Source organism: Fistularia commersonii, chromosome 14, assembly GCF_037954325.1.
Source record: "Fistularia commersonii isolate RoL2024-O1a breed Wild chromosome 14, RoL_Fcom_v1.0, whole genome shotgun sequence".
NCBI lineage: Eukaryota > Metazoa > Chordata > Actinopteri > Syngnathiformes > Fistulariidae > Fistularia > Fistularia commersonii.
Genome location: NC_141297.1, coordinates 10,885,213 through 11,004,991, shown reverse-complemented (window position 1 = coordinate 11,004,991; position 119,779 = coordinate 10,885,213). Strand labels below are relative to the sequence as shown.

General features: G+C 38.5%; 1 protein-coding gene across 1 annotated transcript; it reads left to right on the top strand.

Annotated features, from left to right (window-relative positions):
- Positions 1-34,408: 34,408 nt before the first annotated feature.
- On the top strand, positions 34,409-108,757 carry sema3g (semaphorin 3G). Its single transcript, XM_086159317.1, has 16 exons — positions 34,409-34,706; positions 59,191-59,351; positions 68,813-68,875; positions 79,819-79,938; positions 90,133-90,223; positions 92,004-92,120; positions 92,637-92,779; positions 93,794-93,908; positions 94,048-94,117; positions 94,274-94,418; positions 98,346-98,577; positions 98,711-98,802; positions 98,896-98,937; positions 99,027-99,252; positions 100,958-101,088; positions 102,483-108,757. Exons 1-16 carry the CDS (start codon positions 34,601-34,603, stop codon positions 102,996-102,998), a joined length of 2,370 nt encoding a protein of 789 aa, XP_086015443.1. The 5' UTR covers positions 34,409-34,600; the 3' UTR covers positions 102,999-108,757.
- The last annotated feature ends 11,022 nt before the right edge of the window (positions 108,758-119,779 follow it).

Below are 119,779 nucleotides of genomic sequence, written 5' to 3'. Positions count from 1 at the left end.
TGGATTAGAATTAATCACAAATTTACTGCAAATTCTTTTTCACAAATTTGTCCAGAGGACACATAACAAGAGACATTGAACAGTAACAATAAATATAAATCAGGACATTAAAAAGGACATAGACAACAACAGTAGAAGGATTAAAATAGATGAACTGCTACGCAAGAACAGGAGTAAAGTGACAAGACAAGAATGGCGAGACAGCAATGAGACAGCAGTAAATTGGAAAATGGATGTGGACAAATACGCTGTTGTTTTCTCTTTTTTTCTCTGTTAAATAAATTAGTAAAGCGAAATCAGTGAAAAATATTTGTTGGAAATTACAGAGGTTAGGGAAATATAGTTTAATTTTGGAAATTAGTTTGTAAAGTATGAGTGGAGGAAGGCCTTTCATGGAGTTAGACAGAGAAAGGAGACAATACATACATATATATCACCATGGATAAGTGGACGCCATTAATTTGACATCTATTTTATAATGAGATGAATCAAATAGCTATGTGTTTTGACTTTTAAATTTAATCCCACCAAAGTGGTAAAAACTACTACTTGTCATACAACGGGTAATGTGGACGTTTGACAAAACTAGTTAATGAAGGAAAATGTGACAAATTACTAGTCCTTTGACAAATAAATTGCATGAATTGAGCTAGTAATTAACTTTATTCCGCTTTTAGCTTAAGGCAAGAACAATCATGAACAGGAATCCGACATTGTAGATTTTGAGATGAGTCACACTTGCATAGCCTTAGTCAGATTGAGGCCAAAACCAAGTTTGGAGACCAAGTCACGACAGAGACAGACAAATTTGAACAGTTTTTTGTGGCGGTTTTGAATCTGATGTCGTCCCGAAAGTTTTCAACGGAATACAGACATCTCGTTATGATTTTGACACTATTCTTCGAGTTTATTTGTTTTAACATTTGTTTGAAATAAGTCGAAAAGACATAAAACTCTTGAGAAATATTTGGGAAACAAATAGAAATACATAGTATCACATTGGGGTCATGAGATGATGGACTGATATCAAAGTTGCGCAATGTGTTGGTGTAGTAATCTTCTCCTCTTCCTATGACTACTCATAATATCATCCTATTTACAAAGTAGGCGATAGCATGAGGTGTCACGACCAAGACTTTTTCTTGTCAAAATCTTCTTGTCGTCGCAACTGGACTTGAATTTCTTCACTTAAAGACGTTTCACCCCTCATCCGAGAGGCTTCTTCAGTTCTAATGACCTGTCAAGAGTTAACTGCCTGGGTTTTTAGTGGGCCTAGGTTATAGTCGCTTGTTATGTAAATGGAAGAGTTGATCAGCAGGAACTAGGTCTAAGGGTGTTGTTATGCTAGTGAGGTGTCATTTGTTGAGGACACAGAAGCAACTTTTGGGGATTACCTGCATTGGAAAAGGTAAAGCTAGACAAAGGACTGAAACCTTTTGGATCACATGAACTGAGGCTGAGTTACTGTGGGGTGATTCTGGTGGTGAATCTTTCCTGGTTGTTGGGAGGGTTCAGATGAGCCTGTTCTGTGTGTGCAAATCCATCTTGGTATTGATCCCAGTACAGCATTATACATTTTTGAAAGGTTATGTCTGAGGCCCCCTCCTCTGCTCAAAGATGGTTTTTCTGTTTTGACAAAGATGGCTTCTTTGTCTCTTCTCTCAATCCATCTGTCTTCTCTGGCCAGATTATTGATATTGCTGTCTTCAAATGAATGGTCCTTGTCCTTCTGGTGAAGGTGGACCACAGAGTCCTGTCCTGAAGTGGTTGCTCTCCTGTGTAGGGCCATCTGTTTGTGCAGAGGTTGTTTAGTCTGTCCAATTTAGATATCATCACAACCCTTAGTGCAAATGACAGCATATACCACATTCTCCATTTTATGCCTTGATGTTTTGTCCGAGGGGTTGTTGGATCCTGTCCTCACCACTATGTGTTGGTGGATCCTGCGTGTTCATTGATGAAGCAGTAGAAGAAGATATTTAGGCTTAAATCAGCATTTAATTCAGCAGTCAAAATTAAGTATATAGAGCTTTGTGTCTAATCTTCCATTCCCTGTCAAGCAATAGAGTGTGTCAGGTCAATCGCTATACCTTGACCCAATGTTTTAATAATACAAAGAATGATATGTGCAGTTGTCGGTATCTTCTTCTAATTGGTCATTGAGAGTTGTGATGGTCCTCTCCCCAAGATGTAGCTTCTGCTGATTGGTACATCGTTTTCTGACTCGTCGTTGCGTCTTTTCGATTCCTCTGGGGGTGTGTGTGTGTGGGGGGGGGGGGGGGTTGTTTATTATGTTCACAGCACTCACCTCCTCTATCTAAAGAACTCTCAGTACCCACTTGTTTGTCTTTGTTTATCATCTACGGAGTTGTTATCCATTTCTCTACAATCATGTTCTTTTACTTGAGGCCCTCTATTGCGGTCAAGTACGACAGTTTCTGATATTCGATGTGCGCTCTTTATCTGTACTTCTCCATCCTGAGCTGCCCGTGCATGTAATATTGTTTTGGTAAAAGACACATTGTTTTGCTTACACACTCCTGCTCTCATGACATCTTAATGAATTTAATAAGGCTTTAGCATTTTGGCTTAATCAATATTATTGTAATAATTTTTCAATGACCAATAGTGTGTTGATAATGATTGAGCATGAATGTACAGTTGTACATGGTGTCTCAGTGTGGGCGTCAGTCATGTTGAGGTGAATCTTGTGAATCTCCATGAATCTGTAAATGCAGGGCATAGTTTTAATATTCAGGTGAATCTTGTGAATTTCCAAGAGTCTGTAAATGCCGGGCATGGTTTCTCCCGGGTAAAGTCGATAATAAAGTGGTTTGTCTATCCTTTCTAGATGCTGTAGACAGCTGGCCACTTACTTCTTGTATGTGTTGGTCAGGTCCCGTCTCAAGGTTTCATACGTTTCTGGTGTCCCCGAGAAGATTGTCCATCTTTGATTGGTAATCCTTTTTATCCAGAACTACTGTGCATCTACCTTTGGTGGCTGGGGGGCTGGTGATGCTCTTGTCCCTCTGGAGTGAGAAGGGCGCCGTCTTCTCTTCAAGTGTCAGATTGAAAGCGGGTGGTTTGGCACTGGAGAGTGCTGCTGAGACTGGATTTTTCTCAGCATCTGTATTGGAGATGTGGTTATTGCATATTGCTGTTTCCGTTGCTGTGATAAGGTCTATTGTTGGAATCTGATCTGGGGTGACTGCAAAATTTAGACCCTAAGACAGGATGCCAGCCTCATCGGGGTTTAGATGGTACCTGTAAGTGGTATTGTTTTTTCTGTTCCACGAGTTGTGTTGGAATGAGTTCTGTTTGGACTTTGTGTGCGACAATTCTACTCTTGTTGTTTGCTCCTCAGCTTCATAGGTTTAGGTGTTTGCTTCTCTCTCTCACACTCACATACGGTCTCACACAAAATTTGGTGTTGATTATTGTGTCCAAACACAGCATGCTTGATGATGATCGTTGCTTGCAGCATGCTGGTAAAGAGTAATTGATTCCAGATTGTGTGTATGTTTGTGTGAGTCTGTATTAGATTTGAATAGATTCAACTTCATGTGCATGCGTGTGTCTTTGTGCACGGATATGCATACATGGTCAAAAGCGCAACAACATTTAGTAAACACAATTGTGATGAATACTCTGACGTGAACTGAAGACTTTAATTTCTCTATCTCTCTATGGTTTGATCGGCCATTATACACTGCAGCCACAATATGAACACTTTCCTATTTCAAAAGTTTTCATGTACTGCTCCACAATGGTGTAGGTTTAGATTTCAAAGTTGTCCCTGGGAGAATCAAATTTGACTTGACCCAGACTTTAAACTGACCTTTGTTCCTTCTGTTAAAATGTGATTTTGGGCCTGGTGATACACACTCATCAAAACAACAGTCATCACCTCTGAAGCAGCTGTTATCCCCCAAGTGCTTTTCGTTCCTTTCATCCCCACCTCCTTTACATTCATTTATTTTTCTCTTTCTCTTGGATTTTTCCCAACAACTTCTCTCCCCTATGATTTCCTTGATTCATCCATCCATCGTCTGCTGCTTGTCCTGCATTCAGGGTTGCTGGTGATGCTGGAACCATACAAGTTGTCATCAGGCGAGAGGCGGGGTACAACCTGGACTGGTCGCCAGTCAATTGCAGGGCCACATATAACGTAAACAACACACAGAAAGGTCCCCTTTTCGGAATCAAACCAGGGTTGAGGCTGAAAAGGGGACCTTTGCACTACCGTGCTGCCCCCGATCTTTTATGTTAAAAAGGTTTCATATTAGTGAAAAACTGGACAGTACATTAAAATCTTTGCTGAGCTGAAATCTTCGTCAAAAGTGATCACACAATGTTGATCGACACAAGATATAGCTCTTAAATTTCTGTATTTCACAATTTGAAGAGTGTCTATATCAGCACATGGGTCGGATGTTCTTACACCAGTACTGTATATACCTTTTTACATGAACCCAACATGGCAGGTTTGCTTGACTTTGGCAAAGAAGGAGGAACCAGCATTCTAATATGGTCGGAGGTTTCTTCAGAGAAGTTTGCAGCAATCTTGAGTTTGTGTGTGTTTGTCTTTTTTGTAATGGAACTATTTGAATGAAAAGAAACAAGTCGAAAATCAAAATTTTATACAGAATAAAATGTGCTACAGTTATAGAAGAAAATTCACATAGTACCCTCATATACTATTGTCCTTTTCTGTCCAAGAAAATCCAAGTACTCCCCGGTCAATAGGTAAAAACAAAAGAAATAGTTCAGGGATTCAGGCATTAACATGGTATTTTTATTCAGATTCTCACATCTTTGTCATTAAATTTGTCATTTTTTATAAATTACCTTTAACATACTTTTTTATAAAAAAAAAGATTTGTTCAACACATTTGGTGATTTTTTTAACTTTGCACACTACTACCGCCAACTCTGCCTTCTCAGCGTAACTCAGACTCAAGAGAATCCTTGACTTTCAGTGTCTTGCTCCACAACATTTTGACACACTAGGAGGAGCCGAAAAACGAACCAGGAATGTTCTGATCCAAAGACGATCGCGCTACCTCCTGCACCACGCCGCCCCTCAATCTCATAATGTGTAAAGGAAAGGCAGAGTTGCAACTTTGGAAAACACTCCTATAGGCCATGGAAGCAGGTTGGGATGAAGGAAGGGCACACTGCAAAGAAAAGAATGATATTTCTCTCCCTCTCTCTCGTATGCTCTTTTTTTTAACTTGTACAAGTTTAGTTTCCCATCCTCCTGTCAATTTCTCATTTGTTAGCTGTTTCACATCCTGCCTTCTCTTCTCTGGAAAATTGGAGAATGTAGGGATAAATCAGAAGTGAAGTAGAGCAAAATAATGGTGTTGAGGTTTAGGTCCTTGGGAATCATCCCACTGGACCTCTGGGATCTCTTTACAAGAGATATTATGCTCCCTCTGTCTGGTTTTCTCTATCTGTTTTAGTCTGCCTGAATGCTCTTTGATATGATTTGTATATTGTTGAAATGTGTCTATGTGAATGTCTAGGACATGGTTTATGTTCTGTCAGCTAAGAATTGCCAAGTGAAGATTTCCTTTTGGTATGGTTTAATCTTACAATAATATCAAAGTAAAGTACAGAAGACAACCAACATAGACTAGTTATGCCAGCCATATACACTTTAAGAAGAGGCATTAAAAAATTCCTGTTGGGGCATGCGCTGGCTGATACTATACTTTAGTATTTAAACCAGAATCAGTATGTCAAAAAAATAATTCAAAGGCATCTGAGAACTGAATTTAGTTGTACAGAAAAAAAGACAAGGATAATAAATATGTCCTTTATGTTAAAAAAAAACATTCTGCAGCAACATAGTATCAGAAAATGTGTAAAATGAAATTACATTTAATGCGCAAATGAAACAAAGGCCCATTATACTGGGGTAAAACAGTGAACATACAAAAGGTGCTCATTTTTCTGAGAAAAAAAAGTTGGCCAAAGAGACCTTACTTTCTTCCCAAACAAGACTTTTTAAATCTTTCGTTATTTAAAAGGTGTTTGAATTATGAAGGGAATAAGGACTGAAACTACTGATAAGAAAAAGCCAAAATGAATACTGTAAATCTCCAAGCCACTAAATTCCCTCTGCAATTCTTGAACTGTAAAGTTTCAAATAAAATCTGCAATGTGAAAAGACACAAAGAGATCTATATCAAACATGGCCATCACAAAATCCCTTAAAACAAAAGAAACACGGAGCAGCAGCAGGTTCATGAGTCTAAACATGACTTGTCTGTCTCTTGGGGTATAAATCAGCTATATTAATCACTGATTTGGTATGTAGGACTAAATCCTTCTATACATTTTTCAAACCCTTTACAAGTTGCCCCTAAGGGCAGACTCACTCACAAGGAAGGATTATCATATTTCTGAGAGTGTGATTAATGTTGTAAGTGTTCAAAAACACGCTGCAAATCACTCCCCCTAACTGTCAAACGTATACTGACTTCAGGGTAAATATTACCGTGTTTGCAGATGGTTTGGTTATGAATGTCCAGCAATGCAAAGTATAGTTTTGGGAGGAATTTTAATTTTCATTTGTGTCTAAAGGGAAGGAAAACATAATGATTCTGATTGTTACATGATGTATTTGGGGGAATAACTTTTCTGTCCAAGGGAATACAGGGGTAGAATGGGCAGGCCTGTATGTAAAACTATTCTGCTCCTCTCACACACAAATAAACACATAAGGAAGTTTCTGTCCTTCTGTTAATCTGAATATATAAAATCTGGAAAACACTTAAGGGCAAAGATCACTGGAATCTACAAATACCAGCTCTGAAATGTGTTTTTCCTGGATCTCTTGAAGGGAATTCTCAGTCTCTGTGAACGAGGGAGTTTCTCTCCCAAAGCCACAAGCTAGAAGCGAGGGGAGGGGGGTCTAGTTTTATGTTGCAAAAACTTTTTAGAGAATGGTCTCTTTACAGCACTTTGAAAAATGATATCTGGAATGTAACATAATGTGTCATACTGCACCTGCATCACATTCAATTTCAACTCTCATTGGGTAAATTAACATTTTCCCTACATTGTGTAGGGAAGTCTTGCCTCTGAGGCCTGTGTTACCAAAACAGATTAATATTTTTCTAGTAAATATCTAGCCAGTGATCTCCTGAACTATTGCAAGTGTACTCCTGAGGAATGGAAAAATTATTAATGAAGTTTTAATTTGCAATAATCTAAAATTTAAATGTTTAAATGTGTTTTCTCCCAGATGGATACTTACCATTGCTGGCTTTTACAAGTTGCTTGTCTGTGTGCAGATGGTCCAAGTACATGAGGGCACTTGTTCTTCTGACTTGTGATCAATCATGTGATTTCCTTTTCAAAGAAACAACAGAAAACATCAAAACTACAAATCTCACCAAGTCTTATTAAACTAAATTATGGTGTGTAACATCTATTTGAGTCAATTTCTGATGTCAACCCTGTCTTGAGATGTAGATTTGGACATCCTTTCCTCTACTTACATTTGAAATGTGGTCATGGTTATCTCCAGCTGTCTAAGAAAGAGCAACAGTTATCTTTAATATAAGTGAAAAGATAAAATAAAGAAAAATGTAAGCTGACGTTGCCAAAAAACTCTCACAAATCTCTCCAAAAAGCAACATATGAGAGGGATCCTCTCATGGGGCCTATCCCAGTTGTCATTGGGTGAGAGGCAGGGTTCACCCTGGACTGGTCGCCTGTCGATCACGATACTTTAGAGCTTCCAACGGCTCTCATGCCTTTTCTTGTTCTGTTAGCTATTTGACGTAGATTGATCTTTTTCAGATATTCTGTATACATGCAATATTTTCAACCCCTCATGCCAAAAATAAGGGCAAACCAAATTGGCAACAGTATTGTGAAAGTCATTTTCCTTATTTATCTTCAGCTATGGTGAAAATATCTGAATATCTTGGATTAATTTATAGAAAATGACCATGCTGTTTCTATCTCGTGTCATAAAATGGTCCAAGATAATTTTTCTTTCTCATTAGTCACAATTTAATTTAGCAGAGATTTGTTTGTTAAATGGAAAACAAAGAGTGCTGTTACTCAAACTTCACCATTACCTGTCTATTTCAATATAAACTAAATTTCCCATTTGGCTCGAATGTTGTAAGCTGTCTCTCTGTTGGTACCAGGCAGTGATTGAGGCTTACCGTTAGTTTCACCATTAAAAGATGTGAAAGTAGCTGGATTTCCCCTGTAAAGTCTAGCCATGGGAACCATCACTGTCACAACAGACTCCCCGCTGTGCGAACCAAATCAGCAGGCTCTGCTCCAACTATAGTATGTGTGTGCGATAGTGCGGGAGTATCACTAACACAACAATGTGTTGTTCACATTCGTTACTCCGGTCTGGATCATTTTAATCACGCATTCCTGCTGCAATCTGTGTATCAGTTGAGGGCCCGTCTGAAAAATTTGTGATGTATGTGCACACACACTTGGTCTGTGTGAAAGTGAGCTTGACGGATTGCCTCTTTGACAGAGAGATTTGTCACTCAGCAGGGGACAGGATAGTTAAAACACACATTTGTTTCAGTTGTGTTGGTGATGAGACAAATGGGTATGGCCGGTGTGTGTTTGATATGATCCCAAAGATATGTGCATGACTTCCCAACACAACGAATGTTTGCATGCCTGCGAATGTTTATTCTGAAGGCCTGAATGCTTGCATTGTGTTCTCTTCTCTGTCACTTTCTTCAAATATATATATATATATATATATATATATATATATATATACATGTTTTCATTTGTTTTTGTATGCCTGTGGACATGTAGATTGTAATCTGTAGTGACAGTAACATATGTTTGACTGATTGGGGTTTAATCCCTCATGCCACACTGATGTACTGGCTTTACTTTGGTTTCTTGAAATGTATTTGAAGCCCGACATGCTGCAGTCTAAACTCCTCTGGAACCGAGTCAGCTACTGACATCCTGACCTTGTAACACTTCCTTCATGCAGTAGTCAGTGTCTGAATATGAGATCAGGCAACTGTTGATGCTGTTGGAGTACAATCACATGACACTTTTTCGTAAAACCCTCGTCACCCTCGTCAATTTGTAAAGGTATTTTTCAAAAATTCATTAAATTAAAAAGCATGATGAATATGGCTTTTGTTTGATTCAATGCCTATTTTATTTTGTGTATGAGTGCATAATGTGGCGTGGGTAGGGGACTGGCAAGCGGAACCCCAGAATCCTGTGCGAATAATGATGATGTTGATTGTTGGGAGCCTCCCTTCGTTCTATGTTAAAGAACCCCATGGTTGAATGACTGTACAATGATGTGTTGGATGTGTGACACTAACCTGCACCATTAGTATCATAACGGGGGAGTGCAACCTCAGACTAACTGTTAGCACTGAGAGAGACACTCCCTGGGTTTCCACTGTTTGTGGTCTGTTGAATTAAAGCCATCTTCTAAACAGTAATTTATCCTTGACTTTGATTGTTGCTTTGCTGAGCCCCAGCTTGCCACAGTATGTTAGTGTACTTTTAAAGGATAATATGTGGTGAAAGCAACGCACGTGTTAGTGACGGAGGTTTAGTGCCTTTTGCCTACTGCTTTTCTGGCTTTTGTCTTCAACAGATTCTTAGTTATGTAAAAGGCTTGATGTTAGCTGAGTTTTTCCATTTCATATGAACAATGCAGGCTCTACCTGAAGGGTCTTTCATTTTTCATTAATTTTTATCTATTGCTTAGTTTATTTTTATTTTTCTTATACATGATTGTCTCATCTTACATTTCCTGCAATAGGGTACTGTCATACAATGACATATTCGCGTGTTGTACATTTGGTGAAAAAAGAGATTCTGATTCTGATTCAGATACTACTTGAAGGGTCTTTCATATTATATTATGTTCAATTACAATACTGTGCAAATGTGAGCAGTGCAAATTTGGCCATCGGAATCAGAATTAGTTCCCATTAATAGAATGTCCAGACTCGAGGAAAAACAAAAGACACAAAGAGGCATGCATTGTTGCACTGTTTTATTGTGTAAACTGTTACGCAAATAACACATTTTCTTTGGTATGTGGATCATTTTCACTGTAAATGTCATATTTAATGGAAATTATGATGTTTCATTTAATGGTATGTGTCTAAGATTTCCTGTGTAAAGCCAGTCTGAGATGCATATGTAATTATCTTAATCAGCATCACCAAAAAAATATTTAAAAATAGCATTATTAAATTAGAACTATAATGTAAGATAATGTACAATCATTTGACAATGAATGGTGCACCAAGAATACCACCATTGTCTTAGTGTAAGCACACTTTAAACAAAAGTTTTGCTGTCATGACATAATACACAACATAGAGACCTACATGCTGTTCCCCAATTGGATGCAAATCCCTAAAGTGTGACCATTCATTTCCCATATGCATACATGCATACACAAAAGCACACACCCATGCACACAAGCTGGGCACAATACATGCAAAAAGGAAACAGAAATCAAGGGGTTTTCCCAAGGATTAATTTAAATTCATCATGTGGCAAGACTCTGAAGTCATCCTGTAGAGGAAAGCATGTAAAGTCATCAGGATCACATCAGCACATGTGGATATGTACATATATAAAGAAACACATTCCCCCAAAGATATGAACATAGGCAAAGGACATAATGAAAGAAGCCATCCTTGATCTTATCATCACCTCAGGAGGCAAAATAAATCTGATAAATCAGGGATCTGGGGGAGAAGGGAGTGTAAGAGGGAGGAGTCTGAGGAGAAGAGGCTGGTTGAAGGCTGAGTATTCTAAGAGAGGCTGAGAGAAAGTGAAGGCTCTTTTGATATGGTGTGTAGGTTGGGGGTTATTGGATAAAGTTTTGGCTGTATTAAACATTGAAGCTGAAGTATGGGAATAAAAATCTAAAATGGTCTTGATTCTCTTTTCATGTTCAAATTCACTCCAATCCATAGGGTCCAGTAAAAAGTAATGAGGGTGAACTTCTTAGAGGAAATGAATGTAAAAGTCCCACGTGAAAGTCCGTCTTAACTTTGGTGCACATCTGACTGGGTGAAAGAGAACAACGGAACGCCTCATATCACTCACCATGCCCTTCCGACAAATCTGCTGAGATTTCCTCATAATGTTTTGCAGATGCCCTTCAGCCCATTGTTTTATCATCTGGACTGAGAAAGCCCCCAATTCACTGCCTCATATAAGAGCTCACTGTACTTTACCTGCCCAGCTGGAAAGGGCAGGGCGCCAAAGTAAATGAGATGCTGGTGACAAAGGTCCAACATCTACAGAATAAAAGGGAGAAGTGTTTCTTTCAACAGCTGCTTGATCAAATCAGAGCAGTAAAGCTATAAATTTCCATGGTCTGTAAAAATTTGACTTATGTTCAACATTGTCTGGAAACAAATGCCAATGTAGATATTGCTCCTTTTTCCGAATATTGTGCCACAAATCTATATTTTAAACATAAAATCTCCAGTAAGCCTTTCATTGTTCTGACCTTCATGTCTCCCAGTGGTCAAAGTATTTAATTGCTGTTTTTTTACTGCATTGCTACATTTACTGCATTTTAGGTATTAAAGGGGATGACGATATTAACATGAAAATGTTGCTGCCCCGTTAGCTCAATGTTAGAAAGCACTTACATTTTTGGGGAACATCTCTATCATGGACAGTCAATGAATGAACATCTCTGAAAAGAGAAGATACAGATGTTGTGCATTTGAAAAATCCCCATATAGATTATTCTACAGACATAATAAAATATTTTTATTCATGAAATTCCAGAAAGGCGGGATTCAAAAGACAGGCTTCCTGTTAATCCATCTTAAATCATTAATGACCTTCTTGGAAGTACTACGGGAAATAACAAAAAGGGAAAAAAAAGACTTTCAATTCTCATGTAAATAAAGCAGATTAATTCATACATTCCTGTGTTGCTGGTTGAGAGAAAGGCAGGAAGGATTTAGGAAGAGAGAAGAGAGTCAGAAAAGGGCACAGCTTAGAGGAAGAGGGGAAGAAAGAAAGGAGGAAGAGGAAGGGAGGAGGAAGACAGAGAAAAGTGGGACACTTTCCTAGAGGCCCCATATCATGAGATTCTCATTATTTGACTCCATGAATACCAAGTGCTCTCTCAGTATCTTGCCAGTATGACCATCTCTCTTTCGGTGTTCAAACTATACTTCCATCAAAGAGGGAGGTGTATTTCATATAAGGCCTCTTTTTTAATGATTATATTTAGGCTTTATCTCAGTTTTAAGGAAAAAATAGAAGAATCTTCTTGAAAAATAATGCACCACTCTGAAAACACTTTGGAAGTGGTTAAGATGATTTGCATGGTATCTCGATGCACAGTAATGGCAGTGTTATTGACCATTATCATTTCTTTCTTTTTCTTTTTTGAATAAAAACACTAACTATGCATAGCTATCCTGGACACCATAAAGAGCAGTAAGATCCAAAGCCATTGTTTTTTCACCTCATTGTGGTAAAAGTTGCGTGACAGTTTCTTATTTATTTAAAATTCAAAACATTTACAAAATACATATTCCCTCAGAAAGGGAGATTTCAGTGTGCCCAACAGACCACCAACAGGCGGCTAAAGATGCTCATTGCAATGATAATCCTCAAGTAAAAATTACAAATTCTTCTCTGTAAACCTTAACCCACAAGGCATTTCACTTTTGGCCATTGTCCATCCTTCAGAGTGGTCCTTTAAGAAGAAAAGGGTACCCCCTTCCTTCTTAAGGGTCTCAAACTGATTATCCTTTAAAAGTTGACCAGCTTTTATGCTGTCTGTGTATTTTCCAGTTTGAAGAGGGACTCATAATCTGCTTGTGGTGGATATCTTCACCCCTATGCATCCGGGAATTTGAGAAAAAGTGTAGCTGATGGATTGAGTATGTAAGAAGCATAGCTAACAGGCTTTTGTAGAGCAAACAAAAAGACCAAATGACAAAGGAGACAAGACTGAAAAAACAATGCAACCAGAACAATGAGGCAGAGGCTATGGAAGATTTTAATGAAATATCTCACAAAAAACAATGTTGGACACACAAGGAGTAATTATGAATGATTGAAAGGACAACAAAGTAAACAAGAAGTAAATCTCTTGAATAAAAGCTAGTCTGTGAGGAAAAGAAGCCAATAACAAGGCAAACATCTCTGAACCAATGTGTGGTGCTGTACAAGATATTGACTTGGCAGTCAGTAGGAGCACACACACACACACACACACACAAACACACACACACGCACGCATGGGCACGCACACACACACACACACACACCTTGAGAAACCAAATCTCCCACCAGGAGACAGTGTGGTTTTAACCTATGACTATGTGACCTCGTCTTTGTTACAGCGATGTCTGCTTCACTGCTTGGAAACCATTGAATTGTTGTTGTAGGTGTGTGTACTGTGTGCATGTTGTTTAAACTGTATCTGGTGCTGTTTCAAAATATATATGTTTAATTTTTAGAAAACACACATCTTTCCTTTTTTCCATCTTTCATCAAAAATGTTTCTAATAATGAAAGTCCATTTAAAGCCTGGAGTCATGATAAGTGCTGACCAAAAACCTTTGTAGTTGATAGTCTTTCATTTGTGTGAGTTCCTTCAGAAATGAAATGTGGTTACTTATTGCTTCAATTCATCAAACACCTACAAAATTCCAACACCCTGATCACATTGGTAAAAGATGAAGAACAGTGGTTTCAGTAAACCCTCTTGAGACATTTACCCTCCAACTTGATCTCTCACTTTTATCATTCTTCATTTTCTTTTGTGCATGTGTATTTATGTATGTGTTTGTGTGTATAAACATTCAGGCCTGATGTGTGAGAGCTGATGTCTTGAGTGTCCACCAATAAGTGTATGTGTTGGGGGAAGTCCTTCTGAATTAAGCAGATCACTGTTCACTGACTCATCTGAATGTGGCTGCATGTTGGAAATAGGGTTAGGTATAGGCAGGCCTGGACCTACTGTGTTTGTTATGTGTGTGTGTGTGTGTGTGTGTGTGTGTGTGTGTGTGTGTGTGTGTTTGCGTGTGTGTGGGTGTGGGTGTGGGTGTGTTTGCATGTGTGTGTGCGTTTGAGTGTGAAGGGATTAGTGGCATTGGCCAAAGATAATCTGGGTCCCTACGGAGTCTGTGGAGCCCATGGAGTTCGTCGAATTAGTTGTATGAACAGTGTTGTTGTGTGTGTGTGTGTGTGTGTGTGTGTGTGTGCGTGTGTGTGTGTGTGTGTGTGTGTGTGTGTGTGTGTGTGTGTGTGTGTGTGTGTGTGTCTGTATGACCTGCTCATCTGCATATCAAGCTGTCTTTCTTATAGCTCCATTGCGGTGTGATTATGTGTTTGCATGATTTTTCAGTTTGGGTGTTGCTAATGTCTTTGAATATTTTACTCAGGTGAATATTTTAAAAATTGATTTGATAAAACAGTCATATACTCACATAAACATACATAATTCTTTTATTTTATGTACCATTTGTCTACCCACCATTGTCAGTAAGTGACAATGGCATGACATTTTTTTTCTATTTCAGCTTTTTTCTATTTCAGCACATTAGAATGTTACACTTTGTCTCATAATTTTACACGAAAAACAATCAGTTTTCAAGCAATAGCCATTAACTAATTTATTTTCCCACTTGAATGGATGAATACAGATGAATGGATGAAATGATAAATTTCAAAATATTTTGGCCAACTTGTAATCGCAGGGAGCCATTGCTCATGAAACTATCATCACTGGAATTCAAAATAGAAAATGTTTTAAGTTGCTGGGAAGTCCAATTAAACAATATATCTCAAAAAGCTGAGGTTGAACTAGCCGTAGGGGCTTCCCGAGGCTTCTGGTCAAAAGAAAGTAGCCTCCATACGTGTTTGTGATTTTTTTTCTGTGTTTGTGTGTATATGGTTTCCATGATCCAAACTAGCCTGAGGCCTGGAGAAGACATTGCCTGCATGTTCATGGCATGTCTGTGTGTGTGTGTGTCAGTGTGTGTGGACTTCTTGGCTCTGCATTCAAGTGGAAGTGTGCATAATTAAAGGCCAAGACTTGTGTTCCCTCTTGAAAACTGCTACTCTGTCGTCATCACCTGTTCATGGTCGGCTCCAAACATCTCTAGTGATGATCTATTATTTACAAAATCACTCAAATATTGCATTAAAAAGTGTCTATTTAATGGGAGACCTACTAAAAAATTGCACATCGTGTTTGTCTGTGGAGGTTCTCAGTCATAGTTAATTGTTGTCAAAATCTTCTTGTGGCAACTTGATTTGCTTCCTTTTAAGACATTTCATCTCTCATCTGAGAGGGTTCTTCAGTTCATATTATGTTTGTGTAAATAAGTTAGCTGCAATAACAAGTTTAAATATAGAATTTTTAACTATTTATCTATCCATCTATAAAGGGAGAGAGAGGGAGACATAATAAAAAGAATGCATTTGAAAAATGTTTTGGTCATGCTGTCATGTTTAAGGAAGGTGCGTCTGAGTCAAAAACAAGGATACTCAGGAGGGTGGCAGTCTTAAGGGGTTTATTTGACAAGGAAGGTGAATGAAGAGCTGTGCTTGGGCCGGGTTGTTTCTGGGGTCGTGTCACGGGAGTTCCGGGAACTGGTAAGGCAAGACATAGAATGCAGGGACGAAGAAAAAGTGAGGAACAACCACCAATCTGGCACCGAAGGGGTGGCAGCGGGCTCCTGTTTTCCTCCTCTTAATGAAGCCTGATGAGCCGCATGTGTGTCAGCACCCCCAGCTGGAAGCATTCACCTGCCCAATCAGGCTCACTGGTGGAGGGTGCTGCACCCAGAGCCTTGGCCCTGGATCCCAACACATGCATACTGTGTAGTGTATGGCTTTAAACATCCTATTAGCATCAATTACGTTCACAGCTTCATTACTTCCGTCTACAGCTTTTCCGCCTACAGCTTTTCAACATCCCAGCCCCTCATATCAGTGTCGGTACTTGCTCTACAGGGAGAATAGAGGTGAGGAGATGAAAGAGTGATGAGTTGAAAAAAGTTTGAATTTATCAAATGAATCTACTATGATATCACTTCACTCAAAAAATGCTTTGAAAACTTTATCCAGAACTTAGGGAGCTGCTCCAATTCAAGGTGAAACTTTTTCCACACTAAGTTCATTTGGTCTTGACTCCCCTTCCACCTTTGTCTGCACTGCCAAAGCTGAAGGTTTGTACCAGATTTTGTATCAGATTCTATTGCATTGCCTGTGGGGTTCTCTGCTGTGAATGTGAACAGGGAGGAGCTGAGAGCCAGTTAATGAGACCTGCACAAAATTTGCCTCTTCATACAAACCCCTGAGGGATTAACTGGGCTTTCTTCACAGAATGAATGCCTTCAGCATTTTGTGAATTATATTTTCTGTGATATAAGAGCTTGTTATACCAATGAGGTGCGAGCTTTGAGGAATTAAAAGGTTGGTCCGGGCTTTTCCGTGAGAGCTTTGATCAGGGGTGAGATATCCACATAGGGAGTGTCACAGCTATTGAAATCAAAAATAAACTAATTTGTGTCCATAGGAGTTAAGTTGCTCTTTAAACTATACATTTTTGCTTAGGATCTAAAACCAACGTCAGTAATAAAGTTCACATATGTGACAGAGGTTCTGTTGTCATTTAAAACATTCAGTTGGGGTTATGGGTGCTTGAAACCACAAAATAATTCTAAAAAAAACACTGAGCCATCCTTAAAAATAAGACAGCTCCAGTATATTTTATTTGAAAAATATTTTTCGATAGTTTTGGTTACTTCAAGAGATGGACAGGTGAGAGGAAACATCGTTTTTCACCAGAAATTAATGAAAACATCCAGTAACAAGAATCCCAACCTACTTTATTAAAATTAGTAAAAAGTTAGTATTATGAATCAATGATGGCAAAATTTGACAGACAGGCTGGGTCAGCACAAGATATGGTACATATTAAAAAAACGCATTTGTTAACAGTACATATAAAACATAAACAGAAAAAAAACATTCATAAGTGTAAATATGCCCACAGTAAATGCTAAATCACAAAGCCAGAGTCATTTAGCTCAGCAAAATTGTCAATGTTCTCAAGTAGTTTCAAAAATGAAATCATCCCCTATTTGTCTGTGGAGGTTCTCAGTCATCCAGGTCATGGTGAATTCTTGTAAAAATCTTGTCTTGGCAACTGAACTTGAATTTCTTCACTTGAAGACATTTCACCCTTCATCCGTGAGGCTTCTTCAGTTCTAATGACCTATGCGGAATTTCTGATTATAACTGCCAAACTTTTGAGTGGGTCTAGGTTAAGGTTGCTTGTTGTGTAAATGGAGTTGCTCTGTAGAAACTAGGTGTAAGGGGGGTTGTTTTGCCAATGGGGGTATCGTTCGTTGGAACAAAAAAACAACTGAGTGAATGTGAAAAGGTAAGGCTGAACAAAGGAGTGATACCTTTTGGATCACATGAACTGAGGCTGAGTTACCGGGGGCTGATTCTGGTGGTGAGTCTTTCCTGGTTGTTTGGAGTGCGCAGATGGGCCTGGTCCATGTGTGCTAATCCATCTTGGTATTGATCCCAGTACGGCGTGCTGTGTTTGCTAAGGGCTGTGTCTGAGGCCCCCTCCTCTGCTCAGAGATGGTATTTCTGTTTTGACAAAGATAGCTTCTTTGACTCCTCTCTCGAACCATCTGTCTTCTCTGGCCAGAGTATGGAAAATGCTGTCTTCAAACAAATAACCCTTATCCTTCAGGTGAAGGTGGACCATGGAGTTCTGTCCTGAAGTGGTGACTCTCCTTGTTCGGGCTCTCCAATGTAAACGTCATCACAATCCTGCAAGTGACAGTATACACCATATTCTCTATTTTATGCTTGGGTGTTTTGTCCTTGGGGTGCACCCGTTTTTGTCCCAGGGTGTTGTATAGTATAAAATGTATCTGTATATGGTGTTTGCTGAACACCCATTGGAGTTTCTGTGAAACACCAGCAACATATGGTATGGCGTTATTCTTTCCTTTGTTGTTGTCTTCCTCCTGTTCTATGTTCCTGGGTCTGTTGGTGTCTGATTCGGCAAAGGTCCAATTAGGGTAGCCACAGGATCTCAAGGCTTTCCTAACGCGTTGTACCTTGGTCTTGCTTCCTTCAGCGGTTGATGGGATGTTCTTGGCTCGGTGGTGTCGAGTTTTGATTACCCCCAGTTTGTGCTCAAGGAGGTGGTTTGAGTCGAAAGGTAGATACTGGTTGCTGCGCGTTGGTTGACCTCTAAATCTTCATGTCCAGGCTTCTTTCCTGTTGGATGTTAATGCAACAGTCCAAGAAGGGGAATTGGTCAGCAGTGATGTCCTCCTTTGTGAATTTGATGTGGGCGTTAATCATGTTGAGGTGAGTGGTGAACGCTTCTGCCTCGTTGTTGTTGGGCTTGCGCTCAACTGCCTCCATGTAGTGGTCTGGCACTATGGTGGATACAGGCGGTATTTTTGTTTGTCCATGTTTTTGCCGATAGAAACCACTGTTGAAATAGGTGGTCTGTAGACACAAGTCCAGTAGGGTGCAGATGTGATCCATGGAGAGATTTTCTCTGTCTGCGCTCCACCACCCATTGACATACCTTCCCCAAACGTAACCAGCGGACATTAGAATGGTAAAGCAAGTGACGGTGAAGTTCCCTCGCTCGAATAAAGTTAACGAGTTTCACAACTGGCTTCACTGCATGATCAGCCTGCAACATGGATTCACACAGTGCTTCCTGGTGAATTATGCAGTGTACGAAAATTACCTCCTACTCAGGGTTGTCCTTTTTCACCCTGTCCTGGATTCTTTTAAACAGCCCGATGTTTTTGACCGATTTGGTGATCCATCTGTGGTAACGTTGGCGAGTGTACTCCAAGGTAGCTTGTGCCTCTTACACACTGTTACATAAATCCTCACCCCCTGTTTTTCCTTTTCGGGATTCCATTTCCAAAAACTCCTGTTATCTCAAAATATTCATTAATCCTTCTGATTATAATTAAAAGCTGAGTGATGTCCTTTATGTTATTGCGTTTGTCTAGTGCCAAAGAATATAATGTAAATTACCCTGCAATTTGTTCTGCTTGTTAATTAAGTGATCGTCAATTACTTCAACATGGCGTGTCATTGTCCTCTGTGATAAGCGTTTTTTTTTTTTTTTTTTCCAAATTTGTTCTTGGTCTCAGGACATACAATACTTGCTGTCTCTACGATGCACTCTTTGAGAAACATGCCTTTGGTGAAAGGCTTGCTGGATTTTGCTCATTTAAATGCCAGTAAATAACTTGTCTTCGTGCTTGATTCTTGGATGGAAGTTTTTCGTATAAAGGTATTTTGCTGAGCCTGACGGCTGATGTTGTATTCCTTTAAAACCACAATGGTTTCTTGGCAAATAAGACATATGGTCTTTGACAAATTCTCAGTAAAAAAAGTATTTAGGTGTCGACTTACTGTTGACTTTTCTTTGACATTGCTGCAAATGTGTTCTGAGCAGTAGAAGAGGGATTGGGGGACGGTGTGGCGCAGGAGGTAGAGCGGTTCTCTTTGGAACCAAACCTGGTTCGATTCCCCTCTCGTTTTAGTGTATCGAAGGGTTGTTGAGCAAGACCCTTGCAGATAATGAATTTCCCCATAAAGAATTAATAAAGTATTATTATTTATAACAGGAAGTGGGTTTGGCTCAGCAAAATCAAGCCACTGCACCCCTAATGTGCCACCTGGTGGTGGAATGCCTGTCATTGCAAGTCGAAGTCAAATGAATGCAATCATACGCATCAAGTATGAATTCTGTACCAATCTTTGTCGGGGTGGATGTTGCCCGCGGAGTATAGTTTGCTTACCCCTGATTTAGGAGCACCCTAACACTGTGGTGAACTTACTTTTCAAAATTGTCCGGTCTCAGCATGGTGAGAACCCAAACACATGACACCAAACAGAGACGAAGAATCCGAAAAAAGACAACAACTGATTGGACCTCACCATTGTACTGAAACTTTGTATCCTACTAGGAACAAGATGAACAAATGTTGGACTGACCATATATAAGCGAAGCACTGAGCATATAAAAACATGAACACAGAAATGGGTGGACTAGTGGAGACAAACAAGAATGTTCATACTGGGGAGGGAAACAAGTGTGGACATTTGTTTGGTTGTGTGGTTTCCTGATAAAATAAGATTTGACTTGAAGGACCACAAATCCAGGTTTATTTAATAGAAAAGATAACAAATGACTGGATAAGTCGTCAAGATATTTTTTTTCAGTTGATGTATCGCATTAAATCTGTTCTTCAAACAACTGCAACACCATTCTGAATTTATATGTGTTATTGACCTCTTTTACAGTTGGTAAACGCTCAAACTTCAGAGATCAAAACGATTCAGCGTTTTGATCTTGCCAGGTGTTGGCAGCAGCAGAACTCAAGGCTGTAGAAACAGAGCAAACAGAGACTGAGACAGCAACAAAAAAAGATGACAATTCACAAGGATGAAAGTTGGACTTATTCCAGACAGTTTTAGCATTCAGTTTTGTTTCCATTTTTACAGAGATATTGCACCTTCCTTTCAGTTTGGATTTGAAATTATGAAGTGAAGCATAATCGGGGGTTATTTCAAGCAAGAATGTGATTTTAAACAGCTCTTTGAGCAATGCTGCTTACGGTGACTGAGTGACTTTGGGGGGACAAAAAAGAACAGTTCCCATCCCAAACACAGCGCACCTATATCCATCTATGTTTTCTGTGATTTCAAGCTTTGTCTTTTATTCCTTTACTTTTACCTTTAACCTTTTCTTTACTCAGTTTACCTCCCCTTTTTAAACTCAGGCTATAAACCTTGTGGCCTTTAATTCTCAAGTGTAGTTTGAAGTACAACAAAATTTGTAGTTCTGTAATGTATGCATGTATGTGTGTGTAGAATTGTGTGTGGGTATGTGTGTTTGTACTGTTATGTGTGCGCATGTGTCCAATAGACTATGACAGCAGGAGAGTGAAGAGAGGGTTTGGAGAAGGTAACTGGACCAGACACTGGTTATAAATCTTGCATGGTTTCGCTTTTCATAAAGGGAATACATTTCATTTTAACTATCAGAGACTCAGGGTCTGCATGTGTGAAATAACAGAAACAGACCCGAACACTTGTGCCATATATCAAACTCTCAATAGATCGGCTCCATGTTTAGGCTTTATTCAGAATAATCCCAATATTTGACAAAGAAGGTGGGCCATGTTGATTTTTTTTTTTTTGTCATCGATTGATTTTTTTTTTTTCTTTTTTTGTCCAGAAATATTGAGGCAAAAAAAAAAATCATGTTTCAGGGAGAACATGAGAAACAGAATTGGCACATTCCACTAAGGTCCACTTATATTCTCTGAAATTAATTTCAAGTCCATTCTCCACACGTCCACCAAATTTTGGTGAAAATAAGGCCTGGGGTTTTTGTGATTCTGCAGACAGAGGGGAAAAAAACGAAAAAGTTAACACCATAGCCAGAGTGTCAAACTGCTTTGCAGTGAAATGTTTGTCATGATACCTCCTACAGATGCTGAGATGTGGACATGTGCAGGGTATTGTGTAACCTGACGACACGCTCATGAAATTAGGAGTCAATTTAAAGATTATCTGCTTGAAGGTGTTTGTTTTTGTTTGTTGACAGCGTTGTCAAGTTGTTGCGCTTCACTGCCCTCCAACATTGCTGTCTTGTACCGACACTGGAGCTAATAATTGTTTTGGCTCACAGTTTCAGTGAGTGTGTTGAACATGTGTGGGTTACAGCGTTGGATAATAGCAGTCGGTCCCTACAGTCTATAAGATCAAGTGATACAATACACAGTATGTGTTGATGAGGGTTTAGCAGATGTTGGTGAAAGGTTACATTTCTGCAAGTGTGGTTAAAAACAGTCACTGTGAAAAGTGAGGCAGGTTTGTTTCCTGTAATCAGACATGCCAGATAAACCCTCAAATGATTGGAAAAATACATCACAAAGTCCTTCATATATCTGTGCAATCAAGTCTATCAGACAAACTATTGACTACCATTAAAGGGACTGCTTTTCATCAGTATAGGTCATATAAACATGTTTCTGATTATGCTGCAGCTTGGACTGATTGTTATCTCTAAATAATGCAGTGTGCTGATTATCATTCTAGGTTTATGAAATGTGTCACTTTGTGTAAATAGTCTTAATGAATATTTGAATTTTGCCAGAAACATAGAGGCAATTCTGGGCTGTACTATGCTTAGTAATGCTTTGGAATTTTTTTCCTTTCAAACAAATCTGTGATCTGCCAGACAGAGGTTTAATTTGGCTCCTCTGGGTATGCTTGGTAGCATCCACTGACTCTGTCTGTCAACAGGGGATGGCGGTGGTAACTTTTTTGGAAGAAAGGAAAGATGGGGGTGCAAAGTTGAAATGAAGTTGCCATTGAAGCATAGAGCTTTTTTAAAAGGCTTTGTTAGAGGGGGAACTGGAATGTGAAATACAAAGACATGCAATTGAATTTCTAAATCAGGAGCATCGTAATTGCCAGTTATCTGTCAGGGGTCCAAAACTAACCAAGTATGTTTCAAATTCTAGAAAAAAAAAAAAAAAAATTCTTATCAGTGCGAGAACAATTATATGTAATTTTAATAGTCAATATTTCCCCCTATTCAAGCATTGGCTAGCTGTTTCATATCAGTGTCCCTTGAATCTAAAATTTGGTAGTACTATGGCTGGATGGAAGAATTAGACAATTGAGGGATTCAAAATATAGCATATATTTCATCATAGTCCGGAGTCAGACAAGGTCATTGTTTCATTATTTCCAAGTAAGTCTCATATCCTTATACTTAAACCCTGAGTTATGTCCAATGTCCTGACAGGCAATAAATCAAATGTCTGAAACTAGAGTTTTAAGTATTTTACAATTCTTTTGTGTTATAACTCTACACAGTGATACATTCACACTAATAATATTTTTTTCCTTTTTTCCATGTGTGCCTGGGCGCTTATGTTCATGCAAATACACACACACGCAAGCATACCTGAACAAACCCCAAAACATAAAAACAAATAAGGAATCTACAGAGATGTTATAACTGTGACGATGGACTAAGGTAATACTTTTGACCTTCCTTTATTAATCTGTCAGAGTACAGAAAAACCAAAGTCAAGTAAAATTTACACATCCTGAACAAGTTAGAACAGCACACAAAGGAGACGGCGTCACTGCACACGCGCAGGCGCACGTGTCCTTCATGCCACTGGACCCTTGTTAAGCTGTTTTACAGGCTTGTGATTATTTTGATTGGCTGTAATGATGATGGATTAACTGTGATTCAATGGAAAGAAATTGAATGTCTCATAAGGTGGCACCTTGTTTTTCCCTGTTCCAGAGATTTGAAAACCATCGCACCGTGAGGGACAGGAGATATTAAACAGCCCACATTTAAAGCATGGGGTGGGACCAAAGCAGTAGCAGAGCTGCTGTTTATTACCTACATGGCTAGGTATATTTCAGTACAACTGTGAGACATTGCCTGCGATTGACTGGCGGCCAGTCCAGGGTGTGCCCCACCAGTCGTCCGATGACAGCTAGGATAGGTTCCAGCATCCCTCGTGACCCTGAGTGCAGGATAAGTGGCAAATGATGATGGATGGATGGACGTAACACACTGATTTTTGAATTCCTTTAATCAAAAGTGAGGAGTTTTTTTTCTGGGTTGAATTTTTTCATTTGTCAATTACCCGAGGAAGATTCCTTTTCTGAAGAGCAGCGCGCGCGCGTGCGTGCGTGCATGCGTGTGTGTGTGTTCAATTTTTCATGTTTTCTTTAAATATATGGAAGCTAAGAAATTATTACTTCATTCAATACATTTTATATGTTTGCTTTGGAAGTGTGATTTCCAGACCGTCGTAAATATACCAGCACCTGACATTACTGCTCATTAATAACCGTGTTGGTGGCAGATCACTTAAAATATTCAGACACTTAAACAGAAAAAACCTGCACTGACTCCTATTGGATATGATTCATGAGCTTGGAAAACACATATTCCGACAAAGAGACCATTTTTAGCCACCGATTGTAATAAGGGTGTAAATGGAAAAATAAAAAATCTGTGTGACATTTTAAGTTGATGTTTTGTTTGAGGGGTGTATTATGTCTAATGTACCCCCAAGATTAACATTTTCTTACTTTCCCTCATTAAACAGCAACGATATATCTTTAGTACTGCAGTTTCTGAGGCAGTCTTACTTACAATATGAAAAACTTTAAAGAAGCCCTTATTGTGTTGATATGTGATTTGTTGTTGCTGTTTAAGTCATTAAGTCAAAAAGTAAGGCGCTGGAAAGAACAATACAATGAAAAGGTCTGGCATTTCAAAAAAACTCTGCATGGGCAATTACCTGAACCCCATCCAATTGGCCGTCTACTTCACACATGGGTTTGATATTAACCTATTACAACATAACACTGATAGATCTGATTCAATAGATATAAGTAGTCCCTTGGTCTACATTCAAAAGTCCTTGCCTCATTTACATACCTCACCCCTTGGCCAATCACATCTCTGAGGCTGCCCAGGACACAAACAGGACCGTATCAGAAAATTAGAATATTGTGATAAAGTTCTTTATCTTCTGTAATGCAATTAAAAAACACAAATAACTCATGATATTCTAACATTTTGAGATGGGATTTTTGAGTTTTCTTAAGATGTAAGCCATAATCGGAAATATTAGAATAAGAAAAGGCTTGCAATATTTCAGTTGATATGTAATGTATCCAGAATGTATGACGTTTTTGTAATTGCATTACAGAAGATAAAGAACTTTATCACAAAATTCTAATTTTCTGATACAGTTCTGTATATACACATATAGTTGCTAAGACGAACTTTGATTGTAGATTTGCCTGTCACTTATTGTTAAGGCAAATATTTCTTGTAACAAAACTTTGGACAATTGGTGACCAGAAAAATTGTTATATTCTACAGGCATTTACTTCAACATTCAGGCCCAGGTTTTCAATGTGCAAGATCAAAGTATTCTCCTGATGTCAAAGATGATGATGCTACCTCTCAGACAGGTGCAGGGATGCTTCTGTAGATGATGGTCTGAAATGGCATCTTGACACCATTCAAGCTAAACTGCTGTCTTTTAGAGGCCTCTCCTAGAAAAGGAAACGCAATTCCCTGAATTGTGTGTGTCTTCAGGGAATGGTCCCAGACACCATGACATCTGGGTGTTTGGGCCCCTTCGAAACAGGTAAGAGGCAACTCCCACTCATTGTGGCTAAACTTAATCGTAGCTGATGAGTTGTCTGTCCTCACATGAATATACTTCCATGCACAAATGACCTAAGTCAAAACCAAATATTTCTGCAATCCAACGGGGGTGACAAAGGTGAGGTGTTTATTTTATTTCCAGTCTACGTAAAGACATTATTCATTAGCATTATTAGTTTTAAGTACAAGCTGAGGAGCACACGAAAGTGTGCAAGCACAACCTCTCTCTCACACACACACACACACCAGGACCACCCATGTTATATTATAGAAATTATTCAAGCTAAATATTGACACACACCAAATCACTCAGCACCCATGATGCTACAATCACACTCACACACACAAAGGCACACACTGCAAAAGCACTCTGACAGTGATGATGGATGTCTTTAAGGATAAAGGAAATCAACAAATAAGCATCTGGGACCATGGTCTGCAGGTCAAGGGGTGATAGATCTTGGCCAATGTCTGAGTGTGAGTGCTTGCGAGTGTGTGTGAAAGTATAAATTATTTACAACATCATACTATGATCAGTCACATTGAAGGGTTGTGACCCGTGGCACTCCATCAAGACGTTGATCTGCTATAGTATCCCCAGAACGGTCAACAGCTATGACATCGGAGTGCATGTGCACGAGTGGGCTGTTTATTTATCTTAATGATCCTCGTCTTCCTCTTTGCCTTTCGGCTGCTCCCTTCAGGGATAGTCACAGCAAATCATCGGCGTCCATCTAACCCTGTTCGCTGTATCTTCTTCTCTCATGATATGACTTTTTGGTGGTCCCCTCTGCTTTAGGAAATGGTTGATTGTGATGACTTATCAGATAGACTGGAAATTATGCAGCAACAACAGATGGCAATTTTTAATGTGAAATAATCTACTGTGTCCAAAAAAACATTGTCTGAAATGTTCTATAAATGATACATAGATCAAAATACAGGAGCAGCTAATTGTTTCCAAGTAAAATGTTGTTATGGAGCAGTAAATGAAGTAATGCTAATATTTTCTTACTTTTGAGTGCTAGCCTTGCTGTACACCATTATGGCCATGGTGAAAAAAACAGCAGACTCCATCTAACTTCAACTACGTAAACCATAATACGCACCATGTTTATGTAGTTAGCAGTAGCATGACAGCGTGCAAGTTATTATTTATGTTATGTAGATTTCAGTCTCTGTGCAGGTTGAAAAAAAAAACTGTTTGGTCATTTGCTCTGTAATTTTCTGTCTAAGAGCATGCAGCTGCAAACACTACTCTAATCTGGAAAATAGGTACTGTGTCTACTCCAGTGTTACTTTTAGTGACAGTAAATGCCACATACAAAAATACATATATCTTTATTTTTCTATGAAACTATGCACTATGATTTTCTATGTAACCATCCTGGTTATCTATTTTTGTTCTAGTGTCCTATAAGCCAACATGACTTTGAGACATGGGACACTAAAGAAATTAATAACATATTTCCTATCGATTTAAAATATTTACTACTAAACTAAAGAGAAACTTTATACAGCCTGAGCAAAACAGAGACCTTTACATCATTTCTTCTTGTGGTTGCTTAACTCGCCTCTGGAGTTTGATCCTGGTCTGGCACTGTTTAGTGTCCAGTGGTCAGTTGCAGGGTCACAGCTTAATTATGCCAGACAGAAGCTCTGTGTTTGGGTTCACAACTAGGGTCATGCAATAAGTGCATGAAGGTGCATGAAGTCTCTTGTGAGTATGTGTCTGCTTGCATGTTGTTTGTTCACAAACAACCTTGCTACGTGCTTAAAACTGAATTCAGTTTCAGTTGTCATTTTCTTCTTTAAGAATAAATAATAATAGATACATGTGCGACAGGTAGTCAGAAGCAAATGAACAAAGATACACATGCAGTTCATTTCAACTGCTTTTGGAAGTCTGTGATGTGTTTCCTGCACAGCCATGAAAATTTCTTTTTCTTTGGCTACTGCACACTCACCTAAACTTCTTCACATGGTGACAAAGGGGAACTGAGAAATTGCAAGATAGTTTCATAGATACTGTCTGGTCATCCACTTGTTTATAAAGTTAACTGTTGGGTGATTTCTTCATTGCAAATCCAAACCTTACAGCTCCATTTGGACATATATTTGAATATTTTTGGTTTAGCGGGATGAAGGATGGCTTTTGTAGTCTATTTTGAAAATAGAAAAGATTAACTGCCCAACATTACTATCCTCTTTCTCACACTTTTTTCTTGATTAGTATTTTTTTGAACTTCTCTTAGTTCCCTTGTGCTTATTTGTGGTGCCTCGGATTCTGTTGAACATCTACACATGTGAATATTCGCAGCCAACAGCATTTCCAGGGAACAGAAGACAAAGAGGGGAATGGGATTTTGCATTGGGAATTTCCATTTGAATTGCAGGTGTTTTGGTCATCAGGTTAAAAAAAGTTCAAAACTTTATTCTGTAATCAAATTGGTAGACAGAAGACAGAATTGTTTTTGCAGTGTTTGAGTTGGGATTTGTTAAATTTTATGGCCATTCCCATGAGACATATAAAGTTTTCAAAGAGCCAAATACTCAAATGAGTAGCGTGATGGAAGTTGCTGTTCTTGCTGGTGTGTAGCACTAGCTACACATGGGCACCTTTTTTAACATAACCTGAACCCTATTTGCCTTCTATTCTTAATTGTTTGAACGGATACAGAGGTGGCCTGTCCTCTAAATATGCACCCAAAATTCTAAATTGAAAAACAACAACAAATAAACAAAAAAAACAAGAACAACCAGAAAACAAGGATAAAATAAGTTCGAAGTTAATGAAGTGTGCCTGCAAGTATGTGGCTGAATTTTCAGTGTAGAAAGTGGGTCAGTACATCCCAAATCTCAGCTGCTACAGAAGTATTTTCTTGAATCTGACCTTTTTCCAATGAATAAAAGTGTCTGTATTCAGTGTTATCCTGCCAAAAGCAGGCTCACAAACCATCCCATTGTGTGTCATAGTGCATCTGCTTTGTCATATTTAGCTTGCGATGTTAATCACAGTTTACATAGCTCTTTATTTTATCTTAAATCATTATCAACAATTTTTATGGTAATGCAAAGACTTTCATTGTAGCCAAACTAAAGTTGTTAGATTTTTAATTGTTCGACTTTTTGATATTGCATAGAAAAGTATTTGTTACATTTTGTAATTCACCCTCATTCTTTAACTGCATTTTAGCATGCGAAAGAGACATATTTGGTGACTTCATCAGTCCAGCAAATGAGTATGAAAGAATATATATAGATTTTTTTTTCCCCCTCTATTGTATGTTTTCCTTGAATTAATGTGGAACTAAAGATAATATAAGAAATGCTATGATTGTTTTTAGAATCTTGGTAGATATAAAAATTTAACATGGAGTGAGGCTTGTGAATCATTACATGGCCTGTTTTCTGTGCCGACTGCTTGGCACTGCTGAGCCTGCGTAAACAGTATCACGAGATGCTTTAGAGGTACAATGAAAGTCTTTGGATTATGCTAAAAATAAAATAACACTGAACATAGATGAGGGGAAAAATGTTACAGTTGTAGGTACATGCCCCATGACCCTGATGGCTGCTGATTTAAAAAGAAGGAAAGGGGAAACTGTGGCAATTTGGGCCAGACTAGAAGAGTATGCAGTTATGCTTGTCAGAGACCTTCAGTTCAAAGTATCTATAAAGCTTAAGTAATGTACACTGAACTACTTTTAGGGCAATTTTCAAATGAGAATGACCATATGTTCAATGTCATATCAGCAACTCTTAATAGTCATCTAATTTTTAGAAAGCGTTATTGAATATCTAATTACTCATTTATAATACATTATTTATTACGTCTCTTACAGGAATAAACATTGGTATGTTATTTGTGATAACAATCATAAAAACATTTTAGGAAACATTATTTCTGACTGAAAATCTCTTTGTTTTTACACACGTGAATGCATCACAAGATGATTACCAATGTTTTAGCAACTATTTAGTTACTAATTATGAATGCGGTCGAGCATGTTATTATTTACGCGCAAGCTAATGACTCATGATTAAATAGATATTTATAAATAAGTGAACAGATGTGAAGAGATAAGCAAGACGTATTTTGTGTACCGAATTGAAAGTAAGAAATATTTCTTCCATATCTAATGTTAATGCTGCCCAGGCACCAAAGAGAATACAGATCCTTTAGATTTTATTTTATTTGATTGAAAATTTCTCTGTTCCGTGATCTGCTCCCGATTGCCTGGTTTGTGTCTCACATAATAGCTCTGCCGAAATTGGTTTTGTATGAATGAGTGAATGCATTCTATCAGTGCATGCTGTAAGATATGAACATTTACAATTTACACAATGAGTCATGATTCTACTCAGTGTTTAATCTAGCTGGTCCCAAACTCTTATTGTATGGGATGTTCACTTTGAAGCAATCATCTTACTGGCATTACCTTTTTTCTGCATTGAATTAAGAGCACACACTCAGTCACACCTTACTCCATGTGCAGTGTCCCAAGTGACAGACAGTCAGAACTCTCTGTTCAGTCTTTTCTTTATAGTGACTTTTCTCAATGTCAGCTCTGTTATCTGGGTTTCTACTTGTATTGCCAATAAAGATGAAACACATATCAACCCCTCAGGCTTGTACATAATCTCACAAGCTGTCTCATTGCCTTAAACTATTTCTGCATCCATGATTTCCCCTTTGCCTCCCACATTGTGAATGCATTACCTTCTGCTCTGCTCTGCCATTCTCAATCACCCCTCAAGAAGCACCAGCCTAACTTGTCAGAGTGATGCAATGTCAAGACACTGGTAAGTGGTCTTACATTTCATCTCCACTGACGGCTCGAAGAGTGTAATTCAGCCCCTTGAGCATTTTGTGTGGCGCAGATAAAGTCCTTCACTCAGACAGTACAACTCAATCAGACAATTGGCCGCAAAATTTAAACAAAGGGAATACAGATGTGTGGTGTTCATATCTGAGTGAATTACATTCTGAGAATTTGAATAGGCATACCAGGATACAACAATATCCAGGGGAATTTGTAGAGGAAGTGTTGTATTTGAAACCATATGAGTGATGCTAGTGATTAAAAGTAACATTTAAATAGAATGGGCCTTAAAGACAATTTAGAGCAGAGAGAATTTCAGTGTTCAATTAACTTTCAATTGGGTGATTTCTTTGTCAAAAACAAGGATCAGTCAGTTGGGGAATATAAGATGGGTGCTCCTTTTACAAATGATTTAAATCAGCTCGTAAACTGGAGTTGCCTTTGGCCTCATTGGCTGCAGTCCCATGTTAGTTCGTCCCTCAAAAGCAGACTGCACTTAGACAAGTGTTGTCCGCTGAGGTCTGAGAACACTTCAGCCACACAAAGACCTCGGTTCACGCTTCAACCACTGTGTGGCTGTCAATCACAAATAAGTGTTTTTTGTTATTTCTTATATAAGACTGATTATATGTGGTCTTTTTAGCATATTGCTATTTAACATTCAGCCATGTCAGGACAGCATAAATTTTCCACTCTGATTTGTACAGATTCTGAGATCTTATAATTTATCCTTTATTAATCCCCGTGGGGAAATTCGTTCTCTGCAATTAAGCCATCATGGATGAACCATGAGCAGTAGGCTGCCGACCACCAGCGCCAGGGGAGCAGATTGGGGTTCAGTGTCTTGCTCATTAGGAGGAGCCGGGAATCGGACCAGGAATGTCTTGGTCCAAAGACGATTGCCCTACCTCCAGCAGCACGCCGCCCCTTATCACACGTGCTATTGTAAATGAAGAGGGAAGCCACTTTATTGTGACAGTTATAGGAAAAACAAAAAATAAATGGGAGCTTAGATTAGATATCCGAGAAATGCTGATTCAAGCCTATCCTATCCGCTCTATTAACACAACCAAACCTCATTTAATTCCAATACTTTCTTTCCAAGTTGGTTGTTTTAATAGTGTTTTTAGATACAATTTTAAGTAATTTGAATACCAGAAGTATCTCGAATTCATGACTCTCTCTCCTTCTACCTATTTCCTTCATCTAAGCTTCTTCTTTTCCTTTTGGTTGTTCCCTCCAAGAGTCAGCAGGGCTAAACAACCTCTTCCGTCTAACCCTGTTCTCTGTATGCTATTCTCTCACAGCAGTTAAATTCATGTCCTTTCCTTCACCTTGTACAACCCCATTTTAGCATTTTAAATTCATCCTTTTCATAGGCTTTCAAACATACATAGACTTCACATAAATACTGAAACTTTATAGTTTTCCCCCAGGCAGCGATGGTATCATGTGGAATCTCATCTTTAACACTGGAAGAAGAGCGTGATAATTATCCCATTACAAGCAGGTCTGTTAGATAAATGCCAACGCAGCTGGAGTTTATAGAGCATTTCATAGTGGCTGATTATGTGCCAGACTGACTACTGCAGCCAAGCAATTTTGCGCAGGAATCCACGTAAATGTGTTTTAATAATATTCCATTTGTAGTTAAACCTGACTTATTCAGAAAGTTACATCTACAAAGTCATATTTACTATATTGGAATGGGATTACATAACTTTCATATTACAACCATCCAGTTAATGCATCATCCTGCATTAACTACCCATATAAAGTAGAGCATCAACAAAATTGCACTTAAACAGACACTGGTTTTGCACTTAGCAAACGAATATGTACTGTCACATTTACAGCTCCAGCAGATCCATCATGCCGCAGGTAGACTGATGCTGAGAAATTTGCAAACAGGATTAAGTTTTAAGAATGCTGTTGTACTATATTACTTTACTCACAGAAGTGTTCTGGCTGCTGGACCAGCAATGCAGTATTATCACAATAGACTGCTTTTTTTGCAAGTAACAGGAACACCCCAGAGTGTTTTCAAATGCTCCCCGAGTATATATTATAAAGATGAAATAAAGTCTTGATCCCAACAAACTAACTAACTAGTAAGCCAAATAAACAGTCTGTAAAAACAATAAATGAAAACCAGCTACCCTGAGAGATTTACATTTTAAAAGGGTATCACGAGTCACTTGATTTAAAATGGATTAGGGTAAGTTTAAAGGCGTATGATACTCATTAAATGCCTTCTGATTTCATACACACCAACTTTGAATGTTTTTGAATATTTTGTGTGGCATTAAATTGGACAGATTACAAGCCATCACCCATCCCAACAACTTCACTGGCAGCATCTTGGGATTTCATTTCTGGATTTTACATTACAAGGCTGTGTCTAAATCTGTGTATATGCTATGTTACTTTTTGGCAGACACAACACATACAGATACAGTTTCGCAATTTCTGGCTGGACCACATAATGAAACTATAGAGCAACAGATGGGAAAATACTCTTAAACAAGTTTGTCAACCAACAGACAGAAAAAGATAAATCTGTCTGAAGACAAAAACAAGTAGCAAAATCTTTTTTTCATTAGAAAACATTCGTGTTTACTTGAAACACAATGCAAATTTCTCAGCGCACAATTATAATAGAATGAGATTGAGGCTTCCCACTGTCAGTACAGGGATAATAAATGCCTGAAATAATTACGCAAACTAAATATACTTTATGAATTACATATATTTATTCTGCATTTTTGTCACATTTTGACTTATTATTTGACTTACAACATTAGAAACAATAAAGACATGCACAATTTCACAAATGTGTCTAGGTTTATGGAATTCTTCTGAGAAATTATGTATTCCCTATTATTTGAGGCTAGGTTGGCATGTAAGAAGGGGGTAAAAATATGCACCTCTTTATCATGGTTATGCCATAGTGGTTGAGAGATTTGGAACTGTTTTTTTTAAAAGAAAGCCACAAGATTTGGTCTCTTCTTGAGCAACGGCAGCATTCATGCTCGAATCTACCGCAGAGCTTACGATTTACTTCTCGTGTCACTTCACTGGGTCAGGACGTTACAAGTTCCCCAACAAAGAGTTGAATCATCTTCCCTCTCGTCCGCTCCCTTCTCCCTTCTCCTATCCTCTCTTCTTCTCCATAAATGGAACTTGTATTGGGGCTCCTTTCCTGGGACATATAAGTGCTCCAAAAGACTCCAGGTCATGGTCACATTGACACCTTCAATAGTTCTTCTCCTCCCTGCTATGACCCTTATGTTCACTCACTTGTGAATAGATGCTCACAGAAGAGAGGGTGGCGATGGTGCGGAGGTGGGGGTTTAGATTGGAGCTACAGCTTAATTAAACAACTACACACACACACACACACACACACACGGGGGGAATGTAGAGAGCTGTATGAGAAATCTCTTTTTGTTTACTTTATGTTTATGTTTACATCGTAGTCCAGACATGTGTGGTACCTGTCTGACTTAATTATCCTGAAAGATGTAGATGGTGGTAACACTCCCCTTGTGCACCCCCAAAGTCTTGCAACCTCTGAGGAAGAGCAGTAGGCTCCACATACAGGGAAATTATGTGATTTTTGAGACCTTAAGTCATGCAGAACTCCAAAGTCCTTTATTTACAAGACAGGACCACCATCGCCCAAGCTTTACATCATGTAAATCTACCCGGATGATCACCGTATTCGTATTGTGTCTTCAAAGATGTCCTCCTGTGAGATTTTAGCCCTTTAATCCCCTGATTATGATAAATGGCAAATTTTTCATCCCTTTCATCCCAGTGCATTTTTCATTGTACAGTTTTAACAGCTGGACACAAGATGTCTCCTAGTTCACATTAAGGACGACTCTCATTGTCTGTAACCTGCTGGCTTCAAGTTTGAAGATCATAAAAAAATATGGATAAGAGTTTGTTTCATTCATACATTTTACCATTAAGACCAGCCTGCCTGTTCTTCAACTTTGTGAGGTGAACCAGAAACATCTCACCTGTAGCCTCAAACGGAGGAAGTTTTCCGACCACAGTGGGGGCTTGAACTTCAAAAACCTAACTTTGTTTTTCAGTTACGCTTTTTTTATATCCGTAAACGACTTTTTGGGTGTCTGAATCGCTACTGCTGCGGCTGTTGCTACAACCAATGATCTCTCGTTGAGAGAAAGAGAGAGCGGGAGAGGAAGAGGGAGAGAAAGAGGCGTGGTATCCCTCTCCCCTCGGCTGGAGCGAACCCCGGGCTCCAGCTGCTGTCAGCGGAGGAGTGGAGGAGCAGGGGGGAGCCAGTGTCTCAGCCATCACCCCGGGCTGGAGGAGTCCTGGACCTACAGCACATGCTGGCATCTTTGAGAAAAACCCCAATAGAGTTTTTTTTTCTTTATGTCATTTGAAAAATTAGGATACATCTGGTAAATCGATTCCAAAAATCCAGAAAAAAAGCGGTTCAAAGTAAAGAAGAATGACAGGATTTACTGCTCCATTCAACATGATCCTTGTCGCGCTGCTTGTCGCCTCCGTCTCAGCCAGCAGGCTGAGCGTGCCGCGCTTGAGGCTCTCCTACAAAGGTAATTATCTATCTATCTATCTATCTATCTATCTATCTATCTATCTATCTATCTATCTATCTATCTATCTATCTATCTATCTATCTATCTATCTATCTATCTATCTATCTATCTATCTATCTATCTATCTATCTATCTATCTATCTATCAGCAGGTGTCATAAGTTTTCTTTCGTTTTGCTTTTTTTCTTATTTTTCTTAGTGTTAAATACCAGTTTTTGTGTCTTCCCGGTGGTCCTGGTAATAAGGCTTATAATTCGACTCTGGCTTCTGTTCCGGGAGCTTTGCGCACTGGTGAAGGTGTTCCTTCCTCGCCTGGCTGCGTCCAGCCGGAGGACATTTGGCGGAGGTTCCGGCCCCTGCGGTGGGATCCACCGGGGGACCACCGTCTCATTACAAACTTTATTAGCGACGGCAACTGCGGCGAAATACCCAGGGTGGATGTTACGGCTAATAGTTACTTTCAGACTCGGGAGGTTTTTACATGTATTTCCCAAAACACAAAGATGTTATTGGCAGAACTTTTCCTGATGAGTCACTTTTTTCTTGTGTGTAGTTCTGAGCTGTGGTGAACTTTTAACTTTAAATTTAGAAAAAAGGTAGTTCCCACTACTCCACATTTAATGTTATTTGCCCTTTGGCATGATTATTTTTTGTAGTAGTATTTTTAGAGTCTAATTGAGCCTCATATCCTACTAAAATATGCCTTATATAGTACTTTTGTTTTGTTCACATGCCCCCCCCCCCAATCTCAATCCTGTTGTTGGTTGTGACTCACTTACTTTTAATGATAAGGCAGTAAGAAGATCGAGTGTGTGTGTGTGTCTAGGTGCCTGTGTGTGTGTGCACTGCTCCCCTTGCCAAACTGTGCTTATTGTTTCTTTGCTCTCCTGATGGAGCTGGTCTGCAATCATCATTAGTGATTGATATCACACAGGATTTCCTCTGTTCAGCATGTTTTTGGGAGAAAAGGCACCATCTGAGCTTACTGGACTTCCTGTAGGAGGCATTTGAAATGCTGAGAGGGAGATACTGACTAACAAAAGGGGCACAAACAAATGGAAGTGTACTCTTGCATGATGGCGGGAGGGCAGAAGTGCAGACACATGGAGACACTTGTTCCTTCTTGTCTCAGACGTAGGTTGGTTCTTGCTGTGGCTGTCAACTGCACAACACTCTAACAATGCTTTGCCCTGTTGGCAGCTGGACAAAAATGACATTTTTACAGGTTTTATCAGTCTTTCCCTCCCCTGTTTGTCAAGAGAATCTTCGTTGTAAAAAAAATGCAGTGTGTAATGTTTAAAAGGCCACAGTTCCACTTGCGCTCCAGAATCATTAAACTGGAATGGGGCTGCCAAGAGAAAACACATCCATACCAATTCATTTATGGGTCTGAAATTTGCTGAGCACTTGAAAGCTCCATTGGGAATTAACCTTTTGATTTCAATTAACCCTCTGGTATTTCCTTTTGCACTGCTCTGTATTCCCACTTCTGCAAGAACTAATTTGGCAAATTTGTCAGTACGTCAGTTGCACTTTATGGATGGTGTGATGTGAGCACACCAGGTTTCCTATGTCGATGGATTCTTGGAGCTTTCGCAAATATCCAATAGTAAACAGTAACATGTCAATATTTGGACTTTTTATTGTATTTTTATTACAGTCAAGTTCAGTCAGCAGCTTTAGTAAACAGTATTAATACAAAAGAAAAATAATAATAATAATCCAATTGAACTTCCTTTCAAAGTTCACCAAGGATTCTAGCAGCATTTAAAAGTTGTGAGAATTCCGACAAGAAGTTTGTTTAAACCGCCTGTCATTTAACTCAAAGAGATGCATCAGATGTGCACCAGAAACGCTGCAATAGAATGTTAGAATGTTACTTAAATGACAAGGAGATATCGGATAATGGGTGGATGTTATAATCCTTAAATCAGGAAAGTATTGATGTCAAAAGATTTTAAAATGTTCAGTATGCGCTTCAGCGATCAGTTGAAATCGACTATATGATTATTACATCACAGCCCGATGTCAGTCAGGTATTTAAGACTGAACAACAGCCATGTCTAGAGGGACGACTGCTGGTAAGAAATATATAACAAACAGTTCAGACATGTCACATGTAAAACTTTGACATGCAAAGTTTTAATTTTGGCTATCTTATACAGCACAATGCCAAATGTACCTGTGACAGTTTCATATCTTCAATGAAAATATTCAGACGGATGTATCGGTAATGCTCTACATAACAGAGCTTACAGACCAGGTGTATTTAAACTGCATCTTATGAATCTTGCCACTCACTTCTCATTTTTCAAGCATTATTAGCAGTGTGGGAAACTGCTCAAGGATTCTCATTAGAGCCCAGCAGCCTGCCCCTCTTCCTGTTCAGACGACCTCAACTGTGACCTCAAAGTGTCCTTCTTTTAAATCATATCCAGCTTGATTCAATGAAACTTCAAACACATTTTTTTATGCAAATCTCTCTTTTTATTGCAATATCTCAACCTGCCACTATCAATGTAATTTGTAACCTCTATTTCTCTACTTAGCTTTTCTTTTTACTCTCTGTTCAGGCCCGCCAATATCACCCCTGTGTCTCATTACACCCCAGAGAAGCCCAGCGGGTATTTATACTCCCAAGAGGGTGTAGAAGTAATTTAACAACAGGAAAACCAGCAATATCTCATTTCAATCAATTAGTTTTGCAATTCAAACAGGAAGTGGGCAATTTTTTGGGATAAAAATACATGAATGTAACTGAGGTGGCAGGGCAGATAGTCACAATGAATAAATGTCTGTTAAAAAGGAAAGTGCTCACTTAGGATATATGGCCTACCCCTGTGTAGATGTTGTAATACATATATATATATTTTTTTTTTCCACTTCCAATCCAATCCAGCTACTTAAGGTTAATATTCTTGTTTTTAATGTATGTTTTAGGCTGGTATTACCATGTACACTGTAACAGTTTAAAACAAAGAAAAAAAAGTCATAACAAAACCTTTAGTGATAAATGAAGATGTGGATCAGATTTGAATCTTAAAGCAAAAAAAAAACATTCTCAAGAGAAGAATGTGACCTGGTGGAGGAATTGTGAGCAAATTACCTTCAACTAACCTTCTGCATTGGTATTGCTCATCGCAGTGTCCCTGTATTTGACAAGACCTTAACTACTTTTGACAGATCTAAAAAAAGTATTACTTTTTATCCTTTAACAATGCTTTCTGTTGCTTCTGTCTCATGCTTTAAGTGTTGGCAGAAATTTTCTCTTCAATTGATGTTTAAATAAAGGAAGTGGGGTGTTCATCAGCAAAATTAATGCTTGCCTTTTGGTAAATGTATTTTGTCTTAGTAATGTAATTTTCTAATATAAACTGTTCAAGCCTATACCAAGTGGTGAGGGATTAGATGTTTGCTAAAAGGTGACGATGCAGCGCAGAGATGGTTTGATGAATGTGTGGTTGGCTGTGCTCCCAGCCCTCTGCCAAACTTCCTTAACAGCCTTTCATTATGCATCTCACCCATCTGTCTCTCTCTCCTTTATTTGTCCTCCTTCCTCTTTAATCTGCCCCTCTATTTTCGATTCATTTGAATCTCCTGTGTCTGTGTTTGTGCGTTCACACACAAACATGCACTGACTTTAGACCCCTGCACTTGGTAATACAATTATCACTTTGTTCCATCAGAGGCAGGGGGGCACTCGAACATAAAAACGCCAACACCAGTGTCGTCTTTTCATCAGATTGCATTAGGTTCTCGGGTTGAAGAGTTCTGTTAGTTTTCACTTGCAGCCTGTGAATGAATGAGTTTGTTTTCTCACTGGGCATCTCTAAGATACACACACATACACACAGATGGGTGTTAGTTGTTCTTTGGCGGAGCGGAGAATCTGTCTCCAGGAGTCTTTTGGAAAAACTGAAACTGGAATGTGGGGCGTCTCCCATTCTTTGATGAAATCCTTTCTTCAGTTTTGTTATTCTTTTCTTTAATTTCTCAATTTATTCTCTTTGATACCCCTCCACTTGGTCTATATAATAGCTGATGTCAAATTAACCATAAGCTCAGTAGGATAACTGTCAGAGGACTAAATAATAGTAAAATTTGAAGTTACCATTGCACCATTGTGACATGCACTTTCTATATACAAAACACACACACATAAAAAAGTGAAATAAGTGAAGATTTAAAAAACATCAATATTTTGTAATTTTGCCTTAATATTGCATTGAAAAAAAAAAAAAAGTAACATACTATATTTACAAACCGAAAAATATGACCTGAGCAGCAGGTTTATTGGGGATTCTATCATCAGGTGTTTGATGTTTTTTTTTTACATTATATTTGTGTCCCACCCATAAACATGATCATATATTATACAGAGAGACACAGTAAGTGAGCTTCTGTCTGGTATTTGGATGTGGTGACAGTGGACACACATTTCATGTTTCACACCACAATCTTGACATGAAGGGTGTAGACAGAGGGACAGTGTTTGTGATAAGTATATCGGTGTGTGTTTAAGGGAGAGCGTGTAGGTGTTTTTGACGAGGAAGGAAGCATTCATGTGTTTCTTTGTTGGTGTGGAGGTGTTTATGTGTGAAAACAGAGACTTATTGCTTCTGACAAAGACATCTGTGGGTATTTGTGTTTGAAGTCAACAGTGTGTGACTGCTATAGGGAGTCCGTCTCTGTCACAGAGACACCTCAGATCAGTGTCTGATCTAGACATCTGTGCGTTTCAAGGTGTCACTTGTGTGTCAATAGGATCTTTTATATAACAACTTTCACATGGCTGTTAGCTAGATCACAGACTGCATGACATGTAGCTGGAACTATCAGGAAGAGAATCCATAGTAAATGTGGGAGGAGTGTGGGGCTGAAAAAAGAACTGAAGCAAGCAATGGCCAAGAGATCAAAACAAATATGGATGTTGAGAAGCAACAGTTTGCTGGAATGTTGAAATTAAGGAGTGGGAATAAAAAAAACTAAGGAAATAGCAAAGATTCACCAGGAAGTGAATTAATGTCAGGACATTTCTTCTTCTTCTTCTTCTTGCTTTTCCCTTCAGGGGTCGCCACAGCGAATAAACTTTCTCCATCTAACCCTATTCTCTGTATCCTAATGTCAGGACATTTAATCATATTGCTGTATTGATCAAAGTCTTCAATAACTGTTGCAAATGAAAACATTAGCCCTTGATCGTTTCATGCAATGTTGTTGATGTTCATGCAATGTTAACCCCAATATTCCAATTTCTTTGTTACCCTGTTTAAAGGAAATTTGATTATTGGTTTGCTAAGATGCATTTCTTGGCAGAACAGGTTTAAAATTGATTAGGAACATGCTATTTTTATCTCTAACAGCACAATGGAGAAGCAGCTGTCTTTGAGCTGAGCGATTATAATACACTTGAAGATTCTTGAGACTATAAGGCTCAGGAATAACATTAAATGTAGTAGTATTCAGAAGAGGTCACTTTTTGTGTTTATATGTATCATGACATGGAAAAATCCTGTGTCACACCATCCATTTCTGTCATGGTCGCTGATAAAAAAGGCCTTGGTCATGTTGTCAGTGACGCACTCCAGCACTTCTTTGAGACCCCAGGCGAGATGGGATACATAGTTTGTACAGATGTTGGGCTACAACACAGTTTTTCTAATTTAGTACATCATCAATATTTAATAAGAGTTGATGAAGATGCGATTGAGGTGTAGCTGTTCAAATTTAATGCGACATGTTCAACAAAAATACGCTTTAAGTATTTATTAGTCACAGTAACTTATGTAGACACCCCATTGTTTAGACAGCTTTAAAAGTAATTCCTTTTTTGTTAGGGTAAAAATAAAATTAGCTCTATGTTTAGGATGAAAAACTGTACCGTGGAATTGTTTTCACGAAAAACAGACTCCGGCATTTTGACTACCTTATTTACCTTTTTGCTTTTTGATTGTTCATAGAGCACAAAATGATACCTTAGTATGAATTGCACCTCTCAGACGTTACCACTTGTATATATAAAGATTTCAGTGGAAAAAACCCAAACCAAAAGAAAATAAAAAAAAAAGAAAAAGCAACTAAAAGCAAGCAAACCAAAACCAATTTTCCATAGTAGGTACAGATTTGCAGGCTTCTGGATAAACCTGCTACATTAGTGTTGAGCAGGGTTAATAAGCTTCTACCATGAACAGATTCCTTTAATCCATCTGGTAACAACCTAAAGCTCTTGAAGGATTGTTACAACTTTTATCTGTTTCCAAATATCTTCAGATATACAGCTCTGATGCCCTGAGAGGTCAGCACACACTGAACCAGAAGAGCACAGTGAATTTAAACATGTGCCCCAAATGCTGGTGTGAATCAATAGGGCTGAGAGGACAGAAAAGGGGGATATCCATTAAAGAGAGAAAACACCAGCAAACTTCAAAGAACATACAAAGAAGGGAGCACAAGAGAAAGAAATGATGAGTGAAAGGTCTGTAAATGTAGAGAGAAAACTATTTGGACTCATGAAAGAGAAAATGTAAATGAAACAAAGCTGGAATGAGGGAGGAAAGAGCAAGAGTCAGATGGGGATGAAAATATCAGAGACAAGCAGATTAAAGGTGATAGTATAGTGGAAGCTAAAGAAGAAAAAAAGACCGAACGGTTAAGAAAACTAAAGACAGCGATAGATGACACAATGAAAGAATGTCTGCTTGATGCATAAAAGAAGTGAACCCCAAAAGTGGAAGAGACCGGTTCCTTTGAGAAACAAAGATTTAGGTACAAATCTGAAAAATGTAGCTTTAGACATCTGTCATGTAGATTTTATACTTCAGTTGTACGATTTGCAGAAGGAGTGTGTATCCCTCTGAGCATGTATTTTATTGGGCATATGTTTTATGCAAATAGTGGGAGAAACCTGTATATCGTTCCTTGGTGATTTATTTTTACATCCGTCCAGTCTTGTTTGAATACATGTGTATGTATGGTCAGCCAAAATCAACCAAATACCCCCCCGCCCCCTGAGTTATTTTAACATGATTCTTACAAATCACAGCAGTTCGCCCGCTCTAGTGGGGTTTCAAATCTCGAAAACTATTTATCTAAACCTTCTGCATTCTTTGACACCCAGAGGACTGAAGACACACAGCAGCTCCTTTCCCTGCTGTCTTCAGGAGGACCAACCCACTCCTCTCTGGCATCGAGCTTAAGCACTGATTCTTTCCATGGGTCTGTTTCCTCCTCTCTACTCACAGGGTTATACATGGCCACTAGTAGATACATGTCGGAGAGAGCAGAATTTAATCAAAGCTTTTGCATTTTCATTGGCTTCAGTCAGGATTTGAATGCAATTCTAAATGACTGAAACCAAAATAAAATTTGCACAACCTGTACATTCTGCTTTTGTATACACAGCTAAGCAGGAATGCCCTAAATTGCAAATTTGTTAAGGCCAAAACTCCAAATAGGCAAAGCGTGTTATTATCCATCGTCGCAATAGTGCAACAGGTGGTAGATTCATTGCATTGCAAATTGCAAAATCCCCAGAGGCTGCAGGTGGATAGTGTGGTCACGGGAGAGGGGTTGTAGGAGAGGCTGTAAGAGTAAAAAAAATGAAAGTTAAAAAAATACTGAATGATGAAGTTTGTGGATAAAATATTTTTTCAAGTTGTTGATAAGACCTCCAACTTGAGTGTGATGAAAATGCTCCAAGGAATGTGAGTTTAACAAGTAGCTATGAACTAGTCTGCAGATGTTGATTCATATAAATTTGTATTCCTTCCCCCATATTACATTTTCTCATCTTTTAACTCAATGCCTGAATTTGTTCAGAAATGGTCAAATACATGACAGATTCCCAGATTTACATCTGCATGTGCTAAATCTTCTCTTACCAACAACAAAAACTACTTGCTAAGGGAAGACATGTCTTACTACAAGCATTGAACAAAGATCTGACCCCTTGTAGTCCTGTGCAGTTACTTTTGGTCGTGTGAACTTAAACTTGACCTTGGTCATTAAAGTGAGTGACTACTAGAGTATTTGAACCAGTATGATCATATAGGTGTGTAACTTCTTTTAATATAGGGCTACCAAAATATAGTAATATAGGGATTACATATAGACGCCATAGTGATCAACTGGATTCTTCTTCTCCTTTTTTTTTTCCCTTTTCAGCCTCCGCTTTTAGTTACGTGAGTTAAGTAGCTCCAATGACTACAAATATGGCACTAGAGGGGGAAACACAACACAACTCAACACATGAGGAAAAGAAAACACAAGGACTTGAATACACAAACACACATGCTTGTGTGCTTATGTGCACATGCATAAGCGCACACACACACACGCACACATACACTCGTACCATTTGAAAAAAGGTCTTGTTTTTCAGATTATGGCAGTGTCCTGCTATTTGGCACTTTTGCTGTGAAGAAGAAACAGGTCAGGAGTGATGGGAACCCCTTTTATGTTGATGACAGACCTTAGAGGTCACACACTTTGAGGCACTGACACTGCATCTGAACCAAACACACACACCTTCTCCGAGCTATCAAGTGGTTTTGGCTCTGGCAGACAAGATGAGCAGGGTACAAGGGACCCTATTGTTGACTGATCTGTCAGTTAGACAGCAGCTGACAAACACAGACACCCACGCTCACATCCCACTTGATTGATATCAGTGGAAAAAAAGTTTTTTTTTCAAGACTTTGCGTGTATTAGTGTGTGTGGTACTGCTGGTATGTGAAACGCTAACAGAGTAAAATTCAGTGATGTTAACAGAATAGAAAGTACATGGAACTTTTAAAATTGTCGATTGTTGAGTATGCTCTCTGAGGCAGAGTAGAAAATACTCCATGTAATGTATATACTCATTATTCAGCTTTTATTATATTTTGTTGACTACATTGGGAAGACACAATAAAAATCATCGTAACATTTTTCAAGAGGGTTGGTGGGACTTAATTCACTACAGCTTTATAATAATCAACTGTCTCAGATTATTTTCTTGTTTTTTTAATTTTTTTGTTAAGGGTGTTTATACTTGGTACAAACACAGATATAAATGAATTACAAAACAATTAAGATTTTGTGATACTGAAAAATATGAAGCTGACAATAAACTACATCAAGCGCTTATTTGATACATCAATATACCGCATAATATTTTGCTATGTCAGAAGGTAAGTGTCTTCTCATAAGATTTTCCACTACTTTGAAAAAGAGAATTTATGATATTTTGTTTTATTTCTCAATGAAATATTCTCAAGATGGTACAAAGTTATAAACTACCATAAATGTTGTTAGATGTATATAAACACTTTCTGCATTGTAATTTCCTCTTTAAGGGATAATACAGTAAGATAATAATTAATAATAAATAAGAACATATTTTTGCTATTAACATAGATTACCTTCCTTCACATTTCTGGTAATTCAGAAAACTAACAAATACAAATAAAAATTTGAACCAGATCTGTCTGAGACCATTACATTTGGTTCAGACTTGGTGTCTGTGCTGAAATACACAAGACCAAAAGATATTTTACCACAGTGTAGCTGTATGATGTTGAAAATAATTTATGATGGAGGGATAAGAACAGGAGTTCCAAGGAAAAAATAGTAAAATAATAGAAAAGAGACAGCTTGGTCTTTGCAGCGGGAGAACTATGTGTCCTACTGATGAGGTGAAAAAGAGGAAGATGACAGTTGAAATAAAGAGATAATGAGAAAAGTGAGATTAAGAAAGAAATGGCTTGTCAAGAATAATTTTTAATGACAGAGATAAAATGAGTGGGATTAGGAGTTTGAAAGACTATAAGAGTAAAAAGAGAATTGAAAATGGATACAAGAGATTGTGGGATAGAAAAAGTTACAAGTTGTCAGGGAATTGAGAGAAGATGGAGAAAAAGGGATGGGGATATAATACAATGAAAGAAGTGGGGGTCAGGGGAGACTGAGGTCAAAAAGGATTGAAGGTGATGAGGCAAGAGCCTGTCCTGTGTTTTGCTTGGCCCAGCGAGGAAGCTCAGATGATAGAAACATGGATAAACATCAAGAGATTGTTGAGAGAGAAGTGTATTTGTGTCACCAAAGCGGAGAGATAGAAGGACAGAAACCAAATATAAGGAAGAAAAATGTACAATTTCAAAATAAAGTAATATCCCTTTGGTTTGACTCTCACTTTTCACAGTTTTATCAAATGACTATGTGTGAGAGCCTCTGAGTGTTTTAAGACTCTGGGGTGAAGCAACATCTCCAGTGAGATACAACTGGCAGGAAATCTTCAGATTAAAGTGGCCATGAGTTATCTGGCCAGTGATTTATCCCAGCATTTTTTTGGCTTGAAATAACACAGATATCTGGACTTCTAACATAAGTACACTAAACATTTTGGAAATAACTATAATACAGAACTAAGAAACCACGTGACAAGAAATTCAAATGTAAAAAAAATGTTTTTCTCCGAGTGAGCATGTTTCCAGATATCATAATATAGCAATGTCATAAGTGTTTTATCTGTGCTACCTATCATGTTCACAAGGTTCAGGGGGAAAGTCAATACTTATTGATATTTGGTGAGAAATGGGTTGCACCCTCCATTGGCCACCAGTCAGTCACAGTGTTAAACATATAAGGTCCGCTGTTGAACCTGGAAACTTTCTGTTGGAATCAGGTGCCTCTATTTAACCCTACTCCCTGCATCCTCTGCTCTCACGCCAACTTCATGTCCACTTTTGCTCCATCCATAAATCATCCTCCAGGCGTCCTGCCTGGCAGTTCTAACCTCAGCTACTTCTACAAATATCCACAATCTCTCAGCACATGTTCATACCATCCCAGTCCAGCCTCTTTATCTCCAAAACAACCAGCATGCTGTCCATCTGAAGGGCTCATTTCTGATCCTATCTATTCTAGATAATCCCAAAGAGAACCTGAGATTTTTCATCTCTGCTACCTCCTGTCTTAATCTCAATGCTACTGTCTCTAAACCACACTACCGTATTGTACATATTTCTTTCATTCTGTTTGATAGTCTTATCGCACATCATACCTGGGACCTTTCTCCATCCATTCCAACCTGCTGCAACATTCCTACACTTCTTTTCCACACTTGCCATTGGTCTGGACAGCTGATCCTAGGCACTTAAAATCCTTCACCTTCTTTATCGCCACTCCCTGTAGCCTCATGGTTCTACTTAGGTCTCATTACACACGTGTTCTGTCTTGCTGCACCTAACCTTCATTCATTTCCTCAACCTGTTCTTGGTTCTCAATACAGATCCCAATGTTATCTGCAAACATCATTGTCCAAAGTATTTCATGTCTAACCTCATCTGTCGGCCTGTCCGTCACCATAGCAAGCAAGAAGGGACTCCGAGACGATCGTTGATGCAGTCCCATTTCCAGCTTGACCACCTTTATCACACCTGCAGCACATCTCCCCACTGTCTTACAGCTCTCCCCATGTTTGGCCTTCACCACCCATAGTTTCCCCTCATTGCTGCATGCTGTCCTCTTGTCTCTTCGATCCCCTCAGTGCCCTGCTTGTTTTTAGTTAATCTCTTTCTCCACATACACTCCTGCCATTTCTCATTCCACTACAAAGTCTTCTTATGCCCGGCTTAAGAAAATCTCAAGAGTCATATCTGAGTCTTACTGGAGAGCACCCCTGTCATCTTGGTTATTAAATGTGAGCTGATATCCTTACAGTCTCAGCGCTGTTGTAGCACAGTCTTTGCCTAGTCTTGGGGCTTAGAAAAATATGAAATGTGTTTGATACTATCACAAGTTTTTGTGTTACGTCTCCGTAAAGAATGAATCAACAACCAATAGATGAGCTCCAACAAAACTGGAAACGGGAAACCCGGTGACAGCGTGATTGAAAAACATTGCATGAGAGAAAAGAGAGTTGATGTTTTCCACAAGTCTTTTCCAAATCTTTGCCATGTCTTTAGATTTAAGAGCCACAGTCTTTGGTCTCAGACTACGCTGAGAGTACGCTGAGTCTTAAAACTCAACAAACTATTCTTTAGATGTGAGCTAGTGTGAGATGACAGTTTTTCACAAGTTTTTTCAAAATCTTTTCAAAGTCTTAAGGTGTAAGCCTGGCATTATCTGCTGTCCTTCCTGATGGCACACCGAGAAGTCCCCTACCTATCTCTCTGATCACATTAGCTGCAGTTTCTCAACTCCTCCCTTTAAATCAAACAACACTCTTTTTCACTCCTTTTTCAGCTATCACCATTTCGCTCTGCCTTTGTCCCTTTCATTTTCCTTGCCACCAGATTCATCCTCTAAACCACCATCTCTTGCAGCTTCTCTACACTCACTGTTTTGCAATCTCTTCTGCGCTTTCTTCTATTAAAGAAAGTGAAAAGCTTATACATGTTATATACAATCATATTTATATCATCTGTATTCAGTAGGTATAACATTAATCTTGTTTGTATTATGTCTGTGTATTTGATCCTGATTGTGTAAGAAAACAATATATTTCTTTTTAACGGAGAGAACAAAAAACCTGTATCTACTACTCTAGAACCATTACATTCAGAACATAGAGCCAGTTTATTCAGAAAATGTTCACAATAGTAGATACCAAAAACCTTTGACATACTTGGGGTAGGAAAATAAAGATGAACCCAATAAGTGTCTTTAAGAAGAAGGGTGGGGCTGAACAGGGGAAAAACAGTGAGATGACTTTTTGTTAAAGTGGCAGATTCCTAAAATACTTGGCACGCAGAAGTAATACATAGCCGAGATCTTATGATACCCTGGGAAGACTGTCAGCAGTGTAATGAGTCTTTATTTGTTTGTGTGTGTGTGTGTGTGTGTGTGTGTGTGTGTGTGTGTGTGTGTGTGTGTGTGTGTGTGTGTGTGTGTGTGTGTGTGTGTGTGTGTGTGTGTGTGTGTGTGTGTGTGTGTGTGTGCGCGCGCGCTTTTGAATGTATGCATGTGTGTGTTTGTGTGTCAGAGCTAATGAAGAATGTTAGAGCAATATTCTGACAGTGATTCTCTTTCACCCATGTCTTATATATATTATCTCACAAACTGATTCTTGGTGTGTATGCGAGTAAGTGTGTGTACATCTGTCTGTGTGTGAGTGTGTTTGCGGTATGAATTTAGTTGCACAGGGGGATCTAATAGGCTTCAGATGTGTCCCCCTCTCCTGCTGAGCCAACAATAACATTGATACTACCGTGTATGTGTGTGTATATTAGTGTGTGTGTGTTTATGCGTGTGTGTGTGTGTGTGTGTTTGTATGAGTGTGTGTGTTTCAGTTGTGCCCATGCTTGTGCGAATATGTGTATATATGTGTGTATCTCAGTCTCCAGGTCTCACAGTTTACTCTTTGCTCATACCAATTTGTACATTGGAGATGTCAGCATGAGATTTGGAAGTGAACCTTTTCACTCCCCTGCTCTTTCTCTTCCGAGTTTCCTCTTTCAACCACTTTCACTCTCGTGTCCAAACCAGTTAGTGCAACCCTCAGAGTATAAGGCTCAGTCAAACATCTGTAATTTATCATGACATGCATACATAAAAATTATTGTTGGAGTGTTTTATTGTACATGTTAAAAGATACTCCCAACTAGCAAAAAATATATTTTTGCATCCATTCACATTTTCTGTGTCTTTCTCAGACAATACATATAAAATAAAATTAAATTAAAATATAATAAAAGACAGGATTTAAATGGCTGTAATTCTCTAGTCAACAACATATTTATTTTGAAAGTTAGTTTTACTGGTGGTTGCTTATACATTAACTGTTATCTTTACCTTCTAGAGTGAGTGTTGCGGCCAACATCTGTCTCGGAGGAATGAGTACAAGTAATATTCCTTATGTTGACTTTTACATTTGCTGAATGTCAAACATATAAAAAGGTTGTAACTTTGTTGATTTCCCGGAATCTTAGCCCATGTTTCTGAATCTCCTCAATGATGAGCTGGACAGTGTGTTTAATAGAATGTTTTACCTGAAACACATGGCAGTTTAACTGAAAAGTGTGCTGCAGCTCGAAAGAACAGTGACCAGTTCTTAAAGCAGTTTCCATGTGAAACTTTAGGGGTTTGGTGTAAACTAATGACCTTCACTCTGCAAGAGAACAAATTGACTAGTATTCACTTTTATTAATCAGCAATTCCTCTAATGCCTTTTCTGTGAGAGCCTTTATGTTTCCAACAAAAAAAAGCAATCATCCCACCATACACCGTGCCAGGGACAAGATATGCTCTGATAACTACATCTACAAGGAAATGTTTCTATTTATTCACTTCATTTTCAAGATAAATTCATAATCCAGGGGTGCTCACATGTGTAACATGTTGACTTCAGGTGTAAATTTTGAGCCTTCAAAGATAAACCTGACATAAGATAGTAATAAAATGAATTCAGACTTTCACTGCCATCGCTTTGAACAGGTGTTTTTTTTATGTACCTTGTGTTTGTAGAATTTGTTGAAGAGGCTGGCACCAAGTTTGGTATTAAGTTTTACTGTCTCAAACGCTTAGTTCCAGCCATGGCTCCAAGATAACATTACATTTCTTTGGTCAAGTTTCTCTAAATTTTAGTTGTTGAGGTTGATGTGTGAGTGCCAGTCAAAGGCCAATCGATAGAAATGCATACAGCCCAAGTTTTCACCAATATGCAGCAGACTTAAACTTATATCTTATATAGGTACATATCTCGACTGTTGGGGGAAATCATAGGACTTGTGTCACCCCAATGGAGAACGATGAAACATAAAAGAATGTATATTTTCAGTGAGAAAGGGTTTCCTAATTGCTGTCAATAAAAATAGCAAATAGTCTTTTCCCAGCAGCAGCAGTAAATTAGAGTGCAGAGTCCTCATATGTGGCTGGTAGACTTGACAGACACCATGGCATACTTTAGCCTGACTTATTGGAACATTGACAACGTAAATAAATCTCAGAATAAATGATGCCGTTCATGTCTTTAGAGTGGCTGCATGATGTGATAGCTGAGGTTTGACACATACAGTGAAACCAGATGTGCTCCCATGTGTCACTCTGGTTTAGCCCGGCTGCTGTTTGTCAATGCAGTGTTTGCTGGTTGCCTTCTGGGAAATAAGACACATTAGAGACAGATGTAGAAGATTCCCTATGGAGGTTGAGAGGAACAGTGTAGATGTATATGGTCTTGAGACTCAAGTTGGATGAAAAGAAAGACAGGTAAGAAAAATGTAGTAGCAAAGGTAAGAGAGACTAGAAGACAGATGAACAGACATGAGGGATGAAACTGGAGGCTTATTTCAAAGTGACTTCAAAAGGGGAAAAATAAAACCACAGAGGAAGTCAAAGATGAATGAAATGAGCAGCCAGAGGATGATCGAGAGTAGGCCAGGGTTAAACGGAAAGGTGGAAGAAAGGTGGGGATGGATGGACAGCAGGAGGAGAGAATGCTGATAGGTGAGGCTGTGTTGTGGTTTACACTGTGAGATGATGTGTTGCTGGACTGATAACAAGCTACAGATGGAACTTGTTAGTATGCTTGTGTGTGAGGCTATAATTTTCCACAGAGAAAATGAACTAAGAGTAAAGTATATGTAGTTTTTTCACTTGTGTAGGGGAAGGTAGAGAATCTGATATTTATATGTTCGCTGATATAATCTAGTCTTGGAGAGACAACTACCAATTCTGACAGCTCACCTCTAATTGTTGAGGCAGACAAATGCCAAACAGACAGCTGTATGGTCTCTACTAAAATGTTGTAACATTAAGAAATGTATTAATAATCCATGTGAATATCATGAAATTGCCTGGAACGCACTGTTTCATAGAGCTGAGTTTTGGCAGACTGGCTTAGTGTGTGTAAAATCTGAGCGATGGGATGCAGCCAGAAGCAGATGAGAGAGCTAGTGATCCATACAAAACATTTACCAGGTTAAACTGCGCAAAATGGTTGGTTCGCTGTTTTGCACACATCACGCTTATTTCAAAGGTATCATCAGTTTTTAATGTGATGTTCTCCATCATTGTTTTACTACATCTTCACTTTTGATCGGGAAGCTCACAGTCCAGTTTCTCTTCCTCTCTGTGGCCGGGGCATTGCCTGGATCCAAAACTCAATGAGGTTTTGTCCAATGCCTTGCAGCCAAAACAAACCTGAAAAGGTTGTACCATGACACACTACATTTTGTCAGTGGCATAGATTGTTTGGATGTGGGAGAACTGGGAACTGAGGACAAGCCTCATATGGTTTTCAAAATAGTGCCATTTGAGAATGTTAAATAGATACTTCTGCACAAGACTATGTCTGTTAAAAATTCACAAGTCGAGCTAGTGTTGCTAGGAATGATGAGATATGATGAAGATGAAAAGAATGGAAGCAAAGTTGACATTTTATCGGAATCCTCATCTATATAAGGATAAAAGCTGGGTCAATAAAGAGGAGAAGAAGCGCCCCTCGAAAGCTGCAAGTTACACATTGTGTCTTTTGCCATTTTGGAACAACTGGTATGTCTAGCTTATATTTACTTATCTTGTTAAAAGCAAATGTGTCAGCAAGATACAAATTTCTAAGTTATGCCTTATTTGCCTGATTTGGAAAACTATTTTTTCATTTTTATTTCCATGTTGAGTGCTAAGTGTGTGAATTCCATTTTCACTCTGTTCACATGATTGCAGTGACAACAACATGCCTGCTTGCTTGCCAAGAAGTTTCATGGCAATAACCTGAAAAGAAAAACAAAGAAGTGTGTTGAGATGATTAGTTCTCCAACCCTTGTCTACTGTATTGTAGCATGTAAGGATGGGTGGGCCCAGCTTCCCAGCATGCTTTGTGTTTATTGAGCAGTTATTGTGTTCAACTGCTTTTAATTGTCGGATGAGTTGTGCTGTTTCACACCTCTTAGGCTGGATTACTAGTATTTTTGTGACAACACGTGAGTCAGAATGTCCATGTCATTATCTAGGCTCTGGTCTAGATTTGGCTGTTCGAGTGCTGGATTGTAAACATGGAAGGGAAGAGTATTGCCTCATTTAAATTGAAATCCTCATCCCATATTTGCTCGACACAGGCTTGGCTTGCCATTTTATCGACCAAGACTATCACCTTGCAAAAAACACTCAGTGTTTCCAACACATGTAGAAACTCACACATGGTCTCCTATCAGTCCTTTCTCTCCCCAGCCATCGGCCATTTCAGAGCTTACAAGTGATAGACAGCTGAGGACATCTCAAGACGCTTGTGTGCTTTGCTGATAAACTGTGTTATGACAGGACAGATTAGATGCTTTTCTTAAAAATGTGAAGTTAGCAAGTTTTGGCTCCATTCCGGAACATAATGATTAAAAGGGCAGTTCATTTAGAAATTCAGAAATATATACAGTTCTTGAGGCTACAGTGTTGTGTATCATAGGTTTTTTCCTCTTCTTTTATTTTTGGCTTCTCCCTTCAGGGGTCGCCACAGCCGCAGTGGTTGGTGCTTCGGCTTCACAGCACAAAGGAGCCTGGTTCGATTCTGACAAGGGGACCTTTCTGTGTTGAGTTTGCATGTTCCCCACGTGTCTGCATGGGTTTCCTCCAGGTTCTCTGGTTTCCTCCCACAGTCCAAAAACATGCAGCAGGTTAAATGGAAAAAATTGGGAAAATTGCCCCAAATGAGTGAGTGAGTGAGTGAGTGAATGTTTGTCTCTCTGTATATATGGTCCTGTGATTGACTGGCGACCAGTCCAGGGTGTACCCCGCCTCTCACCTGATGACAGCTGGGATAGGCTCCAGCATTCCCTGCGACCCTGAGTGCAGGATCAGTGGCAGATGATGGATGGATGGGTCGCTACGGCAAATCAACCTCCCTCGTCTAACTCTGTTCTCTGTATCCTCCTCTCTCACACCAATTAACTTCATGTCCTCGTTCACTACATTCATTAATCTTCTCTTAGGTCTTCGTCTTGGCCTGTTGCTGAGCAGTTCCAACCCTAGCACCCCTCCACCAATATTCACTATCCCTCCTCTGTAAATGTCCGAACCATCTCAATCTTCTGTCAGACTTCTCTGACCTCATCTCCAATACATATAACATGTGTTGTCCCTGTGATAAACTTATTCCTGATCCTACTCATCCTCACACTCCCAAAGTGAACCTCATCATCTTCATATCTGCTACCTCCAGCTTTGCTTGCTGTCTTCTCTTCAATGCCACTGTCCCCACACCATACTGGACAACTCGTCTTTCAACTGTGTGACACCTTTCCTTTCTCTCAGGCTGCTACTTTTGTATCACTCATTACCCCTGACACTATTCTCCCCCTGTTCAGACTTGCATGGACATGTTTCTTCCACCCCTTTGCCATAATCTCCATTGCCAGACTTGACTGTTGACCCTAAGTACTTAAAAACCTTTTTTGTCTCCATTCCCTGTCACCTCATCATCCCACTTTGGTCCATCTGAGTCACACCCGTATGTTCTGTCATCCTAGGACTAACCTTTATTCCTTTCCTTTCCAGAGCATACCTCCATCTCTCAAGATTTGCCTCTACCTGTTCCCTGCTCTCACTGCAGAGCACAATGTCATCTGCAAATGTTATGGTCCACAGAGATTCCTGTCTAACCCCATCTGTCACAATCACCATAACCATTACAGACAAGAAGGGGCTCAGAGGTGATCCCTGATGTGGTCCCACCTCCACCTTGAGCCTCTCTTTTATATCTACATCTTTTACATCCTCTACTTCTCTACCGACATTATTAAAGCAAATACTGTATCTTTAGTACTCTTTCTAGGCATGAAACTGTACTGCTGCTCATAAATGCTGACTTTTACTCTCAGTCTAGCTCCAACTACCCTTTCCCATAACTTCATTGTGTGGCTCATCAGCCCTTATCCCTCTATAGTTACTGCAATTCTGCATACCTTCCTTATTTTTAAAAATGGGCACTATAACACTTCTTCTCTATTCCTCAGGGGTATTCTTACTCTCTAAGATCCTGCTGAATAATCTAACCAGAAACCAATTGCCTGCCCACTCTTCATCCTCTTTAGTGCTTTCCCCAACTCACTGTTACTAATCTCTGCTAATATGAGGTTGACAATAGTCACCTCTTTTACCCTTCCCTCTCTTTCATTCTCCTCTTTCATCAGCTCTTTAAGGTACTCTTTCAATTTTTCCATCACTCTTCTAGCACCTGTCAATAAATTTTCCTCTCTACGCCCAATCAACCAAGCCTGCTGTACATCTTCCATCTCTGTCTCTCTATTTTGCCAACCTGTACCCATTATTCTCTCCCTCCTTAGCTGTCCAACCTAGCATACATGTTTGGTCTTTGCTACCCTTACCTTTACCTTGTGCTGCATCTCCATGTACTCCTGTTTGTTTTCTCCAGTCCCCTCATATCCCACTTTTTCTTTGCTAATCTCTTTCTCTGTATCTACTCCTGCACTTCCTCATTCCACCACCAAGCCTCTACTTCCAGACGACACACCAAGTACTCTCCTACCCATGTCTCCTACTTGTGATCATATTAGCTGAAGTTGACCAGCCATCTGGATGACCTCCCTAACAATCAAGAGCCTTTCTCAACTCTGAAAACCATACAACAGTCTTCCCTTTTCAGTTTACATTACTTTGTCTTCTACTCTGCCTTTGTTGTCTTTGTCTTTCTTGTCATCAGATGTATCTTACAAACGCCCAGTGGCTACGGTCTCACATACCACTACTTTGCAGTCACTGATCTCCTTCAGATTACACAGTCTATTCAAGATGTAGTCTACCTGTGTGCTCCTACCTCTGATTTTATAAGTTAATATATGTTCTGCCTTTTCTCCAGATAAGTATTCACAACTGACAATCCCACCATTTTTGCATAATCTACCACCATCTGTCCCTCTGTGTTCCTATCCTGGTTACCAAACCTGCTTCATGTTGCCTCTGTTGCCTGCACCAATTCACCTTTTCTTCTAACTCACATCCCACCTCTGGGGCATAGCACCTAACAACATTGATCATCACGCCTTCAATTTCCAGTTTCAGACTCATAAGTTTATCTCTCTATCTATACCAGGGGTGTCAAACATACGGCCCGCGGGCCGGAACCGATCCGCAAGGGGGTTCGACCAGGCCCGCAGGATAATGTGAAAGTGAAAAAAAGCATAAAAGACAAGGATTTATTTTTTTTAATTAAATGCAATTCAATAATTTTCCGCTAGGGGCGCACTATTTTGGTCAGAGTAGAAGACGATCCGCATCACTGAGACGGACCAATGAGCAGACGTTATCAATGCACCACCTGTTGCTTGTTATGACGTTTTTTCTACCCTGTTCTCCGCCTCCCCGCTACGCCCTCATTAGCCACAATGTCGTTATCAAAACAGAGAAAAGTAGTGAAAGAGTGTAGAATTTTCAAAGAAAAACGGACTACTATTTATTTACGGTGACGCACGGGAAACCTTTGTGCTTAGCGTGTTTACAACAAGTTTCGGTATTTAAGAAATATAATATTCGGCGCCACTACGGGACTCATCAGAGTGAAAAATATGACAGCTTGCAAAGACAACTGAGAAGAGATAAGATCGACGAATTGCTGGCGGGTCTGAGGAAACAGCGGTCCACTTTCACCCATAGCCGGTAAAAGCCAGCTAGCTAATTGCTAGCGAAAATGTGCAATTTAAAGTTAGTCACCAGCTTCACTACAAACGAGTATGGTGGAATTCATTTTTCATGCAACTCCATACATTTGCAGTATGTATTGTATGTGTATGCGTGTTTCAGGTATGAAGTTTACACATTTACAGGACAGGTGAATACTTTCTTCCTTACACATTTAATAGCACTCTTTTTAGTTTGTAGGGTGTAGGCAGGGATTCAATTCAGATTTTATATGCATATGTGTAAATGGTTTAAAAATCCCTTTCTTTATAAGTCTCATTTAATCTTAAAGTGCATTACTATATTTTTCAATACCACTTACTTGTTAAAGTTTTGTGCCTTTATACAATCAGTGGGATCGCATGATCACATGATTACAATGCATACATGTGAATGATAGAAGTAAATTGCACTTTTGTCAAAGGAAATATGAGGTGTTTCATGAAATGTTTTGTAAAGGGATTGTTCATTAAATTCCAAGATTTTCCTAATGTCCTTGTACTTCTTTACACCAAAACAGAGGAAAGATGTCATATTTTGGTTATTTATTGCTGAGTGTGTCATTAATCTAATAGTCCGGCCCACTTGACATCTACCTAGGCAGTATGTGGCCCGCCATGAGAAAGGAGTTTGACACCCCTGGTTTAAGTAAACCATTTAAGTGCCTTGCAAGATCCGTTATAGAAAAAATGTCTTGGAAATACAACCCGGATAAGTTTCTTAAAACTAAATTTGAAACAAGACACCAGCTTTGTTTGGATAACGTTATTTGTTTGTGCAGGAGGTGTCGCTATTGAAAGGGTATTTAGTGCCGATCATTTGATTGAGATACCCTCTGTAGCTGGCAATAATTCTGTTGTTTTCAAGACTGGTTATAACTTAACAGAATTTTGTTTTCCAAAGTTACACAAAACAATACTTAGACGGATTTTACTCATAAGTTGGATTTTAAAGTCAACCTCCATTTCCAACTGAAATGTAGTGTTGGTATAGTGGTAGTGTAGTGGTATTGGACTTTTTTTAATTTTATTAAATTCGATTATTAAAACTTATGTTATACTCATGTCTTTCTGAACTGACATGGTTATGTTACTGAACTGACATAAAATGAAGTTAAATGTTACAGACTATTTCAAATTATAGTGAAAATTTTTATGAAATGAGCAACATACAGTAACAGCAAACAGTATTTGGTAAAAAAAACATTAGTTTTTATGCATGAATTTTGTTTGCTATCAATAGAGGAGAATGTATATCATATAGAAGGAATACTACTGGTATCACCTTTGCTGTTTGCTAGACTTTACTTATCTGCATGTGTGTTTTCACAAACACACATGCAGAAAAAACACATAATATTGTGAAAATTAAAAACAGGTGAGACTGCTAGGTCCACATAGTTACAGTATATTAGAGTAGGAAGAGGTTCTAATCTGGGATCTGTGTTCCGAGGCAGCAGTGGTAATTTGCTATACCACCATACAGTAGGTGGTAGGTGGATAGATAATTATCACCTGAAGGGGTATCTGAGAGATTTGAACAGATATTATATTTGTGTATATTGCTGTGTGCCTATGAGTGTATGTACATATGCTCGTAGCGACATATGTAGAGTTTCAAAAATGGATATTTCTAATTCTCTGAGTCTTCAAACTTGCTCCTTTTACTTGGAGCGGCCTGGCATTGATATCTTTTGAGCTTCCTGTATACTGTATGACAATTGGAGTACTTCTGTGCCTAAGCATTGCTCTGACAACCCGATAAGGAGAGATATACATACCTCTCTTAAATACAGATTGCTCTGTTTGGTGCTTAGCATCATTTGTATGTCCTAAAATAGTCTTTAGGGTTTAACCTCAGGTTGTTGTCATGAGTACTCTGATTTAAAACAAAGATGGTTTTGTCTTTAGATGATCTGGTACCCACTTCAGCTAAGTTTTGTTGAAACTTGATTGGACTTCACTGCTTATATTTGAACATATCTTTAATGTTTCTCATTCACCCATGTACTCTTAACACTCACCTTGGCAGAGGTGACATTCAGCGGCTACCTAGCTTTTGTTGTGGAGCCTTTCTGGCAGTCTATTTTGCAGCAGAATGTGCTTACTGGCACAATGTCATTGATTTGAATTTCTGTACAAACCTTTAAAGTTATATTGGTTAGTGTTACTTTGCTGATTGCCTTTCTGTCTTCCCTCATGAGGCAACATAAATATTGTCCAAGTGATTTTTCAGAGAATGAAGTAGTGCTGTTACACTGATAGACAGTTTGTGCTTTATACAGCAGCGGCCAGGACAGCTTGGCGGTTTGCATGACTTTCCACCTGCATTTTAATGTTTGTGTCGTCAGAGCAGACATCCCGTGTTTCACTGAACTTCAATTCAACTTGTGCTCTAAGATTCCTGCTGAGTTGTTGCATCAACCTTTCATCTTTGAAGCTGCTGCCAGATTAGGGACGCTGGCTCTGTGCAGCGGATACATAACCAGACCCTTGGCCCTGACTAGTGATACACAGATACAGGAATTTGTACAATGTCATGTGCTTTCATAGTCATGCATTTGCTAACTACACTTACTATTTGTTTTAGTAAATATAAATTGAGCTAAATTCACGTTTGTGAATGTATTCCTTTGAGGTAGGATAATAAAGCAAATATCTGTTGGTAGTTTTGTTCTGACACTCACTAATCTTTGTGCTGACAGCCTATTCAGAAAGCATGCTTTAATAATTACATTTACATTTGGAGAACAATGTTAAAGGTTTGCCTTCCAAGCTGAAAACAACAGCTGGTTGGTGAAGTAACAGCAAAATGCTGCAGCTGCTACAAGCTCATCACATAAATATTTTCACTAAGAATTTCTTGCTGAGAAAACTGATACAAGATGTGTTTTATTGTTATTCCATTGAACACTTGGCATCATTTGAATTGATTTATCTCTTCATTTACCAACGGGTTACATGTATATTGGCTTACTCTTTACAATATTTTTCTTGTGTTGATAAATTCTCAAGCTGTGCTGCATGTGTCCCGGAAAAGCTGAAAATATGAAAAAAAAAAATCGATCAACTTTCAAGCGATGAATAACAGAAAAAAAAAATCACACGTCCTTCAAAGTCATGTGCTAGCTGAAAGATTAAATATTTAAGACAGCTATCTAAGCCCTATGACGAATTAATGCGAAAAACGCTTAACAATTAATTTTAAACTATCTGAAAATCAAAACAAAGTGAATTTAGAGTAGTTATAATGACTTTAAAATAAGCAAGGAGCTGCATAGAAACCCTTGAAAATGGAAAAGAAATCTCCTGGAATGGTCCCTGGTTCGATACCAATAGGGAGGCCTCTCTCTGCGGAGTTTCAATGATCTCCTCATGTCTTTGTGGGTTCCCTCTGGGTTCTCCCGCTTCCTCCCATAATCCAAAAACATGCTGTAATTTTGTTGGAGACCTGAAATCACCCAACTGTGTGAATGAAAGTGTGAATGGTCTTATGCTTTTATATCTGGCCCTGTATTGTGCTGGCGGCTGGTCCAGGGTGAACTCTGCCTTTTGCCCAGTATCAGCTAGGATAGGCTCTGACATCCCTCTGACTCTGAGTGCAGGATAAGTGGTATAAACAATGAATGAATAAATTAGTAGTTTTTAAAAATGAGGTATGGATTTCAAAGTATTACATTAATATAAACTTACAAACATGAAGGAGTGTGAGTGTGTACCTGTGTGCATGTATAGTATTTGACAGAAATAAACTGAAGATTTGAAAAGAACCTATGAGAAAAGTCAGATTAGAAGATTGGCCAAAATGCCCTTGAAAGTACTTGAATATTATCTTTAGAAAAAAGAACATGTTTAGTATTGTCAATTTTTCTTCTCTTATAGACCTGCTGTCTACCAATCGTTCATCCATCTTCAGCGGACATCATGGCCAACTTTCTCTTTCTGCTGTCTTCCTGGATGAATATCGTGACCGCCTCTTCCTGGGAGGGAAAGACGTCATGTACTCTCTTGTACTGGGACCTGGCAGTACTGAGTCGAAGGAGGTGAGCTTGGAGAAAACAGACAATGTTGTAAAAAATGTGGAAAAGATTATTAATTTAGTATGTTCCATGGCTCCTCCCAGAACATGTGTGAAAGCATTCTCACACTGTTGATTGAGGCAATTTTTGTTGAGGGGTATAAAAAAAGTATTATCTTTTTTACGCATTTATTAACTATAAAAGCCTGTTCAGATGGCAATTAATACAGGGTATCCAGAATTTTTTATTACCAAAGCATTTATTAAATATTGTAAACAGATGTTTATTGTCTGTCATCAAAAAGAGAGCTAAAATACATCCAAATCTTAATTGTTTCACGTGTATAAATACGAATGACAAATATCATTGAGTATTATTTGAGAGATGCTGCATATTTTGGCTAATCATGAACTTCCGTTGAGGATTACTTGTGATCAGTAGATACACTGAATAAAGTGTTTGTGATTTGAATGAAGATTCCATTAGATTTTTTAATAGAATTGGCCAAAGTACTGCAAATTTAACCAAACAAGAAATCAAAAGGTGCATGAACAAGATTCAATTAGGTTTGTGTGTGATGCAAGACTGAAGGGATATTTTGTCATGACACAGGTTAAGTGGAGAAAAAAAGAAAGATAGTTTTTCTTCACTTTGGAGCACTAGTGGGGAAATGTGGTGTATTTATTTCAGGATTTTCAGTCAATGGCATCATCAATATGAATAATAACAGCGTTGAGATCAACACTGTGTTACATTTTATTGCAAGTACACCTGATGAAATAGCAACGATGAAAAAATAGTAGACAATATTAAGATGAAAAGTATATTTGAGAGGATTTATTATTGCAGCGGGTAGTAAATACATTTCTGTTATTTATGTAATTGAATTTATTCATAACACCTTAAAAGCTTTTTTTTTACCTACTCACTCTGAAAGAAAGGGATGAGGGTAGGATTTCATTCCATCATATGTATTTGTGAGAGAAAGTTCTTAAAAAAGTTCAGCATTTTCTCTTCTAACTTCAGTGAGGTCATGTGCACTCTGTATTGTAGTGAACTTGCTTCTTGCTCACACAGAATAAAAATCTCTCTCTTTTAAAGTGAAATCCCAGGTGTGCTTCATCACTTTAAGGTCTGCAGAGTTGATGCGTGTGTGTGTGTGTGTGTGCGCGCGCGCGCGTACATGTGTTTGACTGAGTGTGTGTACTTTTTTGCACATACCTGGGTCAAAGAGAGTGTGAAGAAACAGGGAGCAGGGAATTTAAGTACACAAAGAGCCAGATGTCGCCCACCTTATCCACATTTTTATTGCTCTCACAGTCCCCTCACATTCTTCTCCATCTTGGCAGGAAGCTGTCGCTCGTTGCAAGCTGTTTCAGGATTTTTGCCAGTGTCAAAGGAAATGCCACAGTCAAATAATTTGTTGCATCTGATTACATAAATGGCCATTGCCCCGAGAAAATATAGTGATCAAAGTTCCGTAAATCTCAAGTAATCAGTTATGCATTCATTAATAAACAAACGGTTTCACTGTCCCTTGTGCCAAGAGCCTTGTTAAAAACATATCTAGAAGCTCAATTCAGGCTGCAAAGAAGCTATCTATCTAACAAACAACAAACCAGCTACCAGCAGGCTAGCACCCCACTAACCAGACACCACTTACCTACATTAGCCAACAACAGCCTGAAGCATATCATCTAGGTTTTCAAGTGGGCACCTGCCATTATTGATGTTTCGTTGACCTAGGCCCACAACACCTCAAGATGGCTTGACAGTGAACTCCACCGTCCTGCTACATAGCTGATCCACAAGCTAACAATCTTTCTCTAACAACATCCCCAGCTACCATGCTTCCTCCTTAGCCAAGACCATTCACTTGCTCATTCTGCTGCCTGAGACATGTAACTGACCGCAAGTTTCAGGCTCTGTCCGCGAATGCCAACATATGTCTAAGCATGCCCAACCCAGAACTGAACGGGCAGGCAGCATCCTTGCTCAACCAGCCCCTATGATAAACCTAATTCTATTAGCCTCAATGCTCCACAACTGTCTCCACTTCAGCATTTTTCTTTCCACATTCTCCCAATTCAGCCACGGTCCTTGCTTTGCCTGCGATACTGCTCTAGTATGTCTTATTACATCCTCTTGCTTATGTTTTCCTTCAGCTGTCTTTAGGTGGTCCTCACTTAACGATGGGGTTACATTCCAAGGGGTCTGTTTTTAAGTGAGTTTGTTGTTAAGCGAAACACCATTTCCACAATACTACCGCACAGTATTTGCATACATATCAACCATTTGTACCGTGCAATTTACCTTTTTTTTCCCTTTAATGTTTATATCTACATGAATATAGGCTAATTATAAGCACGGGTACTCTGTGGCCAGTGCATTCGGCATGTATTTTAATATTATCGCAAAGCCCGTCGTAACTCCGAGTTGTCGTTAACAGAGTACGTCATTAATTGAGGACACTTCCTGTACCTGTGCTTCCTCTTTTCGGCAACACTTGCCTTGCTTCACACCGGTTTTCCTACACCCAACCCTAAGCCTCCACGCCCATACTGCACCCGACCTCCCTATGACTAAGGGCTGCCTGAGCTGCTGCACTGCCTCCTTTGGGTTCCACTCCCTCTCTGTTCTAACTATGTTCTAACTCCCTGTTCTAACTATGGGTGCCACGCTCCTAACCTCTGAGTCCTTTGACTGGATGAGAGTCATATCTAGTCTAACTTTAGATGAAATGAGAACAACTTTATTTATCCCGAAGGAAATTGTTGTGCCAGAGTTTCAGAGTTAGCACACTTGTACTCTTCTGACAAACTAGAAACTGGCAACTCCCACATGCCTTTCCCATACAAGGCTGCACTGCTTAGACAATGTCAAATATATTTTTCAAACAAATTATACATACTTTCTTGTTGATCGATGTAGCGACAAGAGATGGTTGATAATGCACTTAATAATGAGAGCTGCATATCGGCTTTTCTTGACATTTTACTGTACTTGAAAGGTAGAAGACAGTCAGTGATTTATGTATTGATCAATTGAATGAAAAACAATTCCAAATTCATGTTGATTGCTGAAGCTATGGTAGGCTCATTGTTACCATCTTTCTTTTAGCTTAAAATAAAGCACTTGTTGCTGTCCCTTCTGCTTCTGCTCTTTACCCAAATATTTCGTCAGGAAGTCTGACATCTAACAGGAATATGATTTTGTTTCAGCTAAAAAAGAAGCTTCTCCAGAAATATTTTGTCATGAAATGCAACAGTCTTTGCTGAGATTCAGTCAGGTTTGACGTAACTATTCCCCTCCAATGACGACATCTTTTTGCAATCCATGATTTCATAGTTTATTGTGGTTTGTGTATTGCAACTTATTTGGAAAGGTGATATGCAACGAACTAGGCCAGTGACTTCTTTGGTGTTGGTGTGTCGGCAGCTGAGGCTCAGCTCATTTAATGCAAAAGAAAACAAAAATAACAATGTGAAGTTTGTGAACTAAAACACATTTTAAAAACTGGCTACGGTAATGCCAGTGAGGAAATAATTAAAGGGGGTCAAAGCTGAAAGGACTTGTGGCTGAAGAGAAACATTCGGGAGCATTCCATCTAACAGATGGAATGTTTGACAATATAACTACAACAGATGGATAACAGACAATATAGCTACAAATCAAGTGACAAGCTCTTTATATGTTGATTACTTATCTGTCTTTCTTGTCACATTTCCAACAAACCTATGCTGGACTGCAGGCCTAAATATATGTTTATTTTGTGCAGACCTGTCAAATTCCAAAAAGAAGAAAAAAGCAAAAAAAAAAACGGAATTAGATGAGTTTAGACCTTATTATCTTATCCTTAAACAAGGATAAGATAATAAGTCATGTATACTTTCCAGTTAGAGACACAACTTGTGGAATATTTTGATTGTTAAAGTCCCAATGCAATTCTTTCCACTATAAATCAGAGCAAGAGTGTAGTGAAATTGACATTTGTTGCAACATGATCTTCAGACCACAAAGCATGGGCTAAAAACAAGTCAATTGGCAGATGAAATCAAATCTGGAATGTAAAACCGATTCCATCAATGATAATTGCCCAGGGAACAGCAAATAATGATTCTGTTCATGTAAATATTTGATGATGGAATAGATACCTGGATTTTATCACTTGGAAAATACATACCATTTATATACAATCAGCATTTATTTATTTTATATGGTTCATGCACCTCTTGTTGATAGTTGCTTATATTCAAAATGTGGTTGTCTGTCACAATGGATTTTGGTTGCAGAGGTTCCTTGCAGATCATGTCCCCATGGCCCAGATTCAGTACTATAATCTCTTAGGCCAGTGGAAAACACAGAATCCATCAATGGAATAAATTATTTAGCTGTTTCTTCATGAGTAAGAACATCAAAAGACTGTCAGACATGTTTTTCAGTGCCATTCTAAACTTGTTACATCCTGCTTTGAATGTGATTTTCTGACTCCAGCTATGCTCAAAAGAAGAGGCAGAATATTACTATATGATTGTACACATAACAAATGATTGGTAGTGTGGTCTGAATGCATACCAATGATACAAACAATTCTATAAATAACACAAATCAAGTCTATATTGTTTATCATCTGTAGTTCAAGAGCATTCAAAAGCTGACATTGAAGGAATGGAAGATACAGATGCCTGCAACCCACATGTATAACTCTGATCACTATTGCATTTCCAACAAGAAAAATCTAACATCAGATCAAAATAAACATAATTTAATATCTTTATAAATTTTCTCTAAATTGATCCCATATGTTTATGCTCGGGCCAAGAATGACAAATGACTTCACTAAATGCCCGAACATTTTTGTGGTTGGCTGACAAACTTCAAGAATATTAGTGATGAGATTGTCTTTAACCTCTTCACAAAAAAGGAAAAATATTGAAAACAGACTGCAACAGTTAAAGTAGATCATTGGATGAAACCATACACAAAAAGAATGCAGCATCATTTGTTGCATTTGGAAGAATTAGCAATCGTCACAATAATGAAAAGAAAAGAAAAGAAAAGAAAGGCATGCTGAATCTAGAAGGTAATAGTTACAATTATTATCGAGTCTATATGGATCACACTCAGTCAGACCCTCTTCTTTCTGGACCTTTGGATAGACTGACCTACGGACCTATACATATGGCCATTAAGTCTTGCAGCTGGATCCTCCCTGTCATCAAAAGACTTGTAGCCCAAATCAAAATTGGATATCTAATAATGACCATTTGTAGAAGAAATATTTCTCAACAATGATTCTATACTGATAAACCAGTGACTTGGCTTAAACATGCTGAATTAAATCCAACCCTGTTCAAATCATGTGGTCAGGCAGTATGTTGTGTTTTTGACCATTTTATCCATGCAAAATTGAGACATTTTTGAACAAATTGAACTCAAGAAATACAAAGAGATCTTTTAACTTACTCTTGTGATTATTGTGCAGCAAAGCTTCACAGCTATAAATGCACCTGATGATATACCTAATATTTATACTGTAACAGTAGTGATGTTAATATATATACATATATAATATTTTTATCTATGTATATTTATTATATTCTGTAATGTAGCACAGACCCACCAAAATGATGTCCTTGTATAAGTTTGTAGTAAAACATTTGCCAAACATGATACATTTAAACTTCAAAAATGCAATGTTTGCTTATAATGATAGATTTGTCAGTGAGAAGGGAACAATATGAAGTGATGGAAGTTGGTGTGCAGCACCACCAAAGACTTTGTCTTTTATGTTGCTGGCTGCATAAAAATCTCAACAGTGCTTTGAAGAGATAAAGTTGCAGTGATAAAGTGTCAAGAGGTAGTTAAACAGAGGAAGAAACGTGGATGGTTGGTGGAGTTCAGCCATATTTCATGACGTGTAGAGAATGGATATCTTGCATGATGGGTGGAACATTGGACCACAGCGACTCAGTCATCGCCAGTCAGGTTTTAGGCAGTGCATCAGGATCAGTCACACATGCTCTCAGGCTGCTGAATGTTAATGTTCCAATAACTGCAAGAAAATTTTTGGAAAAACAGACGCACCCATTTTGCTCTTTGCTTTGTAAAATCCCCTTAGGGTTGCCATTGTGATAAAGCGATCTCAAACTAAGTTACAGTGATTTGACATTTTTAAGATGACCAAACTAAAACTGCTGCAATTGCAACATTTTTTCATAGTCGACCAGATCAAGGGGAATCTATTGTTCTCATATTATCCTTAATTGGTGGTTACGTCAATTGAAAAAGAAGCATTAGTGACGCAAATGGGCTGGAAAATTGAGATAAATGTACAAACATTGAGAGAAAGGCACAAGCAAAGGTGTAAACAATGTCTCTAGAGGGGGGAGAAAATGATGTAATATATTCTAGACATAAATTCACTGAACTCCTGTTTAAAAAATGACATATGTAACATGTTTTGCTACTTTTCCAATGGATAATACAAGAAGAAAGTTCAGGAGTATCCCCAACTATTAGTGAATAAGCTGGGAAGAAATGTTAAAGGTCCAGTGCACTCAGAGACAGGGAATATTTCCAATAATGAATGTCAGTCGTTTTTTTTGTTAGCTTGGAATGAATTAGCCTTTTAAATCCATTACATCTGTTGCAGATGGTTTTCCACAAACCCAGTCATGTAACATTCAAGTAACATCTTTACATCTATACTGATAGTTTTTCTCAGTTTATCCTGCCTCTTCTTTTCTCATATTCAATCAAACTTTACAAATTTCATTTATTTGAGCTAAGCCATTGATAGAGAATGATTTGCTGACTTTTTCACATTCACAGTAAGACTTATTTATTGCTAAACTATGTCCCTTACTATTTTTGTTCCCGATCTCATTAAGTGATCAGTTACCCTTTATTGATAGCGTGCTGACTGCAATGACTTTATATCAATTAAAAAAAGAAAAAAAACAGTTATATATGCATCTGTTAAGGTTCGCAGCTAATGAAACTGAAGAAGCCTCTTGGATGGGAGTTAAAGTGTCTTCAAAAAACCAAATCCAATTGTCATGAAAGACTTGACAATGATAGACATATCTGAAGCAAATTTACCAGAGTTACAAAAGTCACAAAACTTGGGGTGGATCAAACAAGGTGGCTAAAACCATCTACTGCCCTTTTTAAGAATGGCCCCAGCCCACCATGACCCACCACCATGTCTTCTTCTTCTTTTCCTTTCAGCTTTTCCCTTCCGGGTTTGCCACAGGGAATCAGCCTTCTCCATCTAACCCTATTCGGTGTATCCTCCGTGCTCACACCAACTAACTTCATATCCTCTCTCACTATGTCCATAATTTTTGGGCTTCCTCCAGAGCTCATGCCTGGCATCTCCAATTCTGTTGTCTAGTTAAATCACTATCCCTCCTCTGTTCATGGCCGAACCATCTCTGTCTGGCTTGTCTGACCTTCTCTCCAAATTATCTAAGATGTGCTGTCCCTCTGATAGACTCATTCCTGATTCACTCCTGACTCATTCCCTCATTCCCACCCCTTCAATTACTGAGACACATGACCAAGTCATGACTGAGAAAAATTATTTTTCCAAAATCTCTCCATGATTATTCACTTGAAATGCACATGTACATGCTGCATGTGAACATCACACAAAAACTCTTCATGCACACTTTGGCTACATTCAGTCATTTTTATGCAAGTCAGTACAGTTTGTTTTCCTCCCTTCTTTCTTTTCTCTCTGTAAGCCAAAACAAAGTGAGTTTTCCTATTGAACCAGACAAAGCCTCATTGTCTCATAGAAAACTCTTGGGCTGCAGGAAACTACAGCAGTATGCATCTCACTGACGCCAATAATGTATTTCTGCAGTAGCAACTTTCATTTTTCATTGACACAGAGCCATGTGACAACCAGTTCCATTGTTCCACTTTGAAACTTGCTTATCCCCTATTGTCCCAATGCTTCTTATAATTTTGAGTGAATCAGTTTAGGATTTACACTCTTTGAAAAGTGTCCATTGATAGAATTAATGCTTCCATTTTCAAGCTGAAAATTGTTTCATAAACAAACACACAATAGTGAGCAGCTTTCCCATATGCCTGTCACCAATTTTCATATTAATTTAAAGGCACTACACACAAATGGTGAGTCCTGTGCCAACAAGGACATGACTTTCATTTGGGCATTTGAATGACTAAAAGGAATGATATGATTATGCAAAACGAAATAACGACCTTCCATCTCAACATGGAGACCCCCGTCTTAGACAGAAAAAGGAAATGACGTAATTAGCAGCATCATGATGCTGGTATTTCCAGATCACCAAGGTTTTCATGATTTTAATTTAAGTGAGGCAGAAAAACAACACACACTGATCTTGATATCTCAAAGAAGCATCAGTGTGATATCATAGTGAGAACAATACATGATTATCTTGAAATGTGACCATCTTTTTTAATATGAAGAAAACTAGAGCTGGTCAGCTTTTCAACTCCTCTTGTCAGAGGTTGAAATGAGATAGATATTTCCAAGTGGAAGCTTAAGGTCATACCAAACCCCACTCAGCCAAGTTTGCTGACTGAGTTTGAAGTTATGGAAATTTACTACACTGGAGACATCAAAAAAGCTGATTCCTTCCAGCAGGCACCAGCTTGCATTATTGGTTGAAGGATTTCCAATTAATTTATAGCCAATGATTCTAGTATAGAAGCGTACAGTATCTACTGTATAAGCTTTTGCTGTTTTCCAAAGTATCTGCCAGCATGTGGCTCCCAGGCAACATTCAAAGGTTCCATTTTTTCACATTTGTGGCTTATACATATCACCAGCCTCATTCATTTCTGTGGCGATATGAAATAAACATAGCCATTGCACAACCTCACAGTGAAATTATTCAGTGTCTGTATTAAGATTTGTGGAGAATGGAGTAGCAGATAGTCTTTCACATGCCATGTAATCAACACTTGAGAGTTAAAGTCCAAGTATATATCAATCATCCCTTTTTCCCCCCGCTCTCATTTCTAATGATGTAGTATGCTGCAGGGTTTTCGTGGGCCAATTGGGGTACATGTGTTCATGACTGGATCGTTGTGTTTATTGCTTGATACACTCCTCATCTTCTCTTTGCAAGAGAAGGACAAACTTTCACGTTCAATTCCACATTCATTCACATTCTTTCACATCCTACTCTGCACTGGCATTAAAAGCCAGGGTACCACAGTTTGGCTTCTGAGCAGGTCTAAATGAAGCCTCATAAGCCTCATATATGTCATTATGATGTGCCCAGTATCAATGTATTTGTCTAACGGGGAAAAATACTTAGGAAACAGCAGAAACTAAATTACAGGGGATCAGAGTGGTGTATTTTGATTACGAGATAAATAGGCCAATTTTTGCAGGGTGGCCAAATAACACACAAAGTAATGAGATAATCATTGCACTCTTTTTTTGTGCCCTCCCCAACCCCTGAATTCCTCAACAGCTCTATTGGCCGCCATTACCAGGCAACAGAGAAGACTGCATTCAAAGGGGGAAGGAACCACAGGTGAGTTATTCATCCTCTGTGCCTGTACAAATGTTAGCTATTGTGGGTGGAAAGCAAACGATGACCCACAGTGAATTACTAGTTATGCCAGTAATTTTTATCTTGTTTTGTTTTTTAATCGTTCATCATGCTGACAATTCCTTAAAAATCTGTATTAGTTAACCATTAAGCACAAAGCTGTGCCTGTTTGTAAAGAAAGTTGGCTGGCAGATGAGCTTATACACAATCCTGTTGCCTTTAAAATTTCTGTTCCATTTAGTCTAAATCTGCACTTTGTTCTTACCAACCATTTCTTGGAACCTACACTATATATAAAACAGTATTTGGTCAGCCATCCAAATAATTTGAATTAGGTGTTCCAAGCAGTTTTGGTTGTCTCGCATATTTGGTTTTGGCAAAAGTTTTACGCCGGATGCCCTTCCTGACGCAACCCTCTGCATTTATCCGGGCTTGGGACCGGCACAGGGAGACACTGCTCCGTGTCCCCCCAAGGCAGGCTTGGAGAGACACGGGCCAGTGCCGCCCTGAGGCTGCATTGGAAATGGCTGTAGTGAACACCTTTTTCCAGAAAAAACAGGAACATAGGGTAACTTATAAGAGCGGAGGTAGGAGCACGCAGGTAGACTACATCTTGTATAGACGAGGTAACCTGAAAGAGATCAGTGACTGCAAAGTAGTTGTAGGTGAGAGTGTAGCCAGACAGCATAGGATGGTGGTTTGTAGGATGACTCTGGTGACAAGGAAGATGAAGAGGACAAAGGCAGAGCAGAGGACAAAATGGTAGAAGCTGAAAAGGGAGGAGTGTTGCATGGTTTTCAGGGAGGAATTGAGAAAGGGTCTGGGTGGTCAGGGTGAGCTTCCAGATGATTGGACAACAACAGCTAGTGTTATCAGGGAGACAGGTAGAAGAGTACTTGGTGTGTCATCTGGAAGGAAAGTAGATAAGGAGACTTGGTGGTGGAATGAGGAAGTGCAGGAGTGTATACAGAGAAAGCGGTTAACGAAAAAGAAGTGGGATACTGAGAGGACTGAAGAGAACAGACAGGAGTTCAGGGAGGTGCGGCGAAAGGTAAAGATAGAGGTAGCAAAGGCAAAACAAAGGGCTTATGATGACTTGTATGCTCGGTTGGATAGTAAGGAGGGTGAGAATTATCTATACAGGTTGGCGAAACAGAGAGATAAAGATGGAAAGGATGTACAACAGGTCCGGGTGATAAAGGACAGAGAGGGAAATGTATTGACAGATGCTAGAAGAGTGATGGGAAGATGGAAAGAGTACTTTGAAGAACTGATGAATGTGGAAAATGAAAGAGAGGCAAGGGTAGAAGAGGTGATTATCGTAGACCACAAAGTAGCAAAAATTAGTAAAAGTGAAGTGAGGAAGGCATTGAAGAGGATGAAGAGTGGAAAAGCAGTTGGTCCTGATGATATACCTGTGGAGGTGTGGAAGTGTCTAGGAGAGGCAGCGGTAGATTTTCTGACTAGATTATTCAACAGGATCTTAGAGAGTGAGAAGATGCCTGAAGAATGGAAACAAAGCGTGATGGTGCCTATTTTTAAGCATAAAGGGGATGTGCAGAATTGTGGCAACTACAGAGGGATAAAGTTGATGAGCCATACAATGAAGTTATGGGAAAGAGTAGTGGAAACTAGACTGAGAGCAGAAGTCAGCATTTGTGAACAGCAGTATGGCTTCATGCCAAGAAAGAGTACTACAGATGCAGTATTTGCGTTGAGAATGCTAATAGAAAAGTACAGAGAAGGCCAGAGGGACTTACATTGCGTTTTTGTAGACCTAGAAAAAGCATATGACAGAGTGCCAAGAGAGGAGCTCTGGTATTGTATGAGGAAGTCTGGAGTGGCAGAGAAGTATGTTAGACTGGTGCAGGACATGTATGCTAGCTGTGAGACACTGGTACGGTGTGCTGTAGGGGTAACAGAGAAGTTCAAGGTGGAGGTGGGACTCTATCAGGGATCAGCTCTGAGCCCCTTCTTGTTCGCAATGGTGATGGATAGGCTGACAGATGAGGTTAGACAGGAATCCCCATGGACCATGATGTTTGCGGATGACATTGTGATCTGTAGTGAGAGCAGAGAACAGGTAGAGGAAAATCTAGAGAGGTGGAGGTATGCTCTGGAAAGGAGAGGAATGAAAGTTAGTCGCAGCAAGAGAGAATATATGTGTGTGAACGAGAGGAACTCGGGTGGAGCGGTGAGGCTACAGGGAGTGGAGATCAAGAAGCTGGAGGATTTCAGGTACTTAGGGTCAACAGTCCAGAGCAACGGAGAGTGCGGAAAAGAGGTGAAGAGACGGGTCCAAGCAGGTTGGAATGGGTGGAGAAAAGTGTCAGGGGTACTATGTGATAGAAGACTATCGGCCAGAATAAAAGGAAAGGTGTACAAGACAGTGGTGAGACCAGCGATGATGTATGGACTAGAAACTGTTACAATGACCAAAAGACAGCAGGCAGAACTAGAGGTTGCAGAGATGAAGATGTTGAGGTTCTCTTTGGGAGTGACCAGGATGGATAGGATCAGGAATGAGTCTATCAGAGGGACGGCACATGTTCGATGTTTTGGAGAAAAGGTTAGAGAAGCCAGACTGAGATGGTTCGGTCATGTACAGAGAAGAGATAGTGAATATATTGGTAGACGGATGCTGGAATTGGAGCTTCCAGGCAAGAGGTCTCGAGGAAGACCAAAGAGAAGATTTATGGACATAGTGAGAGAGGATATGAAGGTAGCTGGTGTGAGAGAGGAAGATACAGAGAATAGGGTTAGATGGAGAAAGTTGACTCGCTGTGGCGACCCCTAACGGGAAAAGCCGAAAGAAGAAGAAGAAGAAGAAGAGGTGTTCCAAGCAGTTCTATTGCCATAGATGTGTAAAATCAAGCATCTAGGCATGCAGACTGTTTTTACAAATGTTTGTGAAAGAATGGCAATGATGTTTGGGTCTGCCTGGTCTGACCGGCATCCTCCCCCACCATCAGAGCCAGCTCACCACCAGGTGGTGATCAGTTGACAGCTCCGCCCCTCTTTTCACCCGAGTGTACAGGACATGCAGTCTCAAGTCCGACGATACGACCACAAGGTCGATAAAAGAATTGTGGCCCAAGGTGTGTTGGTGGCAATTGCACATATGGACACCTTTATGCCTGAACATGGTGTTCATTATGGACCATCTTTGACGAGCAGAAGTCCAATATCAAAGCACTGCTCGGGTTCAGATTGGGGGCGATCGTTCCTCTTAATCACGCCCTTCCAAGTCACACTGTCGCTACCCAAGTAAGCATTGAAATCTCCTAGTAGAACGAGGGGGTCCCCAGTAAGAACGCTCTATAGCAGCCCTTCTAGGGACCCCAAGAAGGGTGGGCAAACTGAACTGCTGTTGGATGTATAGCCACAAACAACAGTCTCCACCTGAAGGCGGAGGGAAGCAACCCTCTCGTCCACTGGGTTGAACCCCAACGTGCAGGCACCTAGACGGGGAGGCAATCAATATGTCCACACCTGCCCGGCACCTCTCACCAAGGGTTACTCCAGAATAAAATAAAAGTCCAGCTCCTCTTGAGAGGCCTGGTTCCAGACCCCATGCTTTGCGTTGAGGTAAGTTGGTCCAGCCACCGCCCGGCTCACATTGCACCTGACCTCCTTGCTCCTTCCTGTGGGTGGTGAGCCCAGGGGAAGAGTGACCAATGCTGTTCCTCCAGGCTGTGCCTGGCCGAGCCCCATGGGTGAAGGCCCAGCAACCAGGCACTCACCATCGAGCCCTGCCCCCAGGCCTGGCTCCAGGAGGGGGCCCCGGTGACCCGCGTCCGGGCATGGGTAAACTGAGTCCAATGATTTTCTTCTTCATGGGAGGTCTTCTGAGCCACACTTTGTCTGGTCCTTCACCTGGGACCTAATTGCCTTGAGTGACCCCCCCAGGGTCATAAAGCCCCCCACAACATAGCTCCCAGGATCACTCGGATGCACAAATCCCTCCGCCATGGTAAGATGGAAGCTCATGGTAGGGACCTAACTTTATGCCAGACTAAAATCAAACCTGATGATATACCTATGGAGGTATGGGATGTCGAGCAGAGGTTGCTGTGGAGTTGACGACTAGATAATTAAACAGGTTCTTAGAGACTGAGAGGGTGTCTCACGAATGTAAGAAAAGTTTGGCGATTTTCAAGAACACGGGAGATGTGCAGAGCTGTGGTGAATACAGAGGAATTAAGTTGATGAGCCATATAATGACGTTATGGGAAATAGCAGTGGAAACTAGACTAAGAGTCGAAGTAAACATTTGTGAGCAATTGTACTGATTCATGAATAGATCAATACATATCCAAATGCACTGCGGACAGCAAAGTAGGAATTTCACTGTACAGGGAAATGCATTTCTACCCTTTTCATGTAACAATAAATGCTCTGAATCTTCAATTCAAAAAAGTACATAGATGGTAAAGAGAAGTACATGGTGCCTTTATAGAACTAGAAAAGGCGTAACAGGTAACCAAGAGAGGAACTATGGTACTGTATGAGGGAGTCTGGAGTGGGAAAGAGGTATGTTAGAGTGGTGCAGGACATGCATGTGAGCGTAAGATAGTGGTGAAGTGTGCCCTAGGTGTGACAGAGAAGCTCAAGGTAGAACTGCGACTGCATCAGGGATCAGTTCTCAGGCTCTTTTTGTTTGCCATGGTGATGTACAGGTTGAAAAGTGAGGTTAGACAGGAATCACCATGGACTATGATGTTTACAGATGACATATTGATCTCTATTGAGAGCATGGAGCAGTTGGAGGATAATCTGGAGAGTGGGAATATATTGGTTCAAGGATGATAAGGTTGGAACTGCCAGCCCGGAGGCCTAGAGGAAGATTTATCGATGGATTAAACTGCAAAAGCAGGTGGGAGAGAAGAGAATGCTTTCAAACTATTTACTGTCAAACTAACTCTTGTAGAAGTATTCAGTTGTTTATTGTTAATGCATACATTTTTCCTAACTTCCATTAAGAAACAGATATATTAGAGAATTAATCAGCATGGTACAGGATCAGCAGCAATTGGAACCCTTTTCATCAGCAGTAAATAGAATAGAGTGTAATTGATGAGATGCTTTAATTAAGAATCATTATTGAAAGCAGAGACGCAATGAACGAAGGTCTCGGTAGGAGAAATGGAAGGTGGGAGTGTATCTGTTACTTGACACACAAAAGGGAGGAAGGTGGAGAAGGAATTAGAGAAAATAGAAAGATAAGGGGAGTAGTATTGTAATATTGCATGTTGGATGCATGGCGTGTCCAAGAAAACAAATGCAATAGTCATTTAAAAAAGTTTTGAAAAGTTTTATCGTTTTGAAAAAGCAATGATGAAAACCAATTTTGTGGCCTCAGTGAAATTTTATTTTATGAAATGCCCAACACATGAATGCATCAGCATCTTGAAGTATTTGTGTCCTCACCATCTGACTCAGCTTCTTCCCATTTAGCAGCCCGGAGGAGGCAACAAAGAAGTAGATAAAGGAAACAAAAAAGGGCTGAGAGGAGGAGGTCAGAAGAGATTTAAAAAGTGCCTTCAATAATGAAGAAACAGCTTACACTCTCCCTTTCAATTGAGAACATGTAATTGTAGAACTGACTGACAGAAAAAAGGAATTAGCAACATTGTATATAAATACGAGGGGAAAAATAACTGAAGGGTGGAAAATATTTAGTAATGAGCTCTTCTTTGATGTTCTGAGACATCATTATGTTGGGTCTCATTTGGAGGATAAACCTTCAGTCACTTTAGAACTGCTCAGAATACATAAAGGGGCACTAATTACTGGTTAACAGACACACGTGTACACACACACTTGCACATCCAAGGCAGACGGTTGTGAGTGCTACGACTTTTTGCGCACTCTTGTGAGCACAAAGAAACTCCTGACGACCCCATCCATCTGGACCTGGTTAGAAAGTGTGCTTGTGTGTGTCTGTAGGTGCTTACTGTCGGCATTTGAAGTGGCAGGTGTGTCTCGGGTGTCCTATGTCTGTTTTATTAGGTGTTTCCTCTCTGTGATGCTCTCGAGTCTCATACATTGGTTGTGTGAGTATGTGTGTTTGTAACTGTCCATAGTGAAGAATATACAGTTACAATGCAGTAGTAAACAGGTCGTAAAACTGTGTGTAACACTACTTTGCTTTTGCCAAACGTCATGAAGCTTTTTCGTTTGTGTGTGTGTGCGCGCATGTTTGGTTGTGTGTCTGTATGTGTGAACAATATATAGAAATGTCTCACTTTTAATGTTTCAGGCTTTTTTTAGATGAAAATTAGATGGATTACCGCCGTATCTTGTGGCATTTACAGAAGCAGACAGCAAGACACACACACACACTCACCAACACATTCTCCAGCTCTTGTTTAGTGTGTATCTGTTAAACATAAGATGTGTCTGACAAAATCTGGTAGGGATGAAAAGGTGAAAGGTCTTCCCATTGTTTTTTTTACGTGTGTGTGTGTGTGTGTGTGTGTGTGTGTGTGTGTGTGTGTGTGTGTGTGTGTGTGTGTGTGTGTGTTGTGTGTTGTGATGTGATTTACCAAATGTAATTGGTAGAGACCTAAGGACAACAAAGCAAGTTCCAGGCAAGTTCTACAAATGTGATTAAAAGAAAAGGCACTCTTCAATTATGCCAGAGATCATTTTGTTTGAGAATAGAGAATAATGGTGAAATTCACAGAACTGTACTTGATGTCCTACATACTGCAAAGCCTTTGTTGCTACATGCCCCCGCAGTAAACGAGTGAGCGATAAATAAGAAGTTGGGAGCTGTCCTTTTTATCTCTCTAATGAAACTTTGTGTCTTCACAACCTCCTATTGACAAGTGTCTACTACCGTAAACAAAGTTTTAATGATAGCGTTGCCTCCCAGAGTCACCACCTCATGACCTTCACCATCATTAATTCAGCCCAGACAAATAAATAACAGGCCAAGGGGAGGAACTGGGCGGCTTACGCCAGGCATTTACTATCTTGCTGTAGTTTTTATCAGTTTTTTTATTAAATCTCCATGCATTGGCAATTTCCACTTGCATTGCTAATACAGAATTATGCCAGTTCTGTTATATCATGCCCTGGAGCGAAATTGTATTTTTCTTACCATAAGAAAATGAAAAAAGACCCTCCTATTTGTGATCACTTTATGATGACATTAGAATATCTGTAAGGTTTGTGGTCAATCTGTTCAGAGTGTAGAGTGTACCCAGCTGTTCACACATTGATAGCAGATATTGTTCTCAACTCCTTGTTACCATGTTCAAGATAAGTGCTCTTGACAATGTTTGGTATAATCCAATTCCATTGTGCCTGTCAGTTTGACCACCCAGCTGACCTCACTGTTTAATATTTTTCTTCACAAACTAGGTACTGTGTTTTCTCATGTTAAAATACAGTATTTACTTTAAAATCTGTCAATTTTAACCTTTGTCTCGTGTCTAACAAAGAATATTTTTCACTTCATAACAGCAGATTGTCTCTTTAGATTCTAAAGCGTACATTTGATGCATGATATTTCATAAGGGTTTTGGTGTATTTGGCTGGTACCATGCAGAATATCCATAAATAAAAGTATGAAAGTATTTGTTCTGTCATAATGAAGTTTAAAAAAATAATAACAAGACAAAACAGCTGTTTTTACTTTGTCAAAAATGTTACCATTGAAATGTCTTGTCATAACCCAAGCTTAGTTTAATAAAACTTGTATTTATTGTCTTGCCCCTGCCCAAATGTGACCAATTGAAATTCATAAGGGAATTATAGTGATATATTTTGGTTTCCAAATTCCTTCCTAGATGTGTGGAAGAAACAGAGCAAAGGAAAATTCCTCAACTTTTACAAAGTAATTAACTCTATTTGGTTCAGAGCAAACACACATTTGGTCTGAGGTAAAGCCAAAACTCTTTCTCAGGAAAACTGCCACCCATCGCCATTAAAAAAAGAAAAATGTGACTAGAAAAAGACCCAAAAGAGGCCTCCAGTCGTCCTACCCTTCCCTTGTTTTGATATGATGTTGTAGCTGTGCAAGGAAGCTGAGCAGAGATTTTTCCTTCTTTGAACGATTTAAAAGGTTTTTCAAATAACCTTGTATCTTATTATAAATCAATTTTCATCGTGATTTTAAAACCAATCAAGAACACTTAAAAACTCCTTGTCCCAAAATGCGTTGCTTGGCCTGTTCATCAAGCTGCCAGGCTTTGACCCTCTATCATGTGTGTCTCTGTCATTTTGTATTAGATTGAGTTGACTATACATAGACTTGTGCATGTGTATATTTTCGCATGTGCCCATTATTCCCTCTCCCTCTACAGATTTTTTTTTGTCCTCTGAACACAGACTGTTTATACTGGACAGTGCTCCCTGTCCCGGTCAATGGTCATACAAAACTGCCGTTCCCAAATTCTGAGTCAGGAACAGAAATGGGTCTTAAATGTGTTTTTATTGGGTCACAATTGGGTAGGGGAAAATATATTGTGCTGATGTGTGAATCCATGTTCCTAATCAAATTACAATAAGGCTTTTTTTTCATTTTTTGCTTCTCTAGTACAATAGTTGGTCATCGTGCCTGTGGGATGTTGTTTAAATATTTAAAGAGAAATAGATACTTATAACACTTATCAGATGTGATTAAACAGTATTTTAGAATATTAGACACACACCTCCTTCCTTCTGATTGTGTATCTATAAAAGAATCAAACTTGTCAGATTGATATATTTTGATACTGTGTCATAGGCTTTGTAAACGTATCAAGACACTAATTCTATTATTTGGATCCTTTTTGCTCATACTGAGGTCTCATTGTCCAAGTCACAATCTCGTCTTGTGTGGCTGAGGTACTTCTTGATTGTATTGGAGAGTTGAAGATGACTGCAATTCTCGCTGAAACTCATGCAACACTGTTCTCGTTTCTTTAAGATCTCAACAATTCCAAGTGTGAATTGATTTGGCAATGATTTGGTTTGTATAAAATGTGATTCATACATTTTTTAAATCCTCATGTCACATGGCTTAAAGGGAAGCTTCTTTGACCTGCATGTTGTAGAAGGGTGTTGCAAGGAAAGGTTATGTCATCACACAACTATCCCTTGATAATGAAAGTTGAACAAAGGAACATGAGAAGCTTTTGTTTCTACAAAACTGCCCTGACCCTGACTATTCATGCGCTGGTTAATTATCTCCATTTTCAATACTGGCAAGATCTTAAGACTACTCCCTGCGATCTCCCAGAGAGCCCAAACAAGATTTAGTAATAAACCACACCACCACTCCCTTTATTGCCACTTAATCTCAGCAAAACCACACAGATATACAAAACCAGAATTCCCTTGGCTTAATAGTTCAGGCATATGTCTTTGTCAACTTTTCACTCCCGTCTTTACACTCGACAGCCACAAAGATCTCCCTGAATAGTTTTAGAAAAAAATGCATTGAGCCCTATTCATTCTCAGGCCCCTTGGTAAGCTTCATAGAACTCAAATATCTCCTGCAAGGAGAAAGAATGTCATGATGTAAACTGAAACCTCTTTTCTTTTGATAGCTATCAAATTCCCTGCTAAATTCCTTCCATTTTCTTTTTGATTTGCAACAGATTTCAATAATTATACAAGTTTTATATTTATAACACATTATTTTTTTATTGGATTGTTTTTGGGAGGGGTAATGAAATTAGCACGTCGGGTATCAGGGCATGATTTTGTAAACTACGTACTGCTCTGACTTTCCATGGTTTTCATTATGTCTCCACTGACGCAACAGAGGAGACTTTGCAGCCTGAGTTCTGAAAGTCATGGGGACCATCAGACATGGGGAGAACATGCAAACTTCACACAGAATAGTCCCCTATGGGAATCGAACCAGGATCCTTCGTGCTATCAGCCAAAAGAGCTAACCCCTATCCAAAAAACACCTTCATTTGAAATAAAAGCCGTATTTACACAAATGAATATGACATTCTAAAACACATTGTATCTCAGTCAACTGATTTGATTTAACACTGGTTGAATACACACGCTAACCAACACAACATTTAAACCTATAGATCTATACTCATCATGCAGATATGGGTTTGACCTTGTAAACTTGCATCCAATCCTTTCCTTGTTAACGGTCCCTCCATTTATCAACCGCTTATGCTACTGACAGGAGGAAGGAAATTGTCATGCACTTGTTTCCCGTGGTCCTCTGTGTAGAAGAGTATTGTCCCTAGTCCAATCTACTCATCTTTTGTTCTCAATCTTCGGTGTGGTGAGTGTCTGTGGCTGGTCTATTAATATTGTCAGCGTATAGGAGTCATAACACCACATGTTAATGAAGCATTGTTTTGCTAAAATCTCTTACAATTTCTCAGGAAATAGGTCATTCAGAAAAAAAGAACAAGAAAGTCTTTCATATTTTCCCATGGGTGTCCGGACACTTATGATTTTAAAGTTCAAATGTCTCCTGTACCCATGTGATGAAACATGGTCTGCAACGACAGTCTCTACATGGCTTGAATCCAAAAATCAATGATATTTGTAAAGTGAGGGTCAGAGAATCAACCACGTTTCATCTAATAAAGTTTTTTACTTTGCCCTCATTCATAACATTTGGAACCACCAAGATTATCTAAGAAGACATTGTTTTCTCTACAAAGCATCTGCCTTTAACAGCTACTTGTTTGCTGCATGATGTAAATTACAGTATATTTTCTCCACCCAGCAAAATCTATTTCTATGTTATATGCAAAGTACAAATGTGTAGATGTACAGACAATACCCAAATACCAAAATAGGGCTTGGTGACTGATAATTAAATTTGCCATTTGTTGTTAGATATGAAAGGACTTTGAAGTTTGATGTTATACAACATTCGGTGAAATGAAATCTATTTGACTAAAAATGACAGGACACTAGATTTCAATGTATGTCTTTTTGATTTGTAGACGGAGTGTGCCAACTTCGTTCGACTCCTGCAGCCTTACAACCGCACTCACCTCCTAGCCTGTGGCACTGGTGCCTTCCATCCGATGTGCACCTTCATCTATGTGGGACACCGTGGAGAGGTAAACTGGGAAGGATATGTGCTGTGTGTTTGACCTCTGTGAAAACTGGAGGGAAAAAAAATCATACTCTCATTAAAAACGTATATGCTTGACATGGACAAATGCACTCCGAAAGACACAGAGGAAACAAATCATATTCTTTTTGTCGCCAATACATTCCGAGAATAATAAGCTTTGATAAAAATTAAATAAATGAAAATAGATTTCTCCAGCTTTCACTTGCATTTCAAACCAAATATTTCACATTTTCAAAATATCCATATATATATGTGTGTGTGTATATATATATATATATATATATATATATATATATATATATTTATTTCAATATGTGTTCTCTGTTTATTTTCTTTTGTTTTGTTTTACATCATCAAGTTTTATTAACTTTTAAGGTGACATTGGGGCCTGTACAGTACAGTTGTAATGGATAACGTGTTATTTTTTAAAAACTATATGTTTTCAATGGATAGAAAAGGTACCTCAAGTGTTTGAAAAGAAACCACATGAGACAGAAAAAAAACCTCCAAGTTCTTTGCTATATTGCATGGGTTCTTTTGACCTAATTGATTTAAAAGTCATAATAACTGCAACCTTTACTTCAGGGTAAAGGCCTTTTAATCCTTAACCATATAATCACCCTTCTATTCATGTGGTCACTTTAGTTTTGTTGAAATTCCAGAGAAAACATCTCCTTGGCTTTCGTATTTCTTTCTTTTTCAAGGAGGTACCTCACGATAAACTGATGGACTGATGAATAAATAATTGCCGCCCATCCCCATTTCCCCATCCCACACTCACATGCAGGAAACACATTTAGAAACTTTAGACTGTATATAAAACATTTGCTCATCAATACTTGAACTCTGATGCAAATACTGAAGAAAACCTTATCAATGACCTGGAAATACATTGTATTAACATTGTGTAATATCCCATCTTAAGAGCCCTTTGCATCATTATGGTAAGCAAAGATGAGGGGAAAAGTTGTAACTACATAAATATTGAAAACTGTTCTCACGACATGATCAGAAAACTGTGATCTAGAAGAGAAAACCCAAAAAAAAAGAACAAATTTAGTTGGTGCCTAAAATGTTGTTTTGGGAAATGCTCTACCCAGGTGTCCTGGTTCTGCGCTCACATCCGAGGGTTCAAGATAAAGCTTCAGCAGGTTGCTATTCACTGAGTTTTTCTCTGGGGCTACTCCGCTTCAGCAGTAGGCCTTCTATATATCTCTTTTACCACGCATGCTGTCTCTGTAAGCGGCACTTCAGCTGAGTTGGACCCTCCGCAGAGTCTCACACCAGAGCCAATAGAAAGACAAGAGACACTGAATGGGGCCATTAAGAGAGACTGCTAGTGCACTGTTTTGTTCCAGATCCCAGCCCAATGTGCCGCTTAGCGTGGCACTGCAGGAGGGAGTCAAACTGGGCATAGAGTGTGCGGAAAGCTGGAAGTTGGCAAAGGACTACTAAAGGGAAATGAAATATTGTGGTGGGAACGTGCCAACATTTTTGTGGTGTGTTTAGAGCAGTGAATTGAATGACTTTTTCAGTACGTATAGGACAGTTAAATACAGGGGGTGCACTTCCACATGTCTTTTGTTTTTTTTTGTGGATTTGGGTGTTAGTCAGAGTGTGTTTTCTCCTTGGTGCAGATTTCTGCCCTGGCCTCCATGTGTCATCCTCACTGGTTTTGGCAAGTGGAGTTTATGTCTCGATATGAAAAACGCTGCACACCCCACTCTGTACTAAATGACTCTGAGCCCTTTATCATTTAATAATGGTGTGCACAGTTAAGAAAAAAAAACATGCAGATGAAAAAAAAAGCAGAACCAGCATTGGGTATTAATTTGCCGAGAGTAAAAGCAGCAGACATGTTGAAGCTCATGTGTGTGAATAATCTTACTTAGCCATCCAGGAAAGCATTTCAGTTTGAACAACTTTACGCAGCGCCATACTCTCCATTGTGGATTTCTGCCTGTGTGGAACTTCATGATTTTGTCCCATAGATTTGTTTTTCTTTGTTTTCTGCACACAAAGTAGGAAATCCCTTTATGATTGCAAAAGTGGTGCAACTACTCCATATACATTGCTGCCTTTATTTTATTTATCTCAGGAAATGTGTGTGTTTATAGTCGTGTGATTTTCAGTATAGGCTTGGTGCACATAAGAGCATTATTTGGCTTCATAGCAAAGTTTGTGCCTGTGGGTTCATTTAGCTTCTTACAGATGCAGCAATCTCCCCAGGTGGCCAGTTACCTCATAGATGGATTGCACCATAGGGATCTTGTCCATTTATTTAACCAATTGTTAACTGGTGAAGAACACACGCATGTGTTTGCCTGACCTCTCAGGGGAGCCACAGCTGTACTGAACTCTTTGTGGGATGAACTTAAGCCCCCAAGGTGTTTCATCTCAGTGAGGGGCAGGCATACAAGCACTCTTGGTGCCTCTCCCATGTCATCACTCACTGTGTATCAGGCCTCTGTTGTCATCTGTCGCACTTTTTTTTTTCTTCATTTGGCCATTGCAGTGTTGTTAGAATTCGTTTTATTTTTTTTATTTTGTTGCTGTTGAGAAATAAGTGGAGTGGTACTCATAGATAAGCTTAATCATGAGGTTATTGTTCCTTGTTAGCTGAGATCAACTATATTTCCTGCTTTCATTCAGAGATTAAAACAAGTGATTTTGTGTTTGTTAGTGGTCACAACCAACTCTTCCAGTTACTTGTACAAAATCGTTGGAATTTCATTTAGAGTAGACTGAAAGGCTTAAATATCTGAAAGTCATTTCAACAAATATATTACTGTCCTTATCATACATATATTTAAATTCAGTCTATAATACCAGCTTTAACATCTCTCTCTCTTTCTCTCTCTATCTCTCTCTACGGTATCTTTCTTGGGCATACATGCACACACACATATGCATACGTGTGTGTGTGTGTGTGTGTGTGTGTGTGTGTGTGTGTATATATATATATATATATATATATGTGGGATAACTTTTTCATTAGATTGTGACAGTGTCCACACAAACATTTCAGACCGATTCAGCAAGATTTCTAAGTTTAACATTTCAGTAAAAGTCTACTTTCATTTCATATAATGCTTTCTGGCAATTATTGTATGAAGTAAATCACTTCCTTGAAAGCAGAGCTCAGCAATGACCCCTGAAAGAGCTCCACATGGGAGTCCAATGAGGGCGAGACACAAAATGATCTTCAGCATGGGCTATAGTACAGTACTAACGCAGATAAAAGACTTGACTTAAACATTAAAAGTTCAATGAAAAGTGCAGTCTTCAAAAATGATCAATGTTCATTTGTGCTGTTGTGTAAGCCTAGCACACTTGAAATAAATGAGGTCTCTCATTGAAGCTCAAGCCCTTTCTATATATTTTGCTTTTTTATAACTCATTTTACTCTTAATCATATTAGAATTTCTCTGTAGTGGTCACAATCACTATTAATCACCTCTGGCCTCCCCTATCCCCTTTCCTCTTCTTCATTTCCATACTCTGCACCTCACATTTTCCTTTTTCAACATTCCTGTCTTTTTTTTCCATTGACTCTAAATGAACAAAAAACGTTGTTGAAAGACAATGAAAGAATATGGGAAATAAAAAGGTTCACAGGCTTTTGCAGGGGGGAGAGCCAACCAGTGAGTGACAAAGGCAATTATTTGACAGAGGCAATTTAAGAAAAAAGAAAGGACTTCATGAGTAGGTTGAATAAAGTCTGTTGTTTTTCCAACTTGTCTTCCAGATTCTTGACATTCAAACCACATTAGACTTTTACAGACATTTACAACCGTGAACCATTTTCCTGCCACTTTAATTTGTAGCCAACTATGGCTGGGAAAAATTTTAAAGATCAGCAGTAATCAAATGAAGATAAAACTCAGCATCCTTTCCAAAGTCTTTAAAAAATGAACGGTGATAGAGGACAAAGGCGGGATACGGTGGGGCTGCTAATTAGAGGCTTTGTTTAAATCACTGAAGGAGGAGGAGAGAGATTGAAGATGCAGCCAAGAAGCTGCTTTGTAGCCAGATGGTTTAATATTATTCAAACTGATTGCTTCAATGTAGGTTTTCCGTTAAATGACTATTTTTGGTATCTGCTAGAAGCCCTGTTTTTTTTGCTAATAAGGCTCACAAAGTCAAGGCACTTAATGTATCTTGAAACTTGTTATTGTTAAGTCTTACAAGATCTATACCTTATAAAAACTCATATTGCAACCAGGCTCTTATTGTAGCCTGTTGTGTTCAAGTGATGTAGCAATTAGTAGGATTGAGACCAGTCTGAAGACCTATAACTGTTGGTCTTTTTCTTGAATTGACCGCATTTTTCTTTTAAGTCTGTCATGATACATATTACAAAAACTACCTATACATTGCCTAATTGCCTTCTCATTGTAACTGGATATATAACTAAATAGAACTAAGCCTCTCAAACACTTTCATGGATTATTGCACTCCTATAAATTAGTGCTTAATCAGCAACAACACCACAGTAGATTATTAATGAAGCCCCAAACTGACCAAATGAAGTGCGCTGCATCACACAAGAATTAAAGTACATGTGTTATCAAATTTCACTTCTACAAATTGATTCAGATGTTTTTATTCATAATTTATATATCAGAACATCTAACACCAATCACTTTGCTCAAAATTCAATACACAAATATCAGTGCTTGAGAGAAATGACAATTGGCCCTGGGATATCCTGACAGGCAGTCAAACACAAACACAAACCCCCATGAGTTAGTATGAAAATACTAACTCATTTATTTGGCTTGATGAAGGTAGTAGATGTAATTCTTGGATTTTTTTACCCTCTACTTCTTATTTACCGATATTGTAGTCTGTTGGTCTCTGTTGAGAAACAAGTGTATGTCATTCCATTCCCAGATTTGCTCTTCTTTTAATTTCGACTGCTCCCTTCAGAGACTGCCATAGTGAATCAACCCTTTTTAACCCTATTCTCTGAATCCTATTTTCTCACACCAGCTAACTTCACATTCTCTTTCTCTATATCAATTATCAATTCCATTCCCTGCTTTATAATAACGCAACTTGGCATGACAAGTGCTGATGATTCTCAGAGATCCTCTTTAAACTTTGCACATTCCAATTGTAAGAAAGTTAATGTTATGAGGATTTTTTCGGGCTTTCCCTCTAATAGTAAGTTTATTAAACAGAGAGATTGGAGTTTAATGATGATATAATCTAAATAAGGGTTTTTAGAGTAAAATGACACAAGTTCTTGCGTGTGTGTGTGTGTAGCCACTAGTCGAAATGGTTGTGTTGAGGGCGTCCCAAAGTATTATACTTGGCATGGTAGAGTTCTCAGATGCCTGGATGTCTCTCTTGTGTCTCCATGTGTATTTGTATTGGCCGAGTTTGGCTAAAGTCACTGACAGTTTAATCAGCAACACAGGCAGCCATGCCATTCCTCAGGATCACAATGAGATAACACAGTTTGTGCAAACGCACAAACTTCTTCTAAATAGCCAATATAAAATCCACAAGTTTGTCTTTCTTTCACATATACACATATACAAAGCCTGAAGATTTTTACTTTCGCAATGAGACAGCAAAAAAAGAGTGATTTGGAAGTGGTCTGTAAGGCTGAGAGAGGGACTTTAAAAGCAGACACATAAGGAAATTAGAGGAAAAAAATTTAAATGAGGAATACACTTAAAATGAAAGAACAACTGAGTTGGGAGGTTCACTGGGTGACAAAATGAACAGCACATAAAAAAATGTTTGCATTTAAACTACGGTAACTATACCTATATCAGCACAAATATGTCAATTTTTCAAAATTATTATTGTTGTATGTATGTATTGTATGTATATTGTATGTTATTGAAATGAAACCCCTTCTTTGCAATGAACTGTGTTTGTTTCTGTTTGTTTTTAATCCTTTCTTTTCATGCAATCTGCATTATGCCTCATCTGGATTGCATGATAAATGGCCAGTCTGTTTTCATGACTTTGACTGGCTCGTTGAATTGGCCCATGTTTGATTCTTGATCATTTATCACGCTTTTGCACTTGGCATTTGTCATTCAACTGTGCAAGCAGAGTTGCACGTACAAAACTTTGTATGCAAGGGTGTATCTACTGTTTTTTTATGTATTTTTATCCAGCTGACTTCAATATCATCATGTCCCTTGTGACCTGTCTTCAATGAAAGACCCTCTTAATAACAATACACTATTGTCTATAAGAGGAAAAGAGACTGAGACTCACACAGAGTTCACTGTGGGGACATTTAAATTTGTAATATAGACTTGAATCCGGCATGAGGTCTCACTGCAGGACCTGTCACCTCTCATTCCTTTTTTCTGTCCTGAAAAGTTGAATGTTTTGGACCAAGACTGATCACATCAAGGCAACACTAATGCTAGCACATAAAAGTGTTGATAGAAACACTGAAAACAACAAAGTACATTTTGTTCAAAGTGACCCTGTTTTGGCCTGACATCACAAAATCTCAGGATGTAGCCAATATCAATCAGGTAACGGTCTTGACTGTCAAATAAAGAAACCCTCTGTTATTTTATTGCTTCAGAGTAGATTTAAAAATCCTTCTTCTTGCCTAAAAAGCTCTAAATGGCCAGGTGCCATCATATCTCAAAGATCTGTTTGAACTCTATCACCCTGGCAGATCTTTATGACCCCAGGATACAGGGCTACTTGTGGTCCCAAGAGTCTCTAAAAGCAGAATGGGAGCCGAAGCATTCAGTTACCAAGCTCCCCTTCAGTGGAACCATCTTCCAATCTCGATCCGGGGGGTGAACACCCTCTCTTTGTTTGCAAATAGGCTTAGATCCCTCCTTTTTAGAGAAGCTAATTGTTAGGGTCAGGCTAACCCATGGTTATAGTGCATTAGGCTTAGTTTGCCAAGAGATATATCATGATGCACCCCTCTCATTCCTCCCACCCATGCATGATAGTAACCTAATATCTTTTCCTGATGCAGGTTCCCCATGGGATGTTCCATGGGATAATCTACCACAGTGGTCAAGCTTGGTGTCCACCGTTGCTATTTCTTTTATGAGTATTAAAGTTGTTATAGTATTATTTCAGCTATTACCATGTAACTGCCAACATCACTGCTAGTAATATATAGCTTGTACCAGCCCCTCCCAACCCTCATACACCCTCTGTCTCAAAAACATTGTTTTGTATCTCTCTGTCTTCTCTCTTTCTCAGTCTCTCATTTTACCCTGGCTGGTTGAGACAGAAAGCCGCCAACATTGATCTTGGATCTGTTCAAGGTTTCTTGACAGTATAGGGCTGTTTATCCTAGTCTCTATCACCAAGTGCCTGCTCATACAGGAATGTTGGTTCTCTGCAAATAATCTTGGAGTGTGAGCCTGACCTACTCAACAGTTGCCATGAGACAACTGTGTTGTGATTTGATGCTATATAAATAAAATTATATCTGACTTGACTTGACTTTACTTGACTTCCATAAGGGTCACCCAAGGGATTTATAGCGCTTTCCTTTCCTATCCCTCCTATCCTATCCTTACGTAGTTCAATGTTTGATCCTGAAAAAACATCAACTGTTTTGTGATTTGTGTGCGATCTTTCATTCTGATACTAAGAATGTATAGACTTCTCTGTATTATTTCTCTTTCTTGTTGACCATATCATTATTTTATATTTTGTTCTATAAAATTGAAGACACACTTGACATCAGACTCATCATTTTTCAGCAAATAGAAAAATATTTCGAGGATTTGGTCCTTGTTTACTCTTAACAAACCCGTTAAACCTCAGTTGACAAAACACATTTTTTCACTCCTTTATTTGTGGTTTACCACCAATATTTTTTCATGAAAATGTCTACAATGTGACTATACCATTGTTATTGCTCATTTTTAAGGAACAAATCAGATACACTGCCAACAGGACACCACAGCTAAGTGTAGACAGGTGAGCAGAAGCTCAACAAGCCTGATGCACTCCTTTACCCTGGTCAGGTTACTCCAGGACTTTGACAAAGTAATACTATTTAAAGAATTCTTGTCTGACAGCAGGATTTTAGCATATGAATGGCAATCAGAGGCGTTTGCCCAAAAAATTGAGAGCAAGCATCCACCAGTTGATGCTCCTGTAGCTAAAACAATATGAAACAAACAGAAGACTTAACAGAATTTACATGAGTCAAGGTTGATGTTCTTCTATTTTGAAATTCAAATTATCATGGTCATATAAACATAAAATCCTGTTTTTTTTTTTTTCAACATTGCTTGTAATCCAATTACGTTTTTTTTTTTTTTTTTAATCTATCATAGACTCCTAAGTATTCTGTTTCACAGCACTGAAAAATGGGTGGGAAACTTGTCTGAACTCTGGCAACTACTCTGATCCTGCATTTCCTTGTTTCTCAGACAGCATCACGGGTCTCAGACAGACATAGAGTTCAGTAGAAGGACAAATAAATCTGTAACACTGGCTTAAATAGAAATGAGCTCATGTCCCATTGTCTGGGTGTGCTGTGGAAAAGAGACGAGTGAATTGTATCTTGTATTAACAAAATCCACACAGTTATATAAGGTTTGATTATGCCAAATAGTCTAGTAATAACATGAATAACATCAACAACAGTGATAACATGGGAATTAAGAAATTGTGATTGAACAGTACAACTCTAGCACTGTTTTTTTTCAGTTTTCCAAAATATATTTTATGTAATTTGAGTCATGTTTAACTTGTTCGTTTTCTACTGGATGGAAATTTAAAAAGAGCAGTAAGCAAGGGAAACTTTCATTAACAGGAATTTTCACTCTCAACAGTATGAAATGATTACTCCTTAATACCTTTCATCTTAAAGAATGAAAGAATGAATTGGTGATAAGTGACTAAATCTTCTCCTTTTGGCCTTTCCCTTCAGGGGTCGCCACAACGAGTCAACTTTCACCATCTAACCCTATTCTCTGTATCCTCCTTTCTCACACCAACTAACTTTATTTCCTCTCTCACTATGTCCATAAATATTCTCTTTGGTCTTCCTCAAGACCTCCTGTCTGGCAGATCCAATTCCAGCATCCGTCTACCAATATATCCACTATCCCTCCTCTGTACATGACCAAAACATCTTAGCCTGGCCTCTCTGACTTTCTCTTCAAAACGTCTTACATGTGTTGTTGCTCTGATTCTGATCATAATCCCGGTCCTATTCCTGATCCTATCCATCCTTGTCACTCGCAAAGAGAACCTTAGCATCTTCATCTCTGCGAATTCTAGCTTGACTTCCTGTATTCATCACTGTAACTGTCTCTAGGCCTCACCACTGTCTTGTACACCTTTCCTTTCATTCTGGCTGATAGTGTTCTATCGCATAATACCTCTGACTCCACCTTTTCCAACCTGCTTGAAACCATCTTTTCATCTCTTTTCCACACTCTCTGTTGCTCTGGACTGTTTACCCTAAGTACCTGAAATCCTCCAACTTCTTGATCTCCATTCCCTGTAGCCTCTCCGTTCCCCCCGGGTTCCTCTCATTCACACACATATACTCTGTCTTGCTGCGACTAACCTTCATTTCTATCCTTTCCAGCGCATACCTCACCCTCTCTAGAGTTTCCTCAACCTGTTCCCTGCTCTCACTACAGATCACAATGTCATCGGAAAACATCATGGTCCATCAAGATCCCTGTCTAACCTCATCTTTCAGCCTGTCCATCACCACTGCAAACAAGAAGGGACTCAGAGCTGATCCCTGATAGAGTCCCACCTCCACATTGAACTTCTCTGTTACCCCTACAGCAAACCGCACTACTGTCTCACAGCTAGCGTACATGTCTTGCACCAATCTAAAATACTTCTCTGCCACTTCAGACTTCCTCATACAAGACCAGAGTTCCTCTCTTGGCACCCTGTCATATGCTTTTTCTAGGTCTACAAAAACACAATGCAGCTCCCTCTGGCCTTCTCTGTATTTCTCCTTAATATCTTTCATAATCATGTTCAATTGTTCCTCACATATTGTCCATTACTGCATATAAAAAAGCCACAACATGTGGCTTCAGCGTGTAATGCTTGATTCCTTCAGACCCCTGCTGTTGGTTTTGTTACATAATTACCCCAAGTTGAGATATTTTTTGACAAACAGGGGGAAAAGTCAAAACAAAGCAATCTAATCTGACCCATTTTTCTTTTTTTTCCACAGCATGTATTCACAATGGATCCACTCAATGTGGAAAATGGACGAGGGAAGGTACCACATGATCCCAGCCTCCCCTTTGCAAGCACCTTCAGTGGTATGCCACATCATGTTATCAGCTTAGTTTCTTCAGATTATGTTTCTTAGTAGAAAAGCTCTAGTTGGAGGGAAAAGCTGATGCTGTGCTTTCGCAGAATTGTATGTAACATTACCAAAGGGCTAAAATTCAAACTCCTGGTACAGGGCTGTCTCTGAGTTTAAATCACTACTATTCTGAAGGCTTATGCTCAATGCCTGATCAAGATCACTGACCCCTCAAACCCTCAGGGATCATTAGCAAACATAACTTTGCCGCATACCAACGCACTGGAACCAAGAAGCAGTGGTACGTAATTTAAACTAAATCAGTCCTGCGTCTGCATTCACTCCCATCTACATTGACCGTTTACATCCAGCACCAGGTCCATCAGCCGCTAACCCCTGCAATGGTCCCCAGCTGGTCTTTTGCCTACCACCACAGCCCGACATACAGCTGTTTCTTCTGTCATTTATCAATATCCAGTATTTCCAACCCTGTAAGTGTCGGTTATTGTTTTTTTTCAGTTTCAGGGTCATCTTGCAGAGCTGCTCCTCATTCCAGAATCATCAAACTGCCCATGTGATATGCTGTCAGTGTTTCTTGCCCTTAGATTCCATGCATCTTAGTTTGTCGTATCCCTCAATCCCTCAGATGTAACTTTTAGTCAAATTTTAATTATTTGAATCTTGAACAAGAGCTAATGTTTGTTACTTTTTTCATGCATCACAGCTGACTCAAAGTTTCTTTCTTCAGTTTTTGTATAAAGATTCCACTGTTACAGTACTCCAATATCATCCTCTACTAGGCTGGTCTACATTTTTAGGCCCTCATAAAACCAACAATTTCCTTTTTGATCTCATGTCTAAGTAAATGACTAACAGTTTTATGATATCTCACATCGGTCTGCAGCATCATTCAAGTACACACAACTAGTCAACTTATTGGGGAAAATAAAAAAATATACATACGTTCTGCAGATGTAAATTTTATTGAAACATTTTAAGAATAGGAAAAGGGGCCTTCCTGGTTAAATTCTGACGGGAAGTTTTTATGTTCTTTTGGTATTTGCATGGGTTTCCTTTGGGTTCTCCGGTTTTCTTCCACAGTCCAAAATATGCAGTAGGATTACTTGAGACCCCCAAATTGCCCAGATGTGTGAATGAAAGACAGAGCAGTCTCTAAATGCGGCTCTGTGATTGACCCTCTGCGACCCTCATTCCAAGATGAGCAGTATGGATGATGAATGAATGGATGAATGAGAAAAGAGCCCTGTCTTTAGTGGGTAAATGTGATATTTAGTATTTCTATTTTTGACCCAGTAAACTGTCCTTCACTTTCTCTCAAAGAAGATCATTGTCAGGGGTAAAAATTGGTTATTCACTAATAAGGGTTAATACTGATTAAAGTCTTTTCTTCATACTTACTGGTCAACACAAAGTTACAATTTTATTTCTATTAACAAGAAGATAAGTTATGAGATTTTGAAATGGACATTAATACATTATTAGTAGTCTCAGTGGAGGATCTGCTATTCAAACCTGCCTAATATTTGGTTTCAGATTAATCTCCTGCTATGCTCTGTAATGGTCTTATAATGGTCTGATTTCCACTTTGATTTTCATTCTTCTCTGTCATTTGTAATTCCATAGTTTCCAGCTAGACTTTGGTTATCCCTGATCTGTCATGGCTGCTGTTTGTCCATGTTTGATATGTCCTGTCTACTCTACAGTCCATCCTTTTCGCCAAAGCTTCTACCACTCACCCTTCTTCTCACCCACTCTCCATCTTTGTTGCTCAGGTGGGGAGTTGTACACAGGACTGACTGCAGATTTCTTAGGAAGAGACTCAGTGATTTTCAGGAGTATGGGAGGTCGCTCCACCATGAGGACAGAGACCGACCACAAAATTCTCCATGGTAACACATGGTCATGATACAGTTGTCTTCATTTCTTACGCACAAAACTCAAAAACAAGCAGAAAGAATTAGTATCTGTATGGGGACAAATAATGTCTATTTAAGTAGTAGTTAGTTAATCACTACATATCTTAATATGTACTGATTATCACTATATATTTAGATGAACTACTCTTAGTTGAGTTATTTTTACTTAATCACACCAAAACAAACAGAACAGTTTCGTCCTATTTTTTTTCTTTTTACTCTGGCATCAGTTTAACCAGAATAAAATGTACTAAAGTGCATTTGGTGCCAGGACTGAAAAGAAGAAATAATGTTGATCAATGATTTTAAGAAGAGTGACAAAAACCAGTATTGGGAGGTTACACAAGTTTGTATTCTTGGAAGGACAAGGTAATACTGCATGAAGAAAAACATGACAAATTATTGTTATAAGGTGACATTAAATCAACAATCCGACTGTTCATCGTTATATCTGTCTTCTTACTACCTCCCTGCTTCATCCCTGTGCAGATCCCAAGTTCATCGCGTCACACCTCATCCCAGACAACGATGACAGGGACAACGACAAAGTATATTTGTTCTTCACAGAGAAGACCACAGAGGCTGGGGATAGAGAGGGTGCCATACACACTCGTGTTGGACGAATATGTGCGGTGAGACACTTAAGTTTAGGGTTTCGCTCAAGAGAAAGATCCTCATCCAGCAGGCCTCTTGGGCTTTCATCTTTAGTGGTTGATGCACTATGGTTCTCAAATAAGAAAAAATCAAAATAGGTAAGCTCGACAACTTGTGAGTGATATCATGATTACCTGAAAGACACAACACCTTGGTCCTATCTAAATAAATCACAGCATCATAAGCCAAACGAAAATATGCTACATGCTTCACAAATGAATCAGAGAAAAGAAAACAAGTACATAAAAATACACCAATACACAGCTGCAAAATGACCTCGGCGACTTTTTGACTGTGTCTGAAAGGTTTCTGAGACAAAGTCTCCCCTTTATTTTCTTTGAATTCCCTTCCTTCTCCTCAAGTCTGTAATTCTCTCTCCCTGTTCCTGTGAGTTGTAGAAATTATCCCTCAGTCATCTTTTTTTCTCCCTTGGACAAGTATGAGCACTTGTCATTATTTCCTTTACCAGCACTTAGCAGCTCATTATGAACATGTTAAAATCACTATGGCTGCCCCCAAGCATATACAGTCACTTTGCAATCCATTAAATTCATCAAGACAGAGCAAATGTAGTATAATAGAACATCCATGCCATAAATCCTCCCATTTTAAGGGTCATAATATAATCAGTTGATGAGTTATTAATTTTCTTAAAGGTTGTTCGAGGCACCAAACATCAATCTTACTTACACCGACTATACTTCTTTAAACACATATGTAGAAAACCCGCTACATGAATCTGACCTTGTGACCTCATCAAATGCACATCTTAATGTTTCTAATATGTAAACAAAAACTGATGCAAGTCCCAGATTCTCTCATTGAATATGGATTTAAACACAAAAAGTCTTTCCCAAAGATGAGAAATGACACTTGTTTGATATTATTTTGGTTTTGAACTTAACCAAAACATTATGAACCCTTCTTATGGAGTTCAATGAATATTGGATGAATGTTTTACAGAGTTTGTGTATTTTTTTTTTTTCTGCCAGAATGATGTCGGAGGCCAGAGAGTTCTAGTAAATAAATGGAGCACTTTCATCAAAGCCAGACTGGTTTGTTCTGTGCCAGGACCTCACGGCATTGATACATACTTCAATCAACTAGGTAAGATTCATGTTGATGAAAAAAACTGCATATTGGTATGTAGTGTCTTGCAGACAGAATGTATGGAAATACTGTGTTACGTTTGTATACACCAAAAGAGGGAAAATTGTGACAGACTTTTTTATTTGTATAAAAAAAGAGGATGTTTTCCTACTGAGGACCAAGGATGAGAGAAACCCAGAGATCTATGCAGTCTTCAGCACAATCAGGTAAAAAAGAAAGCGGATAAAAATAAACACCGCAACTTATTACAATACCATATGTAATTGTATATGCAATACAAGTAACTTGGTTTTAATTTGAATCAATTAAGCTTAATGTTTATGGTGAAACACTCTTTGACCCACTCCTCTCTTTTTCCACAGTAATGTATTCCAGGGATTTGCTGTGTGTGTTTATCGAATGTCTGATATCAGAGAAGCTTTTAATGGCCCCTTTGCTCATAAAGAGGGCCCTGACTACCAGTGGGGGGCCTATGAAGGCAGGGTCCCTTACCCAAGACCAGGCGTGGTGAGTGATCGTTCACACCAGACACAGAAGCCCCATGACAGGCTGTCAGCGGTCATGGCCCATTTTGCATCTGGCCTATTGGCAAGCATACAGCCTGCTTTTTATTGTGCTTTCACATTGTGTATAATTAAGAATATAGTAAATATAATCTATAAATTGATCAAGTTTGCAACCATCTTATATCTATAACTATATATCTCTGCATGACGAGATTATTGTCATTAGAATCAGATTATGTCTATATTAATAAATATCCTGTCTAATGCAGCCACAGCGGGCCACCTGGCCAGTGTCTTCCTGAGCCGGTCCCAAGCCCTGATAAATGCAGAGTGTTGTGTCAGGAAGGGCATCCGGCGTACAACTTGTGCCAAAACCAAATATGGGAAGCAATAGTGAATATATTGGTAGGCGAATGCTGGAATTGGAGTTGCCAGGCAGGAGGTCTAGAGGAAGACCAAAGTAGTGAGAAAGGGTTAGTGAGAGAGAGGATACAGAGAATAAGGTTAGATGGTGAAGGTTGATTCACTGCGGCGACCCTTAAAGGGAAAGCCAAAAGGGAAACACAAAGAAGAAGAATGCATATCCTGTCTATTGTTTTACCATTTAATTCAAATTGAGGTAGAAGGTTCAAAGATTAACCATTATGATCTCTGATTTGCAGTTCTCTGATATGCATCATTTGTGATATTTTGTGTGGGCTGATCTTTAAATTGCCTCTGTAGGTAAGAGTGGTTAAAAATATTTACAGTAATGAGTATGGGATAATTTAAATTGTATTGGAAAATAACCTCCTCCCTTACCATATATTTTCCGTAGAAAAGGGTAGCCAATGTTACATGTAGTCACTGAATAAAAATGTGTGTATATTCTTTTTCTGCATTTGTAAGTAAAACACACCAAGTGAAAGCATAGGATCGAAATGAAGTGTCGCTATCGGTAAAGTAAACTACTGTACTTCTACTGTTAAATGCAGCTGTGGCGAGTGTTTACAGCTTAGGCTTTACCCTGGCTTACATCCTGACCATTGGCAGAGCGCTGTCATCCACAGTACTATAATTCACATATGTCACGAAGACTGTGTTGAAAACACCATATACACAATCAAATCTTGCAACTCATTATCAGGGTGAAGCAAAGCACACAAAGTCATGAGGAATATGAATAATGGGAAAAGAGAACAGATGGCTCTGAGGTTTCACTTTGCTGACTCTGATTAAGAGGAATGTCTTGGCCAAAAGTTGAGAGTAAGACAAGGTTGAAGGAAGAAAAGAAATGAGCAGAAGGTGATAATTTAGGGTAGACTGATGAAGTGGAACAGATGGTGAGAGGAGAAGGGGGCAGAACAGGATGGAAAGTGGAATAAATGATAAAGAAATCTCACTGAGATACCAGAGAACCTGTAAATCCCTATCACAACATCTCATTGGTTCTGGGCTTACTTATCTGGATCTTAAGGTAGAATCAAAATATTGTCATTATTCATTTTTAAACTGTTGAGATACTATGACACTGTTTTTTTTACGGTTTTTCATCAGAACAGATTTAGGCGTCATGGTTTTGAATATCCACTGCGTCCTCTTATTTATATTATAAAAGCTGACTAGGAATAGAAAACAGAAGCTTCTCTTTTCATCAATTGAGAAAAAAAGTAAGAAGAAAAAACAGATTTGTCTTCAAGATATTTTTCTTGGATTGTAACATCACTGTTTTATCTCATAAGATGATGTCTGATGCAGAATTATATGTCGATGGTGGGATCATCTTTAGAGCAGATTTACCAGGGCTTAACTGGGGTTTATCGAATCCCACCTGGACTTCGGGATGAGATTGTATGAACCTTTGAACTTTTTGATGGGTTTTCCAACCTTTCTCATCAACGTCTGCTCATGTTGTGTAGCCAACTCTGCTTGTTACTGAGCAGGTTTTCTCCTTTATTATATTTATACTGAACAATTTACTGGAGTATTTTGCTTGAATAAGCATTCAAGTCATTTTTACTGTGAAATTTTCTCAATCACATTGTATTATCCTGTCACCTCAATGCACACTGTGTGCTCAGCAAATTTTCTTTCACCTGCACAAGGGGTCTTCGGGGCTGATTTTATTTTCCATACTTTTCATCAAACTTTTCAAAGCAGCCAATGTTGCCAGGAATTATCCTTTTTTAAAAAGTTTAGAAGAAAATCAGTTCTATTTTTTTACTTAACTTTTAACCTTAACTACACATGCACTCATATTAATATATATATATATATATATAATATATATTATATATTAATATATATATATTAATATATATATATATATATACATGTGTGTATGTACATATATATATACATATACATACATATACATGTGTGTGTACATATATATATATACACACAAACACACTCGTAATTCAATTTATTTCGTTGTTTTTCAACTTTGTGACTTCAACATGAATAAAAAAATATTTCTGGATTCCTGAAGTGCAAATTGTTTTCACCATGCAACTAACATGTTTAACCTCGTAATGTCAATCATTTATTCTGTAATAATTTCATATAAACCACCTATTTTCATAACTATGATTACAGCACAATTACATTATGATTAATCTGAGTTCCAGAAGGTGGATTTAGGGCCATGGTTCCTAAGATGAAATGACAAAAAAGTTGTTGACCTAGAAGCTGCCTAAATTGTGTGTAGGGACCTTCAATCACAATAAGCATGAATTCATTAAATCTGTTTAGTTGGAATATGTGATATATTGTTTTAGGCATCTATCCAGTTGCGTGCAGTACAGGTGAAGGCTATGCAGAATTTTGATCTCAGCTACTCTATCTAGTTCGGGTCTTTGAAATAGATCAATTCCCCGAATGACATTCAGGAGGACTTGCAAACTGCATACTTAATTTAACTCACTTGAGCAAGCTAACACACCTACATCCATATATTCAGTTATAATGGAAGTGCGTAGGTATCTGCCAAATATGCTCAACCTTTCCCTTCATTTATTTTCACTTGGCTTTTAGCCAAGTGAATACTGTTTTGAAGAATTCTGTTTTGAATATATTAAATCTTATGGAGACCCGAAAGGTGCTGTTGAATCAAACAGTTGCTGCCAAGAAGGAGGCTAAACAATTTTTCTGTTCAGGATACCTTGAAAGGTAGCTTAAGCATGTTAGTGACTCAAATGAAAACATACTACTTTACATTGCACCGATGCTTTAGATCTACAAAATACTAAGATAACAGTGTTGAATGGTAGAAAGTTACCTTAAGCTTCTCATGTTCCCAATCAAGTTTTCAAGAGAGCCCATATTTTATCACTGTATAATATGTTGGCCTTGATCAAGTTACCAACACCATTCAGTGTGTTTTGAGAATGTAATAGCATTGAGATCCACCTACAATTCAAAGCTTATATCCATCATAGACTTTTCCAAGTGTTGTTTGATGAAAATGAAAATCTGCTTTATATGCTCGAGTAAAACAGCACTCTAATTGATTGCTTCAAATAACAGTTGTTTGATGCTTTTACTGCATGTTCTGAATTCAAAGAATCAATGCTATTTATCATTACCAGAATCAAAAATTATATTTTTGATTTAATTTTAATTCCTCTTTTTGCCACTGTTCTCCCGCTCTTAAATATCCAGAACTGATTCTATAGAGTCGATTTGTGTTACCTTTTTCTTGATATTTTGGAATCACAGTCAAATACAATGGCAAGGATAAGACTACAGTTCTTTTGGAATCCTAAGTAGTAGAGGTATAATGTTATGGTGACAAATGTCCAAACTGGTTTAAATTAGAATTTTAGTAAAATTTTACAAAATTTTTATTTAAAACTAAAATAATAGTTTAACTTTCATTGTCTTGTTTCAATACTTTCCACATTATTGGGTCTTCTAATTCTTTTAATTGCTGCCTGTGTTTCCTCAGTGCCCTAGTAAAATCACCAACCAGCCCGGCAGAGAGTTTGGTAGCACAAAGGACTTTCCCGATTCTGTGCTACAGTTTACCCGTAGCCACCCATTGATGTGGCGACCAGTATACCCTGCCTTTCGTCAGCCAGTGCTTGTAAAGGCAAATACTCCTTACAAGCTGAAACAAATTGTGGTGGACCGGGTGGAGGCAGAGGATGGACAGTATGATGTCATGTTCATTGGCACAGGTAGTCTTTATACTTGTACTGCCTATATTTTCATTTATGCGATTATCTTGATGGAAGTCAGGGATGCATCAGGAAAAGGGAATTGTATCAACATTCTTTTGTACTTAAGAGCATGTTTCTGCTTTCATACAAGACACTGGAACAGTTTTGAAGGTCATTTCCTTGCAAAGTGGAAACAGCCTCGAAACCGAAGTGATCACACTGGAGGAGCTTCAAGTATTCAAAGTATGTTTCATTGTATTACATATTATTTTTTATCACTGAATGCTTCTCTCAAATTGTAAAAACCTTTTAACTTAATTGCTGCCCTTTTATCAGGTACCTACCTCAATTACCTCAATGGACATATCAGTCAAAAGAGTAAGTTGATATCAGAACTAAGTAATTTAGTAGTGCACTTCTTCTTGTATGTTCTCCCCACTAATGTCTTTTCTTATCATGTCATACAGCAATCCCTGTATGTGGGATCCTCTGCAGGCGTGGCACAAGTGAAGCTGCATCGTTGTGAAACCTATGGGAAAGCTTGTGCCGAGTGTTGTCTTGCCAGAGACCCATACTGTGCCTGGGATGGATCGTCCTGTGCACGATACGCCCCAAACAGTAAACGCCGCTACCGCAGACAGGACATCAAGCATGGAAACCCTGCGCTTCAGTGTGTAGACCAGAACCCAAGTGGTAAATGTAGCTCTACTTCTCCTTAATTTGCCCTGGAAGTCTGGGCGACAGACCCACAATTGTTCAAACACTACCTGCAGGAAAAAAGAAAAAAACAAATAAACTCATTTTTGGTAGAGCAGTTAAATAAGCACAATTGTATAAAAAGTTTATCATTGTACAAAATAGGACCACATAGTATGCAAGGCACAGTTTCTTTGCCTTGAGGTTGTACACATTTTTGTATTTAAAAAGAATATTTCCAACTACTCTTTGTTGTACAAATGTTTGACAATTAAAACAGGATGAAGATTCTTGTCAGCCCTCAGACAAGCCGCACATCTTGTATTGTCTCCTCAAGGACAGCACTCCCTTTTCACTCTAATATTATCAAGCCAGACATAGGAAGAAGCAGTTAGTGTCTGCTCTTCTATATACTGTAATTTTGTTTATATACACCAGAGGTCTGGGGTAAGGAGATGCTGTTTGAGTCGTGCAAGCCTGTTTGAATGGAAAATACATACACACTTGTACTTTTTAAAGGCCAGTGTGTATCAGTGTGCCTCTTCATTATGTTGGAATGGCTGGCGGTTTGTTCCTTATCTATCAGAGGTGGATGTTGTACATTACACATGAATAAGTGTTAACGTTAAAACCACACAATGTTTATATCCAATGCCTAAACTGCATGCAGCATGTCATAGCTTGTCATATATTTCTCACTAGAGACTGCATCAAGATGGAGAATGCTTTAAAAAGAAATGTGGTGCGTAACATTCAGGCATGTAGGCACAATAAAACAGTTCATTGACTTTCCATGCAGTGACCCCTAAGAAACATGGTAAGAAGCAAGAGACATATTACAAAATGTAGTGCGCTTGTTTCTGCTTGAGTGAAAGAAAAACATGTTGAGAGACTTTTTAGATGCCTGCAGACTTAGAGGAACATTAGCTATCAGATGAAGAAACAGAAATGGAAAACAGCAAACAGGTGGATGAAAACAGATAAGATGATATGGGGGTGAGGCCAGGAAGAAGTGTGAAGACGGACAAGCTATGGAGAGGCAGGGAAAAAAAGGATGTGTGGATGTGTTGAATGTGTTTTTCCTCACCTCAGTGTAGGTATGGAGCGCTTGATGAAAGATGTCTCCCTCAAAGCCTCTGGATGAAGTCCATTTTAACAAGGTTTCTTTGTGCTAAGGTGTCAGGTTGTTGTTAAAAGTAAACTTCCCTGATATGAGGCATTTATTTTCTTGAGTGAAATTAATCCTAGAATGCACAATGGCGTGATAAAGGTGCAATGAACAAGGCATGCATTCATATGACAAGTGAGAAGAAGATTGAGTTACCCTCAAGTCTCTTCTTGTTTAGGAAACTTGAAATATTGTTATCTTAAAGCCTTTTCCTCATATACATGATACGTTTAACAGTTATGTGTGATTTTTACTGAGTACAAATGCCTCAATGCTTGAAATGCTTGTGGACCAAGAGATTAGATGTTGACAGAAGGTCTGTGCCATGTCATAGTTTGACCTCTTTAGACAGAGAGGGTCAGTCCCAATTCAGATATCTAACCATAACAATACTTCATGGATTTAATCTATTACAAAAACACACAAGGGCATTCCCAAATAGCTTTGAGACATATGTATGATTACACACATTTTACGTTGACAATATGTGGGGTATTTACTTGTTGTTTATCATGTTCTTCCTCTTTGCAACAGATGACTTCGATGTGATGGAGGACAGGGTTGTGTATGGGACTGAGAACAATAGCACGTTCCTGGAATGTGTTCCTCGCTCTCCACAAGCTACTGTTACTTGGCTGTTTCAACATGATGATCGCAAGGAAGAGGTAAATTCAGATTTGAATATAACGCCGAAGGGAGGGAGGTTTGGATAGCTTATTTCACACAGGCTGGCTCCAGTGAAACTCCTGGCAAACAGTCATCTGAGTAAACCTTTGAGACTAAGCTTTCTCTGTCAGTTTGGCACGTGTTTGACACATTTGACAGCCATTTGACATATGGTTTAAATTAAGCAGTTATTTTTCAAAAGCATCAGCGCTCATTCTCTTTAACAAACAGTGACCTTTGAAAACTGTCACTGCATTTCATAGACTCCCAAACTGTCACTCAATGTCTTCAGGCTGCTGTGACTCCAAAGCACCATTGCAAAAATCCTTTTAAAGTGCTACTTAGAAAATGATGTTGTTTTGTGTGCTCACACCCACAGTAATCATTCATCTGCTTGAGGTTATGTTTCTCCAGGCTTTACTGAGTGCCTCGGTCAGCTATGCAAGTATTAAGACATTACCACCCCTCTCCATTTCCCTGCAAATAAACATTTGGCTGCCACTCCAGCTGACAAGACTGCCATGTTTGTGTTGGCACCAAAGGGTAGTTAGGGAAGCAGAGGTATGGAATCTGGGTGAGGAAGAGAAAGAGTAATAACAGGCAAACTGAAAAGGAGAAGTGGCGTGACCTGAATGTGGAGCGAATGAATAAAAAGAGTGGCTGAATTTCCCAGTACATTTTTACTGTTGCAATTCAAGCTGACAAATCAGGCTCTTTTCTTCATTCTTTTAATTCTTTTCACATGATTGAAAGTTTTGTTTTTGTTTCTGTTTTTCTTTACTTGTCTGAATGTTTGCATTTGTGGCTTTTAACCTAGGTTGTCTTTAGTGAGTATGTTTGTGCATTTATAATATTCAAAACCAAATAGTTTAATGACATAAGGCATCTGCAGCTTATGCAAACGGCATTAACAAACTTCTGGTTTAAAACATAATGATAGATATTGCTTTGCAACAGTGTCACACCAATATAGAAAATATAAAACCAAACCAAAACTTGTTTATAATAACCTCCGCTATACAAAGTTTTAAAATATGTATGATTTCACATTGCTTTCCCACAAAAATGAATAACTGACCAAATAAAATATAAAAAAATTAGCATGCCCTCTTTTTCTCTCGCTTTAAGAACTTCTAGATTGATTCAATCCAGCCGACACTCTCACTCGACACATCACTCACTCCAATCTCTGTTTTGTGCTCAGCTTGATCAGCTAGTGACTCCATTTTAGAAGGAGGGAGCTTTTGTCATTTGAGTTGGCCAAAATCGACCTTACTAGATTTGATTATACTTGTGACAAGGGTCAATTAAACTCTTTCAATATGTTTTGATCATTACTGATACTAAGTAATACCAAGACATCTCTGAATGCATGAACCCCTGTCACATGCAGGTAAAGCTGGATGATCGTGTGATGTCTACAGAGCAAGGCCTTCTCTTTCGTCGCCTCTTTATCCAAGATGAAGGTGTCTACATCTGCCGCTCTAAAGAGTATGGTTTCACGCAGACTCTTGCCCGGCTCACGCTTGAAGTCCTCCAAGGGGAAGTTTTGGACGAGCTAATGGCACGTAACAATGTTGGCATCCCTGACTCGTTCAAGGATCGTGCAGCTGGAGGCTACAGGACCTGGATGCCTTGTAGTGGGTACAGCAGAGCGGGTTCAACAGGCCAAATCAGCCAATCACGCACATGGTTCAAAGATATCATGCAGCTTATTGGTCCGTCAAACCTGCCACAAGTGGAGGAATACTGTGAGAGGATGTGGTGCAATGATAAGATGAGAAGAAAACACAAGAGCATGCTGGAGAAATATCGCCAGGCTCAAGAAAGCGCAAGAAAGGCACGAAGCAAGAGCCCTGGAGAACGCAACCGGACGCCGCGGGACCTTGGTGCTCGAGTGGAGCCTTAGAGAGAACACTGTGAAGGAAAAGAGGAAAATAAAGGGGACCGTTATTGCAGTAATGGACAAATGAATGGGGAGCCACTTTGAATTATTGAAGCTGGACCTGCTCGTAGGAGGTTAGTAGGTATTGAGAAATCATTGTATTGGTATTTTTGAAGACAGAGTTGTTTTTTTGTAATCGTTGTTCAATCTTATCCTGGTAACTGGAGTCAGTGTCTTTATTTTCTTTCCAGTTGCCAGGATAAAATTTGACAACAGTTAACCATGACCAAGATGACTGGGAACTTTCGCAGACATTGTGCATATAGCTTCATAGTATCAGTGTGTTCAGTTTTTTGGGCATTGTTGATAATGCTGACGATGATGAGGAGATGACATAAGATCGTACCAATAAGCGTTAAGAATGATCTTTTAAAATAATGAATCTATGATTCCTCCACCTTCCATCATATCTCACATTCACTTCTATTTATATGTCAAAAAAATGAAAAAGACACCATGTCTTTATCATAGCATGTCATTTGTCACTGAGAAATCATTAATTGTTTGTCGAACCTGACAGTCTAAAAATGTTTGTATGCAGGTGGTTTTACTCGACCTTCAGCTGACCCCTTTTACCGTTTGTTTCATCAGTAAAAAATGTTCCGATTCTCATTTTGTGAACAGTTATGAATTAGTATAATAATTCATGTAAAAAAAATCAACCTTAATTGTAGACTAGGGTTCTAATTAAAGAGAAAAGAGTGGTCGAATGTATTTTAAATTTAACTACCTTTCTTTTAACGAGGCAGTCATCTTGCCTCAGTAAATACAGCTTTTATCAACTGTTCACGGTTAATTTTAAACACAATCACTGGATTTATTTTCTTCTCATTTGTCTTTAAATTTTCATGCCTGTGTGTTCTGATAGAACCTGCATGTTTGACCATCTAGAGATGAAATTCACTTAAATTCAGAAGAGAAATAGACTGCCAAAGGTGCATACAAAGCTAAGCCACTTACTGTGCTTTCAGGTAAAACTGAAATCTCACCCCTAACACTGAATCCATCAGCGCATCTACCTTAAAACTGGAAACTACATTGAAACGACTGTTGACAGTTCAGCAGAAAGAAAGTGCTTTGCTTTTTTTTTCCACTGTGCAAGGTTGAGCCAGCTAAATAGTCACATACTTAGCCTTACAAATGCCATCTGTGTATTTTCATGTTTCAGGGCACATCATGTAACACCTTCTAAGATATACTGACAGCCAAACTCAGAGATTGATGATGTATTAAAGGTCTTTACTTGTTTAAGCTGTGTTTTTTACATATCTAGAATAAAAAACAAATTTATAATAATAATTAAAAAATCAGAATAAGAATACTTTAACGATCCCCAGCGGGGATATTGCTCAAATACTTGAATAGTTACAATGGTGACTGAATTCGCTTGCCCCTTTTTTTATCAAACTTGATTTGTCAGAATCAGAAAAGGTGCAAAATCTAATTTTCTTAATCATGTCAATTTTTCTTCTTTTTTAACCTTTTGAACACCAGCTGGAAAAAAACTTCATTACTCCAACCCAGATCAGCAGCTGTGGCAACCATTTATGATGCCCAATGGGATATTATCTCCCAAATACAGTGGGAGGAAGTATGAGGCGGATTCTCTTTCCTTTATTCTCTGGAAACATAGATTTAAAATCAAATTCATTTCACAGTTGTTTTTTTTCACAACTACTATTTTAAATTCTGAAGAAAATACAGGGACAGTATAAATTCAGCTGTAAGAAATGATGATGGTGACCTGAGAAAAGAAGGCTGTTAGATTGAATGAAGAATGAAGTGACTACTTCTTCTCCTTTCGACTTTTCTCTTCAGGGGTTGCCACAGCGAATCAACCTTCTACATCTAACTCTGTATGATCCTCTCTCATTCCAACTACATTTGTATCCTCTGCCACTGTGTCCATAAATCTTCTCTTTGGTCTTCCTCTTGACCTCCTGCCTGGCAGCTCCAATTCCAGCATCCATCAATCAATATATTCACTATCACTCATGTACATGACCAAACCATCTCAGTATGGCGTCTCTGACCTTATCTCCAAAACATCTAACATGTGCTGTTCCTCTGATAGACTCATTCCTTATCCTATCCATCATTGTCACTCCCAAAGAGAACCATAGCATCTTCATCTCTATTTCTAGGCCATACAGCATCGCTGGTCTCACCACTTTCTTGTACACCTTTCCCTTCATTCTGGCTGAATTGCATAGTACCCCTGACACTTTTCTCCACCCATTCCAACCTGCTTGAACCCGTCTCTTCACCTCTTTTCCACACTGTCCGCTGCTCTGGACTGTTGACCCTAAGTACCTGAAATCCTCCAACTTCTTGATCTCCACTCCCTGGAGCCTCACCATTCCGGGTTCCTCTCATTCACACACAAATGCGCTGTCTTGCTGCAACTAACCATCGTTCCTCTCCTTTCTAGCGCATACCTCCACCTCTTTAGATTTTCCTCCACCTGTTCTCTGCTCTCACCATAGATCACCATGTCACCTGCAACAACATGGTCCATCGAGATCCCTGTCTAACCTCATCTGTCACCAAGAAGGGGTGCGAACAAGAAGGGGCTCAGAGCTGATCCCTGATGAAGCCCCACCTCCACCTCGAACTTCTCTGTTACCCCTATGGCACTCCGCACCACTGTCTCATAGCTAGCATGCCTGTCCTGAACCAGTCTAACATACTTCTCTGCTACTCCAGACTTCCTCATACAGTTCCAGAGTTCCTCTCCTGGCACCCAGTCATATGCTTTTTCTAGGTGTACAAAAAAAAATGCAGCTCCCTTTGGCCTTCTCTGTACTTCTCCAAAAGAATTCTCAAAGCAAATACTGCATCTGTAGTACTCTTTCTAGGCATGAAGCCATACTGCTGTTCACAAATGCTGACTTCTGCTCTCAGTCTAGTTTCCGCTACTCTTTCCCATAACTTCATTGAATGGATCATCAACTTTATTCCTCTAGTTGCCACAACTCTGCACATCCCCATTATTCTTAAAAATGGGCAACATCACACTTCTTCTCCATTCCTTAGGCATCTTCTCTCTCTCTCAGATCCTGATGCTTCCACTGGTACCCTGTAGGTCATCGGTACCAATGGGGGTCGTTGTTAACTCGGGACTCAACTGATCTAATATGAGATTATCAGGTGTGATTTGCATGTTTGGTGTTGGCAAAAGTTTTACGCCGGAGGCCCTTCCTGACGCAACCCTCTGTCTGGGAGACACTTGCCTTGAGGCTACATTATTGGTGATAAGTGACAATTGTAACTTAAATGCTTGAATGTAGATTATCACATTGGCAAAATGTGGTACCCATTATTTTTCTCTTTTTTCTTGCATGATGAAAGTGAAACTAAATTTTTCGAAAGGCTTTTGCTGTACAAACGAACACCAGAGAACATGCTTTCAGTGTCAGCTGCTGCTTAAGTCAGCATGAGTCAACTTGTTTGTCCTGCAAAAATGGGTGTGGTGCAGAGCTTTTCATTCCTCTTGGATTTCAGACCTACAGTTCATGCTGGTAAAATGTGCACGTTATTATGTTATGCAATTTTGGAATTTAGCTTTAAATTTCAAGATGATATTTTTAAATCAATTCAGCTCTCCACGGCACAATGTTTGTGGTGGCAGCCATCACCGACACACACCCAGTCTCTTTCCCCCCAGGGCAGAAGTTTTATAACAACAAACTCTGTGTTCATGCTGAATCCCTGTCAATCATTTAAATCCATTCATGGAGCAAAAACCCAAACATAGAAGAATCCCGATATTATACTTCTGTTTGTCTTGTCATGGTGACTTAGAAATATAGGTGTGGTTAAAAAGAACTGTTTTACCAGGAAAAAAAAAGCAAGCACACCAACTAATTAAAAACCACACACAGTCTGATATATCAGCTTCACATTTTAATATCTATAGATATTCCAATTTGGGTGAATATTTCCCCCCAGAGTGTGGTGCCGCATATAGAGAACAACCATCCAGGGTTACCTGTTCTCACACTGCCCTGCACTCAGAAAAAATGAAATTCGGGGGAAATCCTGATTTGTCCTATTTGAACAAAAAAAAACAAAAGATGTATATTTTATTTATATACTACAAACCACATCAACGCTTAACCTTAAGCTGAAGGACTTTACTAGGTCAGATACCATTTGGATCATGATTATACAGCACCAGTTTGTTTGTAACCACACTCAAGCCACTATCAGCTTTAAGGCCATTGTTCCACACTTGAGTTTGCTGGCTGGTCAGATGGCTTGAGTGCTTGCATAAATATACAAATAAGGAAAACACACTAGTTTGATTCAACTAAACTACATAGTGTATAGTTAAAAAAGAAATATACATCATTTAATGCCACAGGTGATGATGTTAAAACAATGCAGGAGTCAATGGAAATATCAAATGTGGATCTTAAAAGCTTATCAAAAAGTGTCTGTTAATAAATCACCCCTGCTGTGTCTGCCAGCATCTTTGTTTCCCTCAGTGATATGTAACTTTTGTGTATATTTATGGAAGATGGTATGTCTATTCTAGTAGTCTTATTCTTGTTGAATGACATTCATGATACGGGAATTTTTCACAGCAGCAAAATGAAAAAGGGAGGAGTGAGGAGGGCTGGAAGAGACTCTAAAAAATCAACCGCTATGTTGTCAAGTATGCTTTCGCAGTTTCGTAAAGCACCAAGCTCTATCAAAATACATTTCATACTCATAAGGAGTATGTTTATAAAACAGTGACACATTTTCCCAATGGTATGTCCAGCACGCTTTACCACAGTGTTTATTTTCTTAGTCTGAGGATTATGTGTGTTGCTTTTAGACTCTAATTAAAATGTTTTGTCTAAAAATATTGTGTGTGGCATATTTGAACTAAAAAAAAAAGGTTAAAAAAGGAAGCTATTCACACTGAAGACAGACGATGCACAATGTAAACTAGTTAAAAAGCTCTTTTTTGATCTCTCTTCAAGGATCCTGTTTTTTGTTTAATTATATGTTCGTTTTTTCATGGTAAAGGCTAGCTATAACTTTCACTTTGTTTGATCTATGAAGATAATAAATTGTTGTTGTTGTATTGTTTTCTGAAAATAAGTACTGATACTCAATGTTGAACTGAATCATATAACTCACAGGCATGCTTAAAAATGCTGTTTGTTCATAGTTGCAAAAATTCTGTGGTAAAAATTTGCCATTGCTGTATACACTACAGTAATATGTAAATGTACAAACTGCTCTTGTCCTTAAATGCATTTCGGTTGTGGTACAGTTGCACGGTGTGATGTGATATTACGTGTGCTTCATAGTCTTAACTAACTCTTACAATGTTCTTACTCTGTATTCAAAATCAGTTCATCTTAATTACTAAAATTAAAGTGAAGATTCAATCAAATGCCCTGACTTAACAATACTCTATTGTGTTTCTCTGTATGTATCCAGAAAGGTCTGTGATATTGTCTAGGTGTTTAACACTCATTAATCTTGGGATTCATTTGTGAGACCTGGGGCAATTCCATGAAATCACCATGAGGTGATTTAACTCTATACGTGCTCATTACTTGACTTATCAAATGTGCCCTGCTTTGTTCTGTAAACTTATAATGGTTGTTGAGATTCTGAGAGTGTAATTTAATAGTGTATGTATTATTTAAATGCCCTTTCTTTATGCATGCTATGTAGTTGTATGCGATTTACAGAATTAAACATTCATTTTCTGACATGTAGACAATCAGTGTGTGTGAGACTTTTAAATGAGGTTTTAAGAAATCAGCACATCTGATGTTTCTCATGACAGTATTGCATTTATGTGCCGCCGATTCAAACACAGATAAACATGAAATAAGCCATAGTTAGCAACCATCTAATAATGAATCATGACAAAAGACAAAAGCTGTTGTATGTTCCATATCTGCTTTTCATTGTCATTTTCATTATTTTATTTGTATATATGTGTTTGCTTTTCTGTGTGTGTGTGTGTGTGTGTGTGTGTGTGTGTGTGTGTGTGTGTGTGTGTGTGTGTGTGTCACTTGTTGTTGCAGTTGTGATATAATGGTCAAGAAGTCATCTAACATTAACCCATAAAAGATTAGAGTAATATCAGTGAATATCTGTGCACATGAACACACAGCCATGTACACAGTAAATTTTAACATCAACTTTAAACTGAAAGCCCTGTTAAGTCCCTTAACTGGGACTTTGTGAATATGGGCTGCAGAAATATTCAAGCTACAACGAAAATTCAAAGCCTGTAGAAAGCATAAAAACCTTAATGTGTATTGAATTTAAAGGTATGCTAGGTCAGCTTTATTTGTTTTGTAATTTTTCAATTGTGTGTAATTATTATTCCCTCTTTTCACACTGCCTTCTCGCTTTGTTTTTTTTCAAACAGACTGTGTAGTGTGATAATATGATTGTGGTTAAGACATTGTTGCTTATAATTTTTTTTTGTCTCTAATAAGGGGAAAAACGAAGCAAGATTTTTTTCCAACAAATTGTGATCAGGTCAAGTGTTAGACATAGATATAAAGCTTCATATTTTTTTGAGTACATGTGTATGTTTGTGTTTGCGGTTGTGGTTTCAGTGTGTGTGTGTGTGTATGTGTGTGTAATTAATTCGATTCGCTTTTTCTTAGTAATCTTTCTGCTGCTTTGGTCTGGACCTTCATGTGATTTAAATAACAATCTTGTCATATTTGTTTGAATCTGATAAAATGATGGCTGCTAGCCATTTCAGAAACAGATTGTGCCATGAAAACAAAAAGCGTCAAGATTATCCACTAATGTATAAACAGCATTTTTGTTAAAAAAAGCCTTCTTGATCACCTTCAAAGCTTCAGAAATTAAGCATCTGGAACTCCTGCTGCTTGGTTGATCCATGTATCTTCTTTAATTATGACGTGCCCCCTCCAACAAGCTGGTTCTATCCAGCCCGGGAAAATTCATAACCAGCTGTGAAATTAAATCTGGAACATTTTTTCTTTCCTCTGGTGTGTCCTTTACAGAAGAATGGCTCAGTTGAGTTTCCAAGTTTTCCAACCTCGTTACATCATAAGTGGTGAAATGACGTTTAAACTGGAATAACTCCAGTTGGAGATTGTTTTAGCCCTCCTCTGGTTTCTTTTTTCCCCTCAAGTTAATTCACTCTCTGTATCCTTGCCTGGTGTGTCACAATTTGGTCTCCAATCTGCATACACTGGTTTCTGCTTTGTTGACTATCAATCCTCATTGAACATTAGAAATATAATATGCAATTTTAACCTTACAAGCAACAACTCATGACAACTAGGGTGGAGAGAATATAAAAAAAAAAAATGGACTGGACCAAACTAGGCTGCTTGTTTTGAAGTCCAATCTATCAATTTATGTAAGCCACCTCAGTGAACACAATACACAGTGACCTGTGACATTTATTGCATTTGTACGAGTGTGTGTGTCACACATCATTATATAAGAACAGGCCTTAAGTTAAACAGGTGTCAGGGGATTCCATACCAGAACTTTGAATACGTCTAATGTTTTACTGCTACACTATAACACTATGGTTCTTGTTCGGCTTTCTCATGAACACTACATGACACATAATATACGGATACATTTTAATGGCAGTATTTGACAAATCATATTGAGAATATTTTAATGATGCTTTGTGTATATATTTTAATGCCTCTTTGGAAGCACTATAATGCAGGCTTTCAGTCTGGACTCCACCTTGTAAAACGTGTTTATGCTTGTAAGGTCAGAATCAATTTTCCTTCAGTTTTCCTTCAGACTGACTAGAATAAGAAACCTTGTCTTCAGTGTTATCTTTGTCAAGGAAGAATTCTTTTTTCGCCTTTTCTGTAGTTCATGAACCAAAGTTAGCATTTCGATTGTTGTAAGGATCATTATTGTTTGCTTCTTCACACAGCATGTTGTTAAAGATCAAGTACACGTCGCTGAAGATCCAACTAGAAAAATTTGCTACAGTATCGCAACAGAAACTCAGGACCTGTATAGAAAGATCCATACAAAGTACAAAGATCCATTTGGAAAATATTTAATTAAAAGTAAATGAATGGCATTTATGCTTGAATACCACACCCATTATTTAGCAGTTCTTGCAAAATGGGAAATCTACCACCAAATAGAAAAGAGATATGGTAGAACTGATATAAAGGAAGACTTAATATTTGCTGTTCCAGGAATAATACAAATTCTTCAACTTTAAAGATGAAAAAGCAGATTTTCTCCTCTACTGTTTCATTTTGTGAGATGGCAAATAATTTGTTTAAGAAATTTACATTGTTCTAAAACAGTGAGTAAGAACGCTGCCTCTCAGTGTCAGTTTATATTCATATAGGCTTTAGAATTAAATATTACTTGCCAAACTACTGCTTTTAGTTTATTACAACACCTAACAGGAGTGTTATTGCCTCAGAGGCAGTTTTCCCAGCCATGGGTCTTCTTTTCTCCTGGATGACTACAGACAAGTTTTCTTTTGTTCAACTTCTTCTAGTTCTGGCAGTTGTACCCTCTGGAGTGGTCTGCTGAACCCACTGATCCTGATTGCTGGCATGATGTGTCCGTTTTATGTATGTGTGCTGGAAATGATCACTCACACTGACTACTTGCAGAACTGACTTTTATAGTTACTGTGTTCAGTGAGTTCATTTAACTTAGATGCTATTTCAGCTTAATCTTTACACTGTGTTGTCAAATTTCTCGAGAAATGAACAGGAAGTATTACATCAGTGCAATTTCAATGTGTATACATACACAATTCACATGTTTATAATGTACTACAAATAACATACTAACATATTTACGTATTCTATATAAATACATACATACACATTCACACATATACATAAATGTGTATGTATATAGTATACATACTAAATATGTGCACACATGTATATGTGCATCTGTATGTGTATGCACATACAATTTACAATTTTGTTGTGTAAACAATTTCGACATGTTTTTGAAATGTAATGACAAAAGGCTTTCTGTTCTATTCTATGCACACATAGTTTACATGTATATGTATAGTGAGAGTTTGACGGATAAAAAAAACAACAAATTAATTGACCTATATAGTATGGATATATTCTGAATAAAAGTACATGTATATATACACACACACACACACACACACACACATATATATATACATACATACATACACACACACACACACACACAGATATAAATATATATATATATATATATATATAATAATACATGGGATTTTTATAGCGCTTTTCATGACACTGAAAGACGCTTCACAAGTAAAAACAGAGGAAACAGAACATACACAGAATTATTGGGAAGAAGTCCATGATTGCAGAGTGTGGCGATGAGCGCCAGTCCAGGGACAAGCTGGAAGAGCTTCACTGGTGTGCAGCTGAGTGTCGTACTGCTGTGAGGAGGCAAGTGCTGGAGCTGGATGTCGGAGATGGATTCATATATATATATATACACACACACACACACTGTACAGACTGTATATATACTGCTCAAAAAAATAAAGGGAACACTTGAACAACACAATGTAACTCCGAGTCAATCATACTTCTGTGAAATCATAGTGTCCACTCAGGAAGCAAAACAGATTCATTTTGACTTGTTTTAAGGACATTACATCAAAGTTGGATCAGCCTGGAGTTTGTTTTTACTCTTTAATTTTGAGTGTGATTCCTAATCAGACCTCCATGGGTTGATACAAATGATTTCCATTGATCATTTTTGTGTGATTTTGTTGTCAGCACATTCAACTGTGTAAAGAGCAAAGTATTTCATGGGAATATTTCATTCATTTAGATCTAGGATGTGTTTTTTAAGTGTTCCCTTTATTTTTTTGAGCAGTGTATATGAGTGTATACAACCAGTTATAGTCACCAAACAGTAGCAGTTTTTAGATAATTATTGAATTTTTGGGGTTCTTTATTTATTTTATTGTAAATTCGAAAATTCAGAGATTGATCCAATCAAGTTGTGGACAACAGTATGGAAATCTAAATGCATGTCACCGCATTCTTTTGAAGTTGCTTTAATAGGATCATGCAACTCCCAATATCTTTGGGTTAGCAATTTGCAAATTATTCATTCATTTTTCAATTTTTTCTTACAGTGATTTTTTTCAACAGTATTATTTTTTAACTCTGGGACTCAACCATCAGGCTAGACACAGAATCTTTCAACAGTTTTCTCACCGCTCTTTCATCATCCCAAGTACGTATGCAAATTTACTGTAACTGTGTTTATGAAACCATTTCAATAATATTAATTTATTCCCAAATTGTCCATCTGATATACATGACAAGGGTTTACTGGGGTTATACAGTAAAATACTATATCCTTGATTATTGGGAAATAAACAGAGGAAAAAAAATTCAGGTAAAGAGTTTGTTTGTGTGTTTTAAAATGCAGGCATGCCTGGGCAGCCCACGAGGATTGGGTCATAGATGTAAAGGCACCGCTCTGACTCATGAAGATTAATTTGCAGAGAGGACCATATGGAAAAAAGAAATGCTGAAGTGATATTTCACTTTAGTAGAATATTCCTGTTTATGTAAAGCTATTCTTCAAAAGACAGTTTTCAGCAGTCAACAGCTAAATGCGTCTGCCTTCAAGACCTGAAGCCAAATCCATTTTTCAAACAAGGTAAAACCACATGTACAAAAGCCCCGAAACATGGAATTTTTCATTCTTTCATCGTCATGAAACAAGCTGTTGTTTGTCTCTGCCTTGAAAGTCAGCTGAAAATATTTTCTTGTCAGTGGGAATTTTTTTCCAATTAACATTCCATTAATTGACCAAAACATGAAATTACATTTTCAGCTGAAGAGCCAGCATAAAGGTCTCTTTTACACGTGGCATTTTGAGTTTTGATGGGAAAAAGAGGAACAAGACAGGGAGTGAGAAGAGAATGAAAAGAGCAGAGGAACTGAAAGTGAAAAGGGATGGAAAATACACATAGATACCGAAGAGGGAGGAAGGAGAGGGGAGATTTAGAGGAAAAGTGATGATACAGGGAGCAAAATAAGGAAAGGAAAGAATGACTGCAGACGTAGGGAGGCCTTGTAGGGGGAAAGGGGTGAGTTGGTTATTATTCTTTTATGTTAGGCTCCAATCATTCTTTGGGGAAAAAAAATTGAATTGTTGGTGTGTGATAACCTTTTTTCTCATGAAGTCTGAACCTGGGCTGTTAGAGACTTCTATTCCAGTCTCAGTAATACAAGTCATACCTCATTAGGCAGATAGTGTTGTTACATGGTGCTCTCACAGGATGCGCAGCCGCTCACAAGCTCTACCTTGTGCACTTATAACACTCCATCTGACCCACTTTTAGTGGGACTATGTATTATTTATCGTTCAGCATTCAGACCAACATCATTCATCACTAACTGACCCCTTGTGGCTCCCAGTACCTCAGAAACCTCACACATCTTTATGGTGAGAGTCTGAATAAATTTTTATGTTCCAGATTTCTTTCACACAAACCACAGAACTTTCCCAGATTAAATGTGCTAGGTTGTTTTTCGCCCTTTATTCAACAGTTGAATGTTTGAGCTGCACTGCGCGAAGACGATAGACGTTCATGTTTGCTCAATGAAACAGAGATTTTGTGTGACAAGCAGGATTTGTGACATCACATATGCACGACGACTGAATCATGATTTAATACTCAGGTGACACCATAGTGAAAAGGAAATCTGCGGTCTTGTTGCCGAAATGTTGATAGTGGACTTCACAGTGATATACACATATAATGAATGATATATTATTATACAATTATTTATATTGTATATACTTTAAGAAGGTTGTAGTGCTTTATTTTAAGCCAGAGCATAATGAACAGTCTTTTGAATACATATACAAGATTTGGCATGTAATTACATTCGTAAAAAGGATTTGACTTATTTGGCAGCTTTCTGTGACCCTCATAATAAGATAAAAGCTAAAATAAGCTAAACACACTTTTAAATTATCGTGTTATGCATTGAGTGTGACCTAAATTCCATTCAGAATGCAAATAGTTTTACTGTTATATATTTGAAAATATTTCAGTTGTGTATTGGAATATGGAATTTAACTTTTCAGAAATTACTGTTTTAATAAAATGATGAATAGATGATCTCTAATATGTAAATAAGTCTGTTAAGTTTAATCTGAAATGGATGATTTTTGACCAAGGTAGCTGGTAAAAGGTGGATTGGGTTTTAACAGAGATATTTTTTTTCCAAAGCAACAATACTTGCTGTGTTTCTGGGTCTGCTACACATTAAAATCAAACAAAAGAACAAAGGTGGAGGAAATGCTTTATGAAGAAAATAGTCCATATCACACCTTATGATTAACATATTTTATATGTTGCCTCCTTGGTGCAGTGATATTCTGTAACCAACAACTCACAATTGTTTGAACCATGATTAATGACTTATTTTGGCTATGTTTTGTAGCCAAACATGCTGTTGGTATGAGTTGCATTGTGAAATATTTGCCCTCCAAAAAACCAAAAATCAAAAACATTCTCACAACAGTTTTAATTTCAAAACAAAATCCCAAATATGAATTATATTTATAACACAAACCCTACAGAGCTATCATTTTTTAGACCTGATTGACCATGATTTGCAAACGCATGATTCACCAGGATGTCAGCTCATGTGTCTCGTTCCTGCCCAGCAGATAGTCCAACTGTTTGTCTTTTTGTTCGCTGTAACACAATTTGGGGCACTGCCTGTCATCATGAACCACAGCGGATAATATTTTGGTCTGTGATTTCCTGGTAAGGCGGGGACCATTTTCAACAAAGTATTATGTGACCCTTGAGCAGATGTTGCCAGGGAGTGAGACAAACACGTGTTTTTGTGGTTTCATGTAGAGTCATCCCTTGGCTATTACAGAGTCAGGAACACAAAAATAGGTACTGTTTCCACTCAGAGCGGAATAAACAACAGGGAACAAACACCTGGATGTTTGGAGGGGGAAGTGAAACAAATGTCAACACACACATATAGGTCAAAATGAACTGCGAAGGGAAGCCTGAGCAAAGATCACAACATACCTCAGGTTGTTTACATTCACACACTCGCAGTTCACTTGGGTTCTCTTCCTGTTTAAAAACAAAGCTGATGCAGGATCTGGACAGGTCTTTTCCAGATTACCTGTTACTGTCAGATGTAGCAGCCTGAATAGTTGGATATCATATGTATAAAAGTATATCTGTGAGTATGTGTATAACTGGAGCAAGTTAACATTACATTACCTGTGACACAAAGCAAAAAGATCTAAATCTATTCATCACTCATTTCAGAATTCCACTTTAACCCCCTCCCTATTTTCTTAGCAATTTATGACAGTTAGTAAGGAAATTTGACCAAGAATATTTTTGGCAGAACAGACAAAATTGACAGTACAACAAAACAAATGTCATACATTGCTCCATACAGAAGTTTTTGAGGAAGACTTCAATCTCTAGAATAAGAAGGGATGAATGTAGAAATAATATGCAATATTTTACTGTTCAATGTGAAACATAACAAAAAAGATGTGATATAATTTCATGATAGGAAACACATGCATCATCTCAGTCTTTCATCAATTATTTTCTATTATTACATTTCATCAAGATAATATTGTTAATGTTGTTAATATGTATTACCTGAATGAAGGAACTATAACACAGCACACAGTGTACTACAAATCTGCGACTACGTGACACATCTCTGACGGTCACAGGAAGTTTCCTATGAAAATGCAATGGTCATTCTGCGACTTCCTTCCTAAGGGGGAGGTCATGCTTTGACTTGAAGGAAGTAGATGGCTCTGACACAAAAGGACCAGGAGTTCTTACTGTGTGTGTGTGTGTGTGTGTGTGTGTTTGTGTGTGTGTGGGTGGGGGTATTAAAAAAAGAGGAGACAGTGGCCCCGAGGGTAAATCACAATGGGATATAATAAACCATAACAATGGTCATAACAATGATCACTTTTGATAAAAAGTGATTATTTACTGTTGGAGTTTGCATTGAACGTCAAGGCATTCGAGAGAAGCAGTGAACTTTCATATGAGTAAGGGTTTGACATTTGTATAATATAACAAAAGATAACAGTTGTCTGATTATGGAAGAATACAAACAGGTGACAGGTGTTACCCTTTGATAGTTGAGTTGTGTGCCTACTTATTCAGTTACAACTCTGAATAATGTATCTTTTAAATAGCAGAAAAAATACTTAAACCTTCGAACTGTCATCAAACACTTCTTGCAATTGTTTAGTATGTTTTTCAAGCAAAATTGCATACAGTGTGGAAAAAACGAAAGGCGCACAGAAAAGATTTCACTTTGTACAGGTTTCATTTACTATATTATGAGTATAACTGAGAATGTGTGGATTTAATTTTCAAGTATGATAATATGTCAGAAAGGGATAGTTATTGGAAAACATCATGAAAAAAAATTATAGGTTATCATGAGATTTCCCCCATAGAAGCATTGATACAATGTTAGAAAACTGCAGACTGCAGCAGCAAAGCCATATTGAAAAATGCCAGCTTACAAACTTAGCTCAACACCTGATGCAACAAAAACAGGAAAATAGAGGCACCAAATCAAGCGAGCATCTATTGTGGAGTAAGGCAAATAACTTGGTCATGGTAACTGGAGATCATTTATGTTTATGTCTGAGTCGGATTAATCTCTTCCAAATCAGTTCCGTTGTTTGTTGCTCCCTACTATAATTCTGTTAGCGTCACTGCAGACCAAACTATGATCAGAGGCCTGTGTGTTCCTGTGTGTGTGTGTGTGTTTGTGTGAGCGTCTGTTAAGGAACGAGCGATACATATACATATACATATATATATATGTGTGTGTGTGTGTATACATATATATACATATATGTATATACATATATATACATATATATGTATATATACATACATATATGTATATATACATATATATATGCAGATATATACACACACACACACATATATATGTGTGTGTGTGTATATATATACATATATATATAAATGGAGAGAGAGAGAGAGAGAGCGCTTATGCATTCACTGAGAAAACGAAATAAAGGTGAATGAGTGACTATAGTTTTGTTAGTGGGAGGCCTGTCTCCTTTGTGTCAACAGACTTTCTAACTTGCCAGAGCTAATCACAGGGGTAATTTCAGTTAATTAGGCTCATTAATCATGAGGCCTGTCAGTCTTTGCCTGGTAGCTCTGCTATTTGTGTGTGTGTGTGTGTGTGTGTGGGCTTCTCAATGTGAGACACTGAATAAGAAAGAAAAAGAGAAATCAAAGAGGAGAAAGTTGATGAGAAGTTTTCTGTCTATAACTCACCTTTCTTGTAACCATGTTCCATTGGGAAAACCATGGCTGAATATCCATTTCAGCTGACATATTGAATGAATATGCTGCAGTATGTAGTATGGAGTAAAATATCTGTAAAATTCTTTAAGAAAGTGTCTCCTAACAGAAAATATAGTAATGTATTTTCCATCTAAAAATGTTTTATTCCATAAGAGAAAATAATTCTCTAAAATGGAATGGGTAGCGTGGTAGCAGTTTTGTGTTCTAATGGTTAATTGAAACTGTTATACATTCACCGTGCAATGCACTTATTGTATGAGGCAGCAATGCTATGACAGGGATACACATCCTGTTTCTCATTTAACTCCAGTATAAACATGTTAATGTCGTGAAAGAGCTGTGTTTACTTGGTACAGCAAATGGAGGTCAAACTTCTGCGGTGTCGATGCTAACCATGCTCTAGTGTTATAGAATCAGTGTGTGTGTGTGCCAGCAAATATATGGAAAAACTTTTTTAGAACTTCTGGTGCTTATCATCATTTCCACCCACTGGCACAGCCATGACTTGAAACTGTATCTCAATTTGGAAATTTGAGACATACCCTTTACAAAATTCAACTTTATAAGCGTAAAAAGGGAGAAAATAGATTTCCTGAATTAAGCCTCTTGTGATTTTTATGGATGTCAATCAAATGGATAAATAAATCTGAACTGGAATTGATCACATTTTTAAGAAAAATCAGGGTTGCTGTTATCTGATTTTAATACAAAACAATGTTAAAAAAAACATCTAGCTTTTTACCTTTATTTATAAGATATTGCTGCCTTGCCAATGTTTTCACACACATCAAAAACTTCCCTTATAGATTTTACTGTTACAGTGTAATACTGCTGTCAGAGCAGGCATTAAATCTCACAGGTGTTACAAAAAACAAACTAAATTTTCAATGTTCATTACTTTACTCCCTTTTGTATGTATCTGTTTTAACCGGTTTCCATTTTATTACATATTTTTGGGAGAGAAATGTATAATAGATTATGTTAACCCTACAATTTACTAACCCCTTTAAAGTTGTTATTGTTGTACATTAAAAACTGGTGCCAAGTAAAATGAGCATGAGTCTTTCACAAGGATCACTTGGCCCACTGTAGATCAATTATCACACACACACACACACACACACACACACACACACACACACACAACATAAAACTGAAAGCCATCGAAGATATAAAGGGAACTAATAGGATACTTACTTGAGTCGTAGGACCTTTCTCATTTCCAGTGTGTTCATGATGAGTGACAATGAATGTCATTTGTGTTTGTCTGAGTGTATGAGTGTGTGAAGAGTGTCTTAGCAGCACATAACACTTACCAATGTGTGTTCTTTATGTGTTAAAGAATGTGTGCATTTTCATATGCGTATTCATATGTACGTAC

Excerpts from the sequence above, each read along its gene's own strand:
- sema3g (XM_086159317.1), top strand. The coding sequence starts at position 34,601 with ATGACAGGATTTACTGCTCCATTCAACATGATCCTTGTCGCGCTGCTT. Across the intron at positions 79,939-90,132 it reads ATGTGGGACACCGTGGAGAG|CATGTATTCACAATGGATCC; the intron begins GTAAACTGGGAA and ends TTTTTTCCACAG. Across the intron at positions 92,121-92,636 it reads CGACCACAAAATTCTCCATG|ATCCCAAGTTCATCGCGTCA; the intron begins GTAACACATGGT and ends ATCCCTGTGCAG.